Source organism: Pongo pygmaeus, chromosome 10 (genome assembly GCF_028885625.2).
Source record: "Pongo pygmaeus isolate AG05252 chromosome 10, NHGRI_mPonPyg2-v2.0_pri, whole genome shotgun sequence".
NCBI classification, from domain to species: domain Eukaryota; kingdom Metazoa; phylum Chordata; class Mammalia; order Primates; family Hominidae; genus Pongo; species Pongo pygmaeus.
The window spans coordinates 63,029,978-63,132,500 of NC_072383.2; the positions used below are offsets into that span (position 1 = coordinate 63,029,978).

At 36.0% G+C, this 102,523-nt stretch overlaps 1 protein-coding gene across 1 annotated transcript; it reads left to right on the forward strand.

Moving 5' to 3' along the window:
• Positions 1–1,737: 1,737 nt before the first annotated feature.
• On the forward strand, positions 1,738–80,893 carry LEMD3 (LEM domain containing 3). The gene is made up of 13 exons (XM_054442092.2): positions 1,738–3,774; positions 43,506–43,543; positions 48,509–48,575; positions 51,095–51,162; positions 71,082–71,161; positions 71,248–71,393; positions 72,493–72,594; positions 72,703–72,805; positions 73,479–73,657; positions 75,958–76,039; positions 78,230–78,335; positions 78,422–78,500; positions 78,723–80,893. The coding sequence occupies exons 1-13, from the start codon at positions 2,253–2,255 to the stop codon at positions 78,884–78,886; spliced, it is 2,736 nt and encodes a 911-aa protein (XP_054298067.1). The 5' UTR covers positions 1,738–2,252; the 3' UTR covers positions 78,887–80,893.
• Positions 80,894–102,523: the final 21,630 nt, after the last annotated feature.

Genomic DNA, 102,523 nt, shown 5'->3' on the forward strand with positions numbered 1-102,523 from the left:
ACACAATGCTTAGCTTTATATTATTGACTAACATTTATTGAGTGCACACTGTGTTACGTATGGTACCAGGCATTATGCAGATACATATAGTTTTATTTACTCTTTAAAACAGCCGTCTGAGGAATTTTTATCATCCCTCTTCTGTTTGTACAGAAACTAAAGCTCGGAAAGATGAATTAACTTGCCCAAAGTCACAGGCAGAAACATAACTGGTTCAACAGTCCTTATAGGAGGTCACTTAAAGGTTCATGAAAATCAGAGGCTGAGCCAACAGAGCTCTATGATTCCTATCAGAGGAGCCAGTATGGCATAAAGCAAATGTTGAACCAAGAATGAAAGGAAGAGACAGGGCTGGGTCCATATCTAGTTTTGTTTAACTCCAAAGCTCACAGCTTAACCACTCTGCTACATGGAGACACAAGTCCGCTAAGTTTATAATAATTTTAGTTCCCACCCAGATAATTATGGCAATAAAGTCTGGGTCATCATCATCATAGCCACTATAATTTACTGTTCAAAACTCTCTTATAAGTGCATAACAGTCATAGATTCAGGAACATTTATAAATCTTAAACTCTCAATGATAAAGGACAAGGAAGTGTCCTCCACAGAAAAGCTTTTTTTTTTTTTTTTGAGACGGAGTCCCGCTCTTGTTGCCCAGGCTGGAGTGCAGTGTCGCGATCTCGGCTCATTGCAACCTCTGCCTTCCCGGGTTCAAGCGATTCTCCTGCCTCAGCCTCCCGAGTAGTTGAGATTACAGGCGCCTGCCACAACGCCCGACTAATTTTTTTGTATTTTTAGTAGAGATGGGGTTTCACCATGTTGGCCAGGCTGGTCTCAAACTCCTGACCTCGTGATCCGCCCCCGCCGCGCCCCGCCTCCCAAAGTGCTGGGATTACAGGCGTGAGCCACTGCGCCCGGCCGTATCTATGCTTTTGACTAACGTTTTTCTGTACAGGTGTATAAGGTAATGTAATAGGTAAAATAACTCATTCAACAAAAAAAAATTATTGTAGTATTTTGTAGTTACTAGGATTGAAGTACTGAAGAATTGTCTGTCTGCCAAGGTTTGGGGAAATGGGAAAACGGGACAAGATCTTCACCACATGGGGCACATTTCACCTCTCTGGGATTCATTTCCTATTCTGTAAATGGGAGAGTTGGGGTTCCAAGTCTTGTCCTTGTTTTTTTAACTTTGTGTGAAGGTTTCTCCACCTCACCTGGCACTAGTCTTATTTCAAAATATTCATCTCATACTATCCTCTCTTTGCAATTCTTTAATTCACTCAACAAATATTTATTGAGCTTCTACTAGTATTGTGAGTAACAGAAGCAAGTTTCCTCCACACATGGAGCTTATTATAGTCCAAAAGGATAGGACAATAAATAATTTTGAAAGTAAACAAATACAAATATTTATTAATAACTGATAAATAACTATTGGTTGGAAAGGTGCTAAGAAGGAAATAAATAGGATCATGTGTTACGTCTTTGAGAGTCTTAAAATGAAGCAGATAAGCTCTTTCACTTTCAAAAGTGCTGACGTAGTAAAGTCACTGGGTTTCAAAAAAGGAAAAAAGATAATATCTTACAATTAACTAATGAATGAACAAATATTACGCTAGAAGAAAATTGTATTGTGATTGGTGTACTCCGTATCTTCTCAGAATGAGAGAGGTGAGGCTTCTCAAAAAGAGCAGCGAGAGAAAGTCACTTTAAATTTTTTTTTTTGTAAGTCAAGCGAAAGACGAACTGAAAATAGACAACCAGAAGTCAGATGGGAAAGCTGCCAATCTAGTCTGGCCAGCAGAATTTCTTTCAGTAGGTCTAGGCTCCCTTGGCATTGGGAATCCAGATGTAAAGAAAACTTATGCCATCAACTTCAAGGTAGATTTCAATTATTACTGCCCGGTGGCAGGAACCTAGGAAGGAGAGGTCAAGGTGCGGTTTAGTAAGAGACAGCTCCCGGGAATGGCACTTGGAAGGGCAGGGCGGAGAACAGCTGGAGATGAGACAGAGAGGAGAAGGAGAATGCGCCGACACCTCAAGGTGAGAGTGTAGAAACAGTCTCCGCCGTGGGAGCCGTGCGCTGCTCAGGTGGCTCTTTCCCGCTCAGGTGAGCTCCTCCCGCGCCTCCCATTGGCCGAGATGCCCGCGGCGCTGGGAGGGCGACGCAGCGCGGTCTAGTTCAGGGTCTAGGGCGGCGCGTCACTTCCGGTAGCGCGGAGCTTGTAAAACACCCTGGAGAGAAAATGGCGGCGGCAGCGGCTTCGGCGCCTCAGCAGCTCTCGGATGAGGAGCTTTTCTCTCAGCTCCGCCGTTACGGCCTGTCTCCCGGACCAGTGACGGAAAGCACCCGCCCGGTCTACCTCAAGAAGCTGAAGAAGCTTCGAGAGGAAGAGCAGCAACAGCACCGGTCGGGGGGCCGCGGCAACAAGACGCGGAACAGTAATAACAATAACACGGCAGCCGCCACGGTCGCAGCCGCGGGACCAGCGGCGGCGGCGGCCGCGGGGATGGTGGTCCGGCCGGTCTCAGGCGACCTCTCCTACTTACGGACTCCTGGGGGCCTGTGCCGAATCTCGGCCTCCGGCTCGGAGAGCCTCCTGGGAGGGCCCGGGGGCGCCTCCGCCGTCCCCGCGGCTGGCAGCAAAGTGCTGCTGGGCTTCAGCTCGGACGAGTCGGACGTGGAGGCCAGTCCCCGGGACCAGGCCGGCGGCGGCGGGAGGAAAGACCGGGCTTCGCTCCAGTACCGCGGGCTCAAAGCGCCGCCGGCGCCCCTGGCCGCCAGCGAGGTGACTAACAGCAACTCTGCCGAGCGAAGGAAGCCCCACTCGTGGTGGGGGGCCAGGAGGCCGGCGGGCCCCGAGCTGCAGACCCCGCCGGGGAAAGATGGAGCAGTGGAGGACGAGGAAGGGGAGGGAGAGGACGGTGAGGAGAGGGACCCGGAGACCGAGGAGCCGCTCTGGGCGAGCCGGACCGTGAATGGCAGCCGGCTTGTCCCCTACAGCTGCCGGGAAAACTATTCGGACTCAGAGGAAGAGGACGACGACGACGTGGCCTCCAGCAGACAGGTATTAAAGGACGACTCCCTTTCCCGGCATCGGCCCAGACGAACCCATAGTAAGCCTCTCTCCCCGCTGACTGCTAAATCGGCCGGCGGCAGGCTGGAGACTTCAGTTCAGGGAGGGGGAGGACTCGCGATGAATGACAGGGCGGCGGCTGCCGGGAGTCTAGACAGGAGCCGAAACCTCGAAGAGGCGGCGGCCGCGGAGCAGGGAGGAGGGTGTGATCAAGTGGACTCCAGCCCCGTTCCTAGATACCGTGTTAACGCTAAGAAACTGACGCCTCTCCTGCCCCCGCCACTTACTGACATGGACTCAACCTTGGATTCGTCAACAGGCTCCCTTCTGAAAACCAATAATCATATTGGCGGTGGGGCCTTCAGTGTGGACTCCCCCAGGATTTATTCTAACAGTCTCCCTCCCAGTGCGGCTGTGGCCGCCTCTAGTTCACTCAGGATCAATCACGCCAATCATACGGGCTCCAATCATACCTACCTGAAAAACACATACAACAAACCGAAGCTTTCCGAACCCGAAGAGGAACTTCTCCAGCAATTTAAACGGGAGGAGGTGTCCCCAACAGGGAGTTTCAGTGCCCACTACTTGTCGATGTTTCTCTTAACTGCTGCCTGCTTATTTTTCCTAATACTGGGACTGACTTACCTAGGAATGAGAGGGACAGGAGTATCTGAGGATGGAGAACTCAGCAGTAAGTATTAAATCCTGTCGGTAAGGTAACAAAGGGAATGTTGTTAGTGGTCCGCTTTAGCCGCGCTTAGCGTTTTACATGAAGTGACTTACCTGCAAGAACATGGTTTAACAGCAAAAACGCAACAGTGAGTGCATGTGTCATCTTTCTTTAAGAAAGAACACCATTATCGAAATGATGTCATATGGCTGGTTTTAAAAGTTTTCTGCATGATGTATTGTGAAATTCAAAACAATTTTTAAAAGAATATTATAAGCTTGTTAGTAAAACTCATTTGTATATGTTACAATTTTCTTTTAGCCCTGAATAACTATTTGCGCAGATGCCAATTACTCAACAAATTTGAAGTATTAGGATAAGGCACATTATAGATGTAGTGTTTTTCCAAATTGAGTTGTGATTCTAATAGGCAATGTAATAGCTCTTGAAATTCGAATTATTTCATAGTATTAACTGTATGCATAAATTCGGATTAAATATTTTGTGGTATTAACTTTATGTATAATTTCTTTATAGTGAATGAATATAAAAAAGCAGCAAGGCACACCTCTTAATTTATTTCGCAGCCCAAATCACTTTCCCTATCATCTGTACAAAAAGTAGTGGTAGGGCAGTGCAGGAGCTTGCAGTCAGATTTCCTTGGATTGGTTTCCAGGTCCTGCTATTTACTTGCTAAATGACTAGGCAGGTGTGTTCATTGTCATAATCAAAGTATCTGCCCTTAAACACAAAAAGAAGATGAATACAGACCATTTTGTGTTCTCTGAAGGAAATAAAGATGAGTAATTGGCGTACACAATTTTATTTTTTTTTCCTTTTTTAAAAAAATTGACCACACTACATTGACGTAGGTGTACACTACTTTAGATTGAACGGAGGAGGTGCTATTTGAGGTGAGACCTGAAGCAGAAGGAGACAGCCTTGTGGAGAAACAGGAGACCATTCTGAGCAGAGATTAAGACCTTGAGTTGAGCAAGAGCCTTGTAGGTTAGAGTGGTTAAGCACATTGAGCAAAGGGGAGAGAGTCAGAGTTAAAGCTTCTGAACTTTCCTAATCTATAAAATGAGGCCTCTATTGACTAGAATGTTTTTGAAGATTAAAAGAGAAAGTAAATTAGTACAAAATGGACTTCTGAATACATAATTTCTCAGTGTTAGGTCCCTCTCTGCATTCCCCCTGAAGACTTCCTACTCTTTTCACCCAAGATGAATTCACTGTATTTTTATTTGTATTTATAAAATTGGCTTATTAGTTTTATTTCAAAATAGAGTGAAAGATGCAGTCAGCCAACTCAGTTAAAGAGGAGGAGTCAAAATAGTGTAAGCTTAGATTTAGATATAGCCAATTCCAAGATAGTCAAATAATAGATTTTTACTCTGTTGCTTAATTACAGGGGTTGAAACAAGAATGAAATTCAGCTCTCACTTTAGTTTATTCCCTGGGAGCATGAGTGTATTGTGTCCTGCCCCAAATATTTGGGAGAAAAAAATAAGGGCACACTAGAAGTTAAACTAGTAAAAGTTCACATAAATTAAATGACATTACCTATCAGCAGTAGCTATCTGCATCTGTGTCTCTACCAACTGTAAGATCTGGCCTTTTTCTTTTTCTTTCTTTCTTTTTTTTTTTTTTAGACAGAGTCTAGCTCTGTCGCTAGGCTGGAGTGCAGTGGCACAATCTCTGGTCACTGCAACCTCCGCCTCCCGGGTTCAAGCGATTCTCCTGCCTCAGCCTCCCGAGTAGTTGGGACTACGTGTGCGTGCTGCCACACCTGGCTAAATTTTTTTTATATTTTTAGTAGAGACAGGGTTTCACCATGTTAGCAGATCTGGCCATTTTCTAAGAGCTAATTGCTTTACATCTATTGTACCATCTAATCTTCCCAGCAACTCACAGAAGCAGGTGGTATTATCCTCATTTTTTGGATGAGGATGATACTAAGTTAAGAAATGCCCTGAGTGTTGAACAGTTAGTAGTAGGGCTAATATTTGGTTTCAGATTTTATTTCCAACTCTAAAGACCATTTTAACACTGTTTTGGTTATTGTTTGTAGAGAGCTTTCTAAATAAGTGGGTACCTTTATTATGATTAAGAAAGTAATTGACTATTTGGTAGGATTTCATACAGAATTATTGATAAGCACAATTCTCAGTTAAGGTGACTTTCACATCTTTCTCATCAGTGTTAAGATGAATGAGTAATATGATGTACTAAAAGTTCAGGTAGAATAGGATAGGAATGCTATGATTTTGGTACTCTTCACCTTCACTGATAAGGAAGGAAATTATATTTACATTTTAGTAAATGGTAAATGTGAAGTAATCTGGGCGTTGGAAAGAACAATGGCTAAGAAGTAGAGGATCTAGGTTCTAGGACTTGTCTGAATGACTGTGGTCAAGCTCCTTAATCTCTGAGCCTCATTTTTATATACTAAGTGGAAGTAATAATATCTGCTGTCTCTGGGGTTGTTTGTAAGGGTCAGGTGAGACAGTGTGTTAAACATAAGGTGGTATTATTCAGAAATTTAGACAAAATTTGTTGTATTCCTGGTAAACTACAGTATATCTACAGAGAGAAATAGTTAAGACATTTCTGTAAATGACATAGTCTAGTGCATTTCTTAACCTGTTTAACATTTGGTTTTTATCCCATTAAATACACATTATAGAAATTAATACAGAAATTTGAATCGAAGTATAATGAATCCTTAAATGTGTGATACACTTGTCGTATTGTATGTCTACCCTGTGGAAAGAAGTGCCTGCTAACTTCAGTTAGTCTGCACACCTAACAGTGTTAGGGTATCAAGAATGAGTAATATTTTCACTCCATATATATATACACACACATACATACATACATGTATTCCATATCCTTTGTTATATTATGATGCTTTAACTGTGGAGTTCATTGGTCAAATAGTATGCTTAGGGAAATACTTTTACTTTGAGTAATAGTTTTCACCAGAAGATTGTAGGTTATATGTGAGAATAACTTTTAGGAGGCTTTTATTATTTAAATTACATATAACATATAGTAGATTAGTCTTTTAAATTGTTCTTAATCATATAGTCTTTGAAACTTTTTCATCAATGCCCTATTTTTTTTAATTAATTAAATTGCTATAAGTCTCTTCTTCATCTATAAAACTAGGGGGTTGGATTAGATGATCCCTAAGCTCTTTCCAGCTCCAAGGTATAAGATTTTAACTTTGAACTGCCATACCAAAACAACTCAAGGATCAACCTGCAATCAGAGTAGTCGCTTGTTCCACAGGTGATTAGATCATTATAGCCCACCAAATGAAAATAGAGAAGCAGAATAGATTGACTGTCCTAGGCTCGTATGATCATTATTAATTTTTTTTTCAATTACAAAAGACATGACTTCTGCAGAAAGTTTGAATAGAGATGAAGGAAACAGTGAATGGTTATTGTATATGTCTCTTCCTAGCCTCATGCTGCCCCCATATAAATAAGTTCAAGTATTAGATCCTTTCTGACCTTTCTTAGTATTTTTCATGTAAATACATCTCTCTGTGTGTGTGTATGTGTGTGTGTACAGATTTTCATTCAACAACAGTGTATACTATGTGCCCAGTATTTAAGCAGCAGGGATATGTGGTGAACAGTATGTTGCATATGTGAAAGATGAAATCTCTGTTACAGAGCTTACATTTCTAGGAGGGGAATGGACAAGTAAATAAGAATTTCAGATAATGGTAGTTGCTAACACAAGGTATTGCTGGTAACTTTTGGGGGCTGAGGTGAAGACATATGCAATATTACATAAAGGTAGGCAGACCTCTCTGAGGAAGGATGTTTGAACTGAGATATGAATGGCTTGAAGGAACTAGCCTTTGATCAGGAGAAGAGCATTCTGGCAGAAGTAACAGCAAGTGCAGAATTCCTGAGGCAAAAACAGGCTTGTGTGTTGAAGGACCAAAAAGAATGGCCAGTGTTGCTGGGACAATGAATGAAGGGGAAAATGGCATACCATGAAGTTAGAGGTAGGTATGGGCCAGATCATAAAGACCTAAACGCCTTGAGGGCCGTTGAAAGGAGTCAGAATTTTAAGTGACATTATAGCATACATATTCTGCAGCTTGTTTTTTTGCTTAACATTGTATCATGGGTAACTTTTCCACATACTAATTTTAAGTACAGAGGTATAATTTTAAAATCTCATTTTCCACTAGTCCCTTTCTCATCCTATAAAAATACTAAAATCTCTACCATTCTAAAAATGTTGCTCTTCTGTGCTCTTTTCTTCTCTAGTTGTTACTCTTCTCAAACTTTCTACCTCTATTTTCTTCCCTGCCATTCACTCAACCCTGTCTAGTTTAGCTTTCTTTACCAGCCATTCCTCTGCTACCTCTCTTCTTCAAGTCACCAGTTACTCAATTTTCAAATCCTCATCTCTTTGGTACATTTAGTGCATTGACAACTCCCTTCTTCATGAAACTTTCTCCTTTCTAAGTTTCTGTATCGCTGCTCTCTCCTAGTTTTCATACTTCTGTCTGCCTGTTTTAAATATTGGTGGTCTCCACAACTTGATCTTTGGCTGTCTCCTTTTGTACACATTTCTCTAGGAAGTTTCATTCACTCTCCTTGTCATTATCTTCCAGTTTTGTATTTTTACCTTGGATTTCTCCTGAGATCTAGGTATACCTATTTGTTTACTAGACATCTTTTGGGTATACTAGAAGTATGTACCAATACCATCTGACATTTTCTTTATATTTACCTTGTTTTTGCTCCTCTTCCCTGTTTAGTTAATGGTGCTTCCATCCACCCAGACAGAGCTCAAGAGAGAAACCTTGGATTTACCTGGATTCTTTCCTTTCCCTCACCTTCCTACAAACCCCCAATCTAATTGGTTACCAAGTCCTGTAGTTCTGTTTCCTATATATCTTTTGAATCGATCTTTTTCTGTCCCTCGCCACTGTTCTAGGTTAGTCTCTTGCCTGAACTCTTTCAGTAACCTAAAATGGTGTCCCTGCTTCTAGTCTTCCAGTCCATTTGTCAGTACAGAGCAGCGTTTCTAAAGCACAGATGTGATCATTCTCTTGCTTAAAATTACACAATGGCTTTCTCTTAGTTATTGGCCAAAATCTAAACTCCTTGGCTAAACTGTTCATGATCTGACTATGCTTGCCCTTTCTACCAGTCCCCCTTATCACACTTACTTTCTAGAAAACTGAACTGCTTGCTGTTTTCTGAGTAAGTCATGAAATTTGTGCTTTTCTACCTTTGCACAGGTTATTCCCTTTTTTGGGAATGTTGTTTCTGTGTTGTGTAACTGTGATTCATTCTTAAATATGTCATCTCCAGACATCTCTGACTCTCCGTCTTTTTACCCTAGAGTTTGGCCCATCATTTTGTGCTCAAGTAAGACATTAATTGCATCCTTCATAGTATTTAGGACAAAGTATTATATTTGTGTGTCCACCATGCCAAATAGATGACAGCTCCTTTCTTTAGAGTAATCTTTCTATAGGAGTAGAATACAGTGTTAAAGAGTACAAACTTTTTACCCAGTTCTGATTTTGGCTCTACTTTTTAAGTAGACTATACTAGAGATATAATTGCCTCATACTAAAAATGAGATTGATAATACCATCTGAGGATGACTTGTATTAAGTGAGATAATGCATCTAAACTAGTGTTGTCTGGCACATGGAAATCTCTTAGTAGATGGAAGTCACATTAGTATCTTCAGCACAGATTCATTATTCAGCAAATATCTGTTGAATAAATGATCACATATCAGGTACTCAGGATATATGCACTGTTAACTCATAGTATCTAACTCAGTAATTGGTTGTCTACTTAGTATCTGGTAAGGATATATAAAAGAAATCTTATTTCTGTAGAAGCCTCCACACCACTAATAACAGTAATAGGAAATGGCTAAGAAACTACAGGATATTATGTGGTGACACACTTTTATAAAAGGGGAGAATTCACTGTAAATTCTCAAATGAGCAGTCTTACATGATCAAAAGCTCTAAATTCAACATTTGGATTTTATTCTGTAGGTTGAGTAATGGCATTTCATAGAGGTTATAAAGCAGAGGACAAGCATGATTGAATTGGTCCTTTAAGAAGGATACACAGGTGATGGTATAGACAGTGATAGGGTTGGAGGGAAGGAGTAGGGTGATGAAACCTGAAGGAGGTTGATAAGTGGGAATGGAGTTGGGCCTATGAATGAAATTCATTTGAAGAAAGACATGGTTTTGAGTATAGAGAATAAAAGAGAGATAGGAGTCAAAGATTATTCTGGCCATGAGCCTGGATGACTGAGAGAATGATAATATCATTGGAGGAATTAGAGATGTTAAAGAGGGATCTTGTTTGGGGAAAAGTGGTCTAGGGAAAATGAGTTTACTTGGGGCTTATTATTTGAGTTGTTCAAGTGAAAAATTCTTGTAGGCTCTTGTAGATACAGAATTGGAGTAAAGATGAGAGACTGGTGCTGAATGTACTGTTTACTAAAGGAATACTTTAAATGTTTGTTCTTTTAATGTGTTGTTTTTTTCTTTAAAATCAAGACCAGTTGTTACAAAGAGGTAACATGTTTTATGTCATTGTCGTTTAAAAAATATTTTTACTTCTTAAAGTAGACTAGCCATAAGGTCCCGAACTTGGTATCTAAAATGAATATGGGGAATAAGGATTTTGAAAAATAGTTATTGCTCTCATTCTTTTTTTTTTTTTTTTCTTCAATATGAGACAGGGTCTTGCTGTGTCACCCAGGTTGGATTGCAGTGGTGTGATCATGGCTTACTGCAGCCTCAGCCTCCCAGGACTCAAGCAATCCTCACAGCTCAGCCTCCCGAGTAGCTGGGACTATAGATCTGCACCACCACATCTGGCAAATTTTTTGTATTTTTTGTTGAGACAGGGTCTCACTTTGTTGTCCAGGCTGGTCTTGAACTCCTGGGCTCAAGCGATCCTGTCACCTTCGCCTCCCAAAGTGCTGGGATTACAGGTGTCAGCCATAGCAGCCGGCCTATTCTCTCATTCTTGAAGAATGAAAGCTCCGTGTTATGTTTGAAGTTTTACGAGTTGACTGCTTTGTAAGAAAAAAAAAAAATCCTAGATCTATGAGAATATTCCCGTGAATGCCAGGGATTTGCATATACCAGTTTGATGATTTCAGAAATTAAAGTCTACTCTATGAAAATGTTTTTCATTTGAAAATTATCCCTAGAATGATTTAAAATTAAAAAGAATCAGGAAAAACTTGTGAATCTCTACAGATATATCCACAGAAACTAGTCTGAGGATACATTGGCATAGCTATCAGAGAACCTGGGCTTCAATATCGGCCCTTCCACTTGCTAGCTTTTTTTCACTAAGGCAAGTTGCTTAGCCATTGTAAACCTCAATATCCTCATCTGAAAAATAGGTTAAATGAGAATTAATGAAGTAATGTGTGTAAAGTAAAACTCATACATGGCACATAGTAATAATGATAACTGACCCTTACGTAGCATTAACTGTGTTCCAGGCACTGAGCTAAACAATTATTATTTAATCCTTATGAGGTAGGTACTTATCCCATTTTATAAGTAAATGGAGACACTGAGAAGTAACTCGCCCAGGGTCATGTAGCTAGTAAGTGAAGCAGTGGTATTTGAACTCAGATAGTGACTCTTAACTGTTCTTCTAGATTGCCTTTTAATATGTATAAATAAGGACTTGATATATGTTCTCTACTGTTATTGTTATTGTCAGAAAACTGTGAAGAGTATAGATTCATAAAATCCTAGAAGTGGCAGGAATAATCTATGAAACCTAACAACTTTAGGAAAAGTTGTATTCATTCAACAATTATGAATCACATGGAACTATTTATCCTTAAGGTTTTAGATTAAGGGGGAGGGGGCATCTGCTATAAAGCAAACTATAATATATAATACATAGAACAATAATACAGTATGAAAACTATTTCTAATTTTTAAAATATTTGCACAGTCTCAAAACTGGTAGGGAAAGTGATCTTTTGATTTGTATTACCAATTACAATTTGTTCTTTCTGTTGTTCATTTTTAGGATATAAAGAACTTTTCATACATTTGTTCTCTCTTTTTTGCTCCTTTTGAATAAACTTCATATTTTCCCTTTATACTCATATATGTTTTAATGGAAATGATGCATTTGATAATTTCAGGGACACTTTACAAAATTATTTTCATGATTCCTAAGAGTTGGGAAGTTTTTAAAGCTTGCTTCTCCTTGCTCATTGATTATTCAATATTAACTTTGCCTATCTGAAAAATATGTTATATAAATAAAAGGAAATTTATAGCCTCAGTGCAAAGATAATTATATAGTTTATAAGTTGTTTGAAAGAGAAGGACACCTTAAACTGTTGGAACTCTCCTCCAAAATGTATTTGTTAATAAATAAGTACTACTAACTTCTTTGTGAAAATTTTATTACTAATGATATAATCTAAATTAGAATGAAGATATATTCTAGGGATGGGGAGAATATCAGGAAAAATAGCTGATGCATGCTGGGCTTAATACCTAGGTGATGGGTTGATAGGTGCAGCAAACTGCCATGGCACGCATTTACCTATGTAACAAACGTGCACATCCTGCACATGTATCCCAGAACTTAAAATAACATTTTTAAAAAGATGTATTTTAATCTTGTATTGATTATACACTAAAAATTGCTGCCATTTAATTTGGGAACATAGCTTAATACTAATTGTGGAAATTGTTATAACAGTTATTTGCTTATAACTTTGGATTTTGATTTTCATATTTAGATTTATTTTTAACATAGATTTTATTTATTTTTTATTTTTTTGGAGACAGGATCTCATTCTCTTGCCCAGGCTGGAGTGCAGTGGTGCAATATCGGCTCACTGCAGCCTCCATCTCCTAGGTTCGAGTGATTTTCCTGCCTCCACTTCCCAAGTATCTGGGATTACAGGCACACGGCACCACGCCCAGCTAATTTTTGTATTTTTTAGTAGAGATGAGGTTTCACCATGTTGGCCAGACTGGTCTAAACTCCTGACCTCAGGTCATCCGCCTGCCTCGGCCTCTCAAAGTGCTGGGATTACAGGCGTGCGCCACAGTGCCTGGCCTTAACATCGATTTTAAAGTGAACCAGTAACAGTATATTTGAGCAGTAACCTTTGGATTTCACTGTTTTAATAATCTATGCTTTAAACTGCATCAGTTTATATATTATATATTATATATATAGTTAATAATATTCTTTATTAACAATATTGCCAAAATTTTTTTAAACAAGAGTTGACCAGGAAGAAAGTAGTTAGGTTTTAATAATTTATTTTGCATCTTTAATATCATTATTTAAAAAATATATTTCTTAGGAAATTAGCTCTTCAAAAAGGTTATAAAAGTTATAGTAACAGACGTAATCTCTAAAAATAGAATAATGCATCTATCATATGGAAGCCATCATGAATTACTTTTCATATGTCTTCATTTTCTTTTATGTCGAGGTATAGTTTAAAATTATACCACTTAATTTTTCCTGGGTGGCAGATTTATTGCTCTGTGCTTTTGCACAGCTTTTTACTTAAAATGCTTTTGCAAGATGACTTCTGAATTCATCTTTACAGCTATGTTACTATCAAATGGCAAGCTAAAGTTTAAAAACAAGGCTTGGTTGTAAAACTATGCAAGAGTGTAGTTCAGCTCTCCTGAACTAATTGGGTAGTAAGTATTCACCAACAATTGCTGTCCTGCCCTGAATGTGACATGAATAGAAAAAACCCTTTAGTAGCAAATGGATATTTTAGCGCATAGCAGAAAATTAATTTTGTTTTTCAGTTAGCTCATATATATCTGAGTATGTACACACACACAGACACACAGACACACACACACACACAATTTTCTGACTATGGCTAATTCCTGAAAGCATGCTGTACTTACAAAGGACGCTTTTGCTCTCTAGAATTCACCTAGGTAAAATTTTCAAAGCATATGAAGAGGATTGTTGAAATTAATTAGGAGGTGAGGGGAATCTTGGAATATCTACTTCTTCTAGCCTCTGAGATATGGCTTGGAACCTTGGTCAGCCTTATTAATGACTTCTTTGGTTTATAAGTATATCTCCCATGGGATCACAAATGCTTTCTTGTTTGATTTAGTTCATTTGAAGAAACATTAAGTTTCTCCTACTCATTTATTCATTCAGTCACCCATTCACTCAGATTATTTATTGAGCACCTATACTATGTACCAGGGTAATACCAGAAGATAAGTATATATCGTACCTTTTAGAACCATAGGAGTGACACTCTCCCCACGCTTTGGCTGGCATTCTCTTCTTTTTCCTAAATATTTCTGCACTAGCTAGCCTTCAGAATTGGGATTTTGTTACCATGCAACAGTGTATCAGATTTATATATTGTGACTTGGGAAACATACTTTAAAAATTAGTTTCTGTAAATTTGAGTATACCATCTGGTAAAGCTTACCACAGTGTATATATACACAAAAGAAATAGTTGGCTAATTGAAGTAATGTGTGTTGATCATTCCTTTCACCTTTTCTGTATTACCATTTTCTCAATTGGGAATTCTACCTTTAAAAACCACACAATTTTAATAAATGTAGATTTTATTTTTTGCAGGTTTTTAGGAGTAATTTTTTAAAAAGGAAGAGACATGAAGAATGAATTTGCCAAAAATGAAAATGTTATAAAATCTGAACATTTATGATTATGGTTCAAGATGTTCTAGAAATATTCTTATCCTTTTGGCAGAAGTGTTATTTTTTTTTTTTTTTTTTAATTTCATCTCTAAATGTCCCGTCTTTCAGATTTTAAAGCCTTAGGTGAGAAGAGCAAACATTTATTGAGAATTTTCAATGTGTGTGAGCATTTTATTTTAATTTTTATGAGGGTAACTACTCATACTATGTCTGTGAGAAAACGGAAGGATAGAGGGAATAAGGTTACAAGTGATTTGTCCAAGGTCCCACAGCTACTAAGTGTTGGGGCCAGCATTTGAACCCAAGATCTAACTTTAGAGTTCACAGTATTAACTACCAGGCAGCAGTAGAATTTTTTATACTTTATCTTATTGTTAGCTACAAGCTTTATTTGGGCAAGCAAGATACACATAACCTCTGGGCCTTGTTTTTTGTGTCTATTAAATGAGGGTGTAGTAAAATCAACTTTACCTCCAGCCAGTGATTTTTGTAGGGAACTGCTGTGATAATGTCTGTAGAAATGCTTTGGAGAAATTTGGAGTCATATATAACTGTAATTTTAATATTATAAGTTAGGACTTAACAGCTATAGTAGTTTAAGCAACACATGTTCAGCATTATGACATGTCCTGTCAGTAATGTTAATAAGTAATAGAGTTGGCTAAATTTATAGTCCTTATCAGTATTTTTAAACCTTTCTCTCAAGCTGTCTGAGCAGATAAAAGGGAGTTATCTTTTCATGTTACATAATTAGTGCCTTCCTTATCTCCAGGACTGAAAAATAATGTGTTTTTTTTTTTGCAGCTATATTAAACAGGTGATGACACAACTTGAAACTGGATTGTAGCCTTGCTGATCACTAAAAGGTAGATTTGCTGATAGGAAAGTCAATGTAAATGGGTTACATTGCTTTAATCCAAAATGTAGTACTGAATTTGAGACAGAAAAACATTTTTTAAGAATGAGGATGGGTCTTAGAGTAAGCTTCTGTTAATACTGTGTGAAGAACAGACAATGCATACAGTTGATACAGGAAGGTGGCTTGTCACATGCTGTTCTTCAGCTGGTTTGTAAGATACCGTGAGTACTGTTATTATCAAAGTGGGAAGATGACGTGTGTCCCCATGAATAGGCAATAGGTGAATATTAATAGTACTTAAATTAGAAGGTACTTAAACTACATTAGGATCTTCAGTCTCTTAGATAAGTCATATGAAGCACATAATGAAATTTCCATCCCATTTTGCATTTGAAACTGTTATCAGTGATGGTTTAGACTGGAACCGTCCAGTAGAAATATAAGCCACACAGTAGCCACATTAAAACATAAAAAAGTTGAGGTTAATTTTAATAATTGATTTTATTTAATCTGGTATACCTAGAATATTATTTTGACATGTAATCAATATAAAAGTTATTGATGAGATATTTTATGCTCTTTTTTGAATTAAGGCTTTAGAATCTGATATGTATTTTGCATTCATGATGTATCTCGATTCAGACTAGCCATATTTCAAGTGCTCAGTAGCCACATTGGGCTAGTTGACTACCCTGTTGGGTAGTGCAAGTCTGGACTGCTCTGAGTTATGGAGTTATATTATTGGTTTAATGAGACCTAATGACAGTCAAGCATTACAATGCTTGTAATGTGCCATGTATAGTGTTCTCTGTAATATTTTCAGTAGATCTTTGTAATAACTCTATGATGTCAGTTTTGTTATCATTTTAGACATAGACAGTGAGGTATGGAGATATTAATTTGTCTGAGATTAAACAGGTAGTCTGTAGAGGAGCAGGATTTAAAGCTAAATCTGACCCTAAAACCGCTGTCCTGTTTTCTGTTTCTGTTGCACTGTTTTAAAGCACTGCCACTTAGGGTTTGGGCAGGTAGGTGGGTGAGCTGTAGTTTTGGCACTGCTCAGCCAGTGACTTATGATTTAATTTTTCTTATTTTTAGGCACAAAGGACTTCTTAGCTTAGAGTGGAAGTGATATCTTCTAAGTCCTTGCTCATATTCCTTATTGGGGATGTTCCTTTATACTTGTTCCCCATTTTCCATTCATTCAGCTGCTTTCTACAATTCTTTAAACATGTAGAATGGAGAGATGGCTCTTTGAGTCTATTACAGGACCGTGGCGGCAGATAAGGGAAAGCTCAGCTCCTATTGGCAAAAGTGAAAACTAATGTCTAGTAAAACTTTTGTCTGGATGAAGAAATTTTCTAAGGATTTCAGTACTTCATTCTGAGAAAGAATTGAGAAGTTCTTACTCATCATGCTCTTTGAATTGTAAATATTCTTTCAGTTATTTTACAGGATGTTATATTGTGGATTAATACTTAGCAGCATGTTCTATTTAATTTGAATAATTTCTTTGAATTACATTTGGATTCCTAGAGAATATTTTCTCACAAAGACAAGCTTTTTCATTTCAAAAGGAAAACTAGGCAGTCCCTAATTTTTGAATACGTTGTCTTCCAGATTGTGTGTTAAAACAATTGTTTGAACTTGGAGCATGTTTTATTACACTGGTTTTAAGTTCCTGGGCTAGCCCACAGAAGCCTATTTAAAACCACATCCTATTTTAGCACTAATATACTATTGGTTTAAGTTTAGGGAATCAGAGCATTGGATCGTGTTCTGTGGGAGTTGGAGGAGAAAGAAAGTTTATTTTTGGCTTTTATTGTTTTCTCTTATACGTTTTCATCTCTTTAATTTCTGTTTTCCAACTTATACTGGCCTAAGCTTTCTGCTGTTTTACTATATCTTGGCTTAATAACTTTAAAAGATTCAATAACTTCTAAGTGCTCAATAACTTCAAAATTTTCTGTATGGAATAGGTTTACTTGTTGAGTGCTTGGCAGATAAACATTTTATGCTCATTCGTATCTCATTTAGTTTTAAGAGTTTTATGAGGTGGGGGCTAGTTTTCCATCATTAATGAGGAATCTGAGGATTAGGTTAATCACTTTGTCCAAGTTTATAGAGCAGGGAGAGGAGTTATGGGGTTAACGTTGTTGGGTAAAAACCTTAGCAACATGACTTGAAAGCTCATCCACTAAACATTGAACATACTGTTTTCCTTTTTCACATATCCTCTTCTCCTTTCTCTCTTTACTAAGTCCTAACTCCTGCTGTTCCCTCAATTCAGATACTTTTTTTTTCTTTTTGAAAGAGACGTGTCTTGCTCTGTTGCCCAGGCTGGCCTCAAGTAATTACTCGGGCCTTGGGCTCAAGTAATCCTCCCACCTCAGTTTCCTGAGCAACTGGGTCTACATGCACACACCACCAAGTCTGGCAGTCATCTACTTTAAACTAAATGTTAGGGTAAGCCATTTGATTGAATGAATTCATAATATAATATTGTAGAGCTCTGTTTATAAAAATTGTATGATTTTATGATAAAATTTGGTAATGTGATTATCTTTAGTGAGGATTGAGCCAATATGGAATCAGAGTTTAGCCCTGTCTCTCTAAATTGTTCTTTATCCTTAAATGTGTAGTAGCTGGATTGCCTACAATTCTACAATTTTCTGTTAGAATTTATGGCAGTAGTTTTCAACTGTGGACTGAGAACATTTTGGGAACTGTGCCTGTTATAAAGTTTGTCTGAAGACCTAATAAATAATTTGCCTTTTATACTGTGCTATTATTTTTCAATGGTATTTCAATACTGCTGTGATTAAAATATAAAATATTATATGCATGGTAGAATTTGGTCATATTTTCTTAATAAGTGGATATCAAAAGTACTGTTATGGAGAATCTGAATATCTTGATATAAATGAAGAAGTCCTTTTGCTTTAAGAGTGGAGAATCATTACTTAAAGAATGTTACAAGGAAATTATATATAAATTTTATATATAATATATATAGCATTTATTTTCAAGACATTCATACTTAATGTCACAGAATCAGTTGTAGTGTTGAAATGACTGACTGACTTACCAGCTGGTAACCCCTTAATCTCAGAGGTGATTGTACAAGATCTTGATTAACTCAGATTCTATTAATATCTTTGATTGGTAAAACATTTTTGGCAGTAAGTGAAAAATTCAGGCATTATAAAAGACTTGGGGAGCCTTGCCTTGGAGTTTTCTCTCTAAGAACTGTCATTTTATCCCAGTAGCTCTATGGTAGAGACAGATGAAGGTTGGAGTAGCAGTATATTGTGTTATTTTATAAACGTGCTATTTTTTATTTCATGCTAGGATTGGGAAAAGATAACTTATTAATCTATCTAAGATATATTAGGTTATCTCTGTCCATGCTGCTGGGCATAGTTACAAAACATCCTATTTTACATTGAGGAACTAGAGTCCCAGAGAGGGTAACTTGCCTCAGATTGTAAGTCATAAACTTTGGAGCTAGTATTTCTTGCCTCAGAGATTTTTTTTTTTTTTTTTAATTTTGCCCGTCACTTTTTATTGTGAAGAGATACTTATTCATCTAAACGTTATAACTTACGGAGCAAGCATTACTTAAAAGAAAATTTGTATTTTACTTAAATTTTAACAACTTAAATTCTTTAATTTTTAAAAAAATTGTACAAGGTTGAACTTAATACAAAATAGCTATAAATTATATTAATGCCATCTTATCCAAGAAGGAAAAAGGATAAAAATATTACTCATTTACTTTGAAAATATTCAGTACCTTTTAAAAAATTCTAATATTTGGGTTAGGAAATGAGAGAAACTAGGATGATTTAGGAGGGTCTTTTCCTGAATTTTGTTTTGGGCAGAATATCAATCCAAATGCATTTAAAAAAATAGCAGTATACTACGCTGCAAGGTTGGTTTAGATTGCTTTTTTTTTTTTTTTTTTTTTGCTGACACCTATTTTCTTTAAAATTCCTTTTGGCTAATAAATTCTTTAAGGGTTAAAATAATAAAAGACACTGGTGTTACATCAGTATGTGTGTAGTGATGAAGAACCATAGTACAACACAGGAGTTAAGTAAGTAAAAATATAAGCATAGTGTATGGGTTTTGATGTTTAAAATGCAAGATTAAATAGGCTATAGTAGTATGTTTGGAAATTTGGGAAAAAAAACAAAGTGGCAAGTCAAAATTCTGCTAAGACCATATGCTAGCTAGAACAGACATGATATGAATATAAATAAGTTACTTGTGCTTTAATTTGCAAGGACTTTTACATATGTTCTTACACAATCAGCTTTACCAATTTATTACAGGGTTGTTGCCATACTTTTATTTTTCCTAATCCTTGTTCTGCAGGAAGGGAGGATACACTGAATGAATAAAAGCAGATAAACTTAAAATCAGTGGTTTTGCCATATAAGATCATCTTAGGATTTAAAAGGGTTTTAGAAGCCATTAGCTACTTTAGGCAATATTAGCTACTTTAGCTACTTCAGGGGTTTGAGGGAGATAATGTTTTAGTTGGGCTCTTTTGGTTATAAGGACAGTTTTAAGAAAGTGAGTGTTTACTATGAGGATATGTGTAGACTTCAACTGTAGAGACTTTAACAATTCAATTCAAGGGATTTCAGGGCTGTGCTTGTGTGTGTGCCTCTGTCTCTCAGTACTGTGCTAAGTTTTTCTTGGGTTATTTCACTTAATTCTTAAAATTGAGGCCTAGGGAGGTTAAGAAACTCATCCAAAGTCAGTAAGTGGCAGAACCAGATTTGAGTGCAGATAATCTGACTGCCACTATGGGATCTTTGTCCCTGTACTGTACTATCTGCACAATTTTGTATTTCATGTATTTGTTTTTTAAATTTCCTTTGGAATTATTCCCACTTCCCCCCTTTAAAAAAAAAAAAAGTCTCACATTCTACTAGACCAGGAGTTCTTAAACAGTGGTCCATCAATCTTAAGGAAGAGATAAATGGACTCCAGGTAAGCAGTAGCTCCTTGAAATTATATTTTCGTTTTTGAATATATATGCAATTTTGCAGGGTAAGGGTTCATAAGTTTTATAAATTCTCAAAACGATCTCTGTCCTTCAAAGTAGTAAGAGACACTGTACTATCAGCAGCTCTAGGGAAGGTTTTGAGTTCTTATCTTTGTATTCCCTAGCACCTGGTTTTTGATTACTCAATACATATTTGTTGAACAGACCTTAACAAATAGAGATGGTATGTAGGAAAATAAGTTTGAATTTAGTCCTAATCTGGAATTTGAAGATGCTTTCACTGTTTATTTAAAATGGTGTTAAGGATCAGTCTTACTGACTTGGTCCAGAAAACTTTTCTGGCAGATTCAAATTTTATGAGTCAGGTTTTTTGAAGTTAGGTTTTTGAAATCAGAGAATAAAGCAAAATTCAGCACTTAGAGTCTACAGTAGGGTGTCTAAAAAGCCATTTTTTCCCCCTCCAGTATAGTATAAAGACTCTTTTAATATTGGATAAAGGATTAGGGACCATTATACATTTTAAACATTAAAATAATACTCCGGGGTTGAAGTACACTATATAAGCTACATGGAAACAGAGCAGCTGAAGGCGGGGAGAGATAGCCTAGTAAACTTCAGGCAGAATAAATTAAACAGATTATTTGAGCAAAGGATGATTTATAAATTGGGCAATACTCAGAACCAGAAGGGGTCCAGAGAACTCCTCTCCAAAGCAGTGATGGGCAGTGAGCTTTTATAGGCTGAATGTGGAAGTAAGACAAAACATAAGTGGAAAGGCCCTAGTTAGAAGTTAGTTGGTGGTTTCTGATTGGGTATGCTTAAGTTTTGTTTTACTGTTTACACGGGATTGGGTTTTGGTTTGCTTACAGAGGAGTTCTGTTCACAGAGAAAATCTTCAGGCTAATGGCTTCCTCCTTACTTGCTTTAACAATTCTCTCCTTTTGTCAGCCTCTCAATCTTGAGTGCTTGACTAAAACTGAGCATTGATGACACTTTCTGTCACCATTATAGTGGACTTACTTGTTCTCAGCGTGGAATACAAAAGCCATGATGTCAGGCTCATGGAAGAAATATTCCTTTTTTGTTCATCTTATTTTTGTTGCTCTAATTGCAGTGAGACCATTTGGCATATTGCTGATGGCTGCAAACATTCATTTAAGACACTAGAAAGAATACAGTGTACCAGGGAGATGACAATGGGCACTATCAGGAGGATAATAGTAGTTCTTTCTTACCCACAGGCAATATGTTTCAAGACCCCCATTACTCCCGCAGTGGATGCTTGAAAATGGATACTATCAAACCCTATATATACTATGTTTTTCCTATAATACATACCTATGATAAAGTTTTAATTTATAAATTAGACACAGTTAAGAGATTAAAACAATAACCCAATGATAGAATTGTAACAATATACTAATAAAAGTTATGTGAATATGGTCTCTCTCAAAATATCTTATTTTACTGTACTCATCTATTTTTGGCCCATGGTTGACCAGGGGTAACTGAAACTGCAGAAAGTGAAACTGCCGTAAGGAGGGAGGAGGGACTACTGTCATCAAAGGACTGGTGTATGCTCTTTAGCCAAGGCCTCCATGAACAGAACCAAGTAAAATAAAAAGGCTGATGGCTAGAACAAATCATAAACTCACTCTCTGTGTCTGGAGGGCAGTTGGTCAAGGTTTCTAGATTTGAGCTCAAAGCATATTTCCCTGGTTTGCAGTTTGAATGTTTCTGGTTATGGCATTGGGCATTTTGGTGAACTCCCTGAGTGGCCCATTCATCAGCAGGGATCAGTGTTGCCCAGTACCTGCCTGTAGGGCATCAGAAACCAAGCAGTTTATAGAAACAATGTCAAGGACAATGAACAGGACTAGAATCTGATATGCACAAGGGTGCCCTGTAGTTTTCTACTGAAACATAATTTTTCTCTCTACAGCTGCTCCCATTTCTATCAAAGATAATCACAATAAGACTAATTTGTTTGCAAAATAGGTCTAGTCTGATTAAACTTGGCTTGATTGTTCACATACGTGCAGCAAGAGTAGTGATGGACCATATAGGCTCTCTTTAAATCTGCTTTGCTGGAATTTTAAAGGCATCTCAGATTAGACTTTTAAAAACCTCTCTAGGCTATGAAGCCATGCCGAAGACTTACCAGTAGACTTTGCCTGTAATACCTATAGATTTGGATGAATTCCTCTCTTCTCCAGGTCCTCAAAATATTTTTAAAGTTACTGGGCCTGCGTTATTCAACCCTTAAGGCCAGGAAACCCTTAAAGCCTCGTACCACACCAGTTTTTTCCAAGGGGCTTTCATGGCTTCATAAAGTAAACCTTAGTTCTTTAAAACTGGCCATATCCAGCTCTATGTACATTTTCAAATATGACTTTCCAGTCAAAAGTCTTGGTGTTATAACCAGTGTTTCCAGTTATAACTTGTTACAAAGAGAACAGATTTTTATTGAACTTAGCAAGTAACTTACTGCAAACCGAAAATAAAATTCGAAGGCCCCCTGCAACCATCTGAATGGACTACCTGCTTGGGTAGGGCACCCTAACATTTAACCTGAAAGACTGCTTCAGGCCATGATGGGAAGTGGGGGTTGAACATGCCTTATTTATGTTGGGGTTGGACATGTCTCATTTATACCTCTCTACTATTCATGTCAACACAGACCCTAGGTCTGATAAGAAACATATACAGTCTATTGTCTCTAAAGCCTGCTACTTGGAGGCTTCATCTGCATGATAAAAACCTAGGTCTCTGCAACCCCTTCCTTTCTATACATCATAACTCTTTCAACCAATTGCCAATCAGAATATGTTTAAATTTACCTGTGACCTGGAAGCCCCTGCTTTGAGTTTTCCCCATCTGCCAGATCGAACCAGTGTAAATCTTACATGTTTCGATTGATGTATTATGTCTCCCTAAAATGTATAAAAGCAAGCTGTACCCCAACCACCGTGGGCACATGTTGACAGGACCTCCTGAGGCTGTGTCATGGGCGGGTCCTTAACCTTGGCGAAATAAACTTTCAAAATTGATTGAGACTTGTCTCAGTTACTTTTTGGGTTACATTGTATTGCCATAAAAATAGAAATACTTGCTTACGGTTTCTGAATTCTGGAGGGATCAGATAGTTGAGAAAAGGTGTTTCATCTTCATTCACAAAGGTATAGTTTACCAAATTGTTGAAAGTTGTAGAGATAGCTTAAGAGAAAAGAAAAAAGTTTCCTTAAATCTGCAAAGCACAACATTGCAGAGTCAGCAATGTTTTAAACAAAAAGGCCATAAAAAAAACCTATAACTTTTCTTCATCAGTCGTTCAGTCTCATGTAATTCCTGTTCTGCTTGATGTCAGTTTAACAATTTTATGAACCAGTTTCTTTAATAGTGTTGTGGAAACTCTTAGCCAGACCAATGGTATAATCTTAAAGTTATAAGAAAGCTGTACTTGTTCAGAGTCTCTTCCATGAATCTCCTTGAAGACGAAACACTTTAGGATTATAGTTGCTTGCAAAAGCTTTCAGGAAAGCATCAGAGTAAAATTATCTCTGGATGACAGGACTTAAAATGGCTATGATAAGAATTTATTATGCAATTGACAAGGAAATTTTATTTTTTGTGACATCAGTATTTTAACATAAAAATCAAAATATGACTGGTAACATCATAACAGGACATATCAGATTTGTAGGAATTTCATACCATTTCTAGAACACTCAATAACATACCCAGGCAAATATAACTCAAGGAAAGTTAAACATCATTGCTTGTTTGACAGTGCTTACCATGTAAATTTAACATACTGAATAAGGCTAATTAGTTTAACATCTCTCTTTTTATGAGGAGAGAGAACAGATTCTTTTGAGATATTCTAGGAATCCCCTGGAAACTACCAAAGTTAGTTCAAGGTGAGAAAGACCTAATGGAGGCTGGGCACGGTGGCTCATACTTGTAATCCCAGCACTTTGGGAGGCCAAGGCAGGCAGATGTTTGCTGAGGCAGGAAGCAGCCTGACCAACGTGGTGAAACTCTGTCTCTACTAAAATTAAAAAATTAGCTGGACGTGGTGGTGCACGCCTGTGGTCCCGGTTACTCAGGCGGCTGAGGCAGGAAAATCGCTCGAACCTGGGAGATGGAGGTTGTAGTGAACCGAAATTGCACCATTGCATTCCAACCTGGGCGACAGAGCCAGACTCCGTCTCAAAAAAAAAAAAAAAAAAAAAAAAAGACGGAATAATGGAATAGAATTTTGGGAAAGTTTGTCAAAAATATCAGAGGTTTAAAAATACTTGATTACAGTAGATCACAGATCACTTGAAATAATACCTACTGATTTAACCAGAGTGGTAATTAAGAGACAAATGCAGAAAGTTACATAGTTGCTAAAAAAAGAAATAAATAAAATAAAAAAGCACCTTAGCTCTTTTAATATGGAGAATTCGGTTTTCTTAAGCAAAGACCTAATAAAGCAAGAACAGACCAATACTTCAAGAAAAGTTTGTTACCACTGTACTTTTCATATTAAGGTTCAGCATTTTTAAAGTAACTTTTAAATATAAAATTCATTCACCTCCTAGCCACCTTGACCACACATAAAATTCCTTTTTCACGATTGCTTTTCTACATGTCTACAGTTTTCTCATATGCATTCAGTTTTGCCCTATACCCGTCTTCCTTCCCATTGTGAACAACCAGTCATTCTTTAGGATGGAAGTTACTTTTTCCCTTAACAAAAACACATCTTTTATACCTTGATAGTTTTTTTTTTTTAACCAAAAAGATGTCTTACTTTCCTCCATACAGAGTTGTTTACCTTATTATTTCTAGTTTTAATTACCATATAGTAATTGGAATTTGTAAATTTTAGTAAATTTAATTTTTAGAAGCATGTGCTTGTTCATTGTACAGTTTTTCAGTGGGACACAGGACATGATTACTAACAGACCTGAATATCTTTCTTTCTGAAACAAGCCAAAAGTGGATAACTTAAGTTCAGCACTTAATGTTTCAGTATTTTATCTATGTGGAAATGATCTAGATATTCAGTGAATATCTGTCATTTAATTTAACTTAGCAAAACTCCAGTGGTGTAAGTTAACAGATTTTGGAAACTGGTTTTAAGTAGATGTATTATAACATAAAACAAAGCTAGCTATTATCAAGTTATTTCCTTGTTAGCTATTTTTACAGCATGTGCATGTTAGGCAGCCATCGTGAAAGCAAGAATCTTAAAAAAGTTAAATACATGTTTTTTTTGTTTGTTTGTTTTACTGCTGTGCTATATAATACATGATGCTGTTGGCAGCGGAACGTATGAGACATGGCACCAAAGTATGTTACTGTCGGCAAATTCATATGGATCTGCAGCAGCCTCAGTTCTTGCCTCCTCAGCAGAAAGAATTCGACTGAGAGGCATAAGGCAGAGGGAGAGATCGAGGCAAGTTTTAGAGCAGGAGTGAAAACCTTAAAGCAGGAATGAAAGGAAGTAAAGTACACTTGGAAGAGGGCCAAGTGGGTGACTTGAGAGATTAAGTGTGCAATTTGACCTTTTGACTTGGGGTTTTATATGGTGGCATGCTTCTGGGGTCTTGCATCCCTTTTCCCATGATCCTTCCCTTGGGGTGGGCTGTTTGTATGTGCAGTGGCCTGCTAGCACTTGGAAGGGGCCAGCATATGCAGTGTGTTTACTGGAGTTGTATGCATGCTCTTTTGAGGTGTTTTTCCCTTACCACTCACATGTTCCTGGAAGGTCATATATCAGTTAAAATCCTACATGTTGCTTCTTAATGCATATGCTGGAGCCCACTTGCCCAACTCCTGACATCTTACTGGAAAGCGGCTGATCACCAGTTTCAGGTGTTTCTGTTTATTGGGAGACTGCCGATCCCTGGCACTGGCTGCAACCAATTATTAGAGAAACAGTTAACAACTGCCTGGCCATCACCTGATGGTCGCCTAACATAACTGGCGTGTGTGTGTGTGTGTGTGTGTGTGTGTGTGTGTGTGTTTTGGGGGAGGGGGCCTCTCCTGCCCTGCTCATACCTGACTAGCTACCTACTGTAACAAGGCACTTGGAAACTGGACGTTGCACTTTCACTTGCACATTTGTTCTTAGGTTGAACCCATAGTTCTATAATCTTAAACATCTAGTAAAGATAACAAACTTATTTGACTAGTAAAAGCAGGTAAAATAAAATGTTATGCTCCTATTATACTTAAAGCTGGTAACTCAGAAGACACAGCTGTTTGTATTAAACCAACAATATTGAGCTAGTCTTATTTACCCAAGATTTACCCAAGTTATGTGAACTTTAAAAACATTTTGGGTTAGTTCCGTTATCTTTAAGAGTTTAAGTAATACAGTCTTCCTTCTGTCAAGGTTCCGTGACCCCCTGTGGAAACCAAAATCTGAAGATGCACAAGTTCCACAGCTGGCCTTGTCCACACAAAAAGTTAGCCCACTGTATTCTTGTAACCATCCAGTGGGTTCATTTTGCCTGTTGCCCAGATAGAGCTGATTTATCAAGACAGGGGAATTGCAATAGAGAAAGAGTTTAATTCATGGAGAGCCAGCTGAATGGGAGACTGGAGTTTTATTACTTCTCAAATCCACCTCCCTGAAAATTTGGAGGCTAGGGCTTTTCAAGGATAGTTTGGTGGACAAGGGAATGGGTGCTGCTAATTGGTTGTGAATGCAATCATAACGGTGTGGAAATGGTCCCTGTGTGCTGAGTCTGCTTCTAGGTAGGGGCCACAAGGACCTGTTGAGTCAAGAGTCGTGGGTCTGGATGGGGCTGTTGGTGGTCAGAAACATAAAAGCTTGAAAAGACATATCAAAAGGCTAGTCTTAGGCTCTACAATACTGATGGAAGAGTAATTGGGGAAATTGTAAATCTTGTGATCGCCAGGATAATGGCTGGTAATTGATGTCTATACCTTAGCAGAATTTGGGCTCCTCTCATCCTCCTAATTTTGTGGTCTTTCATTAGTTTTACATAGGCAGTTTAGTTTTGGGGAATGGTTATTATTTAAACTATTATCTTAATTATAATTATAAAATTATAATTTATAAAATTAAAATAAAATAATTATTAAATTATTATAATCTAAATTATCGAATTGTAGTCTAAATTTCTCCCAAAATTAGCTTGGCCCAAGCCCCAGGAATGACTAAGTAGACAGTTTGGAGGTTGAAGGCAAGATGGGAGTTGGTTAGATCAGATCCCTTTCAATGTCATAATTTTCTTACTGTTATAATTTTTGCAAAGGTGGTTTCATTCTTGGGTTCTGCAACCTGTAAATACTGTATTTTTGACCCAAGGTTGGTTGAATCTGCAGATGCAGAGCCTGTGGTTATGGTGGGCCAGCTATACTTAATTTATGTAGCACTTACTTTTCTTTAAGCCGATTAAATGGAGCTCTTTTATAAATTGTCTTTGGCAATACCATCCGGAGGTAGAAAAATATCACAAAAATGTAACACATGTACGTAAATATATAGGCAGATGTAAACATCATATAGCTCTCATTTTAAAATTTTAGTCGTGTGCCAGGTCTAAATACAAAACTCACTTGTTTATTAAAAAAAATAGCTAGATTCAAATTGTGTATCTGGCCAGATGGCTACGCTTCTTACTGATGTTTATGAAAAAGACTGAAGATTTTTTATTTGCCAATTTCCAAATAGTTGTACCCCCGTTTTCCTCTTCTGATGAGTCATCTTCCCTAAATTTGCATGTCTAAAGGAATGGCTCTTAGGTTAGACTAGGTAGAGCATTTATATCTCAAAGGCACAGAGCTAAGGCTTCAGGCTTCAATACTGTCATTTACTGAAACAAGGAAAGAAGGGTGTAGGTAAAGCCCCAGTTACAACAAGATGGCCAGGAAAAGCTTCTTAAATGCTTGGGTAAAGCTAGTTGTATAGGTTTAAGTCATTGCCTTCTCCATTCTAAGAATTCCTAGTGATTCAGTCCTTCTCTCTCTGGTGCAGAGAGAGAGACAAATGATTTCTTTTATAGATGTAAATTTCCCTTACAAAACAGTCTAAAAATAACTGGTTAAAAATAGTCCTTATGCCAGTAAGGCAGATTTTGGAGACTAATTTGGCTAGAAGGATCAAGAAGTCCTGGATCTTGTGCTCCAATGAGAATTCTGAATTCCTCAGCAAATTTCTGGGGGTTTTCCTTTGGGACAGAGAAACCTTTGCTTGGTCTGAGCTCAAGATTTTGACCAAGGCATAAAGGTGGTTAAAGATACAAACCTGGTTGATGTGTGGGCCTAACTTTATAAAGCATTAGTCTAGTTTTCTTTTCATTCTTGGGTTGGGAAGATAACTGAGCTAAAAGCTTAGTAGATAAAGAATAGGCAGAGGATGGGGTGGGGAGGTGGGGTCAGACTTAAGTCAGTCAACATGTAATTAAAAAAGAATCAACTGCTTAAGCTTTTCATTTGCCTTTTGTAGGGAGTCTTTGAGAGAGGCAGTTTTTGAGTCTTTTAGGAGCTTCTGCACACGAAAAAAAACCCCAAACAGAACTCTTGTTTCTGAGGTATTTTGGATCCTGTTTTTCTAATGTGCCTTGCAAATGAAGTTTTATCACTGTGGCCCCTGTAACTCTTGAGTTACCTTTGGTAAGGTTCACTCATTTCTCTAAAAAAATCACAGTTCTGAGCCCTTAGTTCTTAAACATAAAATTGGCTGACGTTCCAGATGGCGGAGTTCTAGAGTCCTTGCCTGCAGATGAACCCATGATTCACAGCCTTCTCAAACTTACCTAACTTACCTTATATAAGACTATATTGGGCCTCCTGCTAGACCCAATATAGTCTCTGTCATGACTTACAGGCCCAGTCTGGATCGGAAATGCTCATAGTCAAGAGAACTCAAAACAAGTAGTCAAGCTTGTACCTGAGAGGGACCTACCAATGGTGACCTCCAAATGCGCGGCAAAAAGCCATGAACTCAAGGGGCTCAGTGGGGGCACTTAGGCCTGTTACTCATTGCTCCTGTGAGTTATCATTGGTGGGATCTCCTTCAGACCCTCATTTCTAACACTAGAACTCTTAAAAGAAAAACTTTAGACAAAAGAAATTTAACAGAGTTTATTTAAGCAAAGAATGATTTATGAATTGGGCAGCACTCAGAACCAGAAGAGGTTGAGAGAGTTCTGCTCTGAAGCATGTGGGCAGTGTACTTTTATAGCCTGAACACAGAAGTAAGATGAAGAAAATATATTTGGTTAGAGTGGCAAGATCCTAGCTAGAGGTTAGCTGATGGTTTCTGATTGGTTGAGGTTAAGTTTCATTATCCTGTTTACATTGAATTGGGTTTTGGCTTGCTTAACGTAGGAGCTCCATTTTACAGAGCTCAGGCTAATGGCCTCTTTCTGATTTGTTTTAATAGTAGTCATATTTCCCATCTCAAGGTGTGGCTGAAGCACATGTTTATTGCCTGTAATAGTCAAGTAGAATGGTTGTGGGAAATTGTAGGTATCATTGTTTTAGCATTCATTCACACATATTCATGTATATTCTCTCACTCCACTACAAGTAGAAGTTGTAGAAGTTAGAGTAGATGTTAAGTGAGAATCTGATATGACTACAGAATATGCTGAACGTTCTGTCCATTGTATTCATGGGGAAGCATGGTTTTTACTCTCAAGGTTCCATATGTTATAATCAATAAAAATGTCTTTAGCCTACTTTACCACATATTGTAACTGCTTAAATTGTTTTTTACCAAGTAGTTTTGTTTTTGACTTGATGACATACTTAAGTGTCTCTGTTTCCTGAATGACTTTTCATCTGTGTCTGTTTTCTTCTAGAGGTAAAACCAAACATATATATCATTTTTAAGCACATTTCTCATAAAGTCAGTGATGGGAACTTCTTTAAAGTCAGTTTATATGTTTGTTCTGGTCATACTTCCACCTCTATATGTTGTCTGTATGTATAATGCCCTTTTCCTTTTTTATCAGACCTCTGCTCTTTATTCCCATTCAGTGAATGGAGGGGAAACTACTACTATTTAAGTCTTACTCATTTTATTCCTCTGTGCGTTTGCTCGCTCCAGTTTTCTTATTTGCATACTGTTTTTGTGCCACTCAAAACTAAAACTGGAGATAATCATTGAAGATGTTAAATACATACATTGTAATTTTGAAAGTTACAAAGTAGAAGACCTATTGTATTTAATTGTATGTGAAATTTGTATTTATTGCATTGCACATCTCCAAATGATGTGCACATTTGTGCACATCACAAATCCCTTTTGGATCTCCAAATTCTTGTTTAGCACTATTCCTTCAGAATTGACTTTGTTATAATAAAGTTTTACTTGTATCTTTTAATGTAAATTTAGAGGAACTGTTATAGTCTCCAGTGTGTAACAGTTAATGTTTAAAATTTCTTCCTACAGTGAGCTGTCACCATGTTTAATAAATTATAGTATTCATTAGCATAAATTACTTTGGGTGCCAAGTTAGCTATTGCACAGATGCTTTGTATTATTTATAGATTTGTATCTAACCTTTACAAGTTGACTTGCTTTTGTTTTTCTGTTCACTTGTCACTATGCAGTAGGCAGTAGCATAATTATTTAAGTGTCATATGCACAAAAATAATTTTCAGGAAATCTGTTGAAACTCCTAAGAGTTAGGTCGCTCAAACTTTTCTACCTTGAGCAATATAGTAAGATTAAGCTCCCATATTTTAAGTAGACATATTGCGTTGTCTTTATTTGGATCTGATCCTTGTATATTAGTCCCTCGGTATCCGTGGGGGATTGATTCCAGAACCCCCACAGATACTAAAATCCACAGATGCTCAAGTCCCTCATATAAAATTGTGTAGAATTTGCATGTAACCCATGCACATCTTCCTATATAATTTAAATCATCTTTAGATTATTTATAATACCTAATATGATGTTAATGCTATGTAAGTGGTTGTTATACTGTGTTGTTTTTAAAATTTGTATTATTTTGTATTGTTATATTGTTAGCGTTTATTGTTTTGTTTTTTTCCTCCCACATATCTTTGATCTGAAGTTGGTTGAGTCCTTGAATGCAGAACACATGGATACAGAGGGCTATCACCACTACCTTTCTTCCCAACATTGTGGTAAACTACAGGGGTGTCTTTAGCTGACAAATTAGATAGAGGCAGCACCTTAATTGTTTCCCTCTGGAGTTTTGAGCTGCTGGGACTTACTTTTGTCTTTGTGGGAGGGGTGAAGCTGGCAATTCATTATTAACTTTATAGTTTATCTTAGAGTAAATTGTTGATATTTACTTAACATCTAAGAGTCTTCTCTTAGATTAAACTTTTTTTGAATGAGGACTTCCATTTAAGTTACTGGTCAGATTCAGGAAGAATAATTCTATCAAACATTCTTTTTTGAGTTGTGGATGCTCTATAAAGATATTGGAATTCATCTTTGGAAGGAACAGACTGTCATTGAAGTCTTAAATGTCTATTTTGGTATTTTCTGGATTTGCTAATGATCTAACTTTCTAATTTAGTAATATTTTATTTAGATAAATGAAACCATGCTTATGAAATCATTGACAGATGAATCACCTCCAACTCAATAGGTTAAGCATTTTAGAAAATTTATGAATATTTGCAGACACATATTTTAAAAATTTATAGACACAAGATCTTATATTTTAGTTATTTTTCAATATGCTATGTTTCTGACACTGTTTTAGTAAAAATAAAATCTTATTTCTAATGTAAATTATATGAATTCCTAAAAATAAGGCTATATTAAACAGCATTCTAAAACCAAACAAATTGTTACATTACAATGAATCTTCTAGGTCTTTGCAAAAGAGAGGGAACTTTTCTTTTTCAGTTTTCAATTTATAAAGAGTTTAGATTGAATTATGAATAAAGCTGCTGTAAACATCCATGTGCAAGTTTTTTTTGTGGACATAAAATTGTCACCTCCTTTGAGTAAATACCAAAGAGCATGATTAATGGATCATGTGGGAGGATTATGTTTAGTTTTGTAAGAAGCCACCAAACTGTCTTCCAAAGTGGCTGTACCATTTTGCATTCCTACCAGTAATGAATGAGAGTTCTGAGGCAGGAGAATAGCGTCTGGAGGCAGGGAACCTAAGGCTGATTCATGCTGACTTCCTAGAACTGAATCAAAAGGAAAACCCCAACTTTCCATGCCCAGGTAACAAAGGAACAGAGGGGTTGGGGGTGCAACCCCTGCACCCCCAACCCCTCTGCCACCTTCTGCATTGCAGATGAGAAATGGAAAGTACCTTTGATTGGTCCGCTCCCGCAACCAATCAGACTGGTCACTGGCCTAGTCTTCATTTGCATAAAGGCGTAACTTTGTGACTTAAGCCTCTGATTGGTCACTTTCCACCATCAGTCAGACTGGTTGTGAGCCACTACTTCATTTACATAGGGTGTAACTAAGTAACCAATGGGAAACCTTTAGTGGGTATTTACACCCCAGAAAATTCTGTAACCAGTGCTCTTGAGCCACTTGCTCGAGCCTGCTCCCATTCTGTGGAGTGTACTTTTGGTTCAATAAATCTGTGCTTTCGTTGCTTCATTCTTTTGTTGCTTTGTGTGTTTTGTCCAATTCTTTGTTCAAAACACCAAGAACCAGGATGACTCATAGTCAAGACCTTCCACCAGTAATAATTCTACATCCTCACTGCATTCGTGATGTCAGTGTTCTGGTTTTTAGCCATTCTAATAGGTATGTAGTGGTATCTCATTATTTTAATTTGCATTTCCCTGATAACGTATGATGTGGATCATCTTTTCTGTATACCTTCTTTGATGAGATGTCTGTTAAGTTCTTTGGCCTGTTTTTTAATAGGATTTGTTTTCTTGAATTTTTTTCATATATTTTGGATAGCAGTACTTTATCAGATATGTCTTGCAAATATTTCCTGACAGTCTATGGCTTCTCTTTTTATTCTCTTAACAGTGTCTTTTATAGAGCAGAAATTTTTTAATGTGAATGTCAGCCTATCACTTCTTTCATGGATTATGTGTTTGGTGTTGTATCTAAAAAGTCATTGCCAAACCCTAGGTCATCTAGATTCTCTTTTATCTTCTAGGAGTTTTATAGTTTTGTGTTTGATATGTAGGCGTGTGATCCATTTTGACTTAAGTTTTGGGACGGGTATAAAATCTGTGTCTAGATTAATTTTTTCGCATATGAGTATCCAGGTGTTCCAGAATTATTTGTTGAAAAAACTATCTTTGCTCCATTGTATTGCCTTTGTTCCTTTATCAAAGATCGGTAGACTGTATTTATGTGGGTCTATTTCTGGGCTCTCTGTTCTGTTTCACTGATCTTTTTGTCTGTTCTTTTACCAATACCACACTGTCTAGATTATTGTAACTTTAGATAAGTCTTGAAGTCAGACACTGTCAGTCTCCCACCTTTCTTCTTCAAAATTGTGTTGGTTTTTCTGGGTCTATTGCCTTTCCATATAAACCTTAGAATCAGTTTAACAGTATCCCCAAAATAAGCTGCTGGGATTTTGATTGGTATTGCATTGAATCTATAGATGAAGTTGAGAAGAACTGACATCTAGAAAATATTGAGCTTTCTTATCCATGGACATGAACTATCTTTCAGTTTAATTAGTTTCTTTTGATATCTTTGATCAGAGTTTTGTAGTTTTGCTCATGTAGGTCTTGTACATGTTTTGTTAGATTTACCTATTTCATTTTGGGAGGATGCTAATGTAAATGGTATTGTGTTTTAAATTTTAAATTCCACTTGTTCCTTGCTGGCGTATAGCAAAGTAGTTGACTTTTGTCTATTAACCTTGCATTTTGCAACCTTGCTATTGTTGCTTATTAGTTCCAGGAGTTTTTTGTAATCAGTTCTTTTGGATTTTCTACATATACTGTCATATTATCTGTGAACAAAGTTTTATTTCTTCTTTCAACCTCTGTACTTTTTCTTTCTCTTCTTATAGCATTAGCTAGGACTTCCAGTATGATGTTGCAGTGCAGTGGTGAGAGAAGACAAGACATCCTTGCTTTATTGTTCATCTTAATGGGAATGCTTTGAGTTTCTCACCATTAAGCATGTGTAAACTGTAGGTGTTTCTATTTTTGTTTTGTATTAAATTCTTTATTAAGTTGAGGAAATTCCCTTGTATTCCTAGTTTATTTTACTGAGATTTTTTTTTTGATGCGTGGGTATTGAACTTTTTTTTTTTTTTTGAGATGGAATTTTGTTCTTGTTGCCCAGGCTGGAATGCAGTGGTGCAATCTTGGCTCACTGCAACTTCGGCCTTCCAGGTTCAAGCAATTCTCCTGCTTCAAGTAGTTGGGATTACAAGCTACCCAACCTGCTAATTTTGCCACCACACCTGGCCAATTTTGTATTTTTAGTAGAGATGGGATTTCACCATGTTGGCCAGACTGGCCTTGAACTCCTGACCTCGGGCGATCCACCTGCCTCAGCCTCCCAAAGTGCTGGGATTACAGGCGTGAGCCACTGCACCTGGCCTGGGTATTGACCTTTTGTCAGATGCTTTTTCTGCATTTGTTGATAAGATCATGTGATTTTTTTTTTCTTTAGCCTGTTGATATGGACTACATTAATTTATTTTCAGATTGCACACCTGCAATAAATCCCACTTGGTTGTAATATACTGTTCTTGTTATACTTTGTTGGATGGAATTTGCTATTTGCTGAAGACTTTCACATCTGTGTTCATGAGAGATATTGGTCTGAAGTTTTCTTGTAATGTCTTTGTCTAGTTTTGATATTAGGGTAATGCTGACCTCATATCTACTTCTCTCTTCTGAAAGATATTGTAGAGAATTGGTATAAGTTTTTCCTTAAATCTTTGGAAGAATTCTCCATCTGGGCCTGGTGCTTTATATTTTGGAAGGTTATTACTTACTGATTCCATTTCTTTAATAGGTATAGTCCTATTCAGGTTGTGTCTTCTGTGAGTTTTGAGAGATTGTGTCTTTCGAGGAATTGGTCTGTTTCATCAAGGTTGTCAAATTTGTGGGTATAGAGTTGTTCACAGTATTCTTTTGTTATCCTTTGAATATCCATGGGATCCATAGTAATGTCCTCTTTTATTTCTGATATTAGTAATTTGTTTCCTGTCTTTCTTAGCTAGCCTACCTAAACGCTTGTTAATTTCATTAATATTTTCAAGGAACCAGCTTCTGGTTTCATTGATTTTTCTCTATAGATTTCCTGTTTTTTAATTTCATTGATTTCTGCTCTAATTCTCACTCTTTCTTATGCTTACTTTGGATTTAATTTATTCTCTTCCTAATTTTCCAAGGTGGAAACTTATAAATGATATTAGGTCTTTCTTTTCTAATTTATGCATTCATTAAGTCATTTATGCCTTAGGTTGCAATTTTTTGAATTTCTGCAATCAGGCCTTGGCAATGATCTTGTGCAGTAGGGTATGAACTCTTACATGCTTAGCGTTCCAATAATGGAACACTAGACATAAATTTAATAAATTTCCCTCAAAAGCACTGCTTTTGCCATGTCCCACAAATTTTGGTACATTTTGTTTTCATTTAGTTCAAAATATTTTAAAGTGTCTCAAGATTTCTTTGTAAACCCATGTGTTATTTAGAAATGTTGTTTAATCCCCAAGTATTTTGGGATTTTTGCAGCTATCTTTCTGTTGATTTCTTAATTCAGTTGCAGCCTGAGAGCAGACATTATATGACTTCTATTTTAAATTTGTTATGGCATGTTTTATGGCCCAGAATGTGGTCTATCTTGGTGAACATTCCACGTAAGCTTGTGAAGACTGTGTATTCTGTTGTTGTTTGATGAAGTAGTCTTTTGTTCATTATATCCGGTTAATTAATGATTTGTTGAGTTCAACTATGCTTACTGACTTTCTGCCTGCTGGATCTGACCATTTCTGGTACAGCAGTGTTGAAGTCTCTATATTAGTGGAGTCTTCTTTTTTTCCTTTCATTTCTATCAGTTTTTGCCTCACATATTTTGATACTTTGTTGTTAGGTACATAAACATTAGGTATTGTTATGTCTTCTTAGAGAATTGACCCCTTTGTCATTATGTAATGCTCCTCTTTGTCACTGATGACTTTCCTTGCTCTCAATTTTGCAGTATCTGAAATTAATACAGCTACTCTCACTTTCTTTTATTAGTGTTAGCATGGTATAACTTCCTCCATATTTTTACTTTTAATCTATATGTGTCTTTACATTTGAGGTGGATTTCTTACAGACAACTTATACTTGGGTCTTGTTTTGTTATCCACACTGATGTTTTAATTGGTACATTTAAACTATTGATGTTCAAAGTAAGACAAGTCATCAATAGCTTCTAAGAAACCATCACTTTTTTTTTCTTTTTTCTTTTTTTTTTTTTAAGTTCAGGGGGACTTGTGCAGGATGCACAGGTTTGTTACACAGATAAACATGTGCCATGGTGATTTGCTGCGCTGATCATTCTGTCACCCAGGTATTAAGGCCAGCATCCATTAGCTGTTTTTCCTGATGCTCTCCCTCACCCCACCCAACCCTCTGACAGGTCCCAGTGTGGGTTTTTCCCCTCCATGTGCTTGTGTGTTCTCATCATTCAGCTCCCACTTATAAGTGAGAACATAGAGTATTTGGTTTTCTGTTCTCGTGTTAGTTTGCTGAGGATAATGGCCTCCAGCTCCATCCATGTCCCTGCAAAGGACATGATCTTGTTCCTTTTTATGGCTGATAGTGTTGCATGGTGTATATGTACCTCATTTTCTTTATCCAGTCTATCATTGATGGGCATTTAGGTTGATTCCATGTCTTTGCTATTGCGAATAGTGCTGCAGTGAACATATGTGTGCATATTATAATAGAATGATTTATATTCCTTTGGGTATATTCAGTAATTGATTGGTGGGTCAAATGGTATTTCCACCTCTAGATATTTGAGGAATCATCACACTGTCTTCCACAATGGTTGAACTAACTTACACTCCCACCAATAGTGTAAAAGCATTCCTTTTTCTCCACATCTCGCCAGAATATACTTCATAAGGACTTGTTGAAAAGCCTGTGGTTAAAGTCTTTCTTACAGCTTTTGTTACAGATATCTCAAACTGAGGGTACAATTATAATGTGGAATTAGTGCTTGAGTAAATGTAAGTAATTTCAGTTATAGTCTCTGTATTAGTCCATTCTCACACTGCTATAAAGAAATACCCAAGACTAGGTAATTTATAAAGGATAGAGGTTTAATTGACTCACAGTTCTGCAAGGCTAGGAAGGCCTCAGGAAATTTGCAATAATGGCAGAAGGAGAAGCAGAAGCAACTACCTTTTTCACAAGGTGAGGCGACAGGAGAGAGAGAATGCAAATGGGGAAGAGCCGCTTATAAAACCATCAGATCTCATGAGAACTCACTATCATGGGAACAGCATGGGGAAACTGCCTCCATATCCAATCGCCTCCCACCAGGTTCCTCCCTCAACACATGGGGATTACAATTTGAGATTAGGTTTAGGTGGGGACACAGACCCTAACCATATCAGTCTGATAACAGTTTTCCGCCCCCCTCAAGAATCTCCATTTTTATGGTGAGCAAGTGTGAGACTTTCAGATTACAAGGTTGAAAGAGATCATAATTTTTTTTTATCATATATAAATAAGAACCAGCTAAGTAATAAGGATAATGGAAAACTTGATTCTGAGTTTTGACCTTTTACTTCCTTAGACACATTGTTTTCAGTTTTCTTTATATTCTTAGTACTTTGATAGCCATGTTTAAAGTTTTTAATTTTTTTACAAAATCAGTGTGTACTTTGTTATTTTTAAAGAATAGTTTATTTGAAAACAGCATGGGATTTTTGCCTCTCAAACAAGGACAGGTGAAAATTGGGAGTTCTGTAGGAGAGCAGAAGTGGAGAAGCTTTTGTGTTCTTGCCCTTTCCCTTCTCTTTAACTGATTATCCCTATCTAGGTTTGTATCTCGAAATTCAGATCAATAGGTGGGATTACAATTGAAAAGTTATTAATGAATACAAGGGTGGTGGTATAAGAGTTTACCTTAGGCAAGTTGTATGGAAGACAGTAATAGATAATTTTGTCCATAAAACTTTTCCTATTTTGATTATGTAATCTCAATATTCATAATAATTTGTTAAGTATACATCAGGGGAACTGTTTCTGTCATCTAGAATGACCATCTATTTAATAAAGCCATGAAACAATTAGAGAACTTTCAGAAAACAAATGGGCATAATGCTGTGTTGCAAAAACATGTCCTGCCTGGTTCACCCTGTCCATTTTTAGATTGTTCTGGATGATAGTGAAATGCAGAAGTGTTTGCCACACAGGTGCAGTGTTTTGCAGCTATTGGAAACATTCCCCCTCACCCACAGCCCCTTTGCTTTCTTCACATAAAATTATGCTGTGCTTAAACCATTAATGCTAGAAGGTGGGATTTGAGAATTTGAATGTCTGTTTACATAAAGATGTAATACAGAGAAATAACTGCTCATTCAGGCATCTGAATGTAACTGCCTAGATGACTTTATTAAAACTGTCCTTAAGGTCACACTAGCCTTAAGGTCATGGAGTTTTAGATACAAGAGACTGCCTTTAAAACTCTTGTCTGTAGAATTGCTGCCCTCCAGGACTGAACTGTCTTTGAGGACAGGGCTTATATATATTTATTTTTAAATCTCCTGGAACTAGCATAATACCTGGACATAGTAGGCACTTTATATGTTTGCGAATATTTTATGTTGCAAGATGAAGCCAAATGAAAATATCGTTTAGTATGGTACTAAATCAGAAATTATAATTTTTTTAAACTGATGCCATGTGGTATACTCTGTAGTAGTCATGAACAGAATGCCATGGCCTGAGAGAGAAGGGGGGAGTGAATAATTCTGTCCATGGAAATCACGGGATACTTTATATTTTTACGTATCACAGAAAATACTTCCCTAGACTACAATTGGAGAATTTGTTTTGAAGAGAATTTTTTTCCTTATCTAAGAGAAAATAATGTATTTTCCAACAGCAGTGTTTTCCCCCCATATCCCTATTTTTGTCATTTTTGATGCATTATATAATAACCAAATTAATGATTCAAAACTGGAAAGTTTTAGAGCATGCTTTCTTTATATAAAACCAATGTTTTGTTTTCTGTAGTTATTCCTATGATGAGAGTTATGTATGCTTTGGAGTCAGACATAAATAGGTTTGAATCTCATATTTTTTAATCCCAACTTACTAAATTGTTTACCTCAAGGAAGCAACTTAACCTCAACATGTCTCAATATTTCTGTCTGCAAAAATGGGGCTAATATCTACTCTAAACGGTAGTGTTATGAGGATGAAATGAGGTACCTCTTGAGTACATGGCAGCAGCATTATTCCTGGCGCGTATTAGGAACTCAGTAAACATAATTTCCTTTTTATTCAACAGAGAGGGTTGTAGTGATCAAGACTATAGTACTTTTTCTGGCATTGATGAAGCTGCTATTCTAGGAGACTATAGTATGCCCTCAAGTTTCTATTTGTTCAGCATGTGCATAGTACCCACTATCTGCAAAGGCATTGAGATACGTGGCAATATTGTAGTCTTGTTGGGGCTGGGGGTGAGGAGTAGAACACCAAATATTGAAATCATGATAAAAGGTAGTAAATTACTGAGATTCTGAGAAGGGGAATTCTGAGAAGGAGATGAACTGCAGTGATTAGGCATCCTTCATGGTGGTAGCATAGCTGCGAACTGAAACTTCAAGGCAGAATGGAGAAGAAAAACATTCAGGCTTAAAGAAGACCAGAAAGATCAAATGCTCAGTCTTCTGAGAGAATATTTTTGTGTGTTGTAATTGGCAGTGGTTCCATGTATACAGAATAAAAAATTGTCATATTAGACTGAAGCTGGCTGTGTTGATCCAAAGAAAGCGTAGGAAAGCATCCTGAATGTACCATTGCCTGTTTTCCTGAGTCATAAATAGCATATCCTTTATTCTCCAAATGCTTAGGACTCTTAAACTAGCAAAGCATATACTTTGAAGTTTATAAACGTATAGATGTGTTCGCAAGTTTTTCCTTTTTATCTGAGAATTCATAACAGATGATAAATTTTATTTCTATGTAAGAGAATGGAAAACAGTTTACATTTGAGAAAAGATGAGTAAAACTAGTAACATTTTTGGAATTGGTGGGGGTAGAGGAAGGGAGGGATTTGGAGGAGAAGCATTGTGTGTCTTATAAGAAGTTATCACAAGATAAGAATTTGTTCCTTGCAACAAAGTGTGATTAGGAACCATTGGAAAATTTTGAGGGTTCTAATGAAACATTTAAGGAATTTGATTTTTACAGTTAGTAGGATAGTTTAAAGGGAAAAGAAGTCAAAATATTAAGGACATTTACAAAGAAAAGCTTGGTATATTTGAGGCTTGAAATAATCTGAACTAAAGTATTGAAGAAGAAATGTCCAAAAAAGCAATAGTGAGAGGCTGTTGGGAGTGTAAGGTTAAAGGAGGACAACAGATCAAAAATGGCTTCAAGGCTCTGCCTTTAGGGGATGGAAGAGTAAATTTTGAAGTACCATCTTGGCATTATCATTGCTCTAGGATAAGGGATAAGAGCTGTAATTCACTCTCAGGTCCCTCCCTAGTTTTCTAGTGACTGAATAAAGAATGAAGTGGCAAATTTTTGTTGTGGGATGCTTTTGAAACAAGGTTTCTTCTCTTCAGTTACCTAATTGGGAGAGGGTGTTATATATTTTCACTAGGGGTAACAGTATGTGTTGTTTCCATTAAAAGACTAGGTAATTTGGATGTGATAGAAGACATTGGTGTGTCTTTAGAAATACTGAAATGATTTAGGGAAAGAAAAAAATGTATAAAGATACTTTGAAAACTTTGAGGGCTTTTAATTTGTTAGAGTTGCTGTTTTTGGATGGTGTTTTCTTGTAAAAACTTAACCCCAAGGATATGTTTTACTTCTGCTGTTGTTAATAGGTCTCTGTTCATTTAATAGGTGGCGATTATCATGAGCATTTGGGGAAAAAAATTTTAACAGAAGTTTTGTTGGGCGGAAAGTATACTCTTGGCTTTTTTAGGTATGTTATACTCCAGGTATTTTAGACTACAAGGCAAGAGGCAGAAATCTAGAAGGATACTAGGGGCAGAGCAATATTTTCAGCAAAATTGTTTTCCCTCTCTTCAGCTTTCTCTGTTACCCTATCCCTCTCCCTTTTTAGTAGCTCAGAACATACCCTCCTCCAGCTTCCTGCAAAATTGAAAACTTTTGCTTCAGTGTTAACACACAAAGTGAAATAAAGAAGAGTGCCTAGATAGCACAACCAGCATTTTTCAAGCACTAACTATATATCTAGTACTATGCTTGGTTCTGGGCATGCACATGTGTATGACACACGCTCCCTGTCTTGAGAAGCCCACAGTAGAGCAGTCTGGTGAACATTCATAATTTACAGTTATGCTTTTATGGAGCTACTCACAGAGCTGATTTTCCATTTGATAGTCTCGACAAAAAGTAAGTTTGTATATAATCAAAGAAGCAATACTAGCATAGCTTTTCTTCATAGACATTAAAACTTGTTTTTGGAACTGCACACTTACATTTTTAAGAATTGTTCTTATAAAGAGCAAATAAAACACCTTTTACACTCTGTGTTGTTTGGCTAATTTATTGTCATTTGTTTGGCCAAATGACAAGGCATTTTTTTTGGTAGTATGTTGAGCTAGATATAGCTGTTCAATGTTTATATTGAAAAATTAATATTATTAAAAAGGATATCTTTTTAGTCCATGTGTTCTGATCCTTAACATTTTATTTAATCTTGAAGCTATTCTTCTCCCTATTCCCCTTTTGAGTACTTTTGATTTTCTGTAATATCTTTCAAAACTTTTTCTTTCCCAACATTAAAACCCTTTTGATGTATAGAGAAATGTTGTTTAAAAATCCATTAGCAAAATCCCTTATGATGATAACAGGATACATTTTTTTTTTTTTCCTTGCTCTTTTATTGTACCTTGTTAAGCTGGTCTCACATGAAGTTTCTTAGAATCAGGCAGTTCCTGGTTCCTATGGGACTTCCTGTTTTCTCAAATAAAAATAGAAAAGCATTTCAGAAAGGAAACCTGGTCAGTGTGAACTACTTTGTAAGATCAGTTAGTCTTAGTTAGTCTTAGTTGTGACCAGGATTATACAGATGTATAGTCTATATAAAATATTAAAGTTTATAGGTATCTGAAAGCTTTGAATATTTTCATATGTAATATCAAAATAAACAAAATGATAAGAAGACTCTGAATAAAAACCCCGAGAGGTGTGCTACATATTCAGCCATAAACATTTTTCTATCTTAATTTAGAGGTGAAGGAGGGGCATAGGGGTTGGATGGAAAGTGGTAAATCCTTTCCTTATTATGTAATATTTTATTGGAAATTTGGAATTGTTTAATACTGAGCCTTAATTCTTAGTTACTTTGATCGGTATTTTTTTTTCTTGCCGCTTTTTCAGATGTTGGCAAGGATTAGGAAGGTGGATTTAAAAAATATCATTAGAAGTCAGAATTCTAAATGAATTATTCAGTTTTAAAGCATCTTGTAGATTTCTTTCAGTAGTTAACTGCTTCTTAGTCTTTATTTTGAAGAGAAATCAAGTTAAGGTAGAAACAAATGATTTGGTCATTAGCAGTAATAATAATGGATAGTGTGTATTGAGTGCATATTAAGTGCTTGACACTGTGTCAAACATTTTATCTTATTCATCTCATTTAATCCTGACAACAACTGTATAAGGTAGGTATCATTGTTATCCATACTCCTTTAAAGAAGAAACTACAATTTAGAGTAGCTAATTAGATGTTAGTTCAAAGAGACATTACTAATAAGTGGTAGAGGTGGAGCTGGGACTTGAACTCAGCTTCTGTGACACCAGAGCACCTGATCTCAATGATTGTGAGGAAAACCACTGAAAAATTACTTCCCTAACCTTTATTATCACCAGTTTGTTTACATTTGGTTTACATATTTATATCCAGTTTTAGCAAAGTACATGCTGGCATTTCAGAGAGTTTGTTTGGGGGATTGTAATTCTTAAGTGATGCTAATACTTCTCTTTTTTTCCTTCCTTGATAGTAGAAAACCCCTTTGGTGAAACATTTGGAAAGATACAAGTAAGTAAACGATCGTAATACTGATAATTTCGTGTCATGTTTTATATGATAAAAGCATGAGAATGACTATCAACTAAAAAAAGTAATTTTAAAGTTATTTTCGTCTTAAACAATAGGTTTTATCAACTAAAAAAATAGTAATTTTAAGGTTATTTTAGTCTAAAACAATAGGCTTTCTTATTCTGAGTATTCCCTAACTGTCGTATAATTAAATCTGACACAGATTTTCTCTTAAGAGCTGAACTGTTTATCACTTTACTGTAAAAGACTACTGCCAAGTAAAATGGGAGTGGCATATCATCAGTAGATCTCTTACACTGAAAAGTATGCCTGTTGCCTGTAGTTGTTGGATGCCTTAGCAGTTTTTGTCCGTTTTGCCCTCATTTTACCTCTTTGGATCTTCTGCATATTGGCATGCCTATTCGACCATCAAAAGGACTTAGAAAGGAAGCATATCCTTCAGGCTATTTCTTTAATTTTTTAAAGAGTGCTATAATACTAATTTTAACCTAAATTTTACTTATATAAAAATATTTTTCACTTACCCATCATTACAGGGACTTCAGAGATTAAGATGTTTAAGCATGTAATTCGTTGTTAATTTTTTATTATAGGAACTGTTATATAGACCTGTATAGAAAACATTATTTGTTGTACTGAAGGATGTGTAATAATGTATAATCACATCCATAGAATATTACTTTCTATTGTTAAAGTGGAACTCTGAAATGATTAGTAATATTCTATTGCAGTGATAATTGTTTAAAACAAAGTTGGCTTTTTCAGTTGCATTATTAAGTATAACACTGCTACAGTGTCATAATTTAAATTTGGTACAGTATACTTACTGAAGACTATTTTCTTCTGTTTAATTTTCCCCAAGGAAGAAACTGAAGTTCTGAACTTCTGAATAATAGTAATAATTATAATGAAGATAGTGGCTGTTTACTTATATTAAATGCTCATTCTGTACAGGGCCCCTTGCCAAGTTGTATTAGTCTGTTCTCACGCTGCTAATAAAGACATACCGAGACTGGGTAATTTATAAAGGAAAGAGGTTTAATTGACTCACAGTTCTGCTGGGGAGGCCTCACAATCGTGGCGGAAGGTGAAAGTCACGTCTTACCTGGTGGCAGGCAACAGAATATATGCAGGACAACTCCACTTCATAAAACCATCAGATCACATGAGACTTATTCACTATTCATCACGAGAATAGCATGGGGAAAAAAATCCACCCCATGCATGATTCAGTTACCTCCCACCACTGCCTCCCACAACATGTGGGGATTATTACAATTCAAGGTAAGATTTGGGTGGAGACACAGAGCCAAACCATATCACAAGTGTTAAAATTCATTATTATTTAATCAAAGGCATAATGCAAACAGTTAAAAATATCCTTGAAGAGGCCGGGCGCGGTGGCTCACGCCTGTAATCCTAGCACTTTGGGAGGCCGAGGCAGGCGGATCGTGAGGTCAGGAGATCGAGACCATCCTGGCTAACACAGTGAAACCCCGTTTCTATTAAAAGTACAAAAAATGAGCCGGACATGGTGGCAGGTGCCTGTAGTCCCAGCTACTTGGGAGGCTGAGGCAGGAGAATGGCCTGAACCCGGGAGGCGAAGCTTGCAGTGAGCCGAGATTGTGCCACTGTACTCCAGCCTGGGCTACAGAGCGAGACTCCATCTAAAAAAAAAAAAAAAAAAATCCTTGAAGAGAAAATTGGCTGAGGATTGAGGAGGGAAATATTTAATGGTGACAATATATGAGAAAATTGGATAGAGTCACCCTATAGATTTTTCTCCCTCCAAAATGAAAAACAATAATCTGGGCCTTACTAAAACACAATTAGAAGGTAGCTAATTCAAATTACAAAATTGCCTTTATTTAATGAAAGATTATTTGAAAGCTTATTTTATGTATTTACTTGTGGAACTTTAAGTAGTTTGCAGAATTATTAGGGAAGCCAGTAGTTAGACATTAAGCTGAAATATTAGGAGACAATCTGAAAAGCAGTCAAAATGGAAGAACAGTGTAATCAAACTGTAAACCAGTAAGTAAGTTTAAAAGTTGATTTCTATGCTTTTCAGATTTACTGCTAGTTTAGTGTACTTATACTAAAGATAATTGAACCAAAGCCTTTCTGTTTCTTTCTCAAAATGTATTCATTCACTTAATAGCATATATCATCATGCCACTGCACTCTGCTACAGCCTGAGTGACAGAGCAAGACTGTAAAGATAGATAGACAGATAAAGTAAATAGTATATCTCATAAACACCTACTTAGATTATAATTTAGTTGGTCATTTGGATAGCAGTTGAGGCCCTTCTAGTATATAGATGGTCATTTAAACTCTGTTTGTTTGTTTATTTTTTTTGAGACAAGGTCTCATTTTTATCACCCAGACTAGAGTGCAGTGGCATGATCACGACTCACTGCAGCCTCAACCTCCTGGGCTCAAGTTATCCTCCCACCTCAGTCTCCTGAGGAGCTGGGACTACAGGTGCATACCACCATACCCAGCTAAATTTTGTATTTTTTTGTAGAGATGGGGTTTTGCCACATTGCCCAGGCTGGTCTCAAATTCCTGAGCTCAAGCAATTCTCCTGGCTCAGCCTCCCAAACTGTTGGGATTTCAGGTGTGAGCCACTGCACCCGGCCTTAAATAAATTTTCATTGGAAAGATAATTCTTGTAAAAGCTAGTTTATTCCCAGGTCCCTCTTATGTTTATTAAAGATGTAATCAGAGGACAGATGACAAATGTTTAAATTTTGTTTTGTTTTTGAAAGGGGAGTGAGGAAGGGTATGATAGGACATATAAAACAAAAAGAAAATAAGTCTCTTCCAGATGAGAGGAAAAGAAACACAAAACTTTCCATTGCTTTAATCCTAAAACTTAACTAGATTCACCTTGATTTTATGTGTCACATCCATAAGCTACACTGTCATTGGAACACCTAGTCATCCTGTTATGTTGAAGATATTTATTAAAAATGATTTTGTGGTTTAATGTATCACAAATGCTTAGGTTTCAGAATCCTGTTTCAGCCCCTGCTCTTAGTTTTTTTTGAGACACAGTCTCGCTCTGTCACCAGGCTGGAGTACAGTGGCATGATCTCCGCTCACTGCAACCTCCGCCTCCCGGGTTCAAGTGATTCTCCTGCCTCAGCCTCCCGAGTAGCTGGGACTACAGGCACATGCCACCACACTCAGCTCATGATCCACCCTCCTTGGCCTCCCAAAGTGCTGGGATTACAGGCGTGAGCCACCACACCCAGCCTACTGTTACTTTTTGATGTCTAATTTTTGCAGTTTGAATTTTTGATCTTATGTGAAGATAAGGACTGGCTTGATTCAGAATCTGATTAAGATAAAATTGAGGCAAAAAATATGTATCTGTAGGAAGGCAAGTAGTAAACTGAATGAATAAGTAACTTATCTCAGTCAACCATCTGACATAAAACCAGGTATTCTGGTGGTAGGATCTTGGTTCTTTTGTTGAGTTTTCCTCTTAGTATAACCGATTATAGCTGCAGTGACAAAAGCATGCCACCCATAGTGTGCAAACATGTTCTCTTCTGTCCCTGCACATACACCACAAAATAAATGGGTGAGGTTGCATGTTATTAGACATATAAATGTTACTTTTCCAGTCTTTTATATCTTGCTTTAATTTGCTCTATGTTCTATTCATCCAGTAAATCTGTTTTGTTGGAAACTTCAGGAAGAAAGAAAGTAATAAAGAGAGAGCCCCCTGATAAATCATGGACTTATTTTAGGTAGTGCAATAAGCTATTACCCACTCCCCACCCTACCCTCCATCATTTATGTCGATCACTCCTGATCGTAATTGCTCTTAAATTGGAGGTCTTGTTGCTTTAGACTACTTGGCAGGTACTTAGGCTGTACCATTGCAATAATTCTCTATCTGGACTCTTTTCATACAATTATTTCTGCTTCCGGGCCAGCCTATACATTCTAGATTCTGGCCCGGGTAGTATTCCTGATGTACAAGTCTGTTTTACTCTCCTGCTAAATTTTCAGAATGAAGTCAAACTCTCTGTGTTGCTATCCAAGGCTGTCTGGTAGTTAATACTAAACAACTTTTCTAGTAGTTTGCAGAATCAAACAAGGCTACTGGTTATGTAAGAAATATAACCAATGCTTTCATGCCTTCATGCCCTTGCTCAGGGTCTTTCCCATTGCCTAGAATGCTGATCTGTTATTTTTTCCTTTTAAACCAAACTCAAATATTCTGTTCCATAAATTCTCTTCCCTCCTTCCCTCCTTATTCTGTAAATACAGAAGGAGGGAAGAGAATCTTCTGTATTACTCTGCAGTTGTTGTATAACATTTAATATGTTTTTTGCCCTTGAGTACAGGAACCATCTTGTTCACTGGGTCTCTCGCTTTGCTGAGAGAACAGTTCTTAACTCCTAGTAGATGTTTATTTAATGTTTGTTTCATTTTAACGGTTCATAAGTTTATACAGGGGCACCTTGGGAGCCTAGGAGAGGACTGAGTATCAGTCAACGTGCCAGTACTCATTCCCTTAGTTTTATGTGGTTGAGTTAGACTAAAACAAGACATGAAGGGCAGCCTTGATGAAGAAAACAGTCTCATATGAACAGTTTACATAAGAATACACTGTGTAGAGGGGGATTGGGAACATTGCTTTGGTGATTGATGGAGTTTATTGTCTGTGAGACCTTTTTTAGCACTAACCTTATGCCAATTTTTAAATCATTCTCCAGAAAGTGAAATATTTAGAGTAATAATTTAGAGTCTTAGATTAAGGTTTCTTAAAAATATGGTGCCCATTACTTAAATGTGAATTTGTCTTTCAGATTATGTGGCTTCTGTGATTTTAAATGTACTGTTTTTCTTTTTGATTAAGAATTATTTGGTGTTTTTTTTTCTTGTAATTGGGTATTTCATAATAACTTCTCTTAATTTTAGGAAAGTGAAAAAAAACTTATGATGAACACGTTATATAAGCTTCATGATCGATTGGCACAGCTTGCAGGTAATTGTTTTAACTTTTATAGTTGCTAAAAATGTTTTGAAAAATGTATGTAACATGTTATTAGTAGAAAATTTTTTTCCAAGTCCAGTGTCATATTTGAGAAATATTTTTCTTCAGAAGTTTTCATTACCTATACAGAGTGATTTTTGATTTTTATATATGTATTTAATCAAGGCTTTTTTCCTGCCTGCCATCTGTGTTAGAGGTAATATATATATATATAATATAGTTATAAAGTTGATCAAATTTCTTTATTGCATTAATGGTAACAAAAAATCCGGAAAGCTTAAGTATCAGAGGAATTAGGTAAGCAATGAATTGACTAAAATCTTGGATTAAATATACAAATGCAGATTTTCTTTTGTTGGTTATATACGTATCATTCTGTTTGATAAAGTAAATTTATTCTCCTGTAATTTTCTCTCCTGATTAATTGCATTTTCCTCGTATTCTGCTCTTAGTAATTCTTTGAGAGCTCTAAGGTAGTCAACTTGTCTGAAATGGGAATAATTTATTATAGATGAATTGGTATCAAGTTTAGCACATGTAAACTGCTGTAGCAGCTTATCTATTACTTTTTTTAGTTTTTTGTTTTTTGTTTTTTTTTTTACATATAATCTGAAAGAAGAAACTTGGATTCTTGTAAGCAGTCATAAGAAAAGAAAAATGCAGTTTTCAAACTTTTCTATGTAGCAGATCTTTTGTGTAAACCAGATTATTGGTAGCAGCCTATAGGTAAATATGGAACTTCTCTGGTTGAATGAAGGTATTTAGGATCCTGACAGTTTCCCATCCTCTTATCTATCTTTGTTTTGTCCATTGGGTTCTTAATTCTGGTCAATGTTTTAAGCTTTTAATTCTGTATTATGTCGCTAAAAGCCTTCTTTGCTTTGATTGTCATTCACACACTTCAAGCTAATGACATTTATTTGGTATGCTGTAGCACCCAGAGATAGGTTAAGTATATGCTAGTTATGCTAGCTAGGGATATTGCTAACACAAGCTTCTACAGCTATCTCTGTAGCATTGTTTTATCAAGTATGGTTCATGGCCAGCTAAATCAGCATAATCTAATGTGCTTTTAAAGATACAGATTCCTTCCCCTTGAGTAAGGGTCAGCAAGCTTTTTTTCTGTGAAGGGTCAGATACTGGATATTTTAGGCTTTGTAGGTTAGTTTGCCTCTGTCACAACCACTCAGTTACGTTATACCATGAAAGCAGCCATAAATACTACATAAGTGAATGAGCTTGGCTGTATTCCAATAAAACTTCATTTATAAAAACAAGAGTAGGCCAGATTTGACCCATGGGCTGTAATTTGCAGACCTCTGCTCTAAATCTATGGGATCTAAATCTCTGAGGATGCACTAATAAACTTTCAGGACTTGTTCATCTAATAGGTACTTCTCCCCTTTTTATAGCTACTGACATTAAAATGATTACTTGAACAAAACTGAAATGAGAACATGGCTACTTTTATTTTAGAAACATTTGGGAAGGATTTTACTTTAATTATTCTACTTTCATGTCAACAAAAGCTTTTTAACTACTTGAAAGACACAGGGAAGGGAAAACATGACAATTGGAGTTCAATAGGAGGATAATTTATTTCTAATAACCACTTATAGTCTAAAGAAAAAGCCCTGAATTCGCTTCTTATCAACAATTAAAAGAAAAGATAAATGTAGTTTTCCAAAGATTTATATGTAGCACATCCCTTTGTAGAAACCAGATCATAGGTGGAAACTTGTACCTGATTTCCCTGTTGGTCTGTTATAACAATTTTTTTTTTCAACATTTTTTTGAGACAGGATCTTTTCTGTCACTCAGGCTGGAGTGAAGTAGGGTGATCACAGCTCACTGCAGCTTCAAATTCATGGAGTCAAGCTGTCTTCTTGCCTCTGCTTCCCGAATAATTGGGACTACAGATGCACACTACCACACCTGGTTATGTTATAACAGTTTTTAAGGCATGCACACCCCTTGCTAAAGATAGGATTAGTTATACTCTGAAAATGCACATACTTTAATTCATTAATAAATTCAAACTTATTTGAACCCTTAAATGATTAGCTTTAAGAATAGATGTGTAAGTTAAGTTAGCACAATGAATTTGCTGAATTTTTTCCTTTTTAGGAATAAGACATATTTCTGGAGGGCATCTTGTGTGCCAAGATCTGTGGATAGGCATCAGTGTGACATAGTTCCTATACCAGCTTACAATTTAGTTGGGAATATAATAGGAAGATATGTTCTTGTTTGGACTGAAATGCATTTAAAAGTTGTGGTTAATGTAAGGGTAGTTATTTGTTTATATTCTTACTGGAATTTCTTTGTTTATATTCTTACTGGAATTTCTTCTAGAAAGTATAAATAATATTGTTCATGTTCTTTCTTTACTGATTATAATAATATAACCTGTAATTGTATAATATATAAAATATTTGAATTAATTATGTTTGTTTTCTTCTGTTTAAGAGAGTACTGAGTCAAAATTAATAATATGCTAATCTTTCCAGGAGATCATGAATGTGGCAGTTCTAGTCAAAGAACGCTTTCTGTTCAAGAGGCAGCTGCGTATTTAAAAGTAAGCAGTGAAATTAGAATTTTAATAGCTATATTTTAAAAAATTATATACATCATTGCTACTTGTAAGAATCATATATTTGATTATTTTAATTGTACTGTTAAAAACTTGGGCCTGCTGTTTGGTATAATATGAGCAGTTACGAGAAAGTAAAATTGTTCAACCTTTTTTTTTTTTTTTCCTTTTGTGAGACAGAGTTTCGCTCTTGTTCCCCAGGCTGGAGTGCAATGGCTGATCTCGATTCACTGCACCGTTCGCAACCGGGGTTTAAGCGATTCTCCTGCCTTAGCCTCGCGAGTAGCTGGGATTACAGGCACCCACCACCTTGCCCAGCTAATGTTTTTTGTATTTTTAGTAGAGATGGAGTTTCACTATGTTGGCCAGGCTGGTCTCAAACTCCTGGCCTCAAGTGATCCGCATGCCTTGGCCTCCCACAGTGCTGGGATTACAGGCGTGAGCCACCTGTTCAATTTTTTTTAGTTTGTTTTAGAACATTCTCTATGAGAGAATGCATATTAATTTGGAAAGGGTACAAAGAAACATTGGTCAGAGGGAAATTGAGATAGGTGAGTAGTAGCATGTAAGAGAGCAGGTAAACATCTAACCATTTATTTAAAATCTTCTGTCCCAGATCAGTTTCTTCTCAGAATACTAAGAGAACTTACCGTTGAATTTTCTAAACTACTGTAAATAATTTCTGGAAAATCTTAATGAAAGGAAAGGTAGCAGAAGATTAAAGATGGATAAATGTCATTCTGATTTCTCAGAAGTGGAAAGTGGCATTTGAAAACCATACAGGAAAGCTTGTTGTCGGTCCATTTCCATAAAGATAATTTCATAAAGATCTGAGTTCTTGCAAATGGAAACGTTGATCCCTGGAAGGTGGCTGGCATATGAATGTGGACAAGTCATGCCATACAAATTTCATGCCTCCCATCCCCTTGTTAAAATTGTGGTAAAAAATACATAACGTGAAATCTGTTAACATATTTTTAAGTATACCGTACAACTATATGTGCATTCTTATATGGCAAATCTCTAGAACTTCTTCATCTTGTATGACTGAAACTCTATACCCATTGCACAGCAGGTCCCCATTTTCCTCAGCTCCACATCCCTGGCAACCACCATTTTACTTTCTCCCTCCATCAGTGTGATTAACAGATACCTCATATAAGTTGAATCCTGCAATTTTTGTCCTGTGACTGGCTTGTTTCACCTAGCATAATATCTTCAAGTTTCATCCATATTGTAACGTGACAATATTTCCTTCATTTTTAAAGGCTGAGTAGCATTTCATTGTATGTATACACATATTTTCTTTATCCAGTCATGTTGATGGGCTTTTAGATTGTTTCCACCTCTTGGCTATTGTGAATAATTCATCAATGAACATGGCAATGCAAATACTTCTTTGAGACTCTACTTTAAATTCTGTTAGACAAATACCTAGAAGTGGGATTGATAGATAATATGGTAGTTCAACTTTTTATTTTTTGAGGAACCTCCATACTGTTTTCATACTGACTGTACCATTTTACATTCTTTCCAATAGTATAGTAGGATTCCAGTTTCTCCACATCCTTAACACTTATTTGCCTTATAGCTCACTGTGTTTTTTATTTGTGTTTCCCTGATGATTACTGATGTTGAGCATCTTTTCATATACCATTTATATACATATACATTTGTGTGTATATATAGCATGTATACAGCATATATATAATACCCTATCTGTTGGCCATTTGTATATCTTCTTTGGAGAAGTGCTATTCAAGTTCTTTGCTGATTTTTAAATTGGGCTATTTATTTTGTTATTGAATTGTGGGGGTTTCTTATGCATTTTGCATATTAACCCCTTGTCAGATATATGGTTTGCAAATATTTTCTCCCATTCTGTAGGTTACTTTTTCACTGTATTCACTGTTTTTTTTTTTTATTGCACATATGCTTTTTAGTTTGATGTAGTCCCACTTTTCTATTTTTTGCTTTTGTTGCCTATGCTTTTGGTGTCATGTCCAAGAAATTATTGCCCATATCGACATCAAGAAGCTTTTCTTCTATGTTTTCTTCAAGAAGTTTTAGAGTTTCAGGTCTTACATTTAAGTCTTTAATCCATTTGGAGTTGATTTTTGTGTATGATATAAGATAAAGGTCCAGTTTGATTCTATTGCATGTGGAAATCCAGTTTTCCTAGCACCATTTATTGAAGAGATTGTCATTTCTCCATGTGTAGTCTGGCACCCTTGTAGAAGATTGTTGGATCATACATCAGTGGCTTTATTTCTGGTTCTCTATTTTGTTCCACTGGTCCATTTATGTCTGTTTTTATGCTAATACTATACTGTTTTGATTACTGTAGTTTTGTCATATATTTTAAAGTCAGTGTGAGGCCTTTGTGGTTCCATATGGATATTAGGATTATGTCTTCTATTTCTGCAAAAAATACTATTGGGATTTTGTATTGCTGTATTGCTTTCAGTGATATAGTAATTTGAGTAATATTAAGTCTTCCAATTCACGAACATGAGATATCTTTCTATTTATTTGTGTCTTTTATTTCATTCAGCTTTTTTTTTGTAGTTTTCAGTGTGTAAGTCTTTCACCTCCCTGGTTAAGTTTATTCCTAAGTATCTAAATCTTTCTAATGCTGTTATAAATGGGATTATTTTCTTAACCTCCTTTTCAGATTGATTGTTGTTAGTGTATAGAAATGTAACTGATTTTTGTATATTGATTTTATATCTTCCAACTTAGCTGAATTTGTTTATTCTAACAAGATTTTTTTTTAGTAGAGATAGGGGTCTTGCTATGTTGCCCAGGCAGGTCTCAAACTCCTGGGCTCAAGTTATCCTCCTGCCTTGGCCTCCCAAAGTGCTGGGATTACAAGCATGAGCCACCACACCCAGCCAAATAACAAGATTTTTTTGGTGGAATCTTTAGGGCTTTCTATGTATAAGATTATGTCACCTGCTAAGAGAGATAAATTTACTTCTTTCTGATTTGGATGTTTTTTATTTCTTTTTATCTAATTGCTTTGGCTAGGATGTCTAGTGCTACGAGAGATAGAGATGGGAAGAATAGCCACCCTGGCCTTCTTCCTGATCTTAGAGGAAAATCTCTTTTTTTTTTTTTTTTGGAGACAGAGTCTCACTCTGTCGCCCAGGCTGGAGTGCAGTGGCGTGATCTCTGCTCAATACAGCCTCCACCTCCTGGGCTCAAGCAATTCACATGTCTCAGCTTCCTGAGTAGATGGGATTATGGGTGTGTGCCACCACACCTGGCTAATTTTTTTGTATTTTTAGTAGAGATGGGGTTTCACCATGTTGGCCAGGCTGGTCTCAAACTCCTGACCTCAGGTGATCCACCCACCTTGGCCTCCCAAAATGCTGGGATTATAGACGTGAGCCACCATGCCTGGCCAGGAAAATCTTTCAGTTTGTCACCATTGAGTATGATATTAGCTAAGAGTTTCCATGTATGGCCTTTAATATGTTGAGATAATTTCCTTCTGTTCCTCTTTATTGAATGGTTTTATCATGAAAGGATATTGAATTTTGTCAAATGCTTTTTCTGCATCTATTGAGAGGATCATGTGATTTTAATCCTTTGTTCTATTAATGTGGCATACTCAATTTTGATTTTTGTATGTTGAACCATCTTTGTGTCTGAGGTATACGATCCTGGTGTGTGATCCTTTTCATGTGCTTTTGAATTCAGTTTGCTAGTGTTTTTTTGAGGATTTTTGTATCTCAGGGATTTTAGTCTGTGATTTTCTTATAGTATCATTGTCTGGCTTTGGTTTCAGAGTAATGCTGGCCTCATAAAATGAGTTTGGAATTGTTTCATCCTTTTCAATTTTTCAGAAGAATTTGAATAGGATTGGCATTAATTCTTCTTTAATGAAATAGATAATAAACTCAGAAATGAATTCTGATTTTTTTCTTAGTCTAGTTAAGGGTTTGTCAATTTTGATCTTTTCAAAAATTGATTCGTTAAATTCTCTATTTAATTTATTTTTGCTCCAATCTTTATTATTTCCTCCCTTCTGCTAATCTTAGGCTTAGTATGTTCTTTTTTTAGTTCTTTGAGATGTAAAGTTAGATTTCTCATTTGAGATTTTTTTTTTTTAAACATAGGCTTACCACTGTAAACCTCTCTCGGTATTGTTTTTACTGCTTCTCATAAATTTTGTTAGGTTGTGTTTTTTATTTTTTTATTTTAATACATTTATAATTTTTCTTTTGATTTCTGCTTTGACCCAATGCTTGTTCTAGGAGAATGTTGTTTAATTTACACATATTTGCGAATTTCTCAGTTTTTCTCTGCTTTTGATTTTTAGTTTCATTTCATTGTGGTGTGAAAAGATACTTGGTATGATTTCGGTCGTCTTTAATGTGTTAAGATTTTTGTGGCCTAACATATGATCTAATTTGGAGAATGTTCCATATGCACTTGATAAGAATGTGTATTCTACTCCTGTTGGATGGAATTTTCTGTATATTTCTGTTAGATCCATTTGATCTATAATTGTTGTTCAAGTCCTCTGCTCCCTTATTGATTTTCTAATGTGGGATACATACATATTTAGAATTGTTAAATCTTCCCGATGAATTGATCCCTTTGTCATTTATATAATGAATATCCTTCCTTGTCTCATGTGATGATTTTTTTTTTTTTTTTTTTTTGAGACAGAGTCTAGGCCTGTCACCCACACTTGAGTGAAGTGGTGAGATCATAGCTTACTGCAATCTCAAACTCCTGGGGTCAGGTGATCCTCCTGCCTCAGCCTTGCAAGTATCCAGGGCTACAGACACATGCCACCACACCCGGCTAATTTTTAAACTTTTTGTAGAGACAGGATCTCACTATGTTGCGCAAGTCAAAAATTTGTCTAACATAAGTATGGCTACCCCTACTCTTTTTTCATTATTATCTGCATGGAATATCTTTTTCCATCTTTTGGCTGTCAGCCTGTGTATGTCCTTAAATCTAAGGTGTACACATGATAAAATTGGAGCTGTTTTTTTTTTATTCATTCAGCCACTCAGTGTGCTTTGATTTGGGAGTTTAGTCCATTTACATTTAAAGTAATTACTAATGGGGAAGGACTTATATTGCCTTTTTTATTGAATATTTTCTCTCTGTGTTGTAGCGTTTTTGTCCCCTTTTCCATATCTTACTCTTTTGTGTGTCTTTTTTTTTTTGTAGTGACAAGCTGTGATTTCTTTCTCATTTTCTTTTACGTGTCTTTTGTAGGCATTTGTGGTTACTATTGGGGCTTATATAAATTATCTTATATTCACAGTAATATTTTAACCTGATAACACCTTAACTTTAGTCACATGGAAAGTGTCTACTTTTTTATATCTGTCTTCATCCTTTATATTATTGATGTCACAGGTTACATCTTTTCATATTGTGTATCATCAACATATTTTTATAAAGTTTTTTATACTTTTGTCTTTTAAATTTTATATCACAATTAAGTGATTTACATACCACCATTACAGTGTTACAGTATTCTGATTTTGTCTATATATTTACCTTTATCAGCAAGCTTTATATTTTCATATGCTTTTGCATTGCTAGGTAGCATCCTTTCATTTAACTTGGGACTCACTTTAGCATTTCTTGTGAAGCAGTTCTAGTGATGATTAACTCCCTTGGCTTTTATTCTGAAAAAATCTTTATTTCTTCATTTTTGAAGGATGGTTTTTCTGGATATGTAGTAGTCCCCTTTATCCATGGTTTTGCTTTCCACAGTTTCAGTAACCCCTAGTCAACTATGGTCTGAAAATATTAAATGGAAAATTCCAGAAATAAAAAATTGTATACCATTTTTAATAGTATGATGTACTGCTGCCCCCTCCCCCCGACCACACACACACAGTATTCTTGGTTAGCAGTTGTTTTCTTTCAGTACTTTGAATATGTTATTTCACTCTCTCCTGCTTTGTAAAGTCTTTTGGGGACTCCCTTGTATGTGATGAGTAGCTTGCGTCTTGGCTGCTTTCTTCTCCTTGGTTTTCAACAATTTGAACATAACATGTCTGAATATGGACTTATTTTGGTCTATCCTCATTAGGATTCATTGGCTTCCTTGAGTCTGAATGCCCATTTTCTTCCCCAGGTTTGGGGAGTTTTGGGCCCCAGATAACATAGTGTTTTTGTTTTTGTTTTTGTTTTGTTTTTTTGCCTGTTTCTTTCTTCTCTTTCTGAAACTTCCATATTACTTATATTGCTTATATTGGTTGGCTTAATGGTGTCCCATTAAGTTCCTTAGACTTTCTTTACTTGTCTTTATCCTTTCTTCATTTTGCTTGTCTAACAGAATAATTCCAAATGACCTTCTTTGAGTTTGCTGATTCTTTCTTCTGTTTGATCCAGTCTGCTCTTGAACCCCTCTAATGAATTCTTAAATTCAGTTATTCTTTAGCTCCAAAATTTCTGGGTTTTAAAAATATTTTCTGTCTCTTTGTTGATATTCTTAGTTGATTCATGCATTGTTTTCCTGATCTTGTTGAGTATCTTTGTGATGGCTTTTTTTGAATTCTTTGTCATGTAATTCTTAGACTTCTACTTCTTTAGGATATGTTTTGGAAGTGTATTTTGTTTCTTTGACCATGTTTTCGTGGTTCTTCATGTGCCTTGTTACTTTGTGTTGGGATTCATGCATTTAACAACAACAACAGAAAAAAAAAACAGCCACCTTTGTAGACTTTGTGCAGAGAAAGTCTTTTACCAATATGTTTGTGTATTCTGGATGTCAGAAAAAAAGAAAGTCTTTTACCAATATGTGACATTCTGGATGTCAGACATCTTTTCTGTGGTTGTGGTTGTGTCCTCTCTGGATTTTTGCCTGTGAATTTCCAATTAGAGAAGTTTTGCTGGTTTATTTTCTCATAATTTATAATCTTTTGATCCCTGGTATCTGTAGGTTATCCCTGGTGTCTGTAGATTATTTGGAGCTGCCATAAGCTATCCAACTCTTTTGTTTGTTTGTTTTGAGACAGAGTCTTGCTCTGTTGCCCAGGCTGGAGTGCAGTGGCACGATCTCAGCTCACTACAACCTCTGCCTCCCTAGTTCAAGCGATTCTCCTGCCTCAGCCTCCCAAGTAGCTGGAACTACAGGTGCCCGCCACCATGCCCAGCTAATTTTTTGTATTTTTAGTAGAGACGGGGTTTCACCATGTTAGCCAGGATGGTCTCGATCTCCTGACCTTGTGATCCACCCATCTTGGCCTCCCAAAGTGTAGGGATTACAGGCATGAGCCACCGCTCCTGGCCCAGCTCTTTTTTCTTCTTAGTGGCCCCCAGGCATCTAGAGTATACTGAGTCCTATCCGCATTTTGAATCAGGTGAGGCAGAAGCCAGCCAGGCAACACTCCCTGCCCCTGTGAAGTCAGAACTTTGGATGCATGTCTAACTTTTTTCCTCCCCAGGGAGAAGCCAAGAGTTGGGGTTTTTCTCAACTTTCTTCATGCCGAGCTGGGGGTAGGGACAATGGTGAGTGAGTGCTGTTGCCTTTGTTCTTAATAGTCCTTAATTTGGTGTCTTTCAACTATTAGATTCAGACACGACAGAAACCAGTTGCCCCCAAAAGTCAGATCATTAGATGTATGTTCTAGTCTTCTGTTCTCCTTCTGAGGAGGAAGCCACAAATTGGGAGTTTCCTCTCTATTGCACTGCCCTGTGGGGTGATGAGAGTGTCTGGGAAGTGAGTGACATGAATTTTCCTAACAGCTTTGATACAGGTGGTTTTGTGCTTGCCTAGGTGCAGGAACCTTTTAACTAATTTCTGGATTTTTCACAAATGGAATTGGTCCATATATTTTTGTTGAATCAGTGTCTCATTGAGGGAAGGAGGGTCTGGGGCTTCCTATTCTGCTGATGTCACTCCTCCACTTTTTAAAAATTAAGAATGTAGTATATGTTTTAAGGCTTTCAGCAAAGTTTTGGTGATAGTCTCCTGTGATATGCTTGTCAACAAAGAGAAATATTGACTGAGTTTTTAACTTTAATGCATGACTTATATGTAGATACCAGAAAGATCCTAAGACAGTATAATAAGGAGATTATATCTGGAGTCAAATTCTGGCACTGCCAGTAGAAGCTATTACATTTTGGTAAAGTCTCTAACTTTTCTGGACATGTTTCTTTGTGAATGTGGGACTGCTGTTAATACCTGTCAAAGTTGTTGGGAGACTTGAGTATATAAAATGCCTAGCTCAGTGCCTGATGATTATAATAGCTTCCCAATAAATTCAATTTCTGTGTTTTCTAATTAAATCAGTGCCACTCTAGTGAGTAATCTCTAATAACATGCCACAGAAATTTTGCTTAAGGTTGTTTATTGTCTTTATTTTCAATTTTGACCTAGATGAGAACATTAATGACAGTAAAATTTATGGATAGTGTAATAGCTAATAGACTGGACAGTTAAAGGATCAGAATTCAAAAAGATCTTGACTAAGGAGGAGTTAGGATTATAGGGCTCAGTGTTATGGGATGGACGAATGTCAGGGTGCAGGCAAAAAAAGGGATTGGATTAAGGCTAAAGGAGACATAGAATAAAATATTCCATGAAGAAAGGCATAGTGAGAATCCAAAGCAAGCAAACTATTCCTTATAAAATAATTGAATGGGTTTTTACTTCTAGTAGTAGGACGATCTTATCCCATTCAGTGTGTTTTCCTGTTTTCTTTTTGTTAGGTAGTTAAACCTCTGAGATTTGATCTCTGAGAGGTAATACCGTAGATCTGTGTTATGATTGGTCATAAATTCCTGGAGCAAGTTTCATTGCTTTTCAGAAGAATCCTGAGACTCTTAAAGCATATTAAATATGATTAATTCTTCCTTGGTATCTGGGGATTACTTCCGGGACCCCCATGGACATAAAAATTTGTAGATACTCAAGTCCTTTATATAAAATACTGTAGTCTTTACATATAACCTATGCATATCCTACTATATACTTTAAATCTTCTCTAGATTACTGATAATACAATGTAAATGGTATGTAAATAGTTATTATACTGTATCATTTAGTGCAGACTTGTCCAACTTGCAGCCCAGGATGGCTTTGAATGCGGCCCAAAACAAATTTGTAAACTTTCTTAAAACATAAGAATTTTTGCGATTTTTTTTTTTTGGCTCATCAGCTATTGTTAATGCATTTTTTGTGTGGCCCAAGACAATTCTTCCAATGGGGCCAAGGGAAGCCAAAAGATTGGACACTCCTGGTTTAGGGTATAATAAGGAAAAAAAAAAAAAGACTGTACAAGTTTAATGCAGACATAATCATCTGTTTTTTTCCCAGATATTTTTGATTCATGATAGACTATATTGACTCTATTCAGTATTTCAGTCCATGGATGTGGAACCCATGGATAAAAGGACTGACTGTACTGTGTTTGAAGGACTGAAGAAATGGGATAGGGATTGGGGACAAGATAGTACCTGACCAGTAATTAAGGTGGAGCTGAGGAAGAGGCAGGGGTAGCTGTGGAATTATTAATCTCTCTTTCACTTCCAACCATTTTCTTGTAGCTGTGGGTCAGCAATGGTACAAGTTAAAAAGAAGGGACACAGATGCGGGGTTGGGGTAAGTCAAAGTCTAAGCCAGGCAGCAATAGAGTATAAGATTAATTCTACTGAAGAGTAGCAGCAGAAAAGTTACTGGAAGCACTCTTGCATGAGTTAAATTGGAAACTGCTTATATCTACTTAAAAAAAAAGATATTAATGAACTGTAGCTTTTTGTGTTTATTATTATTATTATTATTATTATTATTATTATTATTATTTTTGAGATGGAGTCTCGCTCTGTTGCCCAGGCTGGAGTGCAGTGGCGAGATCTTGGCTCACCGCAAGCTCTGCTTCCCGGGTTCATGCCATTCTCCTGCCTCAGCCTCCCGAATAGCTGGGACTGCAGGTGCCCACCACCACGCCCAGCTAATTTTTTTGTATGTTTAGTAGAGACAGGGTTTCACCATGTTAGCCAGGATGGTCTCGATCTGACCTCGTCATCCGCCTGCCTCGGCCTCCCAGAGTGCTGGGATTACAGGCGTGAGCCACCACGCCCGGCCACTTTTATTATTTTTAATTGACATAATTGTACATATTTATGGGGTATAGTGTGATATTTTGATACATGTATACAATGTGTAATGATCCAGTTGGGATAAATGAGCCATCACCTCAAACATTTATCATTTCTTTGTGTTGGGAACATTCAAAATTTGCTCTTTTAGCTATTTGAAAATATATAATAAATTGTTGTTAATTATAGTTGCCTTGCAGTGTTATAAAACACTAGAATTTATTCCTCCTACCTAGTTATAATTTCATTTAACCAACCTCTGGCTACAGCCCCTCCCCCTGCCACTTTGCCACTTTCTAGCCTCTAGTAACCACTATTCTCTTCTACCTCCATGAGATCAACTTTTTAGTTTCCCCAAAGGTAAAATAAGCCAAGTTCTTAGTAGTCCTTAACTTGGACTTCTAACTCACTTGTCTTCCACAAGTGAGAATATATGGTATTTGTCTTTCTGTGGTTGGCTTATTTCACTTAACATAATGTTCTTCAAGTGCATCTGTGTTGCTGTGAATCACATCATTTTATTCTTTATTATGGCTGAATAGTATTCCATTGTATATATACCACATTTTCTTTATTCATCTGTTAATGAGCACTTAGGTTGATTCCATATTATTGTTAATAATGTGGCAATAAATGAGAGTACAGGTACCTCTTTCACTTACTGATTTTCTTTCCTTTGGATATATACCCAGTAGTGAGATTGCTGGATCATATGGTAGTTCTATTTTTAATTTTTTGAGGATCCACCATACTATGTTCTGCAATGCCTGTACTGATTTACATTCCCACCAACAGTGGATAAGAGTTACCCTTTCTCTGCATCCTTGCCAGCATTTGTTATTTTTTGTCCTTTAGATACTAGCAATTCTAACTGGGGTGAGTGAATATCTCATTGTGGTTTTGATTTGCATTTCCCTGATGATTCATATGTTAGGCATTTTTTCATATGCCTGTTGGTTGTTTGTATGTCTTAAGAGATGTCTGTTAAGCTCATTTGCCCATTGAGTTCCTTATGTGTTCTGGATATCAATCCCTTGTCAGATGAATAGTTTGCAAATGTCCCCCATTCTACTAGTCATCTCTTCACTCTGTTGCTGTCTTTGCTGTGCAGATGCAGAATCTTTTATTTTGCTATAACCCATTTATTTTTGCATTTGTGTCTTCTCCATAAAAACCTTTGTCCAGACTAATGTTCTGAAGCATTCCTCCTGTATTATCTTTTAGTACTTTCATAATTTTAGATCTTACATTTAATTATTTAATCCATTTTGAGTTGATTTTTGTGTATGGTGAGAAATAAGGGGGCTGGTTTCATTCTGCCTGTTTTCACAGCACCATTTAGTGAAGAGACTGTCCTCTCCCCAGTGAATGGTCTTTGCACCTATGTCGAAAATCAGTTGGCTGTAAATATGTGGATTTATTTCTGGGGTCTTTATTCTGTTCCAGTGGTCTGTGTGTCTGCTTTTATGCCAGTAACATGCTGTTTTGGTTACTATAGCTTTGTAGTGTATTTTGAGGTTTTATAGTGTGATGCATCCAGCTTTGTTCTTTTTGCTCAGGATTGCTTTGACTGTTCATAGTTCCATATGAACTTTAGAATTGTTTTCTTCTACTTATGTGAAGAATGTCAGTGGTATTGTAATAGGGATTGCATTGAATCTATACATAGATTATTTTTGGTAGTGTAGTTGTTTTCATAATCTTCTAATTGTGAACATGGGATGTCTTTTTTATGGTGTTTTATGGTTCTTTTTAGGTATCTTTTACCTTCTTGGTTAAATTTAATTGTAGGTATTTTATTCATTTATTTATTTTTGTAGCTATTGTAAGTAAAACTGCTTTCTTGATTTCTTTCTCTGCTAGTTTTTTGTTGGTATATGTTACTGATTTTGAGTATTGATTTTCTGTCCTGCAAGTTTATTTAATTTATTTATCAGTTCTAAGAGGTTTTTGGTGGAACTTTTAGGGTGTTCCACATTAACATCATGTCATCTGCACATAGGGACAATTTTTCTCCTTTCCAATTTGGATGCCCTTTATTTCTTTTTCTTGCCTAATTGCTCTGGCTAGGACTTCCAATACTATGTTAAATAAGAATGGTGAGAATGGGCACTGTTGTCTTGTTCCATTTCCTATAGGGAAAGCTTTCAGCTTTTTCTCATTCAGTATGCTGTTGGCTGTGGGTTTGCCATATATGGCCTTTATTGTGTCCTTCAGTACCTAGTTTGTTGAGAGTTATCATGAAGAGATGTTAAATTGTATTAAATGCTTTTTCTGCAGTGAACTCTGTAGCCTTTAGAAGATTTTTGTATCTTGAGTTATTTTATGTTTCATATTTGGTTTTGTCTTAATTTAGTAGAATTTCTGTGGTATATTTTTATAAGATTATGGATTAATTTAATTTCATTCTTAATTAAAGAATTATGTAAAATGTTAATACTCTTTTTTTATAGTTAGGTTTATGTATGTGTGTTTTTGTTACCTTTTCTTTTTGGAATCTCATTTTTCATGTTTTTCAAATGCTATAAAACCTGCTGTGGTTTGTCACCACCATAGACACAGTTTGTACTGTCAAAAGCAAAACAGAGAGAGCTTTAAACAGGATTTTTTTCCCCAAAAAATATAGTTTTAAGGTCTATATGAAAGTCTTAAAGTACTATTTTTTAATAATGCTTATTTTTTCAACATAAAATTAAATAATACTGGCTAGGCACAGTGGCTCACACCTATAATCTCAGCACTTTGGGAGGCCAAGGCAGGAGGATCATGTGAGCCCAGGTGTTGGAGACCAGACTGGGGAACATAGTGAGATCTTGTCTCTACAAAAACAATTTTTTAAATAGCTAGGTGTGGTGGCACATGGCTCTGTAGACCCTCTGTAGTCCCAGCTCCTCGGGAGGCTGAAGTGGGAGGATTACCTTGATTGTACCACTACACTCCAGCCTGGATGACAGAGTGAGAGCCTGTCTCAAAAATAAGTAAATAAATTAAATAACACTCATTACTTAATTCATATGGAAAATGAAAGGAAAAAAAGCTTCAAATTCACTACCTAAGGATAACAACTGGTAAAATTTTGGTCCATTTTCCTCTAATTATTATAAATATTTTTTTCTAAAGCTAATATTACTTTAATTATTATAAATATTTTATACAATAAATATTCATGTGTCTTTCCCTTGAAATTATTGTGTGTATTTCAAAAACCATTGAACTATTTTTGAAAATGTTTTCTATCACTGAATAATATTTCATGATATGATTTTATTTTATTGGTTTGTGGTTTTTCAATATTATGAAATCACTCTAATCTTTGCATATAGTATTTAATTTTCTAATATTTCTTAGGAAATAATCCTAAAAAGGAAATTACTTGTTCAAAGAGCATGAACTTTTAAAAATGCTTTTGATATATGTTGCTACATTAATTCCCAATTTAAAATGACTGCTTTAGCACAATCTAGCCAAAATTCTCTATGTTATTTTATCCATATTCTGGCATAAATATGGAGGAAGCTCACTACAAAGGTGGTATCAAACAAGGATTATAATATCTATATGGAGGGCCTTCTGCTTATGAAAGAGATCTATTACATATTTTCATGTATTTGCACTATAGTTTCACCAGCAACACATTTAAGTTTTTAGATTGAGGAATAAATAAACCAAAGAATGTGTAGAGCCCCTACAAGTGTAAGCTAATTTTTTCACAACTTCTAGTACATTTTAAGCACAGTGAGTATAGTAAATGTTTGATGGAGTAAAATGAGTGAATAAGCCTCAGTAACATGTTTTTGTTTTCTTGAATTTAATTATTTATGTTTAATTCTTTATCCAGTTTTCTCCTTCAAAGGAAATTTAAATAAACTTAATAACTAATTTAAATAATTTAAACACTATTTTTCTAACTACTCCAGTGCTCTTCTTGAGCTTTTAAAAAAACTCGTTGTTTTTGATATTGAAAGCTTATTTTAATTTGTGAAAAGTTAAGAGGTCCCTCTGGTGGAACATTTAAGAAATACATAGTTTATATTTCCGTGAAAATACATGATTGGTTTTTAAGTTAAATGGTAGTAACTTTGTATAACTTTTTATGGAATAATGTAATGAATGGGGTTACATTCCTAGGTTGCTTTCAAAACCTTCTTAACCTTTAACACAATGAATATGTTTAAGATTTGTGAAGAAAATAATAGGAAAGTAGACAGCTGCAAGTGTGTCAAATTATGGGGCTGGATAGACTTTTATGGCCTAGAATGCTAATTACTGTTAATAAAAGTCTGTGTGGAAAAATGAGTGTTCTGAGAAGTGGAGTGAGGGGGAAATTTTGTGATAATAATTAAGGTTTATAAAGTACAGTGTGGTACTTTCTATATGTTAATTCTAATTTCAGAATGATCCAACAAGATAGGTGGTATTAGACCCATTTCATAAAGAAACTAAACCGTAGAGGGGCTAATAACTAGAGTATCCAGCTACTATGTGATGGAACTGGGAACAGAACCAGAGTACTTGCTCTTTTCTATATATTGTTCTGCTTCTTAGATGGATGGAGTGGATTCATAATCCTTAGCTCCAGCTATTGAGTGGGCAAGGGACTGATGCTATTAAGGGTTAGGATCTGAAAAAGTGGTCAAAGTAGATACATCTGGATAGGTGGCATATTTTCACTTGTCCCATTTAAGGTTGTACATATAGCTAATCTGTAATGGAGCCAGCATCTGATCCTGGGTCTACTTGATTCTAAAGACTATGTTTTTTTCTGTTATTCTAGCAGGTGAAAGATCATACAATTCTTACTGAATCAGGAGTTACATCCTATTCAGCATTGTGGATTTCTGTGTGTTATATTTCAATTAATTTTAAAAGGTGCCATCTGATGCATAGTGTATATCATCTCGCAGTTCACTAGAATATTCACCAGCTGGAAAGCTGCATAGCTATTACTATGTAAATTATCAGTTTCATAAACTATCCATATTAGGTTTTTAGTCCTTGCTTGATTTCTCCCTATACCAGTGCCTTTTCCCCTTCTTACTAACTAAAGTTTTGTTGCCTTATTTAATGAAACAGTATTATTTTTGTACTTGGAAACTGTAATCCAAGTTCAGAGCATCTGATGTGGGTTTTAAAGTACACATTTTTGACCCAAGATTTTGAAAATAAAGAACATTTGGGAGAGTTCATGGGGGTATGCGTGAGTACACACATAATGTGTTAGATTTAAGATTTGGGAAAATATACTTCGAATTTAGAAAGATTTACATGAAGCAGTCAGTGGTATACTGACTGAGCTCTTGCCTATAAGTAAATAGTAATAAACGATAGTAATAAAAGTTGTGCCTTAAAAATTAAAAACTTAGTTTCCTCCTGATTTTTGTCATCAGTTATTGGAAAATGTTTGTTTTATGATGCTGGAATGCCTTACCTCAGAGGTTAGCAAGCCATAGCTTATGGGCCAGATCCAGCCTGCCTGTTTTTGTAGGGTTTGTGAGCTGTGGTTTTACAACAGTTTTAAAGCTTGCTTTTAAAAAAGAAAGAAAGAAATTTATATGGCTGCACAGCTTAAAGTGTTTACTCTTTGGCCCTTTACGGAAAAAAAGAAAAAGTTGACCAACCCCTGCTGTACACACAGCTTTCCAGGTGGCTACAAAAAGTGAATAATAAAACAGTTTAAACTGTTAAAATCAGGTATATGCTATGTATGCTACAGTATCAGCATCAACTATTTGGCACAAGCAAATAATTCAATTTTTGCTTTTATAAAAATTCCATTTTCTAATATTCTAGAATGCTGTATATATATTTGTGGAAATAGTGGCATATTTTAGATCTCAACACCCTATTAAATCCTTAATGAGGTTTTAAATGATCAATTGTTTATTGAGAATGTATACCCATAAAATGAACATTCCATGCTTTTGTTGTATTCCAGATAGTGAGTGGATGTCAAGCGATATTAATAAGGGAAAGGAAAACAGAAAAAGGGAAAATAACGACAGATCCTCTTTTCTTACCCTTACTATTTTATAACTAAGAGATTTAAGGCCTTCATTCCTCCTCGTACTTAGCTTTTTAGATCCGTAGGTGTCCTTGTTAATTTGAACCATTATGTACATTTTTTAAGGATATTTGATGAGAACAGTAATATTTATAATGTTGTCAGCCTCCTAAAATTTTTATATTTAAAATTTGCAACTAATAACCTTGGGAGTTTGTTTTTATGTTATCTGAAACTTATGTTTATAGTCTAGTCTTCAAAGACTAGATTATACTTGTCCAGTAGTATATGTAGTAATGCAAAGCATGCCATGATACTAGGTAAATCATAGTAATACAAGCTGAACAGCATGTATATAAGTACAAGTAAATACAACATTTATTTCATTGATTTTTAATATATGCATGTATTTGAAGGGTACTATGTGGCATCTGTGTCTTTGAAGAACTAAATGAGTACAAAATCCTTTTTAAAAATGTATGGTAGTGACAACATTACAAAGAAGACTAAATGCAATAATGTTGTCTTCAGCTATACTGATGACCTATATTAATCTTGCTTTGTAGATTTTCATTTATACACAAAGTGATTTCTAGTAGTATATTTATAACAATTGAAACTAACTGCCTGAAATTATTTTGTGTAACTTTATTGCATAATATTTTAAAACAATATTAAAGCAAATAAAAATCACTTGTATCCTCATTCTTGTGCTACTCATATGAGTACGTATATTTTATAATTATAAATACAGTTGGCCCTACGTATACATGGGTTTTGCATCCACGGATTTAACCAACCGTGGATCAAAAATCTTAGTGGGAATAAAAAGAAAAAAAACACAATGGAAAAAATACAGATTTTAAAAATACAACTATCTGTATTCATTTATATTAGGTGTTATAAGTAATTTAGAAATGATTTAAAGTATAAAGAATGATGTGCATAGGTTATATGCAAATACTATGCAATTTTATATCAGGGACTTGAACATCTGTGGATTTTGATATCCATGGGGCATCCTGGAACCAATCCTCCGTGAATACTGAGGTATGACTGTATATATAAATCAAATGTTGTAGTTTTATTTTTTTAAGCAGATAGCTGTTTAGCTCTCATCATGATTATTTCTAAGTTCATAATATCCATTGAAATGATCTCATATATAAACCTTTTTTCAATCATTAAATACATTGTCTGCAATTTTTTTGATATTTGTAAATGCTATAATAAACACCCAAGCTTAAAAAAACAGATGGCCTATAGTTATCTTCACCATCTTAAAAATCCTAATAGTAGTTTCATGTAATGATGCCTAACAAGATTAGTTCTGCTTTATAAAACTTTTTATTACATTCGCAAATTTGATACGTTAGAATAACTTACCAGTTTTATATTAGGAAGTAAACTATACTGATCAAATGAAAACCTTATAATTTCCAATGCTATTGAAGAATCTGTTGATAAAATACAATAGGGCACTTCTTAGAAAAATCTCTTTTTTAGAGAGAATTTTTAAATGACTTTTTATTTCTGTTTTTAGAAATTCATTTTTTCCTCTACAAGCCAGGCACGGTGGCTCATGCCTGTAATCCTAGCACTTTGGGAGGCCAAGGCAGGCGGATCACTTGAGGCCAGCAGTTCAACATCAGCCTGGCCAACATGGCGAAACCCTGTCTCTACTACTACTAAAAATACAGTGATTAGCTAGGTGTGGTGGCACACGCCTGTAGTATCCCAGTTACTTGGGAGGCTGAGGCACAAGACTGTGCTTGAGCCCTGGAGATGGAGGTTGCATGCAGTGAGGCGAGGTCACACCACTGCACTCCAGCCTGGGTAACAGAGAAAGACTGTCTCAAAAAAAAAAAAAAAAATTCATTTTTTGCTCAAAAAGGACATAAAGACATACTAATAATACAAGCTCCATGAACACAGGGAATTTTCACTGTGTTGTTTATGCTGCACCTCTAGTTTCTAAAATAGTACTTGGCACATGGTAAAGGTGTTTATAACAGTATTATATTTGATAAATTTTAAAAATTGGATATACTCTAAATGTTCATTAATAAGGGGTTGATTAAAAGTATAGAATAATCATACAATGGAATACTATTTTGTTGAAAAAAATAGGGTTTTTTCCATGTAAACTGACATTGACATAATATTTTGTTCCATGAAAAAAAACAAGTAGAACAATAGTATGTGTAATATGATACAACATTTATTTTTACTATTTTAATTTAAAAATACTCTACCCGCACATAGCAGTTCTTAAGCTTTTTGGTTCCCTATAATTACTGAGGACTCTATGGCTTTTGTTTGTGGGAGATATACATTTATATGTTTTTGTTTATATTAGAAAGATATATTTACTTTCTAATGGTAAATATGTATTACAAATACATGTTTATATTAAAAATTAAAACTGAAAAAATTTTATGTATTTAGAATAAGAAAAATGAATCTATTATATGTTAACATAATGTATTTTTATGAAAAATAACTTTTCCAGAATGAAAACATTCAATGAGGACGGTGGCATTGTTATATATTTTATAAATCTCTTAAATGTGTAGCTTAAAAGGTGACTGGATTCTTATCTGCTTCTTTATTCAATGTCATGATGTTTTAGTTGAAGTATGTCATGAAAATCCAGCCTCACATTGATATGTAGTCAAAACATTGGAAAGTATTTTAGTTGCCTTTTCAGGTAATTGTAGATAGATACTTTTCTTTGATACCATACCAAACCTCTATAAGTAGTAGTTTCTTAAATGTTAGTTGCAATGTGGAATGTCAAACTGTGTCAGTGAACTTTTTGTACTCTTGTCTCATAAAATCCTTTTATTTTGTACTTTGAATGGATCTTTTACCTATGTGTGATTGGTTTTTATAAAAATCAGAATTTTTCAAATGCATTGGTCATTTTCAAATGCATTGGTCACATTTCATTATTCCATATCAAAAAACTGCATTTGTTAATGTCACACAAATCTCATTGGAAAGGTCTTCAAGTATTGTGAAGTTGTCCAGGTCACAAAGATGAATGCTAGTTTTTCAAAATCTACTTTTTACTTGAATGCTCAAATCTTATAATTGGTAACCCGGTCAGTTTTTCTTTAGTTGATAGGCTTACTGCTTTTATGTGTTGAGAATACTTGTCTGTGAAACATCCAAATCTGGAAGAGTTTGCCATTTATTTGTTCATCTGTAAATAGTATTGCATTTTAAAAAGTGGTGAATTCACTCTTATGATGGTACTGATAAACTAATGATAAAAAAAGAACTTCCAAGCCAGGCGCAGTGGCTCATGCCTGTAATCCCAGCACTTTGGGAGTCCAAGGCTGGTGGATCACTTGAGGTCAGGAGTTTAAGTCCAGCCTGGCCAACATGGTGAAACCTCGTCTCTCTAAAAGTATGAAAAAAAAAAAAAAATAGCTGGGCTTGGTAGCTGATGCTTGTAATCCCAACTACTTGGGAGGCTGAGGCAGGAGAATTGCTTGAACCCAGGAGGCGGAGGCTGCAGTGAGCCAAAATTGTCCTACTGCACTCCAGCCTGAGTGAGAGAGACTCAGCTCCCAAATATGTAAAATATAAAAAAGCAAAATATTAACACTGATTATATTGGAGTAGTGGGAAAATGCTAACTTTTTTTTTCTTTTTTCTCATTCTTTTTAAAATTTTCTGTCATGAATATTTTATGTTATGTAGTTAAAATAAAAATGTTATATAGAGTGTGTTATAAAGGATACCTTAGAGAGAGTCAAATGAATGTAGATTAAGAATAGTTATTTTTCTCTATTTTTCTTGTTAGGATTTAGGTCCTGAATATGAAGGTATATTTAACACTTCATTGCAGTGGATCTTAGAAAATGGAAAAGATGTTGGAATAAGGTAAAGGATCTGATTTCCACTTTGACCATTTTGTACTGGGAGAAGTGATTTTGACTTTAAATTCCACCTTACTTATTTTTAAATAGGTGCGTTGGTTTTGGCCCTGAGGAAGAATTGACAAATATAACTGATGTGCAGTTTTTACAGTCCACAAGACCACTGATGTCTTTTTGGTGTCGTTTTCGACGTGCTTTTGTTACTGTAACTCACAGATTATTGTTGTTATGCTTAGGTAAGTTGTAAAGATAAGAAAGGAGATAAATTGCAGTCTGAATTTTTGTGTGTATTTCACTAAATGCCAGAGTTGAGAATTCATTTTTGTGATGGTTGCCACATAAGTCACAGCTAGATGTCTTCACTAAATATAATAAAAATAATGTCAGGATCATTCTAAAGGCTTAGAAAACAGTAATATAAGGAGAGGTAGGAATAAAACTTTGTTATAAGACTGTCACAGAAAAACAAGTGTGGTCAGTGTATACATAGAAATCTACTTTAGTAGAATTGAAAAATATAAAAATTGAGCTTATTTTTAAATAATAAAGTGTTGTAAAGTTTATTAAAATTTAGTTTTTACAATGTAATTTACCTAAATTTAAAATTGTTATCATTTTTTAATTGATAATAGGGATTTAGGTGAGAGTTGTTTTTTCATTCTTTCTTTCTTCTTTAAAAATAATTCATTTTGGCCAGCTTTAGTGGCTCACACCTGTAATCCCAGCACTTTGGGAGGCAGGAGGATTGCTTGCACTCAGGAGTTTAAGACCAGTCTGGGTAGCATAGACCCTACCTCTACAAAAAAATTTTAAAAATTAGACAGGCATAGTGGCATGTGCCTGTAGTCCCAGCTACTTGGGAAGCTGAGGTAGGAGGATTTCTTGAGCCCAGGAGTTGGAGGCTACAGTTAGCCATGATTGCACCACTGCCCTCCAGCCTGGATGACAGAGTAACACCCTATCTCAAAAACAACAACAACAAAAGAAAAATTCATTTTACTTAAAGTAAGATTTAGTATGTTTAGTCTCATGAGATTCACTTTTCTAGTCGTTTTATGCTTCAAAGGAAAAAAGTTTGTGAAACATAGTTATATTTTATTTTTTTTAAATAGTAGTTAGAATTTAAATGTTCACTTTCAGTGTAATGGAAGAAATGCTTTTTTCTAGAAAGAAGTGAAACTTTGGAAAATATTCAGTATTGAATGTTTTTATGTAGTTTTAATTATATAGCTAATTCAGCCATCTGTCTTGAAGGTTCATTCCATTGTGGCAGTTAAAATAATCACTGAAATATTGACCACAATTTTTAAAACACAAAATAAATTAATATTACAGGTGTAGTGATGGTTTGTGTCGTTCTGCGTTACATGAAATATCGATGGACAAAAGAAGAGGAGGAAACAAGGCAGATGTATGATATGGTGGTAAAGATTATAGGTATGGTATTTGTAAGAATCTCAACTATTTCTAGAAGAGTCATTGTGTGATTAAACTACAACATTATGTCAAGTGATTGATTCATTTGTAAATTTTATTTATTTTTAGATGTTTTACGAAATCATAATGAAGCCTGCCAAGAAAACAAAGATTTACAACCTTACATGCCTATTCCACATGTACGCGATTCCTTAATACAGCCTCATGACAGGTGTGTTCAAAGCATTATGAGTTCAAGTAAATCAGAAAATATAGGTGCTTTCTGCAGTATTGAAAATTATATTGAGAGCTGTGACCCTTCTCAACTAGACTTGCTTACTGCACAGGTTTTTTTTTTTTGGTTTTGTTTTGTTTTTGTACTTTATACTCTTTCTAAAGTCTCTTCTATTCTCCTGATTTTTAGTGACACCTGGATTTCTAAGTCATTCTCATTCCTAGGCATTCTTGATTCTTTGTTGTTAGTCTCCATCTTATTTCCTTTAATTTCATCTTGATAAAGAAATAGATGATAGCCAGTGGCTGGTGTTTTACTAATGTTTTTTAAGTACTAACTTTATTATTAATGAAGCTTTTAAAGTAAAAACTAAAATGCAACTTTTTGAAAATAAAAGATAATTCCATATCCTGAAGCAGCATCTTGACCCTAGCAACACATAATCACCAGTGGAGCTTTTGGGGAAAAAAAATACAGATGTTTGTGTTCTAGCTCTGGAAATTGAAACTCAGAAAATCTGAGATGAGATATAGGCATCTAAATCTTCTTTGAACAAACTCCATGAGTAGTGGTAAGAACAGCTAGAGTTAACTATTACCTCAGATACTAATATTTCAAAAAGATGACAAGCCAAGATGATAGTAAATTTGCCATTTTGTTCATATGATAGGAAAAAAATGAAGAAAGTCTGGGATAGAGCTGTTGACTTCCTTGCTGCTAATGAGTCTAGAGTTCGCACGGAAACACGAAGAATAGGTGGTGCAGATTTTCTGGTTTGGCGGTGGATCCAGCCTTCTGCATCCTGTGACAAAATATTAGTTATACCTTCTAAAGTATGGCAAGGTCAAGGTATGTATTTTTAAACATCAAAAAAGTAATTTTCTTCTAATTTTTCAAAATGACACATATGTGTTAAGTGAAACAGTACAGTTCAAAGATGTATGAAGGCAAAACTCTCTCGTTCCGTTTCATAGAAGGAATCAGTGTTAGCTTCTTATGTATCCTTCCACACTTTTATCCTTGCTAATGCAAACATAAATGGTTTATCTTTAATAAAGATGAATATTCCTTGAATCTTGCCTTTTTCACTTAATGAAGCAACTTAGTATTATATATATTAACTGCATTTTTTTCATCTAATTTCTTTATGTAAATAAGACACATAATTTATGTTATATATACAATATAATATATATAACCTATATATGTATATGTGAAGTCATAACTTTTTAACTGCTCTTTTTTTCCAATTTTTGCCTGCCTCCTCTTACTAAGACCTTTCTATTTATGTATTCCTCCTGCCAAGTAACTTTTGTGGGTATCTTTCCATATTTTTCTTAATGCCTACATAGTTTCAAAAACATGTATAAATAAGAAAGGGGTAAGTTTGTAGGGGGTTTTGAAGATTGGCTGTCATATGTACCCAAACCTTTACTACACAGAAAAGCAGAAAACAATGCATCAGAAAATTATGACTTTTTCCCTATGAAAGTATGTCAATATTTGCTAAACATAGTATTTGTGGAAAAGGTAAGTTGTTTTGGACATGCAGTACAAAGTCCAGTCACTCCTTTTTTATTCTCCAATTAATTTTCACTTTGAAAAAGCTTGAATAAGAGGCTTCTTTAAACATGGCATAAAAGTGATGCTCTGTCAGGGTAAACAGCTAAAGCACGCAGGGGTTAATACCTGGGTGATGGGTTTGAGTTGATAGGTGCAGCAAACCCCTATGACACACGTTTACCTATGTAACAAATCTGCATGTCCTGTACATGTATCCCAGAACTTAAATTAAAAAATGATGCTTTCATGTTGCCAACGATTATACTATTTCCTCTAAATGATGCATGCATTTCAGTTTCCCTATAAACTGAAAATAGAGAGTTCCTTATTTTACTTGACCTCTTAACAGTGTTTGACAGTTCAGCCCTCCTTGAAACTTTCTTCATTGGGATTTGGGGATGCCACCTCCTTCTGTTTTTTTTCTCCTACCTCAGACTTTTTCTTCAGTCCTTTTCTAGATTATCCTCTTTTTCTTCACCTCTAGGTGTTAGAGTTTCTCAAGGCCATCTTTTTTTTCCCACTCTGCCATCTCTCCCTAGATAATCATCTTGCTGTGACTTAATTTACCATATTGGGATAATTCCCAAATTTTTTATTTTGAATGAAGTCTGGTTTTCAGATTTTTGTACCCAACTATATATTTCTCTACTAGGAGGTGGGCACCACAGATTCAACATGTACACCAGCCTGATCCTCTTCAGTGTTCCTAGTCTAGTTAATGATACCTTTCCTGAGTTGATTCTGCCATAAACTTAGGGATAATGCTTAATCTCTCCTTTATCCCTCTTTGTCCAACCTTTCAACAGGTCATGTCATATCTACTCCATAATATGTCCTGATTCTGTCCGCTTGTCACTTGCACTGTTGGCCTGTCTTACCCATATCATTATCCTCTCCTTCTTAGACAACTGTAATATAATAATAACCTTCTAACTGGTCATCTTGCATTCACTTCTGCTTTTACCTGAGTCTCCACATAACAATGTATTTTTACAATTTGTAGTTTTAAAAGACAGATCTCATACTATTCTACTCCTTAAAACAGTTGAGTGGCTTTCTATTACTCTTACCATAATGCCCAAATAATTTTTTGTAGCCTACATCATCTTAAATCATCTGACATCTTCTGTAGGTTTATCTCTATTCTTTCTACTCCAGCCACATTTGCTCCTTCTTGCCCCAGGAGCTGTGTACAAGCAATCACCTCTGCTTGAAATCTTCCTTTACACACCTCTCTTCACCTTGCTAATTTTTATTCTTCAGTTCCCACATAAATTTCACTTTTTCAGGGAAGTTTGATTTCCTCATATGAGGTTAAGTTACTTATAAAAAGCTTTTTGTACTTTTCTTTCTTAGGACTTAATCACAATTGTACTTTCTTACGTGACACTCTTTATCATCTGTCTCTCCCATTAAACTGTAAACTCTTTGATAGCAATGACTGTCTTATTCACCTTAACATCTAACCAGGGGTCTGGCTACTAGTAAAAGCATGCAGTGAATATTTTTTGTATGAACTGAATGATCGAATACCTTTCAACAAACTAGAGCAATGTCAAATAGTAAAACTAACTTGTTTTTTGTAGCATTTCATTTAGATAGAAGAAATTCACCACCAAATAGTTTGACACCGTGTTTAAAGATTCGGAATATGTTTGATCCCGTTGTGTAAGTATTATGATCAGGGGTACATGTAACTCTTATTCTGAATATTTGGCTGGAAAATGCATGATATTCTTATAATGGTGTGTCTGTAATTGAAAATGTTTTTCTTCTGAATCTCTACTACAGAAACGTTATGTTTTTCTCTTTCATTAAATTCCAAGCAAAGATTTGGCCAAAGGACACTAATGTATAAAGATTTGTAAAACTTTTATAAATCTTTGTATTCCCTATGAATCCTCATAGCAGATAGATAAATGCTTGAGGCAAATTAATGACTCACAATGACAAAGAGTAAGTACCCTTTATTAAATGTGTAAGTCATTATACATGACTGTCAATATTTTTGCCTCAGTAGAAAATATAGATACAATCACTGCTGCTTACAAATTTCAAATCTCAAATTGTAAAGTTTCCTACAAAGATGTATACACCTGCTTCTCTACAAAGTCCTATCTCCATTTGTCAATATAATATTTGAAGAACTTTTCAGACTTTATAATTCCAACAACATATGCTTCCAGAGAATAGCACAGTCAAAAGTGACTGCCTTAGAATTCATAGTATTTCATATATAAGCTGTAATAATTCTTAGAATTAGCTTCCTGAGGGCATTGCTTATCTGTCCAGTGATAGTACAGATCAAATTCTGTTTGTTTTAAAAGTCCCGACAGTGGCAATTACAATATGTATAAAATACCTCCAAAGTCTCATCTAAACACTCATTGATGAAATTCCAAATAAGTGACAGCAAAATTGGAAATGTGCGGAAGCAGTATGCACATGTGTTTGCACGCGGGCACACACACACACACACAGAGAGAGAGAGAGACAAACACCGCCTCTATTTTGCAGAGATAGAAAGAATTAGTAGTGTGATGATACTTCTGTTGGGAATCTTACCTCATGCCTTAGGAATTGGCAAGTCCACTATTTTATTACCTAAGATGAAAACTTGTGATTTAAAGTGAAGTCACTTTCCTCTCTCTCCTACCATCTTTGTCTCACAAGCAAGACAAATGTCCCTTACTACAGCAGAAACACCTTAAAACTGTCATTATAGTAAGGTGACTGTACAAAATGTTAGTCCTGTATCAATTATTTTGGAAAAGAGAAGCTCAAATGTAGTATTTACTAAGAATTTTCTTTAGGAATTTGAAGGTATCATTACAATTAAAGAAAATAACATTCGGCCGGGCACAGTGGCTCACACCTATAATCCCAGTGCTTTGGGAGGCCGAGGTGGGTAGATCACTTGAACTCCGGAGTTCGAGACCAGCCTGGGCAACGTGGCAAAACCCCGTCTCTACAAAAGATACAAAAGAAATTAGCCAGAATTGGTGGTGTGTGCCTATAGTCCCAGCTATTTGGGAGGCTGAGGTGGGAGAATGGTTTGAGCCTGGGAGGCACATGTTGCAGTGAGCCAAGATCACGCCACTGCACTCCAGCCTGGGTGACAAAGTGAGACCCTGTCTCAAAATAAATAAATAACATTTAACTTTTACAACTTCAATAAGTTCACAACTCATTTAAAGTGCTTATTAACAATAGAAAGAAAACAGAAATTACGGTAAGTACACAGGATTTTTAAACATAAGAATGACCCAATCCATTTATTCTGCAGCGGTGGGCTAGTCTTTCATTGCCTCAGCTCTCTGCACTCTTTTTTTTTCTGAGACGGAGTCTCACTCTGTTGCCCAGGGTTGAGTGCAGTGGCGTGATCTCAGCTCACTGCAAGCTCTGCCTCCCAGGTTCACGCCATTCTCCTGCCTCAGCCTCCCAAGTAGCTGGGACTACAGGCGCCTGCCACCATGCCCAGCTAATTTTTTTTTTTTTTTTTGTATTTTTAGTAGAGACAGGGTTTCACCGTGTTAGCCAGAATGGTCTCGATCTCCTGACCTCATGATCCGCCTGCCTCGGCCTCTCAAAGTGCTGGGATTACAGGCATGAGCCACCGCGCCCGGGCAGCTCTCTGCACTCTTTTACTGGAAAGTGAGAGGAGGGCTGAGACTTCTGAATTATAATTTTTAAATCTACCTCCTGTTAGTCAACAAGCATTTACTTAATACCAATTAAAATCATATGTGGTTTTAAAACTATACCAATTCTAGTAGTAGATATATGTTGTAAGAGACAATGAAGAATTTTTACCGAGTAGGAATATGGTTGTTGATTTTTGTTTTCATTAACTTTTAGGGAAATAGGGGATCAGTGGCATTTGGCAATTCAAGAAGCAATTTTAGAAAAATGCAGTGATAATGATGGCATTGTTCACATTGCAGTAGACAAAAATTCACGTGAGGTAAAGTAACTTTTCGTATTGAATTTCATGTTTTGGATTTGTTGCTATTGAACTAAGACTATTTTCTTTCTTTTTTAATACCACAGGGTTGTGTATATGTTAAATGTCTGTCTCCAGAATATGCTGGAAAGGCTTTTAAAGCATTGCATGGCTCTTGGTTTGATGGTAAGAAATTTGAGTACTACAAACATTTTGAAAAGATAGTTATAGTTTAATTTTAAACTATACCAGATTTCAAATAAAAGAATTTAGGTTAGCATTTTTTTGAGTAATAATTTTAGATGACTTTATTTATGTTTTGTGCTCATATGTCTTTTACCACAGTTAATTTTCTGCAAATATTAAACAGTTTTACTGATCTAAAATATTATTTTTATCTTACAACAGGGAAATTGGTTACAGTAAAATATTTACGACTAGATAGATACCACCATCGCTTTCCCCAGGCTCTCAATTCCAACACTCCATTGAAGCCATCAAATAAACATATGAACTCTATGTCTCATCTTCGTCTTCGGACTGGCCTAACCAATTCTCAAGGAAGTTCCTGAAAAGATTTTCTTCCATTTCTAAGACTGTTATTTACAATAGGAAAATTCCTGTTTGGCTTTTTGTCTTCCTTTTTAAATGCTTTTTGTATGTAATATTTTTATTGATGAATACATCTCTGAACGTTCCAGAAGTCTTAAGGTTCCAAAGGGATTTAGCAGTGAGGCAGCAGTGCTGAGTAGGTAGGATAATTATTTCATTCAGTTTTTGGAGCTCAGTTAAGCCAATACATTTAAAGTTTTGCATGAGGAACACTGACTTTATTAAGCATTTTCAGATGTGGTGGTTGTATTTTTGCCCCAAGAAGTGTTTGGATAACCACACAAAAGCATGATGAAAAGGCTTCTTGTAGTCCCATAATTTCTTGTGAACTAATGTTGTGAATTTTTGTATACAGTCACCTGCATAGTTCTACAGGCTGATGTGGTAAAACTGTTGATTTCCCAATTTAACCTTAGGTTTCTGTTGCTTATAAGCGATTCATTTGCTACAGCTGGAATATGGGAAAATTAATTTGGGCTTAGTGGTTACAAATATGTGTAAGTGGATGTATATGTACTTAAACTGGCTTTGTATATATGTATAAATGCTGGTGGTGGTGAAAGTAGTCTTGTTTTATGAGGATGTCTGCATTAAAGCAGTAAAATAAGCTTTCTATTTTATTCATAATCTAATGTGTGTGTATATATGTATGTGTGTATGTGTGTGTATATATAGATGTATATATATACACACACACAGATATACACATATGGCTGTACGTTTGCATAGATCAAACAGCCAAACACCTGGAAGTATTAGATACAAGTTTAAAATATCTTTTATAGGTTTTATATAAAAATGTCTGAGTATGATTTTGTGTGAAAGTTCTGATACCAGTTGTAATAGATTCAAATTTATGTGAGCAATAAAGAAGAAATTGGCAGATATTGGAAAAATATTTTGTGAAAAGCTGTATTTATTATAAATACTAGGGCTGTGACATAGTAACATTGGGATTAAGTCATTTTCCCAATCTATTTATAATTTAATGATCTGTTAGTGCCTCTGTTATATGTCAAGTTTAAAGCAGGGCACATTGTTGCAGCAAAATGTGTATTTGACAAATTATACTTGCAATTTTGGGTCATGAAAGTTTGCAATATAGTAAATGCACGATTGACTGTTGCTTTGTGCCTCAGTATTTAATTTGTTTCAGCAAACTTACTTTATTACTGTTTATGATTTCAGATAAAAATAGTTGCTGAGTAAATTTTACTTGTAATCTACAATTGGCGTTTTAAAAATAACCTGTTGATACATAATTGTCAGTCCAAATGAGTATGTGAAACGGCTGGAATTGTACCAATTTTGGTTTTATTTAAAGCTCAGTTTCCTTTTCGTTTTATTGTATGCGTTGGGTTTGCAGCATGAACTTGCACAGATAATGCACGTTTTCTGGTTAAGTAAACATGATGCACACTATTCTGTAACAGAAAGCCCTATTGTGCCTTACCTATGTGCTTTTGTGGGCACCTTGTTTATGAAGAATAAAAAATGATTTGTTATCTGAAGAGAATAAATTTTAAATTCTCAGTTTATGTCTCAGATGCTAATGTGTGAAAATATAAATATATATAATATATAAAGTAACCAATCTTCCTGTATTTTATGTGCATCATAGTGATTTATCTGAGCTTAGTGACCCCCATCTTGTAACCTGTTGCAAGAGTGAATGTAAAAAATAGTTGTGGCATTTTAAAAGGTCGCCTTTGATGCAGATGCATCTTTTTCTTGCTTCTAAAACATATTTCATGTAAACATTGTACATTTATTATTGTAATATATACTATTATGCAGCTTATTTTACCTGAAACTGTTAAGCCGACCAAGATCCCTCCCTGCAAGACAGATGGGAATGTGTATAATAACTAGATATTTGAGAAGTTCTGAAGTTTGATGTAATCTGTTACTTGTCCTGTTAAAAAAAGGAAAAAATTCTAATTAAAAATTTATTAGTTTTTTTTTATGTGTCTTGGCTTTTTAAAAACTTTTTAAGTGCCCTGTGTCTGTATTTAATTTTTACCGGTGAAAATAGGTGTCTTTAGTTTAAATCTGTTTGACAGTCTGAATATTTGTGCTGATAAAGATGAATGAAGACCGTAAAGTTAATTTTAACTGTCCTTCCCCTCAGCATTTTATTTTTCCTTATGAAAATGTCTTCATCCAACTTTCAAGTATTTGAACCAAAATGGGGCAAGAATGTCAATCAGCTGCATCACAAAGCATTAGTTGTGCTAGATACTTTTTCACAGCAAGACTTTCTTAAAAAGGAAGCATTTCTTTTTCTTTTAACATTCTGACTTGAATTCTATTGCATTATAAACTATTAACAGTTCATAGGCTAGTTACTTTAAATAGCATTGGTTTAGACTTTTTGATATGTTAATCAAGTAAAAAGAAGACTAGTCAGTCATGTGGTACACTTATTGATTACTAACAAATGCCAAGTACTGTTATGTGTTAGGGATACAAAGATGAAAAACACATGACCCAATTCTCAAGATGGTCACAGTCTAGAGGAAGAACACAGAGCAGACAAAAGATAATGTGGAAAATACAGTGAGAGCAAAACAGGCAGAGGAATTCTGGGAGTAAAGAAAGGCACCTTATGCATCTTAATATAGAGAGAAGACCTCAGGGCAGGTGAGGCAACAGCTAAGCCCTATTTTAATTCAGTTGAACACTTAATGAGTATCTCTTAATTAGTATAGATACAATGATAAAATTTCCCTTTCCCTTGAGCTCTCAGGAGAGCTTCTATTACTGTGATGAGCTCATGAAAATGAATGTGTGTGATCTGTGTAACTACAAAATCAATACTCATTGGTATGTAGATTCATGAATATCTTGTGAATATTGAAGGCTGATGTTGGGTTTTGTTATATTTTCCTTGTATTCACAATTTGAATGGCAAGTTATGATTTCCAAGTGAACTGTGGTTTGATGTGTCATGTGCCCAGAACATTTCCTTTAATAAGATTTACCTTGCAGTTCTTCCTCCCTGCTCCTGTTGACATCACATTACTGTAAGTCCCCTACATGGCTTTTTTGCCTTTTTTTTTTTTTTTTCCTAGACTTACCTTGTCAAGTCACTTTTTCCTGATGACTCACACAGGGTGCTAAATCAAGCAGAATTTTGGCAATCACTCTTTTAGGAAGGATGCTGAAGAACAGATACTTAAGAACTGAGATGATTAGGAACCAGAGGTTGTGCTGAATGTCCAGAATGCTCTTGACCTTTAAATCCCATTGGTTAAACTTTATGGCTAGAAATGCATTCTCATGGTGGTTTTCTATGCCTGAGAACCTCTACTAGGGGCAACAAGATAGATGCATTTTATTGGTTCTTAGATTTTAAAACCAGTAGAGCCTGTGTAACTCAGATTTACTTTTTCTTTCATGGGTAGACATTGGAGACTTGAGAATGCTCCTGAAACTGGAAAGAGGGCAATATAGGTATAGAGAGCACATGAACAAAGATTGATAAGAAACAACCCAGTTTATGCATAAACTAAAAGCAGAACTGGGTGTGGTGGCTCACGCGTGTAATCCCAACTAGTTAAGAGGCTGAGATGGGAGGATCGCTTGAGGCCAGGAGTTTAAGACCAGCCTTGGGCAACATTTAGACCTATCTCTCTCTAAATGAGAAAAAGAGTTAGCTGGGCAAGGTGGCACACACTTCTAGTCCTCATCTACTTGGGAGGCTGAGGTGGGAGGATTGCTTGAACCCACAAGTTCAATGCTGCAGTAAGCTATGATCATGCCACTACACTCCAGCTTGAGTGACAGAATGAGACTCCATATCTAAATAAAAAATCAGTTGGCCAACATGGCGAAACCCCGTCTCTACTAAAAATACAAAAAAAATCAGCCAGGCATGGTGGCATGCACCTGTAAGTCCCAGCTACTCAGGAGGTTCAGGCAAGAGAATCGCTTGAATGTGGGAGGTGGAGGTTGCAGTGGGCCAAGATCGCACTACTTCACTCCAGCCTTGGTGAGCAAGACTCTGTCTCGAAACAAAAAAACAACAAACCATAAGCAGTTTCTTATGACTGAATCACTAAGGACATCAATAGATAAGAAAGGTAGGCAATGGTCACATCTTTGTAGGTCACATGAAGATTGGATGTTGGCTATTAAAGGGAGTTTAGGTGAGAAATGGATGATAAGGATTTGTTGGCATGAAAAATAAAAGATTTGAAGAATAAGATAAAATGGGAAAGATTTGATTAATTATTGAGAGAGAAACTGATATCTAATTTAGCATGGGAAATCTAAAATCCCAACATTTGGGGAATAGATGGTAAGGAACAGATTGGATAGGAAAAATGATAAATTGGGGTTTTGGCTATGTTAAGTTTGACATGCCTACAAAACATTTAGGTGGATGTTTCTAGCAAGTGAAGGGGGATCTACATTTCTGAGATATTTTGAGAACTGTCTGAGGGAGGTACAATTTGGGAGTTAGAACCATGACTGTGGGTTAGATGACCTAGAGAGTCCAAATGGTTAATCCCATTTCTGCCTTACTTACCTGTGTGGCCCTTAGATAGGGATTGAGGATGGGGTGAAGTAGAAAGAAAACTTTGAACTAAATTAAGAAGGTAGAATTTGAGAAGGTCTTTGAATGAAGTGAAGTTAAAGTGTAATCTAATATGACTATCACATTTCTGATTTGGGTAGCTGGTTGGCTGGTGATGACATTCCCCAAATTATAGATTACAATTGTCTCATGGTATCTGCAGGGGATTGGTTCCAGGACCCCTATGGACACTAAAATCCACAGATGCTCAAATCCCATATATATAAAATGGCATAGTATTTGCATAGCATACAGTCTACTCATACCCTTCCATACACTGTAAATCATCTCTAGATTATTTTTAATACCTAATACCATGTTATTGCCATCTAAATAGTTGTTATACTGTGTTTTTATTATTTTAAATTTTTTTTGAATATTTTCTATCTGCAGTTTGTTTAATCCACAGATTTAGAGCTTGTGGATACACAGGGCTGACTACACTAGAGGAGGGGAGCAGGAAGCCAGTTATGGTGCCAGATAAGATGTCCTATAATTGACAAAATAAAGCAAAATAATCCTGACTTCTCTTTGTCTATTGCAGAACATTGTTGGAGGAAGGGCAAGAGGGGACTGTCTTTGAGAATCCTGTCCACAAAACAGAATTAACTTATAAAATGTTCTGCCATTGTCTGTGATTCTTTGATATTGATTAGAAATTTTCCTAGTTTGTAGAAAAATGAGATTTTATATAGATCTAGAAACCTGTGGCTGTCAAAAGAAGGAATACATGCTAAAGTTGACTTTTGTCAACTTTGAACTGTTCTTAAATGGTTTGTTTTACACTCAAAACTAGAAACTTGTTTGAGGCTTTATGTTAGACAGCCTGTGTAACTGTAGTCAAGTCATTTAAGTCATTTGGCCTGAAAGGCTTTTTCTTTTTCTTTTCCTTTTTTTTTTTTTTTTTTTTGGTGACTTCATTTTGTTGAAGTGATGTAAAAATACAACTTTTAAAGGGCAGTCCTATTTTTATAGTTCCAAATGTTGCAATACTTCTCTTTACAAAAACAAACAAAAAAGTAACTAATGTGGAATTTTAAAATTTCAGTGACTATTTTCTACTAAATAATAGTGAAATTCAAGTTGGATTTCAAGGCCTGCCTTTATCTAGACAGGTGCTGTTTCAGAGAAATATGTCAGTTGTGTAATTAATAGTTAGAATTCTAATGGCCACACTAAAAAATGTATAAAATGGGTAAAATTAATTTTAGTATGTTTAACCTTATATATTCAGATTATCTGAACCTGTCATAAAAATATTATTTTACATACTTCAAAATCTGTAGTATATATTATAGCTAAGGTGACCCTGGGATATATGACTTAAGTGCTAAAACATATACAGTGGGCACCTTATTTACAGCCTATCTTAATCAGATTTGACATTTTAATTGGAAATACTTGATCTATATTGAGATATAAAATCTACAGTTGAAACAGTAGATTCACATACCCAAGTTCTTCCCAAATACTTAAAAGTTTTAAAATTTAAATTCAAATTTAAATTAATTTGAATTAATCAAAACTTCAGTCCTTCAGTTGTACTACTCACATGTAGCCAATAGCCACATATAGACAGTGGCTACCATGAGTACAAGTCTAAACCAACCTGTACCTTTCTAACCAAATCCCAGTCCTCACCCATCTATCTGTGCTCCAGCTGAACTGAACTGCTTGCCTGTCTTCTATATACCTAACTTTTACTTGATTCTGTTTTTTACTGATAACTCTCCTATTATGCCTCCTTCACTTAACCTTCTCCAGCCACACTGGTCTTCTATTTCTCCTGTATACTTCCTACCTATAGGGCCTTCACACTTGCTGATCTCTGCCTGTAACATTATTTCCCTGGGACCAGATCTTTGAATGACCTGCTCCTCCTTATTCAGGTTTCAGCTCACATCTCTTCATGGAGATCTTCTCTGGCCTTTCTCTTTTAAATCGCTGTTTTATTTTCTTATTAATATCTGAAAGTATCATATATTTATTGCCTATATCCCTTGCTACAATATCAATCCCCATAAGAATGGGGAGTCTTATTTTTGTGTTGTTTACTTGATTTTTAGGTCCCCAAATAGTGTCTGGCTTAAATTAGGTGCTCAGTATATATTTTTTGAATCAACCCATACACTTTATTCTGTTACTCTGCAACTAAAATTAAATTTGTGTTTTGATTCTAGGGAGTTCAATATAACTTTCAGGGACCTAATTTCTTCTTAAGTAGTGCTTTAGCAGAATCCCACAGATTTTAATGTGTTGTATTTTCATTTGCATTCAGTCCAGAATACATTCTAATTTCCCTTTTGAGTTCTTCTTTGCCCCCTGGGTTATTTAGGAATGTGTTATTTAGTTTCCTGATACTTGAGGATTTTCCAGGTAACTTTACTTACACTTTTGATTTCTAATTTTATTCCTTTAGCATCCATTGAATGATTTGACTCCTTTTAAGGTTGAGACTTACTTTAGGGTCCACAACACAAACTTTCCATAAAAATTCTATGTGCACTTGAAAAAGAGTGTTTTCTGCTGTTATTTGGTGGGCTGTTTTATAAATGTAAACTTGATGAAGTTGTTTGATAGTATTATTCAAGTCTTCTGTATTCTTACTAATTTTCCATCTACCTGGTAATTATTGAGAAGAGTTATTGAAATCTCTAACTATAATTGGGGATTTGCCTATTTCTTGCAGTTCTGACAGGTTTTGCTTCATGTATTTTAAAGCTCTGTTATTACGTATATAAATAATTAGGGTTATTATATTCTCTGTGTTTTGACTCCTTTATTATCATGGAAGTGATCTTTATCCCTGATAATATTCTTTGCTCTGAAATCTACTTTGATATTAAGATAGCCACTCTAGCTTTCTTTTGATAAGTGGTAGAAGGGTACATCTTTTTTTCATTTATTTTTAACTTTTTCATATCTTCATATTTAAACTATGTTTCTTGAAGGCAGTATTTAATTAGATCTTTTTAAAAGATCTGGTCTTTTCACTCAATCTCTGCCTTTTAATTGGGGTATATACAATATTTACATTTAACATTTAATGTGATTATTCATTTGGTTAAGTCTCATTTTGCTGTTTATTTTTTATTTGTCTCATCTGTTGTTTCCTTTTCCTTTTTTCCTGCCTCTTTTGGACTGAGTATTTTTATGGTTTCATCTTATCTCCTTTGTGCCTCTTTGTTTTGATTTTAATGGTCTCATTAGGGTTTATAATATACATCTCTAACTTGTCACAATCTACCTTTAAGTGATATTTTACCACTTCATGTATAGTATAAGAACCTTTACAATAATATACTTAACATTTTCCCCTTCCTAATTTTGTTTCATCTATTTCATTATATATATATTGTTCACAACACATTGTTTAATTTTGGTTTATACAATTATCTTTTCAAAAGATTTCAACAATGAGAAAAATATTATATTTATTCATTTAGTTACTATTTTCAATGCTCTTCATTCCTTTGTATAGGATCATACTCCACCTGGTAGCATTTTCCATAAGCCTAAGGAACTTAACTTTTCTTGTAGAGAAGGTATGCTGGAGATGAATTCTTTCAGCTGTTGAAAACAGGCACTATTCCTGGAACGTAACCATTAGTTACTCTTACCTCTAGTCCTTTCTATTGGTTCTTTCAATTGGTAGTTTCTTCACACATGTATTGATCAGCACCCTGTAGCAAACTTGAGAGGAACCCTCCATAGATCTCTAGAATTTTCTCTGCTGCTTTGTCATCTCTGGTATTCTGTCCTGTGAACTCTAGCTACCTTGGTCTTCCCAGACTCTTGACTCTGTTTCCTCAACTCAGGGAGCCATTGGTGTCTACCTGGCGTTTTTCCTTGCTGCTTCGTAGCTTGGAAACTCTCAAGGTAGTAAGCTGGGACAACCATTGGTCTCACCTTGTCTGCTTCCTGTTTCTCAAGGATCACTGTCCTTTGTCTTATGTCCTGTGTCTTAAAAACCACTGTTTCATATATTTTATCCAGTTTTTTTTTCCAGACAAGAGGATAAATCCCTGTTACTTCATCTTGGCATAAAGTAGAAGTCTACGATCATTTTGGAAAAGGATAGAACCTTGTTTTCTTCATATTAACATGTTCACTAACTGACTCTCTATACCTATGGGATAATATAAATTAAAGAGGAAGAGCTCACACCTGTAATCCCAGCTACTTGGAAGGCTGAGGCCGGAGGACTGCTTGAGCCCAGGAGTTCACTACCAGCCAAGGCAACATAGCAAGACCCTTTCTCTAAAAATAAAAATAGGGCGAGCATGGTGTTGCATACCTATGGTCCTAGCTACTCAGGAGGCTAAGGCAGGAGTATCGCTTGAGCTCAGAAGTTCAAGGCTGCAGTGAGCTATGATCACACCACTGCACTCCAGCCTGGGTGACAGAGCAACACCGTCTCAAAAATAAAAAGAAATAAAAAAAAGAGGAAGTATCTGTGTCTTATGAGGGCTTTTCAAAATTATATAAGAATCATTTTGATACTTGCAGGTCAAGATTGTGTCTGACTAGCAACTAACAATTAGTGCCTCCCAACATCTTTCTAAAATACGATAGAAAATCAGAAAAAGATGAAAAGTTTTAATGCCTGAAACTAAGGCTGATAACCAACCTATTGATTCAAGTGGTGAAGAATTGCCTGCAGGACTTAATATAGAATATATGGAGCATAAATTAGAATATATGTAGTGTGTGTAGACACACACTCTTTATCACTTGAAGAAAATCAGTCCTGATGGTCTAAGAAATCAGGTTTGAGATACCCAGTTCTTCCTAAAATGCCTCCCTCAAAGATGTGAGTCCAGGCCAGTGGTTTGCTAGATCTGGTTTCTGTACCATTTTGTGAGAGATAACTATAAAAATTTAAATAAATTTTTGCCAGCTAGTTGTTAAACACAAATGTCATTTTGATTTTGCAATTGACCATGTTGGGAGTATTTACACCTTGGGAATCAGACTCTACAAACTAGGGTTCCTTTTTTTCCTGAGTTGTTAAACACTGTTAAACATTTACTGCGCTGAGTATGATGGTAGGTGTGGGTTTGTCATATATAGCCTTTATCGTGTTGGGTTACACTCCTTCCATGTCTAATTTGTTGACAGTTTTTATCATGAAAGTGTTGAATTTATCACATGCTTTTTCTGCATCTGTTGAGGTAATCATGTGGTTTTTGTCCTTCATTCTGTTAATGTAGTGTATCACATGTATAGATTTGTATATGTTGAACTATCTTTGTATCCCTGAGATAATTCCCACTTGGTCATGATGAATGATCCTTTTAATGTGCTATTGAATTCAATTTGCTAGTGTTTTATTGAGGATTTCTTCATCTGTGTTCATCAGGGATACTGGCCTGTAGTTTTCTTTTCTTGTAGTGTCCTTGTCTGGCTTTGGTATCAGGGTAATGCTGGCCTCGTAAAATGAGTTTGGAGGTTTCCCCTTCTCTTCAATTTTTTGGAAGAGTGTGAGAAGGATTAGTATTAGTTCTTCAAATATTTTGTAGAATTCAGCAGTGAAGCTATTAGGTCCTGAACTTTGTTTTCTTCTTTTCTTTCTTTTTACTTTTCTCTTTTTTTTTTTTTTTTTTTGAGACAGAGTCTTGCTCTGTCACCCAGGCTGAAGTTCAATGGTGTGATCTCGGCTCACTGCAGACTCTGCCTACTGGGTTCAAGGGATTCTCCTGCCTCAGGCTCCAGAGTAGCTGGGATTACAGTCACCTGCCCCCAGGCCCGGCTAATTCTTTTTGTATTTTTAATACAGACAGGGTTTTGCCACACTGGCCAGGCTGGTATCGAACTCCTGGTCTCAGGTGATCCGCCCGTATCAGCCTCCCAAAATGCTGGGATTACAGGCATGAACCACCGCACCCAGCCTGAACTTTGTTTTTTTCTTGACTTTGCTATGAATTAGGCTTTGGTTTAAGGGAATGCTGTGGCAGGTTTGATCCTCTATCCGTATTACTCAAACTTTCTTCATATCAGCAACAAGGCCGTATCACTTTCTTATCATTCATGTGTCTCCTGGAGAAGAATTTTTAATTTCTTTCAAGAACTTTTTCTTTTCATTCACAGTTTGGCTATCTGTTTAGTTCAAGAGGCATAGCTTTTGGCCTGTCTTGGCTTTTTACATGCCTTCCTCTCTAAGCTTAATCATTTCTAGCTTTTGATTTAAAGTGAGAGATGTGCAACTCTTCCTTTCACTTGAATGTTTAGAGGCCATTATAAGGTTATTGATTGGCCTTTTTCTTTTTTTTGAGATAGAGTCTTGCTCTTTCACCCAGGCTGGAGTGCAATGATGCGATCTCAACTCACTGCAACCTCTGCCTCCCAGGCTCAACGATTCTTCTGCCTTAGCCTCCTGAGTAGCTGGAATTACAGGCACCTGCCGTCACCCCTGGCTAATGTTTGTATTTTTAGTAGAGATGGGTTTTCACCATGTTGGCCAAGCTGGTCTTGAACTCCTGACCTCAAGTGATCCGCCCGCCTCAGCCTCCTAAAGTGCTGGATTACAGGCATGAGCCACCGGACCCGGCCTAATTGGCCTAATTTTAATATTATTGTTTCTCAGGAATACAGAGACCAGAGGAGAGGGAGAAAGACGGGGAAACAGCCGTCAGTGGAGCAGCCAGAACACATACATTTATCAATTAAGTTTGCCATGTATGTGGGCGCAGTTTGTGGCATCCCAAAACAATTACAATAGTAACAGCAGAGATCACTGTTCACACATTACCATAACAGATATAATAATAATGAAAAAGTTTGAAATATTGCAAAAATTACCAAAATGTGACACAGAGACATGAAGTAAATGCATGCTGTTGGAAAAACGGCATCAATAGACTTGCTTGACTCAGGGTTGCCACAACCTTCAATCTGTAAAAAAATGCATTATCTGTGAATGAAGTATGCCTGTATTGTGTTCTTGAAAATCACTGGGGGGAAAACGTTTACCAGCATATCTCTTACTTAAACAAATTTTAAAAACTGGATAACTATCCTGATGGCAATTTGGAAATTACTTTTAAGATGGTTTCCTCCAGCCTCTCCTCTCATTGCCGTTTCTTCTCATTCTAATTACTTAGAAAGATGACAATTCTCAAGCCACCAGCAAGTATAAGCAAGATGAGCACTGAGACACACTCAGAGAAGAGTAATTCCAGCAATTAATAAGATTATAGAGGGAGAAATGCAAGGAGAGTACAAGTGGTGAAATATATTGAGAATGATGGTTTTCATTTTATTGGCTCAGAGTATTATGGAAAAGACTCAAGAAAGGAAATTAGCCTAATTTCTTTTCCTTAGGAGGAAGACTAATTTCTGTGTGTGAAATTAGTCTCTTTCTGAATGCGAAATTAGTCTTCCTCCTAAGAGTTGTGGACCGGCTGGGTACAGTGGCTCATGCCTGTAATCTGAACGCTTTGGGAGGCTGAGGCAGGAGGATAACTTGAGCTCAGGAGTTCAAGACCAGCTTAGGGAACATAGTGAGACCTTGTCTCTACTTTAAAAAAAAAAAAATTAACCAGGCATGGTGGTGCCTGCCTGTAGTCTCAGCTATTCAGGAGGCTGAGGCAGGAGGATCACTTGAGCACAGGAGATAGAGGGTGCAGTAAGCTATGATTGCGAAACTGCACTACAGCCTGGGTGACAGAGCAAGACTCTGTCTCAAAAAAAAAAAAAAGTTGTTGACATTAGCTTGAAATTTCGATACAGATTTGTGGAAAAGATTCTTGCAACACTTGGTTTTTGATCACAAGATTGGATGATAGTTTAAAAAAAAACACCTCAGTATGCATATGGGCCCAAAGGTTGATTAAAGAGTGATAATGAAATACAGAGACGTGGTTCTGGGGATGCACTGCTCCTTCCTACAAGCTGCTCTACAGAGTTAATAAGGGGAGTTAGTTATTAGACTTCCTTACTCCATCATCACTCCATTTTTTTAGTCCCTCTTTCATATTTTCCATCTCTTTGTCTTTCTGTACTACATGCTGAGAAACTTCTTCACATCCATTTTTGAGTACACTAATTTTATGTTCAGCTGGGTTTAATCAACTCAAAAATAGGATTTTAAAAATTTGTTTTTATGAGATATATTAGGTGTATTTATCTCAACTTTATTGAGATATAAGTCACATATCATACAGTTCATCTATTTAAAGTGTATAATTTAGTAATTTTTAGTGTATTCACAGAGTTGTGTAACCAGCATCACAATCAGTTTTAGAATATTATCATCACCCCCAGAAGAAACTTTACACCTCTTAACCATCACTCCCAATCCTCTTAACCCTCACATTCCTAGGCAACAACTAATCTTTCTGTGTCCTCATATTTTCCTATTTTGAACATTTCATATAAATGTAACCATACAATCTGTGGTCCCTTGTGGCCAACTTCTTTCACTTAGAGTAATGTTGTTAGAGTTCATCCATGTTGTAGCATGTATCAGTACTTTATTGCTTTTTATAGCTGAAAAATATGTATAGATATACTATATGTTATTTATGTGTTATTAGTTGATGAACATTTGGGTTATTGCCACTTTTTTGCTTATTATGAAGAATGGTGGTATGACCATTCATATACTAGTTCTCAAATAGATATAGGTTTTCATTTATCTTGGGTATAAGTAGGAGTGGAAGTGAAGGTTGTGGCAACCCACAAGTCATATGGTAACTCAATGATTAACATTTTGAGGAACTGTCAGGCTGTTTTCCAAAGCAGCTGTACCATTTTACATTTTCACCAGCAGTGTATGAAGGTTCCAGTTTCTTCTCACCCTCTTCAATGTTGTTATTAACTTTTTAAAAGCCATCCTAGTGGGTATGAAATGGTATCTTAGTGTTGGTTTGATTTGCATTTTCCCTGCTGGATTGTGGTGTTGGGCATCTTTCATGTGCATATTGGCATTTACATATCTTCTTTGGAGAAATGCCTATTCAGATCATTTGTCCATTTTTAATTGGGGTATAGTCTTCATTACTGTGTTGTAAGAGTTCTTTAAATGTTGTAGATCACAAGTCCCTTATCAGATTTCGATGTGCAAATATTTTCTCCTATTTGTGGGCTCTTTACTCTCTTGATGATGTCTTTTATAGGACAAATGTTTTAAATTTTGATAAAGTCCAATTTATTTTTTGTTGTTGCTTATGGTTTGAGTATTTAAGAAACCATTGCCTAATCCAAGGTTATAATGATTTACACCTATGTTTTCTTCTAAAAGTTCTATTGCTTTTCCTTTTACATTTAGGACTTTGATCCATTGAGTTAATTTTTTAATATTGTGTGAGGTAGTAGTCCAACTTCATTTTTCTGTATGTGGGTATCCATTTGCAACATCCCATGAGATATCCCAGCGCTGAGCTATCTGTTGAAAAGACTGTTCCTTACCCAATTGAATTGTCTTGTCACCCTTGTCAAAAATCTACTGATTGTAAATGTGAAGGTTTACTTTTGGAATCTCAATGATATTTTATTGATTTATATGTCCATCCTTATGCTGATACCACACTGTCTTGATTACTGTAGCTTTCTAGCAAATTTTTAAATCAAGAAGTGTGAGTCCTTCAACTTTGTTTTTCTTTGTCGAGATCATGTTGACTATTCTGGATCCTTCAATTTCCTAATAATTTTGGTGAGATATGCTTCAATTATTGCAAAAAAGCCAGCTGGCATTTTGACAAATTATTTGAAAGCATGAAATGATAATTTTCACTTTATGTTTGATTTCTGCTCTATAATCAAAGAATCATTTTGCAAAATATCCCAGGCTTCATTTTTAAAAGGCTCTCTCTCTGATCATATAATTCCTTTCTGCTCTTCTTGTGGTCGTTTTTGTTGTTGTTGTTGTTTGTTTGTTTTTAAGACAGGGTCTTGCTCTGTCAATCAGGCTGGAGTTCAGTGGTGTGATCTTGGCTCACTGCAACCTCTGTCTACTGGGCTCAAGCAATCCTTTCACCTTAGCCTCCCGAGTAGCTGGGACCACAAATGTGTGCCATCATGCAAGGCTAAGTTTTTGTATTTTTTTAGAGATGAGGTCTCTCCATGTTGCCCAGGTTTGTCTCAGACTCCTGGGCTTAAATGATCCACCCACCACAGCTTCTCAAAGTGCTGGGATTACAGGCCTGAGCCACTGCGCCTGGCTTCCTTGTCATTGTTTTTTATCCTTTCCAACTTTTTTTAAATTGCTAACTGGACAGACCCTGACACATTTCTGGTAATGCTTGTGATTTGAGCAGTTTTCTGTCATTTTTATTGACTTTGTGAAATCCTCCAATTTTGAGAAGTTTGCTAGTTCACTTTGTAGTGGAGTTTCATTGAACTTATATTGTGTTTTTAATGACAATCTGCAAGACACTGACACAGACATTAACATAATGGGCAGAAATAGATGGTACTGTGAAGCAGAGAAGGATATTCAAGGAGGTACTGACTTTTTAAAGAGCACTTTTGTAAGAGAATATTTTATGTTGTAATTCCACAAATAACCATATAACCTCCACATGAGGTTATATAGTTGATAAACACTTGAATTATGAAGATACTGTAGTATGTAAGAATTTAGTATATGATAAAGATGGCTTTTAAAATTAGTGAGAAAAGTGAATCATTCAATAAAAGTGAAAAAAAAAATTAAGAGGAAAGTTAGATCCCCAATGTTACTAGTGCCAGGGCCTATGGCTTCGGCAACTGTGTTTCCTTAGAAGAGGCACAGGCTCTTTGGCTTGTAATAACTTAGAAGATCTTAATGAATTGATACTTCCACATGGACAATCACTCAATTTCCTCATACAAACTTGACTGACAGAGGATATCTTTCACAAAGATTTCCTATGTCCCAATAATATAACAAATATTTAGTTGTGTTCTTGAAATTCAGGCTCTTCTCATTACCAGGCTTCTGTCCTTACAGGACAAACGGACAAAAAGACGATGGTTTCCTGATGCTTATTTTATTCAGGATTCTCATTTTGTTTGACAATCACCATTGGGCTCTTCTACACCACTACCAGCATTTGATTAACAGAACCCTAGTAACATATCAGTGAAACAGGGATCCTATTAGAGGAACATGTAAGTAGCAGAACTATTCTGGAACACAACTTCCCAACTGGTGTGCCATGAAAACGTTACAGATTTGCCCAAATATTAGCTTTAGAGTGGTGGCAGAACTTGGGATAGTGGAGCTCAAGGCCTAGTTGCCTCCAGAAGGTTGTAAGCAGCTTCCTTTATTGAACCAATGCACGGTACAATTATTATCCTTTTCTTTTCTTTTCTTTTTTTTTTTTTGAGACGGAGTCTCGCTCTATCACCCAGGCTGGAGTGCAGTGGAGCGATCTCGGCTCACTGCAAACTCTGCCTCCCGAGTTCACGCCATTCTCCTGCCTCAGCCTCCCGAGTAGCTGGGACTACAGGCGCCCACCGCCGCGCCCGGCTAATTTTTTGTATTTTTAGTAGAGACGAGGTTTCACCGTGTTAGCCAGGATGGTCTCGATTTCGTGACCTTGTGATCCACCCGCCTCGGCCTCCCAAAGTGCTGGGATTACAGGCTTGAGCCACCGCGCCCAGCCAATTATTATCCTTTTCTTTGAGTGCCATTAAAGTTTGAAACAAGGTGGGGAAGCACTGTTCTAAGCAAGTAGCTGGGAACAAGGAGAACATGAATAATATAATTAGGCAAACACAGTCATTTGGTTTAGGGAAGAGTATCACAGATTTCAGCAGAGAATGAATGAGGAAGCGGATTAGATTTTTTTCTGACTCTAAATCACTTCAATTCTATTTTCATATTAGACTTTATATCATTAATATGATATGTATATTAGTATCAAACTTCTGCAACTTTTACTTGTTAATACTCCTCTACATATACCCAGATAAGTTCCAGGAGGAATAAAGGCTTGAGAAATAGTCATAAAATAAGCAAAAGAAAAATTAGAGGAAAACATTTGATACAGGTCTAAGCACAGAGATCAAGAAATGATAAAGAAAAATGTTACGTGTTTGGTTGTATTAAAAGTTGTCTCCCATTCTGTAGGTTGTCTGTTCATACTGACAATAGTTTCTTTTGCTGTTCAGAAGCTCTTAGTTTAATTAGATCCCATTTGTCAATTTTCTCTTTTGTTGCAATTGCTTTTGACATTTTTGTCATGAAATCTTTGCTCTTGCCTGTGTCCTGAATGACATTGCCTAGATTTTCTACTAGGGTTTTTATAGTTTTGGGTTTTACATTTAAGTCTTTAATCCATCTTGACTTAATTTTTGTATAAGGCATAAGGAAGAGATCCAGTTTCAATTTTCCGCATATGGCTAGCCAGTTTCCCCAGCACCATTTATTAAATAGAGAATCCTTTCTCCATTGCTTGTTTTTGTCAGGTTTGTCAACAATATTTTTACCTAATGCTGAATAATGATTGAAATTTTATTTTATTTTATTTTATTATTTTTTTGAGATGGAGTCTCGTTCCGTGGCCCAGGCTGGAGTGCAGTGGCACAATCTCAGCTCACTGCAAGCTCCGCCTCCCGGGTTCATGCCATTCTCCTGCCTCAGCCTTCCAAGTAGCTGGGACTACTGGTGCCCGCCACCACCCCTGACTAATTTTTTGTGTTTGTAGTAGAGACAGGGTTTCACCATGTTAGCCAGGATGGTCTCGATCTCCTGACCTCATGATCTACCCACCTCGGCCTCCCAAAGTGCTAGGATTACAGGCTTGAGCCACTGCGCCTGGCCGATTGCAAAAATATTCTTTAAAAATATTCTAACATAGAAAGACCAATATCTCAACAAAAAAGTAGTCAAATGACATCAGGAGATGATCCACAAATGAACAACTGCAAATGGCCAATAAATATATGAAATATTCAGCCACAGAAATAAAGGCAAATTAATGAACAATTGAGAAGGAAACTGGATAAATTTGACTTCAGTTTAGGGAAAATAGGCCCTTTGCATAACGGTTGGTTGTTGCGTAACGTGATGAGCATTTCTGAAGGTCAATTTGGCAATATGTAACACAAAAATATTTTAATGTTTATGCCCTTTGACCTTATGTTTTAATTTTTAGGAGTCTATTCTGAAGAAATTACCAGAGATAACATGAAGATAAATGAAAATGATGTTCATCACAACTTTATTTATATTGTGACTAAAAATTAGAAGCAACTAAATCTACAGATGTGGTAATAAGTAAATAACAGATTATCATAAGGAATTCTGGAAAATCATCAAAATAGTGCCTTTGAGGATTATTTAAGATGTGGAAAATAGTGTCTATGAACTGCTTAAGTTACATATACATTATATCATTCACACACACACACACATATATATATATATATATTTTTTAATAGAGACAGGGTCTCATTTGGTCACCCAGGCTGGAGTACAGTGGCTCCATCATAGCTCACTGTAGCCTCAAATTCCAGAGCTCAAACAGCCTCCCAAGTAGCTAGGACTACAGGCATGCCCACCATGCCAAGCTAATTAAATTTTTTTTTTTTGTAGAGACAGGGTCTCACTGTATTGCTTAGGATGGTCTGAATTCCTGGCCTCAAGCTACCCTCCCACCTCAGCCTCCCAAAGCATTGAGATTTCAGGTGTAAGCCACTGCACCTGGCCTCAAATATATTTCATATAAGACACTGTCAGTTGTAAGAGGCACCACTATTTTCTCTGGACCTTAAGAAAGAAAACAACAACAAAAATGACATTCAAGGTGTAGATTGTAATAGAAGACCCTAGCATAAAGTTAGGGTCAGGGTAAATGAGAAGTAGACCTGTCTCTAGATGGGAACCATAAAGAAACCAAACCAGTCCTTGTTCAGATTGTGGTTTCAACTCCTACTACCAGCATCATCTAAAAAGCTTAAGCAAAAAGAAAATTTAAAGTGCTCACAGGAGCAAGCTGTGGTTGCACCATCCACCACATTCCAGCTTGGGTGACAGAGAGAGAACTTGTCTCAAAAAAAAAAAAAAAAAGAGTAGGTTTTGGGTATATTAAGTTTGAGATATCTGTTAGACATCCAAGAGGAGATGTAGAGCAGAAAGTCGTTGCTCAAGGGATGAGACAAGGATAGAGTTATACACTTGGTAATCACTGTATACAGATGGAACTTAAAGCCACATAACTGGATGAGATCAACCAATGAAATGAGCGCAGACAAGGCAGAGGAGAGTATTGGGTATTTCAACATTTCAAGATGGAGGAAGGAGCAGGAGCCAGCAAATGAGACTAAGTTGAAGGAGCTAATGAGGTAGGAAGATAAAGAAGTGTTTTCAGAGGGAAATAGTGTTCAATGGTGTTGAAAACTTCTGAGGCATCAGGAAAGATGGTTTCAGTAGGTAGCTAGTAGGTATGAGCAGGACAGGAGAGGGTTCTCCCCGCCACATACGCCAGGAGTGTTGGGTGACCATTAGGTGATGGTCAGGTGGTTGTTAACTATTTCTCAAAGGAATAATTGCTAAAGTAATAAATAATAACTGCCAGGAAAAGGCAGTTTTCTGATAGATAGAAAACACCTGAGGCCGGGCGCAATAGATAGAAAACACCTGAGGCCAGGCACGGTGGCTCACGCCTAAAATCCCAGCACTTTGAGAAGCCAAGGTGGGCGGATCACCTGAGGTCAGGAGTTTGAGACCAGCCTGGCCAATATGGTGAAACCCCATCTCCACTAAGAAATAAAAAATTAGCTGGGCATGATGGCACACGTCTGTAATCTCAGCTACTTGGGAGGCTGAGGCAGGAGAATCACTTGAATCCGGGAGGTGGAGGTTGCAGTGAGCTGAGATAGTACCACTGCACTCCAGCCTGGAAAACAAAATGAGACTCCGTCTCAAAAAAAAAAAAGGCAAAAAGCAAAACACCTGAAACTGATCAGCAGCTTCCCACCAAGATCTCAGGAGTGAGGAGAAGTAACACAAGATTCTGGAAGTATGCCAACATTTAAAACCCCCAAGTCAAGAGGTCAAGCTGTGTACTTGGTATCTCAAGTTGCCTGCTTGGCCCTCTTCCAAATGTACTTCCCTTCCTTCATTTCTATCATTTCCTTACTGTTCTAAATCTTTTTAATAAACTTTCACTCCTGCTCTGAAAAAAACAAAAAAACTTAAAAAAAAAAGATAAAGTGCTCACAGTTCGTAGTTCCCTCCAGGAAGAAGAAACCATCCATCCCCCTGGCAGAAATGAACCTTAACGCAGGTAGGCAGCAATTTTCTTATTTGTAATTTTGACAACAATTTTAAGATATCATTGATTCTGAAATGTATTATTTCTATATTGTTAAAAGGTGAAAAATTGTATGTTTAAAATAATTTGAGTGTATTCTCTACACACAATTGGAAGGAAATGCTCAAAAATTTAGTAATGGAGACCAGTCTGTTGGATTACAAACTTATTTTACAAAATTCACCATGAATATTTATTACACATATTTAAATGTTTACCTTAATTGAGATTCTTATAATTGTCTTTATTCTGTTTATAAAATTTAATCTCCTCTGCTAATATATTTCGAATTACTGCCAACCTTTGGCAATAAATCTCAGACAATGAGAATTTTTATAACTTCAGCACTTCGGAAAAGGGCTATGTTTATTTTGCCTGGCATGAGTTGTTATTGTTAGCAGGTATAGGAAAGGACTTCTGAAACACACCCAATCCTTCCATTGAGCGACAGGGTGGCAGGCGGGGAAGGGAAAACAGGGATAAGTGGTTAGGAGCATTGTCTCTGGAATCAGAACCATGCTTAGATTTCAGCTTTGACACATACTGATGGTGGTGTGGCCTTAGGCAAGTTATTTAAATAGCTTGTTTCGTCATTTTTAAAACAGTAATAATTGTGTTATCAAGAGAACTCAATGAAATAATGTAAAATGACTGCCATGTAATATCACTGTTACTATTTCTAAACTGGTCTGTGAGAGCAACAACTTGATAATATGACTTATTTTTAACATCCCTTTGCTGTTCTCCATTGTGATCCCCCTTAACGATGCTCACACATAAGACTTGTGAAAATGTATTATCTCTTCAGTGCTTCCTTTTGAAATGACATATTCCCCATTCCAGCAAATAGAAAAAAGGGGTGCACTCCTGACAAGCATAATCTTGATGCAAATACAAGACAAAAAGGGAAAATTCACAGGCCAATCTCACTGAGTAGAGAAAATAGCAAAAATCCCAAACAAACCAAATTGGTCAGCAAACCAAATTCAGCAACACAGAGAGAGAATTACACATCACGGCCATGTAATCCAGTTACACCTTGGATTTATTCCGGGAATGCAGTTTGACATTAGAAAATCAGGCTGGGCGCGGTGGCTCACACTTGTAATCCCAGCACTTTGGGAAGCCAAGGCAGGTGGATCACCTGAGGTCAGGAGTTCAAGACCAGCCTGGTCAACATGGTGAAACCCCGTCTCTACTAAAAATACAAAAAAATTAGCTAGGTGTGGTGGTGAGTGCCTGTAATCCCAGCTACTCGGGAGGCTGAGGCAAGAGAATCTCTTGAAACCAAGAGGTGAAGGTGGCAGTGAGCTGAGATCATGCAATCTGGGTGACAGAGCAAGACTCCATCTCAAAAAATAAAAAAAAAAAAAAAAAGAAAAAAAAAGAAAAGAAAAAGAAAAAAAGAAACTTAGGATAATTTGTCACATTAACAAATGAAATAAATAATATGATCATCTCAAATAGATATAGTAAAAGCATCTGATAAAATTCAACATTCGTACATCCTTTTGTAAAAAGTAATTCTTAGCAAACCGGTAGTAGAAGGGAACTTCCTAAATCTGATAAAAGATATTTACCAAAAACCCACAGCAAACATCACATTAATGGTGAATTTTCTGGTATATCCCTTTTGAGTGCAGTTTTGAATGCCCAGAAGTTTTGAAGTTTTCCTTTATTTCTGAAACTTGTTGCTTTTCATTAACTGTTTTTGCTCTTTTGAAACTATTGTATCCTTTTCATTTGCTTTGAAATAGTATACCTTGCCTTTCATCTTTGCTAAATGATTCATCTTATTGTTTTCCTCAACTATTGTGTTCATAATGTCTTTCTTTTATGCTCGGTGCTTCTGCTTCAAAAAGGCAAAAATCAAAATGTAACTTTTTTTCTCAATGTGAGTAACACTGAGATCCGATACCATGTATGGCAGTGTTGAAGAATTATCATCACTGGAACTAGGCTAGTGTCACTCATTACAGAGGTGTCAATCTGACTGCAATGGACCAGTTTGTGAATTCCAATAGAAGACATTAAATCTTGAAACTGTCTACAATTAGTCCTGTGTTATTAAAATGTTTCTTAATGTCCCTCTAAACATATAAGCCAGTATAATCTTTGTTTAAACATAGGAGTCTTAAAAATTAATTCATGTGGTTGCATCTTGTAACAATATGGCTCGGTTGTATGGCGGACATCCCTGGAAAATAACAGGGAGCAATATAAACAAGAGAGAAGTAGACAGCAAGAGCGATTATTTGTATAAGCCGCCATGTGGGTTGCTGAATCCCATGTGCAGACTCAAAGAACTAGCCATGAGCCTTGTTCATTGGCCACTTACTCTGTTATTTACTTATTATTATGAATTCTACATTGTTTCACATTTAATATTAGCCACATTTTAATTCATAACATTGAAATAAAAGCATATTTTCAAAAATTACATTTATTATATCTAAATAAAGCTCTAATTGCATAAAAATTTATCATTTTCACGTTCTACTGTGCTTTAATAACATGGAAAAATCAAAATTGCTTTTCTTGGTGTCCCCCAAGGACAGCACAATGTACTTAAAACACAACTTAGTTATAAAACAGAACCTTTTCATATATAGATATTGCTTGAAGAAATATTCTCTGTGTAATTAAAATGTTTAGAGAAGCCATACTATTTTCATTGTGTTCAGAAAAAGTTTGTACTATAACTATATTTTGATATAATAAAATATATCATATTCTAGTATTAGATTGGTACAGTGAATTCCTATTTACCTGGAATAATTATTAAAAATGTGTCCTGGTAAATTTAATATTACAGTTACCTAAGAGTTATAACTGAATTAAAAGATAATTTCAAAAAATTCACAGCACTAAAACTATAAGCAGCTTAATTTAATCTTTGATGAGTTAGGAAACAATTCAGAAACTTACAGTGCTTCATTTCATAATGAACCTCACTTATTGTAGGATAAAACTGAAAATTCTAGTTATTTGATTTTTCTGATTAGTTGGATTATGAATAAGCCATGTATTTAGGAAAGGTCATGAAAGCTGTGTCATATATACACTCACGTATTTTCCTATTAATCTTTCTTACCCCTGTTATGGGCATTACAGAAAAGAGAGATTAAAACTTACACCCTCATCCCCATTGGGAAACAGACATGAAAATTATTCCAGTTACTCTAAACCAGAGTGTTTCAAAGAATGATCTGTGGACAACCTGTCTTAGAATTACCTTGAGTATTTGTTAGATATGCAGATTCCTGAACCGTTCACCAGACTTGCTGAATTGCTGTGTCTGGGAAAGACCCCAGGATATTAACGAGCTCTCGAAGTAATTCTGATTTTTAAGTTTGAGACCCACTGCCATACAGTTTCTGGGGATGATTTGAGGTATCAACCTAGGAAGGATCATCAGAGCAGCTCCAAATAATTCTTCCCATGAATGTTGATATAGGAAAAAGAGTGACAAAGATTGAAATGGGTGTGTTACTTCCCACAGAGTAGAACAGGAAATAATATGTTATGCCATCAGGCCAAAGGAATTTTAGAGGCAAAGTTGGAAACAGTTTAGAGCTATTTCATTCATGTTGCTATTATCGATGCTTACTTAATATATGGAGTTTCCAGTATATTTTTCCTTATTGATATGAAGTAACATGAAATTTGCTGACTCCCATTTGATTCATTTGGAAGATGGTTCGATTGCTTTAAAGCCTTGCTTTTACTTCAGATACTGTAGTAAATGTCTCTTCCGGGTCTCTTTCCAC

Bases quoted from the DNA above. Each gene is read 5' to 3' on its own strand.
- LEMD3 (XM_054442092.2), top strand. From the start codon at position 2,253: ATGGCGGCGGCAGCGGCTTCGGCGCCTCAGCAGCTCTCGGATGAGGAG. The intron at 72,806-73,478 runs GTGTGTTCAAAG...TTCATATGATAG, and splicing joins TTAATACAGCCTCATGACAG to GAAAAAAATGAAGAAAGTCT. The intron at 78,336-78,421 runs GTAAAGTAACTT...TTAATACCACAG, and splicing joins TAGACAAAAATTCACGTGAG to GGTTGTGTATATGTTAAATG.